General features: G+C 37.4%; 1 protein-coding gene across 1 annotated transcript; it reads right to left on the reverse strand.

Moving 5' to 3' along the window:
* Nucleotides 1-21,608: 21,608 nt before the first annotated feature.
* Nucleotides 21,609-121,606, reverse strand: CLSTN2 (calsyntenin 2). The gene is made up of 15 exons (XM_075031889.1): nucleotides 121,416-121,606; nucleotides 119,465-119,673; nucleotides 111,510-111,659; nucleotides 96,428-96,613; nucleotides 90,731-90,979; nucleotides 90,016-90,137; nucleotides 47,815-47,977; nucleotides 35,119-35,285; nucleotides 31,461-31,609; nucleotides 29,776-29,999; nucleotides 26,860-27,030; nucleotides 26,083-26,228; nucleotides 24,524-24,647; nucleotides 22,710-22,894; nucleotides 21,609-22,076 (listed from the first exon to the last, which is right to left on the reverse strand). Exons 1-15 carry the CDS (start codon nucleotides 121,574-121,576, stop codon nucleotides 21,876-21,878), a joined length of 2,607 nt encoding a protein of 868 aa, XP_074887990.1. The 5' UTR covers nucleotides 121,577-121,606; the 3' UTR covers nucleotides 21,609-21,875.
* Nucleotides 121,607-144,179: the final 22,573 nt, after the last annotated feature.

The raw sequence follows: 144,179 nt of genomic DNA on the forward strand, positions 1-144,179 counted from the left end.
ACCCTGCTAGAGCATTACACCACCATTACATACTCAGTACCTGGTCAATAGTAAAATGGTTTAGCTTTTAAACTGTAGTGTCTTAATAGAGGTATTAGGTAGCAATCATTTCGGGTCTTGAGGAATCTATATATCTCATATAAATTTCTAGCTATGCCATGAATCTCCTGGTGTAGTTTGATCAGGGATTTTTAGGCTTTCTTTGGTTATAAACTATTTTACAAGAGTGACCAAGATGATTCCTGATCTCCAGTGATGCCCATACCACAATACTCATTAATGTTACTGCAGTTAAAATTTCACCTTTTAGAAAGCTCAAAATCTGGTATTTCCAAAGCAAATTGTTATTTATTTTGTTAAAAAGAAAAAATCAGTGGTGTTAAAAAAACAATCTGTAATGAACATAATGCTTTTCTGTGTATAAATGTCACATAAATGCAAAGTGGTCTCAGCTGTCACACATGCTTCTTTAGTGTTGCTGTACTAACATGTACCATAACAACCTCTCTTGCTCTTTGTATAGATATGCACTGCAAGTGCAAATACTGCCAGTATAATTGAACACACAATTGCTTTCCTTGACTGTGCGTATGAGCAAAACCTGTTTACTTGAACATTTCATCTAAAGAGTGTGACTGAATGCTGAATAATTGTATTTTAAATTGTAGAAAATTATTAGTTAATGTAACCTGATCTCCACAAAAATAAGTACAAAAGAAGACAGCAGTCCCTGTATTTAAGACCCATTTTTTATTGTGATTCCACAAGGGCCTGAGAAAGTGGAGAGTTTCCCAATAGAGAGGCCAACCAGCAAGTCTACTTTTTGACCTATTATTGCTTTTAGAACCTGTATTAATAGTCATGCCCAGGGTCCAAAGCAAAGCTGACTCTTGTTCCTCAGCACTCCAGTGAGTCATTCCTTCTCTTTCCCCTCAAGACTCTGACTTATTTTTTGTTTCTTCCTCTAATGCTCCCTCATCCATCTCCACATTACAGTCATGTATTCAACTCTGTTGCCTCTGATGGTCTGGTTGAACGATTTGTAAGATCTGGTCACTGGTCCTGAACCTTCATCCACAGCTCATACTGTTGCAGCTGGTAGGATGGCAATGTTGAAGCTGCTTAGTGGTTTTTGGGTTTTTTTCCCCTCCAATATTAGTAGGCCTTTCAAGAAAGAACAGGTTGCCTGTCAGTGTATATGCCTGGGTGTATATCTGTCCAGTGAGTATTGGTTTTCATCACATAAGGTTTCTGAAGCAGCTGGTGAATAAGGCTGATGTTTCTGGATTAGATGGTCAAATGATGGTCAAAATGGTTTTTAGAGAGTGATTGTTCAATGTCTTGTGAAAGCCAACCCGCATTGAAGTGCCCCAAAGTGCAATCACTTCCAGAATGACAAAATAGACATGTTTCAAAATTCTAGCTAACTTCTTGCTCTGTCACCCTTAAATGAAGATAGTAGTTAGGATTAATCTTCCCTGTGATAATTATTCCACTTAGAATGGAGGTATTTGCAAAATAGTACAATGAATATTTGTGTTTTCACTGAAAAACAGCAAGCAAAATAACTTGTGTGTACTCTAGACTTTGGATACAGCATAAATAAAATTGATGCTTCCTGCTTTAATAGGCTTTGCTTCAACAATTATTTTGGCTAAATGCCTCAGCTTTGCCTTGGCATTTACTTGAGCAGCAGAGGACTAATATTTTGCAACAATCCTTCATTCTCTGAACTAGCTTTCTTAGTTATTATTCTAAATGGGACTGAAAAGAGCTATTTGGGACAAATGGCATTTATTAATCAAAAAGAAACCTAAAATCAACAATGCTGCCATTAAACTGGAGAAACATATGGGATACAACCTTTGAACTCAAACTTGTGCTAATTTCAGAAATTTCTACACTACTTTCCCACTTTCAAGTCTCTCACCAGCTATATGGTTATTGTCTTCTAAACATAAGTACAACGAGAATGCAATGCTGATGGCTGACAGTTTTATTCTTAGACGGAAGCTCTCGTTCTTATGTTTTAACTGTCTCTGGGAATATTGCAGGTCTAATTAAAAAAAAAATTGTCATATTCTACAGATCACTGGAATGAGGTCTTGTCTGATAGGAGGATCACCTTGTCAGAATGAAAGCAGTCATCAACATTTAGATTTTACTTTTTAAAACATAATGTTCTTGAAGAAGCAGCTATGCAAATTGTGCATTTTGGAACTCCTCTTGCTATTCTGCCTGCACCTCACTGTTTGTTACTCTGCTTGATTTTATCATATTGGGAGACACCTCCCACTAGTATTATAGTCTTTTCAATTCTTGCTTGTGTAAAACTGAAACCTCCAGTATATATTGTGGAATTTAGGACCATAAGTCTAATTACATAAATAATATGGTAAAAAGTATTTCTAGTTTGCTAAATATTTTTAGGAAGTTTGTTGTGCCTCTTTATATGAAAGAAGATGTTGCATTGACTGAAATGTTTTATTAATACTCAGGTTAATATTCAGGAAGTGTAGAGCAGTTTATTCTTACAAATTTCTACAGGTCTAGACCACTGTAGATATGGTCCTAATTTTTATAAAATCAGAGATTTCTATAGCTTTGAATAATCAATATTTTTTTTATTTTACATTTAAATTCCCCTAATATGTAGGGATTGTCATATGTTTATGTATTTGTCATGTATTTAAGGATAAAAATAATTTCAATATAAATAATGAATTTCATTAGGACTTGATTGTCACTACTGCAATTATTCGCTTTCCCTGGACGTAGCCTTTCACTCTTAGGAGCTGGATGTCGCAGTCAAATTCAGGCTGCAAATGAGCAGTGGAAGAAAAAGATTTGCTTACAACAGCAATATTTATGATCTGCAGTAATTGTATTAGGATAGTTGTCTTGTTATATAAGCTTTTTTGTAGGACTTAGCACGAGCAGGATTCACACCATACATTAGAAAAGTTTTTTTAGTTCCATTTTCATAGGTTGGGAAGGTGAAGTACAAAGGAGGATGAAGAGTCATATGAAGATGACAGGCAAAAAGGGTAGGAAAATAGAGTCTAGGCTGGCATATTTGAGGCTCATCTCTATCTGCTCTGCCATGCCATGTTCCAGGTAGCATTTGTAATTATTATTATTATTGTTATCCATTCTATGTGGTACCATTCGTGGGATAAAATCCAAGGGTCCTCCATGCTATAGTCTATAAAACATGCAGTAGAAAAGACTACCCCCAAAACCTTACAAGATAAGTATTAAACAGGCCACAACAGGTAGCTAAACATAGGACAGACAATGGAAAGCAATGAGACAAAGCTGAAAATGAGCCCTCCTAAAGCAGCAATTGTCTAAGTAACCTTCTGCAAATTACATGAAACTGTGGACAGACAGTGTTTCCATAAAGAAGAGCATGTGCTCTGAAATGACTATCTGCATCCTGGAACAGTCAGGGCAAGACTATTCTGCAGGGTGGCTCAGACTTTTGGGACTGCAGATTAATGCAAAATTATGTTTAAAATATATATAGAAAGTTATTGCAGAATAAGACATTTCAAAATCTAGGTCACCTGTGGTTACTGGATTTTTTTTTCCAAATATTTTTGGTATCCTGAATATTTCCTGGAAGCCTGAAAATGTCCCTTTTTCTTCCTCCCCACCTCAATGACCATATGTGATCAAGGAAAGACCTCAACACCCCCAATTCAAAGTGGGAAGCAAATTGTAACCATACCACATGGTCACATAGTGCTGTGCCTTTTCATGGAGGGCTCTGTGAAGCAGATGCACAGGTACAGCAAGATAGCAGCCATCATTATATTAATTTCAAACTTGAAGGTATAAAGATGAGTGTGTGGCATGCACACAGATCTAAATGGTTTCTTGGATTACATTTTTTGAAACTTTTATTCTCAACAGAATGGTTATTTCTATTTTGAATAGTATTTCCACTTATGAGTGACAACAGATGAAAAATTCAGAAAACAGAGGGGTTATTTTACCTGCAGAAAGGCAGACTGTGGATGTTACTACTGAGGGCTCTTCCAAGCATTCAATCTACAAAGAGATCTATTGAGTATTTAGTTCTTGCTGGAGTTGCTAATAGTATAGCTAATTGAGATGGTGACTCTTTTTGTTATCAGCATCTGCTTGAAGGAACGAGACAGAAATGTACTACAGTTACAAAATGTAGAAAGCTCTCGGACACCACAGTAAGCAGGAAGATACAAGGATGTATTAAAATGAAGCAGTACCATCAATTCTCTCCATAAATTAAGCCAACCATCTCTTCAACAGAAAAAATAATTTGCTTGTTCTAAAGGTTTAACTGAGTTTGAATCATCACCCTGAAACTCTCACTCTGAAACTCTCAGCATCTCATTCCCACCTATCTTAAGTGAAGACATAAGCCTCACAAACAAGATCCGCAGTTCTTGCTTGCTTCAGTGACCGTCACACTGAAAGACAGCAAGAACAGAATCCTTCCTTTACTTCTAAATTGCTATGACCTGCACCCAGGCCTTTGAAAAAGCAGCTAGTACATCTAGAAATTTGCTTGCAAATTTTTAGTCATCTCAGAAACATAGTTGAACTCTTACACTAACTTCTAAAATGCTAAAGGTTTTGCTTACATTTCTGCATGAACTCTGTTTTAAGGATGATGTTTGCAATAATGTGCCTAAATATTTTCTTCCCCTCTTTATCCATGATTATGTTCAGGGAAGATATCAAATTATACTTTTTTTTTTTTTGAAAGGTCAGACTAGGAAGACATTTAAAACCCTCTAGTTAAAAACACAGAAAAACATATCTGTTTTTCCTCACTCCAAGGTCTCTAGTGACTTTTGTGTCTAGTACACATCTCTGTTAATGTGTCTTCGTAATGCCATTAACTTTACTGCACATGGCATTTTACAAGTTCTTGGGAAATTTGGAGAAAGCTGAGTGTTAATTTTGTTTTACCAAAATCTGTTAGATTATTTTTTCCCTCTGAACTTCTGCAGCAATTTTTCTCATTTGTCTATGTTTATAAATCCTTTTTTGTGGTGTGTCCCGTCCCTGTCCCCCCCTTCCCCCCACCTTTGAGCAGATATTTCTGATTGAGTAGTTAGTGGGATTTGCTCAAGTCCTAGCTGAAAAATTTGCTGTCTCTAGGAACTTCCCTGCTGGAAGTCACTCTTTGATTCCCTTGGTGAGCTTTACCCTAAGCCTTTTCCTGCAGAAGCAGCCAGGGAAATTTAAAAACTGTCCATGGTCTTATTTACTAGCCTGTTCCATTTTGACGAAAAACATCAGACTGTAACTTTTTGCTTGGGGAGACTGAGAGAAGAGGCAGGAAGACTGTGAGTACTGCTGATCTCGTCAGGTAACATTGTTGAGGCTGGGAGAAAATATTTGGCCATTGCTTTAGTAAGGCCGCAACAGTGAGTGTATGTGGTAGAAGGCAGCAAACCTCAAAGACTCTAGATTCTGCTGCGAGTCTACATTCAGTGAATTTGTTGTAGTCAAACTGGAGTAACTGTAAATCACAGACTCTAGACCACTAAGCCTTTTGTTGGCTGCTGTACTCTGCAGAATAATCAGTGTCATGACAGGAACACAGATATAAATCTGTGTTTTCTAAATCTGTTCCTGCTTACATTTTTGCATCTCATATGTGTAATAGTATATCATTTAACCAACTACAATTTTTAAAAAACATTGAAATCTATGAATGCTTATCTATACGTGATCCATCAATGTATGTCACATAAGAGCTAAATGCTAGTTTCTGTTACTTACTATAATACTTGCTACTATCTTACCTTGCACTTGATCTTGGGACTAGACCAGCTTCTAGTTTCATGTTTTCAGTGTGGTAGAGGACTGATGTTTAATCATTGTCATAGTACAAGCAATAACTTGCAAATAAATGAAAAGGCCATTTGTATCAGTTAACTTTTAATTTCCAATTTTTCTTCCTACTGTACCTTGTGTGGGGGAAAAAAAAAGCTGAAGTATTGTGCATCTGTGTTAGGAGGTTTTCAGCTTCCTAGATTGGGGAAGATTTAGCATAGTGTTTGACTACTTGAGATATCTTTTTAGACAGACTAAACCACTATGATTTGTTGAAGGTTTTCTAAAGCCAGGAAGGAAGATCATGGAGGTCATTAGAGAACCTGCAAAGGCAACAAAGGTTTGGAATTATGAATAAAGGGAAATCATGAATAGAAATTATTTCCATTCATAAAATTATAAGTAAAAACTATTGTCTGTTATATACTAAGAAATAATTCTTTGCAGAGAGAGTTATAGAAACTGTAAAGATGCACTAGCTCATATTTCTACTAATTTTTCAGCTCTTCGAGAAATCTCTAAATGAAATGTTTGACATTATGTCTTAGTTATTAGCAGACAATGTTTTCTATATTGACGAATAGTCACAAAGGGAGAAAAATTATAAGAGCATGCATAACTCGTTTTGTTTCTTTCAGTGACTGCAATTTCATTATGATTCATTAGGTCTAGACTCAGGACTTATGAAAAGCCCATCCTGAATTATCGACAGGTGTCACAGCCCTTTAAATTGCTAGAAACAAAATGCATGGTCAAAACCTGCAGTGACTTGCATGTCTTTTCAGGTCATTGCATAGTAGACCACTATTTTGTATTAAGACAGAGTGCCAGGAGTTAATGGCTACTCTGGTTGGGACTAATGTGTAATACAATTTTCTTTCTTTCTTTTTTTATTTTTTTCTTTTAACTAATGACACACAAAAAAGTATAAACCCAGATTGCATTGAAGGATGAGAGGAGAGGAAAGACAGGCAGGAATTGCTCTCTAAGGAGGGAAGGATAATTAGATTTAAAAAACTTTTTTTTTTTTTCCTATTAAGAAAACAGGCCTTGGAGCCATGCAAACTGACGATGGGCCCAGCCTTGCTTGGGTGGTGCAGTCAGCACAGCTACTCCTAAGTAATATTTCAGACCCTCAGGAAGCTTTATTCCCTTAAAAAGTGAAAATGACCATTTTTAAACACATGTTGTGCTAAAGGGAATAACCTTTCAGGAGTGCAGGAAGGATTATTTAAATACATCTTCTTGGCTCTCTTTAGGTGAAGAGGAAGTGGAACTTTATACTAAAGTCAAGTTTATGTGAATTAGAGCATGACGGATTTATGAAGCCCTGGCTACTGTAAAACTCACTCCTGTAGGCTGTTAGCAGTGAAAATGAAATCGTGGACCAGTAGATCTCAAAAACTATGGTGCAATACTGCATAAAGTAAAAGAATGAGGCATTTAGTCAATAAACATAACCACAGTAACCCTTGTAAACTATTCAAGCACAGAGTCAGAGTAAATTAAGTTGGGAGTGACCTCTAGAGGTCATCTGGTCCAACTCCTACCACCTCCCCACCTCAAAGCAGAGCCAGCTTCAAAGTTAGACCCAACTTTAAAGTCAGATCAGGGGACCAACTTGTTAAGTTTTTACTGTCTCTGTGGATGGAGGTTCCCCAAACACTCTGTTCGAGAGTTTGACCATCCCCATTGTGAATTTCTACCTAATCGCAATTTCTTTTGCTGTGACTTTTATTTTTTGCCTCTTGTCTGAAGTTGTGTCTCCAAGAAAAGGCTGGCCATTAGGTAGCTGAGAACAGCAATTAGTTCCTGAGCAAATTCAGCTCTCAGCTTCTCTTCATCTGTTTTGTACTCCAGATTTCTTACAATCCTGGTGGCCCTTCACTGGATTATCCATTTTGTCAGTGTTTTGTACTGGAGAATCCAACATGGGACACAAAATTTTGGATACAGCCTTGCTAATGCCAGATACAGGCAATAATCACTTCCCTTGACCCATTAGTGTGTTCTTACTGATGCAGTCGGTATGAGATTAAGCATTCACCAACAAAAGGATACACTGCTGACTCATGTACACCTTGTCCACCTGCCCTGCCCTCCCCCAAGTCTTATTCCAAAAAGCTGCTTTCTACCCTTTCAGCCCCCAACCTGCACTGTCACAGGGTGTTTTTCTATCCCAGGTGTAGGTCTTCACATTTTCCATTGCTAAAGTTTTCTCAGCCCATTTCTCCAGCCTGGTGAGGTCCTCCTCCAGTGCATCAGCTGCTCCCTCCACTCCTTTGGTGTCATTCCCATATGATATGTGTGTAACGTAAGGCAGACTGACCACGCACACCTGTTTGCAAGGTACCTGCTAGTTGGCAAAGGCAGATTACTAACAGACGTTTCAGACAGAATGGAATATAAACGAGGTTTACAGGTTAGGTTTCTTTTTTTTCTAAGCCAGAAAAAACTGTCTGGCAAACCCCCTTAGGCTAATGTGGTGACTGCATTTACCTTAAATTTTGTAATAATAGAGCTATATTCTTTTTGTAAACTCAAAAACTGTACACAAGGACAAGAAAACAAAGTGTAATTTATTTTATAGGATATTCAAGGTCAATCTTCAAAACTGGAAACAATCACTCAGATATATATTTCTCTTCTTATGTATAAAATGAATTTTGTTATGCAGCCTAAATAACAACAGGTCAATAAGATGCTAAAAATGAATCTGTCATCTGGTTAGACATATTTAATTTGCTCTGCATGAGTCATTACATATTTTGACTTGGAAAAAGGTCATGTTTAGTAAAAAGGCCTTTAGACTATTGAACATGTTTATAGATAAGTGTGATAATGTTTTATGATATTTTACATATACTTGACCTTCATATATGTGGACATTTTTGGTGTATATCTTAATTGTATAGGCAAAGCTATTTTAAAAGTATATACTGTATCCATTTTATATACTATATTTAAATAGCATTTGTAGAAAAGTATTTACCAGTTGGGGGCCAGTATGCTTTTTTTAAAATTTTATTTTAACAGCCTGTTAGGGGCCTTACAGTTTATCTCTTACAAGAAAATCTGTCTTCATCATTTGTTGTTCAGGTATTGTGTAATTTTAGTCTTGCAGAAGAATGTCAAACTCTTCCTGTTTGAATTTGTTAACAATAGTCATCATTTCTAATCTAGATCTTCTAGACTTGGTGAGAAGCCGTCTGCCAGGAGTGTAGTAGGTGGGGTTAATCTTTTACTAAGCAACCAGAATAGGAGATGCTTTGTAAGGTCCCTTCCAGTTCTACATATCTAAATTGTATGATGTTCAGCCTTCCCAGTATTGCTGCTGAGGTACACTAAAGCTGGCTAAAGAGTTTGAAAGGATTGCTAAGGCTGCAGTGACTGTCTCCACTGTTTGGATGCAAGATGCAGGAAACAGGGACTTCTGCTTGAAATCTGTAAACTGTAATGCTACTCTGTAACCATGACAAAACAGAATTAGGCTCATTGTCCATTGTGTGTAGGATGCAGGCAACATTTTCCCTGAGAGGTTTTCCAAAACCCCAGCCAGCCATGGGATGCTATGCCACTGAAATCAGGAGTGCAAAGTCTAATGTTGCTTTCAGCAATTGTTCTTTTCAGCACAACCCGGCAAGGGTTGGAGACAGTGATTCAGGTGTTCAGGTTAGGCTTTTGCCTTTCACTGAGACTTCTGAAGTGCGAGTTGGGCCCTTCTGAAATTTCAAAAGAGCTGAATTGCATGTTAGACAGCGGATGTTGGGTACTTAACTGAGTGTGGCTAGTGAAATGTATATGTTGAGTTTTTATTGTATTGTGACTTGTAAATCATACCTTATGTAATCAGTGTAACTTGTTAAAGAACTAGATTGAGTTTGAGGAGCTAACAAGGAGAGGAGCTCTAAGAGCAAAAGGCAAAAAGGGGTCGGGTGTATTCCTATATGTCATGAGATCACATGTATCACATGTGCAAATGTAGTTCATAGGCAAATGACTCAAAATTATGTTTTTCCATTTGTATTATTTCACAGTTTATGTGTTTAATATATGGTGTAATCATTTTTCTCTTTAATCTTCTATCAACTTTTATCAGACCAAAACGAAGTGTGTGAAGATAGATGGCTATGAAATGTAAATACGAACAACACTTCAAAAGGTTCCCTTTCCCTTGCTTCTCCTTCCATATTCTCAGCAGGATGAAAAGTTATGTAGATGCTTTAAAACTGTCCTGAGTCTTTTGACACATGCATGTTCCTCCTTAAGAATTAGCAAAAGAGCTAATATAGACCAGATATTTAACCTTTGCCACCAGAGGTGTTAGTGTTTAAGGGTTATTGTTCAGGAAATGAGAACATCCCAACAATTGGTGAAATAAAGATTACAGGACATTACCTTTTATGTGAAATTCTAAAATTATATTTATTGGCCAATTCACAGAAAGTGCTGTAGTGACCACAAAAATGAAACTGGTTTTATAGATGTACAGGCTAAGTTTTAAAATAACAGATCTATTTCCATTATGCATTTAATCAATCATGTGGAAAACATATGGAGATTAACAATCTCAAATTCATAAGTGACTGTGCAAATTGACATGGCTTTTATGAAATATAACACGAAAGGGGTTTTATACAACTTATTCCCACTATATGTAAAGTTAGGTTTCATGTACTTTGTGTCAAAATTTACTGTACATTTTCATAAGGAAAATGTTGGATTTTTTTAAAAACAACAACAGCAGATTTGTATCTGTGTTCAAAAATCATTTTGATTTCATATTCACCTTTTTAATTGCACATAGTCTTTTAACTCATCATTCTGCATAAATTGTATAGATTCACACTTTCATAAATGCATTTAGCATCTGCAACAAGACATTTCAAGACGTGGTTTATGATTGTATCATATATAAATTAAGATATTTATATAATGAGCATCTCTCCTGGACTGAAGAGTCTGTTGTTTTAAGACACACTTAAGGGGTCACAACCATACAAAATATGTTTATTTGAATCCCATCTGGCATTTTTTTTATTATCAATAGAAATGGCTATAACTACACAGAGACTGGACTGCTAGGAAAGAATCCCAAGCTACAAAATACATGCTACCAACTGTAGTTACTACTCTTCAACAAGAACTAATGCACCAACATGGAAGCAAATCTGAGGAATGATGAACTGTGTGTGAAAAGTTCTACATTTTTGCAGGCAGATGAAGTATCACTTTTACTGTCAAGCTGTGATGAAATATGAAATAGAATTGTGCCAGCCAATTAGAGCTCAGAGCTGTTACATTCAACATGATAAGGTTATTTCTCAGTTCTTCAAAATCCTACACTCTCAATAACATATAAGATATTTCATAACCATTAACATGGTTAAATCTGACTCGACCAAAGACAACCTCTTCCACCAAAGTCCAGCAATATTCAGGGTGAACGTCTGATTCCTGCTCTGCTGCTCATCACAACTTTGGTCATGTTTTACGGTTCCTCACTCAGAAATTCTTCATCTTTTTTCTTTCCCTTTGTGTTGCAACCTCACCTTGCAAGGCTTAATCATCTTGTCACGTGGTCTATAAGACTTAAGTTACTCTTCATGCAATTATTAATGTACTTTTCATGCAATGGCTGGTTTTGGAAAGGTGGGCAGAGAAGTCACAGGAAGCTATAATGACACAGAGTTTTTTAGAAAACTGAAAGGTATTTCCACTAGCTTTTCTCATCCACTGTTATTAGCCACTGCCAAGGTAGTCATCTTTGATCATGTGACCTAGAACCAGTGATGGCAATTCTTCATTCCCAACAATATTATTTGTACAATGCTGGTTGACACCTATTAGGGACAGAGGTGCACTGAGGGAAGTGTATAGGACCCTTAAGTCAATACTGGAAGGCTTAGTGTGCCTGCTCTCCCTTTTACATCAATCCTTTTAGAGCAAATGAGGAAGACAGTTCTATTTCACTTGGGTCTTAGTGATGCAGTGGGCCTTTGAGCACAAGGATTTCAGTTCTGTTTTGTCTTCCAGGTACAGAAGGTTGGGGTAGAAGGAGGAAATACATCAATTAAAAGACCCAAGCTGACTTTGTACATCCTTTCTGTTTGTGTAAGCAGGCTTCTGAGCCAGAGAACAGAGGTTTGCTTGAGGCATGCTTGAAAACTAACCATATAGTCATTGTGCCAGAGACCATAAATGCATTGCATGTTTGCAATATAATGTTAGGCATGGCAGTACTCAGAAAAGTTGGTACAATTCTATTTCTTTGCAGCAGTTAATATATAGCTAGAAACCTTGAGTACTTGTTTTAGAAAGTAGGTGCATTCTACCAGTGAGATTTGAGGAGAAACAACATATACTAAACTGTCTTAAAGGAATATATTGGTAATAGTTACTGTTTAGTGTAGGGACACTTAAAAGCGTGGGTACATGAATGACAATGCCTGTTTTCAAATTAATGATGACAATCTAAATTTTAACAAACTACTACTTTTTATTATTGTTTGGTTGGCTTTGTTTATTGGTTGGCTTTGTTAAATCATACTGACATAAAAGACACTGCCAAATTCATATTATATGAGAACTTATCCATAGATTACAGCAAAGATTTTTTTAAAAAACAAGTTTCAGTATAAATTTATTGTTTAACCTTTGACAACCTACACAGTGGCACACACCAACACAGAGCACTTTAACAGAGTGAACTGACCGTGACTAATTTAAGGAAATACCAGGTTTTTTAGTTTGTGTATAAATGACATTTCTTGAAAAGGTAAGAAATGGGAGACTGAAGGAATGAATTGGGAGGAGGAGGGATTCATAGCCTCTCTAATAAATGACCAAAGGCAACGAAATTGATAACTATCTAAAAATATTCAAAGGATATAAATCATGGTTAGAGGCATTATTTAGGGTGGTGCAAAAAGGTATAATTGGGATGAATGAGATAAAAATTACAAAAAGCATTATTTAAATTTATTACCAGGAAAAGCTTTCTAATGCTGAATTCTAATAGCCCTAGAATCATCTCCCAGGGGAAGTGGTAGAAGCCCCAGGCTTAGACACATTTAAGTAGGTTGAAACACCCCCACTCCCAGCCCTAACACTAGAAAATATATTCTAGGGAACAATTCTGCACTGTTAGCATAATACTCTACCTGTACTACTTTTTCTTTCTGTCTACTAATCTTTATTTCTAGGATTTAATGAGTCTAGCAGCAACTTCTAAACCCAGTGAAATTTAGATGAAACGGTTATTAGCAATCCTAACCATAGTGCGTATTACTCTGCAAAGCAACAACACACTCTGGTATATCTTTCTGTCCCTGATGTGATGACCCTTTGAACAGAACTGCCTGTTAACCACAATCAAGTATTTACTCAAGATTCTGGTGGTGCAGTATTTACTACAGAATATAAAAAAACATCTTTTGAGATGTACCTCACATTTTTTGGACCAGTTTGTGGAGGATCTAGCAATAAACATGCCAATGGTTGATTCTGAGATCAGAGGTAATAGCTTCAGCTCTCAGAATTGTCCAGGGGTGATCATTATCCTTGAAAATCTTTTGTTATCTTGTGTATTTTCAAAAATCAAGATTCCTACCTATGTGGTCACATAAGAAATTGGATCATTACAAAAAGTTTACTTAAGAGACTTTGCAACATGGAGTACAGACTTTCTTGATATTTCTGGTTCCTTATCCAACCTATGGAGTATGTTGGTTGTAGAGAATCTCTAAAACTAATAAACACAGTTGTCTGTGTGGAAAAGTTCTGTTTCTTACCTCAAATTAAAATGTGTGGCAACTGTACCATAAAATTTGAGTCACTACAGACAAAACGTTTTTGCCCAAATCACCATGGGTCTGCCTTGGCTGTAAAGCATTTCCTACTTGATGTAGGCACAGTGTAGCAACATTCTTCATGGTTTTGCTCCTTTCCCAGCTCTGCTGGAGGTAGTGTAACGGTAACTAATGAAGCAGCTACAGACAGCAGCAACCATGCTAAACTTAAGGTTCTAGTTTATTACCACAACAACCATCTCCATGCTGGGAATGATTATGTGATTTTTTTTGTATATATGTATATGCGTGTGTGCATATATATGTGGTCATCTCAGAACCTTTCAATATCCTGTATTCATTTTCCTTCTTGTTGATTCTGATAGCTGTCATTTCTGGACATGAAAATAGCATGTTTCCATTTTCTTACACTCAAGCTTTGACACTCAAGCTTTTAATCACTCTTGTTTCTAAAAGATTAAATTCCAGCTTTTTTCACATCAGCTGTAAACCTTAACTCTTTTTGTCTGTTATTCATGCATCATTCTCTTCTACCTCCCTGTTCACTCTTCCCTAAATAATAATTCAATTTTCTAAAAGAACTGACTGCAGCTGATCTGTTCCACATTCCAAAGAGCATGCCCAGTTAAAACAACCATCCACCTTCTCATCTATATGTATGCACATTAAGCAGATTGTAGACAGGAATTTGTTGCCAATTTCAGTACTGTTTTGAAATGTCATTGTAGTCACAGGCTTGGTCAGGGTTATCTGATCAAGTCTTTTGTATCTGTTTAAATATTTAGGGGAGGCAGGAGTAGAAAGAAAAAAGACATTTTAATTTTAACAATTTGTTTGTTTGTTTGTTTGTTTGTTTTTTCCTTAGGATATCCTGAAAATATCAACCAAAAATTATTTTATGGGTTAATACACCTAGAGGAACCTGAAAGAACTTTATATCCAGTTAGGAAGTTAAATGCCTCTGAAAACCCCAAACAGCATCTAGATTTATACAAAAAGAATAGGTAAGACAGCAGAAAGGACTTTTACTCCCATGAATTTTTCTGGGTTTCTAAAGTGTGAGTATAGAATATGATTGTAAAACCTTTGTCCCCCATTTGGAGACAGCTTCTCTGCATGGCAGGCTTTATGCACCCTGCTTAGTGAAAGCTGCACTCTTTTATCATATGATGTACTTAGCTGGGAAAAAAATTCTGCTGCTTTGTTCTCAGCATAGGCATAAATACTGACAATACACAGCTCTGTAGCTTCAACAGCTGATGAATGCAAAATTTCCACATGAGTTAGAGTTGAAAACAGGAATGAGGGCTTTTTATGAACTCTATTTTAAATGTTTGTAATGTTTCAAACTATTGTGAGTGTTTCTTCATAGGCAATCACTAATGAAACAAGAGCCCAAAGTTCTTGACCGTAATCATTGTGTCATTCAATTTGTGTGTGTGTTTAGGGCGCTCTACAATGGAGGGCTGCAAGTAGAGCTGTAACGGAATTATTGAATCGTAACATCACCAAGCTCTTTGACAGTGCTTTACATGTACAGGGCTCACAGTACTTTGCAAAGCATGTCAGTATCATTATTCCTATTTATAAGCAGAGAAATGGAAACTGTAGCTGGTGAACCACTGTCAATACTTACTCAAAAGGCAGCAAAATGCGTCTGGGGAAAAAGGGTACTTGATCTGGTAACTGCCTTTTCATCACCAGGAATGAAGTTAGGAACATACAAAACCACTTGGATTCATTTTCTTGTGTTAAGCTTCAACAATATGGGTGAGAATTGTTTATTATTTTAAAACTCTTTGTTAGACAGAGGTTTATGAAATGAAAGCCCTTGCTCCCCTTTCACTTCTGCTCTGTTTGAGCATTGTGAATTTTTATTTTATGATCCTGTCTTCTTTAGGTGGGGTGGGGGGGGGGGGGAACCTAACCAAAAAACCCGTACCAGGCTTGTACCTTGTTAGTCGTACAAAGGTAATGAAATATAATTACCTTCTGAGATATCGCTGGAGTAATTTTCCTGATAGATTTATCAGAAACATTTCCTGAGATTGAATGTGTTAACAGAGTATGTGTTTTACTCTGCTGTAGCTTTAGTGGTCATCCTCCAAACCTGACTTTATTCTCCATGCTAATAAAGAATCTGGATTCCAGGAGAGACTAACCAAAAAAAACCAACCCCCAAACAACAAAACACCCTAGTGCTAAAGCAGTCTAATCACTGTTGGTTCATCTGAGACTGTAATCTCCTCCATTGGAAATCTGAAACATGCTGCATTAAGGGACCTGATACATTTCAGCTTACAACACTCCCCATACTGTTTGTTATGCTTTTTTAAAAAAAAACCACAAAACCACCCAAACATTTGACCCAAATGTACAAAGATTGTACAGGATCTCTGTTTGCTTATTTCTACTTTGTGTGGAAAGTGTTTATATTGTATTGCAAAGTGCTCCATGGTTTGGACAGAAGCATGGGGGCCTTTTTTTTTTTTTGGCAACACCTAGATCATTGAGGGACAAGGGTGGCTGCCATTCTTATGGCTGTTTGGAGTGGCACTTTTACACTATGAGGTCTGCAGATTCTGTAGGCAATGATGATGTGGCATGAACAAAGCTTGTCATCTTTCTCAGCTTAGCCTGAGGAGGCAGAAACCTAATGCTATTATATGGTTGGTGATACTGGTTGAAACATGAGGAAGATCATATTTACATAGCACAGCATTATGTACAATCAACAATAATAGTTTTAGTTGTTTCAAAGGTGCTTTTGCTGTCTTTGACAGACCTTTTTTTTTACTTCCATCTCCTCCTTAGATTTGCCCAACAACTGATGTATGAGAACTGCCTTAAGCTACAGGTCAGCAGCTACAAGGATCATTCAGAGGTGCATTGATCCCAAGGTTTACAGTCAAAAGCGAAACATCAAGATTAGGCTACTGCACATCTGGGTTCCCCAAATATTTCCACTTTTTTTGTTCAGTAATTTTATCTGGCAGAACCAGAGCTCACTGGCTATTTGTTTGTCTGTGATTTCCAGCTAGCCAGCAAGATGACTAGCATCTGACCGGGATCCTGAAAAGCCATAAATTGGCCCATTTTAAGGGCACAGATGCTATATCCTTTGATTCCAGCATATCCAAATAGTCTCAGAGCAACTCTAGTTGTGCTGTCTGAATCCATGCAGCTTCATAAAAAATGCTGGATAAAACAAGAGGTGTATTTCCAATCTAGATAATATATATATTTTTTTTAATAGATATAGATATACACACACATACAATATTACTTAAAATTTGTATGTATACAAACTATTACATATATGCAATAAAATGTATCAGTTTGTGTATGTTTTTGCAAAATTCTGCTCATATCACTGTTACTTCTCAGTCTGGCAACTGTCAATATTTGTCCAAAATTTTACTTCATGAAATTGTTTTTTTTTAACACCAGGATTCAATCAAGAAACAAATATCTAAGTATATTTAAAACACCTTTTTACAAGCTATGACACCTTGATTTTTCTGCCAAATGAGCTGTACTCTTGCTGTTAACCTATTGATGCTTTTTAAGAGTAGTGCAGAAATAGTATACAGTATACATCCAGCAAACAGCCATACTCCACAGAGGTGAAGCAAATTTGCCAAAAAAAATTAGGATATTAGTCAGGATGTCAGACACCAAGATTTTTAGCAATTGGCTCCTTTGCCTACTGCTAGATTCCTGGAAATTGTTTATATGGGAATTGCATTTTGCTATGAGGTTTTATTGTAATTTTCAATAAGCATACAAAAACTGGTGGAGATGTACTGGTATTGAGATATTTAATCTAGTCAGCATGTGTGAATTAAGGGAAGAGGAGACTTTTTTGAAGCCCTGGAGGTGTCCTCACAGTTTAATTGCCTCTTCCTCTCTAAGTATCCATATACTTTTGCAAACATCCTTAATTTTGGTATTATAATGCATATTCCAGGATACCGGGAGCAGCTCCATGGGTCCATCCCACCAGATCTTTACCCGCTGTCACCTCTGTGAAGTCTTTCATTCTCCTCTTCTGCTAAGCATGGATGGTGGTGGAGATGAATGGGGTGGTGCACATGTTGGCACCAAAACTTCCAGAAGTGTCCCAACCTGCTGGGATCCTCACCAGGTAAAAAGCATTAGACCTGCATCTCAGGTTACAGTTCAGGGAAAGAGACAGCTGAGACACAAAGTAGGTGCAGGGCTCAAAAGGGGTTACCAAAGTAAAGTAAGGGCTGCTACTGAATTACCCTCTGACCCATCCTTAACCTGGGGCTACTAATGTTCCATGGCATCATTTTCAGCTTAGGGTCAGGTGGGAGACAGTGGACTTCATCCCCACTAGAGGAACTTTATAACCCTCTGACCCTTGCTGAGTCTTATTTTCTTCCTGAATGAAGTAAGGATGGTGCAAGTGCTCACAGCAAGCCCAGTATTGTGCCACATCAGAAAGGGAAATAAACTGCACCTTCCCATTAGCCCTTGGGGAGGGAGATCATCACCAGTTAAAAAGCATTCAAGCCACCACTGCAGGATACTATTGCCTGTTTGAATGAACAAATAACAATGTTTTATTTTAATTAGTATTAAAGATGTCATGAACCCTACATATCTATTTCTAATTTGAACTGGTGTCAGCCAGTACAGTAACTGTTGAGATTAATTGAAACAACTGTGCATTTTAAAGTTTATTTGCAAAGATAAAATATCTGTGGAGGGGGTAGAAATGAAAAAGAAACGTGAGCTATTGATGACAAAAAGCAACTTAGGCAGTTATATTAATTCAAATAATACAGTGTATCACCATCTTGACTTTGCATTTGTAGGTTTTGCAGCTTTTCCCAGCCTTCATTTAGGATTTCAAAAACTTAAAGGCATTCATTGATGTGATGTCATTTTAGACCTCTGACACCATGTATTATGGGTACCTCTGCAGAGGTGGTTTGGTTTTTTTTTTTTGGATGCACTTGTTTATTACTAGTGTAAAGAAACCACATTTATTTGTGTGTCTTCATAGCTCAACCTTGCAACTGGGCTAAGGATAAACATTACATCTTAAAAGCCAGACACTGCAGTTGCCATTTTTGAGTTTGCAGCATGAACAATTTTTTCCAGAGAGGAAAGGAGAGATTTTTGGCTTTTGATTGGGGGTGGGGAAAGTGTCTGTATGTGTATGCACGTATATAAGTATATGTTCTGGTTTGGTTTTAGGCAAGTAGTTTACATAAAAAAATAATTCATGGGGGGAGGACATATTGCTAAAATTATTTCAGAAAAAGTGATAGTTCTATGTCATTCTACTAGTAGGCTTTTGCTTATGAAGCCATTGCTTTCAACTTCTATACAAATATTCTAAGGTTCATTTTATGAAGTATCTTATTCTCACTAATATTTTGTGAAAATGATTTTTCTGTTTATTTAAATGAAGAATGCTGCATAACGCGCTCCAGTGAGTAATCTAAGTACAGTGATGCATTTTAGTTTGCTGAATATCTTGTTGCAAACCAAATTTTAGTGATAACACGCATGCCTGTATTACTTTGCTTCAGTTTAAAAATGTAGGTTTATTTACAGTAGAGAAAATACTTTGCTTCTTATGTAATGTACCAGCACGACCTGAAAAGATTTGCTTCCAGTAACAAAAAGATAGAAATCTATTAGATGGGGAAACACACTGATGAAGAAGACATGAACATATAAAAGAATTAAAGGATGTCAATAAGGTGGTAAATTGCTGTCTTCAAGCTTCCCTAATGTTTCCTGTGATAACAACAATAATAATAATCAGGAATAACAGAAACTTTAAAAATAATTTAAGTCCAGTTTTAAATCTGAAATTGACTTTTAAATATCTATTTTTAATTTTAAATATTTTTTTGTTTCTGAGCAGAAAACTTTTCTGATATGCTGATAACAAGCATCATGAAGACCCTGTTTCGTGTCACTAACAAAATTTAACACTATGAAGTGATTTAGGATATTAGGATGCTAGGAAATGCTCTAACATAAAATTTCTGTTCAAGATATTCAAAAATTTTAAAATTAATTTTTTATTAAACAGAAATTTTGGTGAATTTTACTATCTTTATTCCTGCAGATAAATTGTATTATAATTGATTCTGCAAATATTCTTCTAAGTTTAATACATGTGAGACACCAGAATAAAAATAAAACAGGACTGCTCACATAAGAAAAATTATATATTGCCAGTCTTAAAAATCATGTGCCAACATGATTGTGGGAACAACAAAAAAGAGCATGAAGATGTCTAAATTTAAAATTAATTTAGCATTCTTCTTGTTTACTTTCTAGTTATTAAACTACAAGGTCCAGTTGCTGTCAGTCTTTCCCTGCAACTGTCAGATACAGAAACTGGAATTAATTAAAAGAGCCCCCAAACCCACAATATATGCTGAATATTCAAAGACATGCAGGAGCTGCTAATAATTTAGTGTTGAGGGAGGTGGATAACCTCAAGATTGCTCAAGTTACTCTTTGCAATATCAACTGCCATTCACGGGTGCTCAGGAAGGTCCTGTTGCGTGGCAAGACTGACGACTGCCTGTTTCTCTGGGAGACAGGCGAAGAGGAAACAGTTCATTTTAAACAGCAAGTTACAAAAGCAAAAGTCAATGATGAAAGTGTAAAGAAAAGGAAGTACTTCTTAGGAAAAAAAAGCAGACAAGCCACTAGGCAGCATTCAGTTCCATGCCATTTGGGGTTTTTTTATGCATTAGAGCAGTTAGTTGTCCTAGCAAGTGGTGCATCATTTGGTATGCAGAGAATTTGAAGATGCAAAGATCATTGAGGAAAGGGGACAAAAAAACCCACACCACACAGACTTATCAACACATTGTATGTAGCTTTGCTTCCCCCCCCCCCCCTCCTTTTTAAACAGTGTTTAAGAAAAATATGCTGTGTTACCATAACAAACTAAGATACTCTCTCAACCTCTTCAGAGTTTAGGTTTTGTTTTCACTTCTTTTGGTTCCAGGTAGGTTTTATTTGTTCTTGTTCTACTTTATAAAACCTTTTCTTAACATTAATGGCTTCAGCAAGAAGAAATAAGGGAGAATTATGAGCACAAAAGGGAGCTGACAGTTGTGTATGTATGTATGTTGTCACCTTCTCTTTTGCCACTCATAGGTGAGTAATGGTACAGAAGAAATAGGGCATAATGTTTTATAGAATACAGTCAGACAGGAATTCCAGCTGGCATTCACTAAAGCAAAAGGGAACACTTTCCTCATGTAAAATCATTGTTTAAATCCCAACCGTACATAGCTATGTAATAATGGGGTCACTTATTTTCCACTTGTTCAGTAAGATACTGCAGCAATCTAATGATTTTACAAGACAGATGGTTTAAAGCATTGATTTGCTGCAAATTGCTCAATCCATAACTAATGAGCAGGTCTACAGGTTTTCAGTAAATCAATCCATTAGAATTTACAGTTTGCATAAGAACATATTACTCAATCTGTGGACACAGAACAATTTTTTTTTTTTTTTGTAACCTTCAGCAGCCCCTTATTGCTGTTTTTTTAAACTCTCTTAAGTTTCTGTGGATGGATTGGATAAAATCACTGTATTCGAGGGCTCTGACAGCATGCCTGAAAAATACACTGTCCACTTGTACACAGGCACACATGCATCCCATGTCAAGTCCTAGATATTCCCTCATAGAAGACAGTTAACATCCAAGAAGGCATGACGAGACAACAAATGGAATTCAGTCTGTCACCTGTAGCACTAAAACTCTGCCCCAATTTGAAGGTGGATTATATTCTTTACACCTGCAAGAGTGTGATGTCAAATGGCAACTGTTATTTGGACCCACACAATTCTTCATAACAAGCCGAAATCTCTCCTGTATGAAAAAAGAATAGCAAAGGCAAAAACCTCTATGGGTTGGGTGACAGGACTTTTGTCACATATCTGTGGTATAGAAACAGGAACTTGAGAACTATGCTTGCTAACAGATCAAGTTCTAGATTACTTTATTACTGGTGATGCCTGTATGTTCGTACCATGTTTTCTCCAGGCTTTGTAAGAAAAGGGTCAGTTCTATCATTATCAATTACTACAACAAGATCATTTTAGGCAAAACAGTTACAAGCAAGCAGAAGATCAAATCCTGTCAATGAATTCATAGACTCTGAAAAAACATTGTATTGGTTGTTACAAAAGAGCAATGTGGCTGGAAGGCTGTTAGTACGGGAGTGTTGAATCATCCCACTCCAACTGCTCTTGCCTGGTGCCATTCTGTTTGTCTCCCTTTTGGACAATCACTTCCTCTTCCTCCTCCTCCTCCTCACTTTCATCTGATTCAGCACTGGTTGTGTCTTCCTCTTCATCTTCTATGTCGTCTTCCTCACTCTCCTCTTCTGTCTGGTGAGGCTTTTCGTATTTCTACAGTACAATTAAAGAAATGGAGACAGTAGAAGAAAAGTGCCTTCTTGCTAGCCAGTGGCTGTGAGAATGTGAGCATTTATTCCACTTTTGGAAATGCTAACATGCTGGGAAAATCTGCTTTCAATCATTATGAGACTATTATACAATTCGGTAGCAAATATTCAAAAAATACTGTAACAAGAACAGAATGTCAATAAGCAATCTCTTTGTTAGTCAAGCTGCCAAAATGTAACACTCCAATGTCAGTTTCTTTAAACTGCTGATCATTTCCCCTCCTTTTAGTGTATTAGTGCTTACATTAAACAGTTAAAAACAAAGTAACTATATCATCTTGGGTACCTAGGGTGAAAATATGAGTGGAGAGGAAGTAGTGTTGTACCCAAGAATTCTTCACCATCCTATTTAGTAATTATATATCACGCTAAATATTAAGAAGTGCTCAATTATATATTATCACGGTATGCAGAGCTGAAAACTGAGATGGGGTCCTGAGTCTACATACATACAACTGTTCTGCCAGGCCTAAACAAGTGTACTCTGGAAGAGGCTTAAAATTCACTGCTAAGCTACCAGCCCAGACAGTAACTCCTGGTAGTATCACAGTATAACACTATGCCTCAGTTATTGTACCTCCATGGGGTTGACGGTAATAGTCAGAGCAGAATCATCCCAATCCATTTCATTTTCTTTACTTCCTTCGTTGTCTGTAGAGCTGTGCTGATGAGCTGTCCGAATTCGATAGACCCCCAAGGTTATGACAAAAATGAGTATGCTCACACAGATTATGATAATGATAGTAGCCACACTTGGAACAACTGGAACAAAACATGGAAAAGGGAATGGGCTTATATTTGTGGAAAAAATTACCTACAAAACACTGAATATATTGTCTGTTTTTTCCCCTTAGCACCTCTTCCTTTGCATTGAGAATCAACACAGTCACCTGCCATGTGCCTGGGATTACAGAAATTGTTGACAAGTGCCCACCTACTAAGGCAGAGCATACACGAATGGTGTTTACAGATATCTTATAATGAGTATTATAAACCATAACTAAAAAAAAAAGTGATTATGCCTAGCACTTGTTCTTTAAGGCACTTTATTACAGAAGTAGTCAATCAGTACAGAATCAATTAGTTTCAGAACCAGTGTTTTTGCAATATGGTTCAGTTATGTTACCTGCATGTTGTCCCCTTCTGATTACAGCTGAGGCGTTAACCTCACTTGTGAGAAAAAGTATATCTCAAAGCTCTTATTTTCAAAGGTTTCAAACATTTGCACTGTGGATTTAAATCTCAATCTCCAAGAAATAAAATAACACATTGCCACTCAATTTGCCTATGTTACAACCTTCCTGGGAGACTCTTGAGGATTCAAGACATTTTTTCTCACTGTTCCGTTGCACTCTGAAAAGTCTCTGTCTCCACCTAGTCACAGGAAGAAAACTCCCTGAATTATTCTTATATTATCAGCTCCATAATTAGATTAGTGGAGAAGTGCTGCCACTTTCTATGTACCTTTGCTATGCAGGTACTGCAGTTCCAGGAGCTATAGTAGTTCTGTACCCCATTTTATTGCGTTGCCCTGCCTGTAAGAATGGAACTGTGAAATCAGAAAAATATTAAAGAAGAAAGAACTAGTTTGCAATAGTTCATTTTGTTAAAAATTCAGTTTCATTTTAGTTAAATGTCTGTACAAGTGTACAGAAAAATACAGTAACTTTCTAAGCATAACTGTATATAAGTGCTTATAACTACCTACACTTTACATGAGCTTTACTTTTTACTTACGTATTATTCAGCTAAAAGGATTTCAGAATCCAGCATTTAAGCAGATATCTTTGCCCTGGGTTTAACTAACTTCATTGAAAAGGCTTCAGATTTGGCTATATATTTTTAATGCATATAGTCTAAAATTTAAATTCTGTATTTAATATATACTAATGTGCCCTGCACATGGCTAGGTGGACCTATCTTCTCTCCAGAGAGCTTCAAACTGAGGCCTGTACAGCAGCTCACACAAGCACTGCAGCAATTATATATTTAAAAAATAATACAAACTTCTCTTCTTTTTGCTTAGAAAGGGGTGGGCAGAAAATAATATGCCATAAAAATACAGATGTACAAAGACAATATGAGCATAAATATTATCCTTCATACTAGTCAACACTAGAAACTAGACATTTTCTTAACAATGTGGTTCAGAGTACATAACCTTTAATAAAGACTTTAAAAAAGGATATCAGTTTTTAATTACAAAGTACCTCGTTGGAAAGAAAGAAGAGAATTCAGTGTTGTCTTTTTTAATACCTGTGCAATGATCTCTGTGAGGTTTCACAAGCAACTATGGACTTCAGGGCTTTATTTGTTGACCAGGCTGAATCACAAGGGAAATACTGACATACCAGAATTATTGTGAGGAGTCTCTGTAAAGTCATCACGTACCTGAGTTGTGAACAGTACTGGCGCTTCCCTCAGGGTGGTGGAAAGATTGGAGAAATTGTGGTTGTGCTATCATATGATTTACATGGTCCATGAAGTTGGAGTTGGAGCTGTGTAGAACATTAACCTGGCACAAGAGAAAAATAAGAGATCAGATATTAAAAAGTGCTATATATTCCAAGCCTGCTGGCTCCATACATTACATTGAACTATGAAGTCCATCAGCAGATAGGAACATTATTATATAGATCTTAAAGGCCAAATTCACTTTTTTTTATGCCAGTGAAAAAATACACAGGTTAATATTTTTCTCATTTCTAGCATTAAAAATGCATTCTAACTTTTCTAGCTGTAGACTATGAAGTGGCACAGAAAAGGATTTTTTTGATTTACCTGTCTGGATAAGTAGTGACTTTTTTTTCTCCATGCTAATTAGCTTTTAGATGTTCCCTGAAAGTTAGTGGGAGATTTGTCACTCCGAACACTGAGAATGTATCAAACTCATTGCGTTTAAAACCAAAACAGTAAGAGAGAATTAAAAGAGGTTTCAGTTTTTCCTGTGTCCCTACTTTCAGAGTGACTTTCTTTGAAGATACCATATTAGTTCTCTGTCCTGCTAACAGTTATAAGCAAAAACCCTGAAGTCATTGTCAGGGTTCCAGAATGCTAAAGTGAAAAGAATTTTTAATATGATGTAAACATGTAAAAGCTTTCAGAACCAATTATTAAGGTTTGAGCCAATTGCTAAGAAGGTCCTGCCCTTTCCTGTAGCTACTTGGTACCTGGGTTCTAGGCTGGATAAGCTGGTTCTTCAGACTAGGTCCACGATTCCTGCTGAAGTAATTCTTAGTCCCTGAGCCACTGTGCTGCACTAGACTTAGTACCAGCACACATAAGCTCAAGAGAGCTCTCTAAATATTCCTGTGGTAACTGACCATGTCTGGGTAGTGGATCCAAGAGAATATGACAGATGAAGTCCATCCTGCACATTCGTTACCCGTATACTGACTTTCCTCCTCAAAGAAATCTGAAATCATGTAAATTACCAGGAATGATCTCCATCTGATGAAGAACAAATTATAAAACTTATTGTAAGGGGGTAGTGCTTGGAAAAACTGAAAAGGTGAATGCTGCAGGAAAGAAAAGTATGTCAGGTTAAGTAAAAGAATAACTAGTCTAAGGACAATAATGAGGCTGTAATGATTTACTTTCGAGCAGGTGCATAAATCTTCAAAAAGACCTGTAGGAGATTTTACATTATGGAAAAACAATGGTGATGACCTTAGCCTCCATTTTGTTTGAACAGGAGTAATTGCCTATGTTAGTGGAGTTCAACAGAAGGGTCATCTCCTTACATATGCAGCAGAACAGAGAGACCCACATTGAGGAATGCCCACAGAAGTCAACTTCCTATTTGAATGGAACTTAGAATTTTTACTCTAATAGTTACCAGAATGTGTCAATCATTTTACATATTTTAAAGAAAACTTGATGTCTCTGAAGATAAGGCTAGTGCTCAGCCTCAGTGCTGGAAAAGAAAACTTGACTAAATGATTGCTTACCTCCAAGTTAAATTCATTGCTAATGTAACGTCCATTTAGCTCTGAGCACTTGACTCTGAACTTTCTGTCAAAGGTGGCTGAAGTGTACCAGTTGCGATATCGAATCTGCCGAAGAACCTGTTCATAGCTGTGCATGCTGTCCACACCTGGAATGGTGGTAAAGCAGTAATAATCTCAAGGACATGCTATGTAACAAATGCTCTATACAGTACAGAAGAAATCAAATGTTCACAGAAAATACAAAATTTGGCAGAATGATCTGAAAATGGAAGTGCATCAAATATTCCCCGATAGAGCCTCTGGCTGATACTAAATTACGTGAGAATAGTTTTTGGAAATGAATGTAGGTCCATAATGGATAAGAACAAATACAACAGCAAAGATTTAGAATAAATTATTTAGTAATTGAAAAAAATGGCCAATGAGTTACCAGCACTGTGCAGGAGCACTGAGGAATCCCCTCATTCCCATGTTCCACTGTGCTTGTCCACAAGAACCCCCACATTTAAAGAAAGCAGTGTTGCTGTTTTCCTTATTTGGGGAGTAGCAGGAGGGATGCTGAGATCAGGACAAAGCTGTGCTGTATTCCAAAGGATAAACAGAGCACACCCAGAGATCAAGAAGTGACTATGCTTTTTGAGACACAGTCTCTCCTGGAATATTTTATGGCTAGTACATCACAGATTTCTGTCTAATTTCTTTCACATTAGTCCTTTCATTCCAGTAATGTAATAGTTGGTGGGAAGAAATAAGGGAAAGCAAAGTCCATGAGCATACCATAGATTGAATATCCTGCTGTGGAATTTGTGGCATCTAGATGTTTTCCTTGAAGCTCCATATGATCTAGTTCTAAACACTCTTGATCAGGATCTAGATCTGCGCCAATCACCAAAATATCACAGAAATCCAAGTTGTGGAGCATTTCCTCTAATACCACTGGCTTATTGGCTGCGAACGCATAGCATATACCATGAAAAAAAAAGAAGAAAGAAACTAAGATAAATGAGCACAGAACAGCTCATTCATTTTATGTGCTTTACATCTTGGCTTTCAGTTTTTGCAAAGATGGCTGAATTGTTTTTTGCTAATATTAAATACAGCATACTTGAAGCAAATCAAAAAAGAGAAGTGTCTTGCCTGTTCAGGTGCTATGATGATGATGGCCTACAAATACTTAGTGACATAGATAGAAAATACATATAAAGGCAATCAAGAACAGTACTGGAAGTAGAAAACTGCAATTTGATCCTGGAAATAAGTTAATGTAAACAATTCTGTTTTTCAATACTGTATTGATACCAGGTTGGTATCACACATTCATTCTTTGCTCAAGGAAAACCAAACTGGAAAAATACATGTCAAACATATCTACACTTGGATGATTCTCTCAGTTAGTTACTCTAGGGTCCATAGAGAATTTGCATTACAAAGAACATGGCCATCTATCAAAGATATCATAAATGGCAAGATCCTGTGTTGTGTGGCTTGGAGAAATTGAGTTGTAAACTGACTATCCTTCAGTACGTACAATTAAAAAAAATAATTCTGTTGCTGGAAAGAGTAGCATATTGATTTAATATTTTAATTCTTTGGCCAACTTAACACAGAGTGTCTGGCAAGACTGCATAACCAGCTCCCTGAGGGTACCGTAGACACAGAGACTGGAATCTTGGAATTTAGTGCCCATTTTGCAAATTTAATTTTAGGGGGTATATGGGGCAGGAAGGCACAGACAGAAAAGCCTTACGCCCTGCATTCCCAACTCGTGGTACAGTGAATTTGGGTATCATCTGAACTCTAGGTACACCTTTAACTTACTTATCCAAAAATGCAGACGCAACTCAGATTTGCAAGATAGGCAAATCCGAATATTTCTAAGGCTGATTGAGGTGGACTATTTCATGGGAAGCTATGAGAGATAGGCAAGAGCTGGGCTGCAGAGCTAGGGAAAAGCCTGAACTGGTCAGCTTTACTGCTCTGGCTGTCAGTGGGCAAACAGGAAATGTACGGGAAGCAATTTTACCTATTGGTGGGGTCCCACTGATTTCTCTACTGAAGCAGGACAAGCAGCAACATACTGTCATTCCAGGGGCCCTCTTGCGGGTAAATAAGGCCTCAGAGCCATAGTCATGCTGCTGCCTGTGGCAACTGCCTGATCTGCCTTTGATGAGAGACAGACCTAATAGGTCCTGTGACTGGGAATACACAGTGACTAAATCATCAGCCTTCTCAGCCTTGCCATGTGCATCTCTGCTACAGTCATGATTGATGATCAGGTTATGTGAATTCCCAGTAAGTGGAAAAATAGCTATAGGTAGATATAGGTCAAGATGTATAGCTGTCTTTGCCTTTGTCAGATAATATCTGGGCTGTGAGAAATAATGATTCAAGCTTATAAGGCAGGAATTGAGACTTAGAATTCAACAATCTTTTGCAAAACACAATTATTCCCAAAGCCAATTATTAGCTGTCCTTTTTAACCACTCGTATTGGAAATAAGCAAGAGATGGCACATTAGGAAGTGCCTGACTTTCAAGGAATTAAACAGTAGTTTAAGAAATGCTGCTATGGTCCTTTTGAAGATGAGACTCAGGCTTTTTAGGTTACAACGTGCTACAACAGTAATTATGTCAATAATTGTATTGGGAAAAATTGGGGTAGATGAAATTTATGAACTGAACTGGAGGGCAGTAGTTCCTAAATCACTGAACAGTTTTGAAGCTGTCATAACATTTAGGGACATGGACTGTCATACATGTATTTTATCTTAAGTGATGGATAATGAGCACTCTTTTCTATGCAGGAATTCATTTTTTTACATATATTAATTGTATGCAGTTGATATTATGATATGATACACTTTGCAGCATTCAGAGGACAGATGCAGTTTCAGGCAAGTGATAAGCAGCATTATTACAGCGCACGGCTTCAGGGAATCCATGCCTCTGCACTTGTACATCATTAGTGATTTTGCCTTTTCAAGAGATGTACATCTAGTCACTGCTTATTCTAGTCCAACAAATATTGTTTGGAATGATTCCTCAGATTACTAGGTTTTTCATTTACCTTGTACACAAACATCCAAAAGGAAGATTCCTTTATAGACAATTTTAAACCTTATTTATACTTTTGAACATTCACCTAGTGTCAAATAATAACACACACATTGCTCAGCATTAGAATAAACTGTCATCATTGAAAAAAATCTTTGCAAATTATTATATTTACTTTATATAGGTGGGAAACTGAGGCACAATATTACTCTCTCAAGTGTCACCCACAAGTAGCAGAGCTGGAAACATAAGAACAGACTAAAACTCCAGCTATTAGTCAATTACTGCTTTCCACTTTATCAGTACAATTAACAAAATTCTGTTACAAATAAAGACACTCTAATGAAAATATGTTATTCAATGGAATATATAAAGAAGAGAGGAAAGGAATTATTCTGAATTAGGCAAGACACTAAGATGGAATGGCTGCTTTTTTTGAAGCACATACTGATCTATCACTATTTAACACATATTTCAATGTGTTTAATTGAATGTTTTCAGTACAGCATTATTGCTGCTTAATGTTGCCTAAATTAAGTGAAGTGACTTCCTTTGTGTTACCTGTTTGTACTATCCTTTAAAAAAACGTGAGGGGTCACGTTACAGAGTAAGTGATAATATTTAAAAGAAATCCACAAACCTCTATCATGTTCTTTTAAGTCCACTGGATGCTCCATTTTAGTGACCGTGCTGACAATTCTGATGTCAGGTAACAAAATAACACCTCTTTCACTTTCAAATTGCGCAGCTGGTCTAGCAAAGTGGTCCATCCCACTTATTGTAATCTTGGGCTCATTGGCCTGAAATACCATTACATATGCATCTATATCTGGGATACTAATGCAGACATCTTCACCAAAACATCTGAAAAATATATTATTCATTAACTGCATGTAACACATTGCACATCAGAGGTGTGTGGCACTTGCACTGCCCAAAACCCACCTGATGGCTCTCATCCTTTTGTATTGTCTCAGATCAGTCTATTTCATACTTTGACACTGCCACACGTAAGGACAAGCATCTGTACCACCATGGACATAGGCCAGCAGTGACAGTAACAGCTCGGTTCCTCTCATCCCCTCCCACATTTACAACACTGAAATTATGTAGGGACAGCTTAGCAAACAGATTCATGACAAGCTCAGTCTTTAGTAAGGTCACTACGAGAATAATATTTTGATGTTTAACTGACATTTAACAAAGTACTGAATGGTTAAAAAAATTAAAGTTAATTAGATGATAACAACTAACTTTAGTAAACTTAGCATTAAATTCTCCAAGCGATATCTAACGCATATAATATGGCTATCTTGTCATGTGTGAAAAAAAGGGCCTAATTATCCATTTAAATTGGACACATTATGAACTCATTCTGGCACCCCCCCAGTATTTACTGGGGACAAAAGGGGCCTATATTAGCATTTTCATCTGAATCAGCACTGTGCTTTGGAAGTGAATCTCCTGACAAACTCTACCTCACTTCATCTTGGCACAAGGCTTGGGCCAGCCTTGGAGTGTGCAAACTGGACTGCTTCCAGTGAAACTACATCAGAAGATGTTCTCCAAACACTTAGTGTGGTCAGCCCACAGCACTAGACTAAATCTAGTACTTAGTAAGAACTGTACGTGCAGTAGATGGGAGTTCATAGAAATGATGGTTATTTTTACTCTGAAGATTTGCTTTCACTGCACTGTACAACTTGTTGTAACAGAGATGTACCCCAGGGGAGCTCAGGAGTGGCAGATGGCTCTTTGATTATGTAGAACTGTAAATATTATTGTGCAGGTTCTGTCACTACTGTTGCATGCAAATGAAAGGACACGGATTTCTGTTTAACACCCAACACCAGTACTTCAGTGTTGACAGCCATATAAGGATATGGACAGACAAAGACTATTATTTCAAGCATAGTTACAAATGCTGTTCTTGCAGCTATGTCGTCTGTTAGATGTAATAGGCCTGCTTTAAAAAGTCATGGCTCTAGATATCTCAGAAGAAACTATAACTTTTTAAAATGAACACTAAAATAAGAATGCAATAAATGCAAGTACTGTTCAGCCCAAACTGTATGCTCCAAACTATAAACAGAATGCAAGTAAATTACATTAACAAGAAAAGTTTCTTAAAAGGACAATATCAAAAGAAAACCACAACATAAATCAGCATAAAAGTAAATGAAATTCATCCTTTATGCTCAATAATGTAAAAGTACAATATAGCAATGTAATTTAGCCAAAATTCCTCTTTTTACATGTCCAAAGAAAAAAGTAAATCATTAAAAATATTCGTAATCTAATCAGTTCAGCTGAAGTATAACTTACTGGACGTTAGATGAGACTTTGAGACGTCTTACGCCTGCAGTAGGAAACTGTCTAGAGTTGATGTATGAGACCTTTCGGAGAGCTTGATTTATATTCTCAATGTCATCTCCTTCCATGACAAGGACTGACTGGGAAGGGTTGAAGTGATACTAAGGGAAAGGCATATAATTAGTATTTAAGGTACCAGGTTCAGAGTACAAAATAAGATATTTTTAAGGAATGTCGCACAGATGTAAGTTTAAAATCTAATGATTTAAGAAAAAAAAATCTTAGTAGCTATCGTTGGCTGAATCTACATGTTGTTCCCCAAAACATGTACTCATATCAGTCATCTAGTTTGTATCTGAATAACTACTATTATAATTAATTTTATAGTAAACTAATCCCAATTTGCTCTACTTTGCCCAGCCTTATCAACCTTGCTGATACTATTTCTGCAGCTGTAAAGTTAAAAAACTTAACTTACTGTCATCATTATTATTACAATGTAATTTCTTTAGATTAAACGCATCCCACATATAAAAATATTGGCTTAAACCAGAGTAGCATGCAGAAGCATATTTTTCCTGTTTCCTGTTTACCCTGGCCTATCTTTCTGAGATATATTTCAAAATGAATGAACAAAAAAATTATAACATTTTCCTCCTACATCTTCATTAATGTCAGACACAATAAAGGGAATTCTCCTTTCTCTGTCTCATGATCAATAAGGGTGTCATGATTTAAGACGGAGCTGCTACTTGCACAAAGCCAGCTGCTCATTTGAGCCAACAAACCTTGCAAAGGCAATGGCTATTCTTGTAGCCCTGATCCTTCTCTAGTCCACTACATTGAACACAATACAGTCTTGCTGACCAAGGAACATTGCTACTGTATTCACATAGCAAATGATTGATTTTATCTTCATCATAATTCATGCAGATTCTATTTTGTCTGTTAATTGGCTCAGCAAACCATCGGCATTGCAGAGAAAACCAGATTAACCCCCTTCATTTTGTACCCTAATGTTGTCAGCACAAAACGCAAAGAAATGCACCCTTCTCTCACATGCAGTCCCTTCCCAAAGCTAGATATTGATTATATGAACATGTTCTATTATATACAGACAATGGTGGTCAACAATTCCTTACAATGAGAAGGGTTAAAAAGCAAAAGAGCAAATAGACTGTGAAGAACAGAATGAAGCACAGGGTTCTCTGTTGAACAGAACACTGAGGACTGGATTTAAAGCTTGTACAGGAAGATCATAACACACTGAAGGGTATTTTTTAACAAAGAGGAGGACTAACATGAGTCACAGCTTGCATACACTTCTTTTTCCCTTCTGTAAGCTAGCAGTAGTAGAGAATAAAATTAGCAAAAGGAGACTCTAGCTAGCTAGTTAACTTAATAGCTCAGCTGCCAGAACAGCTGGAATACTGCCAAAGGGACTGGAGAAAGCCCTCGTCTGAGCCATTTTTGTCTTTCTCATTAAAAAAGGCTAAAAATAGCAACAGTTTAGATAGTGTTTCTGAGAGGTGTTACAGATATCGGAAAATTAGGCTGCAGACAAAAAAAGTCCAACACTACTGTGTCAGAAATTGTATTTCAGCTGCATTGCTCTTTCTTTAGGTGGCTAAAGAGCGAAGTTTCATGAATCCAAACTGCCCATCAGAATCACCTTCCAACACCAGTTTGCCAACATTGAATCTGCTAAGCGCCAGGTAAATAGCCACACAGAACCTATCATCTGTGCAACTGTCATGCACACTTGTCTGAGCTCAGGTATGTTTATTTTTGACACCAGAAACCCTTTCTCTTTATTAATCTTCTGTTCAAGGTCAGGTGCCAACTGTTCTGCTTTCATCTGAGCCTATTGCTGTCAGCCCCAATAAGAAACCCTACCACAATCTGTCTCTGACTGCTTCTTTCATTTTTGTCTTCTGCTGTTTTACTGACTGTTGAACTTGCTGAAGAAGTAAAAATGAAAACAATAACTTTAAAAGAACACTATACCTCATCTGTATTTAGGAAAATGAAAATGTTTTGAAGTTTGGTGAAAGAAAGAAAAGGCAGAAAATGATCCCTCACCTTCATTTTCCCCACTGCACTGCTAGTACAGTAAGGAAGTCAATCACCCATGCTGGAGCAGCAGTGGGTGGTATAACAGTGATTTTTCCAAGCCCATGAAACAAGGCTACTCAAATATTGTCAAGCTTCAGAGTGTGACAATAGGGGAGGAATCACTATACTTATAAGCACCATGGACCAAATGTACACTGCTTTAAACCATGTAAAATCCGAGCAAAGAACCTACTGGTAGGCATATACACTTGTGTTCCAGAAAACCCTACCTGTTTGTATGCATTGTTTTTTAAAAATAGTTTTTACTCATAAGTGTGTCATTTTTCTGGGACAAGCAACCATATGAAATTCTTAATGATGTCCTTGGTAGGATGAAGAAAACAAAATTCTTTGGGGTGTTTTGCTCACATGTAAAAGCTAGAGCTAGCAAAATTCCTCCTTACATTTGCACTTCCAATTTTCATTTTTACCCTTGTTTTCAGAAAACGTATCAGTTATACTACACCACTGCAACTTATTACGTAGACAGACATTTGAGTGTACTTCAGGTCTCCTATCTTGTACAATGAAAAAGTTTAGCTAATAAAATGTTGTGCGTGGCTCTTCTACTGCATGCTCTAGGTCAAGGGTTACAGCACCATCCTCTTCTCCACTGAAAAAACAACACACAAAAAAAACCCCTGTGCAGTTTCACAGGATGCATAGTCTGCAGCCAAAGTATCCTTCCAGTTTGAATTTGAAGCTCAGCTCCTTTGGAAGATGGTATTGTGATTTGTGTGCTAGGAAACAGCTTAACAGTGTGTTTAACAGTGTGTTTACACATTAGGCAGAAGAACACCTGTCATCTAATACTGGTATCAGTAAAGGGAAACTGACAATGCATCTCATGTAAGCATTATAGAAGTTATAGTCAAGATCTTATATGTATCTAAAAGAAAGAACTTGTCTTAATGAATGCAAAGCAACCTGGCCACTACATCAACTGAAACAGGATTTCCCTCTGTTGTTCTCCACTCTTAGAAAAAGTGTTACAATATCAGTAAAGATAGTCATATGCATAATGAAGATGGATAATGATTTATATGCAAATGTAAAATTTTCTTTTCTTGACTTTAGGTTTTTTTATTGTCCAGTTTTCACGGCCCATAATATTTTCCTCTTGGAACACACTCTGAATTTTTCAATACTATTGCATTGGGACTTCTTTTGGAGTTGCCTCTAGATGAAAGATATTCCACTTATGTTTTCCATTGCTTTAAAGCTACTTGAGATCAAGATTCAGTAATTCTTTGGAATCATATCTATTTCTGTAAAGCTACCAAAATAAGCATGAGAACACAACCTGGCAATTCTTATGGACTCTGAAAAATCAGCAGTGCCTTACTTTCTGAGCATGTAGCTTTGCAATAACAGAAATATTTTTCTTTGTAGTGTCACAGCTCTTCTACTGTTCTGCTTTTTCTTTGCACAACTTTATGGGAAATTACATTGCTTTTGCGAGTGCATTTGTTACTATGTGTACTCTACTTTGGGCTTTCCACTTCATAAATCAGCTCTAAATTTTTATCAAAGATTATGTCAGTTCATCCCTCACCTTTATTCCTTGGCCAAGACTCTCAAGAGAATTAATATCCAGACCTTCCTTGCAGGCCTGCAAACAGGAAATCACTTTCTGACTCTCAATTTTGCCTGGCCGGATAGTGAGACTAGCCAGGCTGCCGTGGAAATACTGAGCAAATCTGGGCTTGGTGACTTCACCTCCTGCAAGAAAGAGAATATAAAATGATTATTGATACCAATGTGCAAACCACACATCTAATAATTCGCTTTATGTTTTAACACATTTAAAGAATTTATATCCATTTCAGCCAAGTATATTTGAGATCCCATTTATTGTGATAAGTGGAATTGCTTTGTGGGTTGTTGGGTGGTACCTAGTAGCAGCCTGTCTTTAAGATTCTTGTCAGTGGTTTTCCAGTACTGTATTCAGGTATGTTATTAAAGCTGTAATAACATACTCTGAGATGAAACATAGCTTCCAAAACCTGTGTCCAAGGAAGCACAGAATTTTTAAAAATGAATTGATGAGATTATTGAAGTGATGAAACATGATTTTTTTAAAAAAAGTTTAAGGTCCAATGATTATTTATACAGAAACTGTACTTGCACATTTTCTATTACAAAATCACTTACACTGCCTTTGCCTTTCTCCTCCAAAAAACATACTACCTGAAGTTCTTAGATGTGCTAAGAGTCTTGGCTATGTGTAAGCAAACTGCCACACTCTCTACCAACAGTTGTCTCTAAGGATATGGTGGAAATTCACAGCAATGAATGCAGGCCAACGCACAGCCCTATGCTAAAAGGCTTATAGTGCTTCCCTTACCCAAGGCAGCTCATTTGGTGCTGTATCGGGTCTTGTCACTGTACGTTGCATTAGGCCCTCTAGCTATGCTCTATTCAGTTTCACTCTAGGCAGTTTAGGAAGACTGATCTTTAGGAGTTGTCAATAAAATGTGATTACGTACTGCCTGCACCAGTGATCATAGCATCTAAATTACTCTTGGGTTATTTAGTGATTTACCTGTCCTCCTCTAGGAGAATTTTTAGAGCTTGTCTTTCCTGCAAGTGCTAGCTGTATCAGTGCACATGAGTTACTGCCTACCTTGAGCCTGAGAGGACTAAGAGAGCCATGCAAACTAATTGAATTAGCAGTTGATGAGCTGTTGTAATTGGTAGATAACTCCTCTCTACAGTGTTTGTAGTGTTAGTGTCAACCAACCTATTTCTGACAGGCAAGCTAGCTCAAGCTTGAACTTTAACTTGAAGGTTTGTGTGTGGATTGGGGTTAGGATAGGGATGAAGTGGCAAGTTTTCTTTAGGCTGATGTTGCTACCTAAAAGCCTGAAAAACATCACTTCTAGTCTGTGCAGTATGAGCACTATGAAGAAGACTTGTTATTTTATATAGTGAAGAAAATACACAATGGTATACTGAGAGAAAAGAAGGTGTCTAAGCAGGCTGTTTCTTCATAAAGCTAGACAGTTTTTGTTCTTTTTTTGTTAACATTCTAGCACAAACTGCCTCTCTTTTTACCCCAAAGAAAGATCCTCAAGGAGAGATTATTCTTCTCCACTCTTCCATTCATTTGTCCATTTTACAGAAAACTTCCTCTGGGCAGAATTTTTTTGAGGTTTCATAGAAAATTTAAAGTATGCAGCAGCTAAAGCACAGAATTAGTTTGTATTCTAATTTTCTCCTTTCTGTTACTTACCAAGACAATTACTTGGTAAATAGTGCATTATGGGGACATTGGCTTTTCAGCAAAAATGTTGTTATAGTTATCTGTTTACATTGTCTTTAAAAGCACATGTTGCCACTAATACAGCAGCAATGTATCTGGACAGAAAAAGGTAAGCCAAATTAAAAAAAAAAATAAAAAATGCAAACCTTTCCCTAAAAAGGAGACAAAGAGAGAAAACCAGGTAAGAACTTACAGAAGAAGAAGGGAATCACATTGTGCTTTGAAGCTTCAAATTCTCATATCCCTAACAGAATTCAGAAGACAGCAAGCGCCAAGGCTAAACCACCAACACTAAACCTGGAGCTTTGAAATTTAGAAACCTATGGTAAGTCTGCCAGTAGATCTTAATAGTTCTGAGGAGATGCAAAACAAGAAGCAGTATCAGTTAAGTTAATGTATTTAAGTGTGACACTAGCTCATTAAAATCTATACAAGAAGCTAGAACAAAAAATTCGGTGCTGTGGCTATGCCTGACAGAAACAAGCAGGATAAACCAGTTGAAGTAAAGCTACAGAGCAACATGACAGGTGCTTACATCCATGAATAGGAATTTCATGTTTGGATTTTTTTTTTAATCGTTTTCTTTTTTTGATTGATTCGGTTCTTTCACTTTGGACTAGTTCTTCTCTGGTGTCATTGACAAAGCACTTACAATTACATTACTAGGTCATTTACAATGATATAATAATTGCCCATCTGCAACTACAGGCACTACAAAAACAGTGAGTATTTGAAGAACGGGCTTGTGTACTTACCCTGTTCACAGGACTAAGGTTGGGTTTTGTGCAGATATATAGATTGATTTTGGACTGTAAAGGAGGTGATGTAATCTTTGTTCTGGAGAGGCTATCAACTGCTATGTAAAAAAAGCAAGTATTTCAAGAATATGTGAGTGAAAAATAGCTGGGACTAGCTAGTATCACATTGTGTCACTAGAGAAAATCTGCAAAACTATGACCATGGTTACGACAGGGTGATTCAGGCTGGGACAACTGCACTAGAACAACTAACTGATAGCAGAGTCTGAAGAGACACTGACAGATGATACAGTCTGTCCCCTAGCCCCAAGACAAGAACAACTGTACTTAATCCATTCTTGAGAATTGCCTGAGCTGTTCTAAACTCTTCTGAAGACAGAAGCTCCCCAAGCAATACACTCTAATGACTACTGACCCCTGGAGTTAGTTGGAAGTTTATTCCTAATAGGGAATGTGAGCTGTCAAAATATGCTATGTCTTCCCTTTTCCTTTGCCAGGCTAAACACAGCCTTTTCTTTACATTGTCTACCTAACACTGTAGACTATGATCATCCCTGTTGCTTTTCCTCGAACTCCTGGTATTATCTGAAGTACTAACCATAACCCAGCGTTCTTCTCAACATTATATGTGGTTTACATAGGACATGCCTGTTAATCCAGGGCAGTGTGAATACCAGCTTTTTCCACATGAAAAAAACATGAGCACTTAAAGAAAGAATACTATCTCACACTTTAATAGAAAAAATAGACTGTTAAATAAGCCTTCCATAAGCACCTTTTACCAGAGTTAAAGACAAAATTATATACCTGCCAATTGTATTCTTGAAGGTGAACAGAAGTCATTATATCTGACTCTTATCACAGCTGCTTGTAATTGCAGCATGTTGACATTTTGATATTCTTCTACCTCAGCATTTCAGAATCTTCTCAGCTCAGTGGAGTATGTTGGCTTGCTGATATGTTTCATTTGCCAGTAATTATTAGATTGCAAATGGACAAAAATCCAATGCAATAAAATTGGGAAGCAAAAACCAAAACTCTCCTAAAATTGAAGGAATGGCCTAAAACCAATCTGCTACAATCCTGCATTCTAACTTTGACAAAAGGAATTACTTGGAATATAGTTTTTCAATCTCAAAAAATGTAAGAAGAAAAAACTACCAGAATAAATTGAAACTCCTCAGCAATTGGCTGTTTTACTCCTGTCTGCATCAGTGTTTTATTCATGCTTGGTTCTACTATATTAGTATGTTTGAATGCTGTCTATCCTTCTGCTTCTGCAAACTAATATTCTTCAAGATTTTGACCTCAGCTTCTCAGTGGGTGCAAATTTAGCCCAGGATAGCCAATCTCCAAATCCTAGTCACTCTAAATTTCTTAGCTCTCAAGATTAGATGAGTATGAATATATTTAATCCACCATGAAAATGGCAATTCTGTAGCATGTTAAAGCACAGTGCATAATTGTAGCTAATGCTAATAGTAACATTTTTACAGAATATTATCCAAATTCTTCTAAATACTGATCTTTTCAAATACAGATCCTTTGACCCTCAGCATGATACATATCATGCCTGTGCAGCTCCACATGCAGCTGATAGGCAGCTCAGAGCCACTGACTTCATTGGGCAGGAGGAATGCTCAGTTCCATTGCCTGGATTTGACTCATCACTGAAATTACCAAATTACCACATGCTGAGAAACAACTGAGGAAAAGAAATAAGCTACTCCCAAAAGCTCTTACTGCTTTAAGATACTTTGAACTTACCTCTTGGTTCTGACACCAAACTGAGCCTAAGCAACAATATTTTTGAGATAATGAGGAAGACCTAAATAGATTACACAAGCCTCTAGAGCAACAGTTCAAAGAACAAAGTGGATCTCCAGTGATCATGGTCTTGAGGTAATCCAAGTGTCCTAAAATTTTTTCTACTTCCCAATGTCATGGTGCGGTGAAAAATAAAAGTGTTCTGTAACACAGTTTCTTCCAGTTTCTACCCAGAGGTCAGGCCATCCAGTTAACCTAGATTGCCTCAGCAAGTTTCATGGGATTTCTTGCTGTCAGGGTCTTTTTGCTGTTTCTTACAAGTGAGATATAGCTCATCTCCACTATGATGTTTAGAATCAAGACCTGAGAGAATAAGAAAATCTACTCCTCAACTGCGTTACATGTATTTCACTTAGCTCTATGTTTATTGATTACTATGGATTAATATACTATGAGTGCTAATTCTTGAGGGATAGTTAAGTAGTTAGGACTAAGCTGAATGGTGCGACCAACAAAGGAAAGTGGAACCTTCCCTACTGTCAGTAAGGGAATTAGGTTGATGTCTGTAATACAAAAAAGACTGAAACAACACTATAGAACAACATCACTTAGTCTCATTACAGACCCTTGCATGACATATTTTTGAAGCTACTGGTTTTTTTCACTTCTTTAAATGTAGCTGTTGTGGTCACCATCACAGTTGTGAGGCAACACAGGCCACAGTGTTATTCAGACCTTGGTAATAAAATTGTGCATCGCTTTTTCCACCTGAGCCAGCACTCACATCCACTCCCAAAGTCTGGCAGATAAAGTAGGATGGATGTTGGCTTTTTGGCATTAATTCAATCCTTGTAATGGTAAGGTGGTGTCAACAGACTGTGGGAGGCATCCAGAGGAACTGTTGACATACATAATTATTCACTACAATGCTGTTCATTGCTTAGTCATTGTCCAAATAAAATAATAACTGTTTTCTGGACTGAGATTCTTCTTCTTCTATGCTGGTTCTGATCTGTTCTGGAACTCTATCAATGCAGAGCATGTAAGGCAGCTCGGGCACTAGGGGCAGAGAGGCCCTCTCACCAGAACTTGACCCTGGGTCGCCTCGATAAAGACTTTCTGAGTTGCTTTCCTTTTCTGCTGAGTGTGAATGCTGGTGGAGGTGAACAAGTACAGCACACACACTGACACCAAAACATACAGAAGAAGAAGGGTCTTGCCCTGGCCTGCTGGGCTTCCCACCAGGTAAAACCATTATAGCAGACCCTTTGGGTTACAGTTCTGAGAAAGACACAGGTGAGACATAAAATAGGCACAGGGCTCAGAACAAACTGCAAAAAATAAAGCGCATGCTGCTACTGGAATTATCTAGATAAGTAGAATTATCAGGGTCTACTAATGTCCCATGATATTAGCTGCAACCTAGGGGTGGGGTTAGGCAGGGGCACCTCCTACACTAGGGTCATGGTGTTCCCTCCCCACAAGAACTTTATAACCCTCTGACTACTTCTGAGTGCTACTTCCCTCCTGCGCTATTCACAGCTGATGCCTGTGCTCACTCATACCAAGCCCAGTACCACAGCACGCTGGAGCAGGAAGCACAAGTCAGAGAAAGATGCACACACCAGAAAAGGCAGCATGCTGCACCCACACAGCAGCCCTCAGTGGGGATTAATCAGCTGCCAATGAAAGCAAAACTTTACAGTATCGCTGTGTTTGGCATATTCCTAAATAGTCACAAGCACAATTGCAGTTGGTGCCTGAAATTTCAAACACAACAGATCAAATAAAGAATTAATTAACCTACTTAATTTTAGATTAGTATGTTGCAGATGCCTGTCCTACTTGTGGGCACATCACTCAGGATGACTCCCTTATACACATGGAGGAAAACAAATGCTTCTAGTATACACGTCACCTTGTTATAAAGAGCTAGAATCTCTCAGATGAATAACAATTTAGGGAGTTAAGGACTGTCATCTAGCAAACACCTTCTGATCCTAGCCATGAGGAGGTTCTGTTAAATATAACATTGGAGAGTCTAGGGGACACTGAAGATTCTCAGGGTTCAGACTTCATGGGGTTAAGGCACATTCATTAACGAAGCAGAGCCTATTTCCATGACATTGTTTTGGTTTTGGTGTGTTTTTTTTTTTTTTAATTTCACATTGGGTTGATATAAAGTGTGACAGAATTTGATTAACATTTACAGTGGTATTGTTTTGACTTCAGACATGTAAAGTGCTGTTTGCACTCACTTACCAATCTCCAAAGAACTATCATGCCTTTTTATCAAAACTAGTGACTTCTTTATTGAGCTCACAGATCTTCTTTTAGGCCTTTTGCCCTAGCCTAATAATGAGCAAGTAATTATCAGGGCAGTCTAAGCACAATGAGGTTTTCACTGGAAATGATGAATCAAGAGAATTTCCAACTGAGATGTGATTCTTTTAAGACATTATAGACTCTGGTTATACTGAGCCAGATAATTATGGAATGATCAATTATTCAGGGTCCCAACATAAAGATTGAAGTGAATCTGGAAGCAGCTGCAAGACATTCTGGGCCTGACGTCCTCAGGTCCAAGCCCCCAAATTTATCTTATCTCTTTATTATGGCAGTTAGGGAGCTGGGTTTAATTCCCTGACAAGTAGATTGGCTATTAAACAGGACGAAACCTAACATAGATTTCAGGAGTAGTCCTAATCAGTGACTTGAGTTTTTATACACCCAGAGCTTCCCAGCACAAAAAAGTTTTAGTGTTGTTTTATATCATTCAGACGAAAATTACTCAGAAAATTACTTATCAAACATGGCACTATTTAAGTCTGCCCCTGCTTTCAGTAGATATCATAACCTGACAACCTCACACAGACAGCTTTAGGCTTTAAAACACTATCTGAAATAAGACAAGTACAGAGAACACTAAGGGCTACCTCCTCTTAAGTATGCACATGCGAATCTATGTCTGTGCAATAGATTCACAGATCAAAAAGTGTGGTATAACTTATGCTATTTAAGATAATTTTTCTCAAGATGATAAGAAAAACAAACACTCTAAAATCTCTCACAATTAAGCCAATACATTTTTGTTATTTCTAGGGCAGCTGTGGGAAATTATGACAATCACGGAAAAATGTTACAATCTTATATATCTTAGAGTAGATCAGAGTCCAAGTATGTTAATATTGCCCAAAACCCTATATTTGTATTCTCCAAATAACATTCTTGTGCTGGTGCATAGTGCCCAGTGCAGAAATTCAATTAAATAAGGGACATGTATCTATGCTGAATTTGTGACAGATTTGAATGCAAATTCAGCTCTCCAAGAAAACACCCTCCTGAACTAACATTCCACATGTATTTGTATTTCTGCCACAGCTAAAATTCCAGCAAAGATCTGTGAAGTGCATTGAAATCTACTCCATGTTCTTTTTGATGAGAAAGGCAATACAGAGAGAACACTGCTGTACTAACAGAAGCATCAGTATACAGATATTCGGCATCACATTATGTTGAAATCTGCCTAGGTGGTCTTGCATTAATTTGTTTGCTTGTATCAGTCCACTGAGACCTCAGGTTGGTGCAAGCTATGTCGGCCCCCAAGGCATGATCCACTGGTGTTAGAATGCACAGTACCTGTTGAATATCTTAATTTCTGGGGGAAGTCCAAGGTTGAGTGATACAGGCTGCTGCTGCACTGTCCACAGTGTATTTGTCTCTCAGTGATCTGATCCCTCTCCAACTTTTAACTCTTACCATTCTTCTTGCCTTGAATAGTAAGTCAGTCAAGTCAGTTCTCTGACTGCAACTTTGTGATTTGATATGTCAGCAGAGTGCTGACATATAAGGTTAATAAGGTTATTCCACAGAAGGACTCTATAAAAAAATTGGTATCCAGCCTAGGATAAGGAAAGAGGAAAATGACAGGAGAATACAAACGAAAAATAGAGTAGAAAACAGAAATTTCTTAGAAAACAGGAACTACATTAGCCTTCTGCTTTATTCATGATAACAAAGTTTGCCTGTTGACAGGCTTCTCCTAAAGACCTTCCCCTGCGCAATGTGGCCAGCATAATTACACTGTGAAGATCCAGCACTCTAGAATAGGTGGCATTATTAGAAATGATGACTTACAGTCATGGTAAGCTACAATATAACCTTGTGCCAAGTCATTAACTTGTGTCACTGCTTTACTGACAGGACTCTGGGAATGATGTATAAAGAAACAAGTCATTTTGGGAGGGAAGGAGTGTGAACTCAAGACCTTACCTTTTCAGAGAAACCTGGAAGAAGTCTGTTTGCAGCCTGTGGTACAAAAGGTGATTAGACTACCAAATCATGTAACTTGCTCCCTTCTTCTAGCTGCCTTTGCCACAGAATATTTAGCAATAAAGGGATCAGAGTGGGAACCTATAAACCTTGGTTTAATGGAAGAAATGTCTCACTCTGTTAAAGGGTCCATTTGCTATGTCCTCAGATAAACTGAATCAAAAATAATGAACTCAGAGGAGAACTTACTATAGGGTAAGTTCCTGGAAAGTGCAGCTGCAAGATAAGCTAACCCTAATTTGTTTGTATTGCTTAGGAGAATGAAACAGGATTGCAAAAGCTAAAAGGGAGAATAAGAACAATTTTGTGGTTGATCAGGAAGTCTGATTCTATTCTTGCCATGATGCAGATTTTTTTAAGTGACCTGAGGAAAAATCACCTACCCTTTTGATACTGCACTTTATCCTCAGAGTAAGAGTAATTCTACTTACTTGCTGCAGAACTGTGTTACCTCTTATTGTTTGGAAAGCTCTTGAGAATCTTGAGCTGGAAGGGCAAAGCTAGAGTATTTTTATTGCTAGAGAAGAAGAGAGTAGAAATGAGAGATGAAGTTGAGCCTTGAGGAGCTCTCTCCTATCCTGATGGACCACGTCTGCTTCTAATACCCTTTCAGGGAGTTAGGGATTCAGACACAGTGCCAGGGTCACACTTCCCACATGTTCTCTTTGGTGTCTCTTTTGTTCTGGGAAGCACACATACAAGCAAGTCAATTTTGTCCTTTAGATACTCTTGAGGAAGAGTAATTTTGCCTCAAAATTTCTTCCACCTTTAGAGACAGAACAGCACTTTGGACCTAAATAACCCCACCTACATCAACACCACACCCTTGACAATCATCTGCGAGACAACTGATGTGAACAAAACAGCCTTTTATAGAAGGTAAAATTAAGTTATATCCTTAACCCTAAGTATCTGCAGAGAAAGCTGTCAAACTTTACTAGGGTACATAAAGGCCTAATTTCAGGAACAGCTGTACTAGCACTCTAAACTGTTCATTTCCACCCTCAGTTAGTTCACTAAGAGTCCAGTTTGCTTAGCTCTGTAATCAGTATTACCATTTTCCAGGCCTAGTGTCACTGAAATCACAGCTAAAAAGTAAGTTAGGATTTGCCACGCATGAAGACTGTTGGACATAGGCTGCAACAGGTTAAGAAGTTTCTGTCTCCAGCTGTCATTGCTTTTGGGTCACATGTGACTGAATCAACAGTTCAGCCTAAAGATAATGCTTTAACTCCCACCCTCAAATGAACTATCCCCCATAAAGTATAGCAGTATTAAACATGAACTACATAAAATAAAAACCAATTAACTCTACGCTAACCATTGTGATAGAACCCTAAATCAATGAGGTAGCTCTGCCTAGATCTTCCCTTTAATGAGCTCCCTGAAGAAATAACCAAGGTTTTTAAATTAAAAAGAGGATTATACTAGAGTAACATCCAGAATACCTAATTTTAAGTAGAGAAAATGTATATTGATTATGCCAGAACAAAATGCAAAAAAGATTTTTTATACAACTTTCCTTATGCCCAATGTGCTATTAAAGCTGGTAACCATCCCCCAGGCTTTGTTTTAGGTAATTGAGTGACTTCCTGGGTTGCAGTAAACTTTACCCAGTGCCTGACAGACCCTAGGAAGGTTCTCTCCTATCACCTTTAAAGTCTGGCTCTCTGCTTTTTCAGCCATCTTCACTCTGCTCATCTCCAGGCTGCTGTCCAAACGCTCAGACCCTAACTTCTGCCTCTAATACCCTCTTGCCCCTCAGACAAGACTCTGCTTTTCAGGAAAAGGCTAATTTTTCCTCCTTTTAGGAAAGTCCTAGCACTCAACTCACATTATTTAAAGAAATATTGCATAAAATGAGGAACAAACAAATCAGGCATGCTTTTTACACTGCCAAGGCAAGGGTAAAAATGTAGGAGAGACTTGCCCATTACAACTGGAATGCTGATGTCAAAAAGAAAAAAAAAAAACAAATACTTTGATGCAAATGGGACAGTGAGCATATCATAGGCTAAAGTTCAAGTTTATCGTGTAGGCCTGAGAGATTGCATGTTGGGTTTGTTTTCATGTTAGATTCAGGAGAATAGCATTGAACTTAAACTGCTCTTACATTTCACTTGAACAGCTGAAGGTAGAAATAAAAACTAACCTAACTTTTCATAATGGATGCTATAAACAAGGCTATAAAAGTCAGAAAAAAGTTACTCTGGAATTGAAATATCAATAACAGGAAATACTAATCTCAAAGAAAAGAATTCTCTTCCTGTGCCTAAGACTCCTGCATGACATAACTCTGAGAAAGACAAGAAGGATGAAAAGACCAGGGCTGAAAGAGTCACTTCTCTCATAAATTCTGATTCCTGGAGAAACAGCAGAACAATACCCAGTTTCCAGACCAGAACTGAAAGTTGTCATATATGAAAAGGTAAACCTTCATAACAGTAGCAGATTTTCCTGTTAGTGCTAACAGAGTAAATTACAATTCTTTTTGTTCTTGATTTTTTGCTTTGCCCTCTAAATACTCTCTTCCTGCTCCCCACCAGTTCTTAAGCTGCCCCACAGTCATGATGACTTGCTTTTTGCTGTGAGCAAATCAGAATTAGTGTGGTAAGAAAAAGGACTGTTATTTCTTCTGGTTCATTTAGTTGAGCTGAGATTGTTTTTCAAATAATTTGACTTTGATAAATTGATACTGTGGACTTGAAACTACAAAATTGTTTAGTAAAGACAGAAAAAAAACCCCCTCCTGTCCTTTCTGAAGGAAGAGGTTAAACCCTGTGTTCCTATTCTGCTAGCACTTTGATGAAAAGGGAAGGAAATAGTCTGAGCAAACCAGAGCTAGAAACTCCTCATATCCTCTTAACAAGGACTCCCCTGAATGGCTTATGACACCAAAATCAATGCATATTTATACTGAAATAAACTGTAAGTGATGGTAAAGCAGTTTTCTAATACTTTGAAAATGTAAAGGTTTAGGCTATTCTTACTGGCCAAAATGTCTTATCCTAAGCAGACCAAGTTAGACAAGAATCAGTCTCTACTTTAACAAATATATGGCATTAGTGTCATGCTGATTAGCTAACTATTGTAATACCTACCTCACTGATCAATATTTAAAACTTATCAAATCTTGTTTTTAGCATTAGTGTGGCTTTATTCGGCATGTTGGCATCAAAGTAAAGATTGGATCTTTACTCTAAGGTGTTCATAATCTAACAGCTGGATTTGCTTCTAATACTACTTACACTGAACAGCTCTGCCATGCATAAGATGTCCAAATTTTGCAGATAACATATTGTAAATGAGTAGATATACAAACGGGCAAACAAGGTAATAACGGAGAAAGTGAGCCAACATTAAAGAATGAGGAAGAAACACAATCTGTGTTAAAGCATTTTTTCCTAATTATACAGTTTGCTTCACTTCATACTTTGTCTTAATTGAAAACAAGACACAGTGCAAATCAACATGGAAGGGTAATGGAGATAATTTCACCAGAGCATGTGAGCAGAAAAAAAGGACTGCTTCAGGTGTAAGGCAGAGAACAGAAAAAGAAACAGTGGCATAAGGACCAGAAGAAAGAATGAGAAGAACAGGATTATAAAGGGTAAAAACCAGGAAAACCTAATATTTAAGCAAAGGCCCATACAAATATGGCTCTGGGGTTGTGACTTATATTTTACTCTCACTTTACATCTGGTCTATAACGGAGTGAATTGATTAAATTAGTGGAATTACTGGTGATATACATCCCACGTGAAGAGCACAGGATAAGGCCATGAGTTGTGAAAGAAATTTGAGGCAGAGTAATATTTAGATAGTTTGCTGAAAGCTGGAGAACAAGGGAAACAATTAAAAGAAGTGAAGACAGAAGATAAAGTTGACAATTTTTAACGTTGAATAAACAAACTGTAGTCAACACGTCTTTAGATGATGGAAATGCAAAGCCTGTTAATGTCTCATCCGTTTTATCCTTGGACTTAATTCATTATTAACTCTGGATTTACTTCTGATTTTATACCATCAACCTTTTAGTAATTTATTTACTATGCAATCAGCAAGACAAATAAGATTCTTTTTGGTTTGAATTCATAATTCTACTGTCGACTATTTGCTGTCATATTACCTTGCCAACAAGCACCAACTGTCAGCTGCATGGCTATATGTGAAGGGTGGATAGGCCAATCATTGGTCACAAGGTAAGGTTCATATGTTGTTCCATCCATGTATAAGGTAACAACGGGAAACTCAACATTGACAACGTAGTAATGCCATTCTTTATCACAAATCTGAAAGAATGCAAGAGAAAAATATTAATTAGCCCTTATTGCCAGGTGACTAATTTTTATATCCCATACATTTTTTAAATTGTATTGTTTCCAAATTCCACTCATCGAAAAAAATAACATTATTGCAATTTATACATCATTAAAATTAATGAAAATTAAAACAATGTTGATAAATACTTATGCTATACTTGCAGAATATATTTGATAAATAGAGGCATCTTAAAACACACTCTTTGAAAACAAGACACGGATAAAATAGGAAAATCAGACAATTTGGTATTGGCTCTGTATTTTCACATTTGTTAATACATAATATTAGTTTCTTAATGTTTATATTGACTTTTGAGAATTACAAAACTGTATGTAAGAGATGCATACTTGGGATCTATCGACATAGTTACTGGAGATCCCTATTAGCTTCAAATTAAGAAAATATATAACACTTAGTCAGTAGATTGATGAGTTATTATCAGTGATTTGATTCAATTGCCATTATTAACTTATTGCATTAGTACTTAGAAAAAGTACTATGCAATGCATCAGGACCTCCATAGTGCTAGAAGAACCTCTGTTGTGCTCTGTATACACACAGATGGACAAGTGGTCTATTTGTCTACCTGATTTGGGCAGGAAAATCAAATCTCCATGCTTCATGTTTTGGTCTTGAGCTTTTTCCCAGACAGTTGGCAGAATGAAGATCTACATGGTTTTGCTGATATACATCAGCTTTGAAAAGCAATGGCCACAGTTACAACATACTTTCAAGATGACAGTATTAGTGTCAAATCTCATGAATTTCTGCACTGGACAACCAGGGATTACTGCAAGATGGTCAAATTTGGTTTTAGTTCAGAAATGTACAGCTGGAAGTCTAGTGTGTAAATATCAATGCCTGCCCAATTCTTTTTTCCTTTGTTGTATCTTTCATATTTAAAAGTTCAAAGGAATAAATCACAGCAAATTGGTAGGATGGGTGGGCTGTTTTTAAAAATAAAGCAATAGTTACAATCGTGCTACTTTCAATTCTGTAGAGATTCTTGTTTTGATGTATTAAGAAATGAAAGTGCTTGAATGCAGATATCCTTGCTGATTCATAGAGGGAAGCGGGAAAGTGATATTTAAACATAACATTTTGTCCTTGGCCAGGTTAAGTGCTATCTGCTGCAATATCTGCCCTTTGAAAGCAAAAGCTAATGTTTTGTTCCAGAAGACATTTCAACAAGAACTTAATAGCTTCTATTTCAAATGGATACATTTATTACTGCAGACATCATAGCTCCACAACAAGAGATAAATGCAGCAAAGGGCTGCTAGAGCCTTCCTTTTGTAAGCAGTAGACAGCACAAATGTTTTCTGAAGGTTAAATGAACTGAAACCAAAATTGAAAGTAAATAAATTGGAAGACTGAAAACTTTATTGAACAAACAGGAATCACGAATAGTATTATGCAGTCCTCCCTTTCAAGGAAAAACAGTTTGCCAAGTTTCCTGACCTGATCATTAGAATGTGATGCATCACGGCCGCATGTGTCAGACATTTTATATACAATAAAATGAATGAAGTGCCTGAGTTTGAGAGACCTTGCATGACAAAAACTACAGGCGTTAATACTTGACACTTTTCAGAGAACTGTTTCAGAGTATTTCTGTTTTGCAACCCTAAACTGCATCACTTGGGATGCCCCAAATGCTATTAAATGAGTGAGCAATCCTCCTCATATTTAATCAAAGCAAGAGCACTTTAAGATAGCAAACCCAAACATTTTGGGACATCATATACACAAAGAGCATGTTAACACATAGCTAGTCTCAGTTACTCTATTGACTAGTAGGGCAGTTATATTTTTCAAAGAAAATAATTTCTGGAAAAGCAAGATTACATAAGTTCCACAATTCAGACTCCAGCAGCTGGATTCCAGTGCTTCCAAGAAAAAACGCAGATGTCCAACTGCAGATGTCCACACTAGACAAAGTGCTTACTAACCCTTATTTTTTCTGATACATTCTGGAACATAAGATAGTGCAAGTGTAGACAGCTTGGTGAAGTCCTCAAACCATCACTTGCATGCTTTTCCTTAAATTTCAACACATAAACACATCAAGTTTTACTTTAAATGGAATTTAGGCACTTAAAGTCCTAGCTTGGTACTTCCTGAGATTTCAAAAGCACCTGAGTTAGTCAGGTGCTTAATTGTCATACGATTTCAGTACAACTTAGGTACACAGACACATGTATAATCCACCAAAAGATCTTTAAGTATCTCTGCTGGATCCCAGTACAAATATTCTATAAGGAAGCAATAAAATTATTTAAAAACTCTGGAATACCTCCCAGTCACTCAGCAGCAGGCAGTATTTCATGCCTGGCTATTTCACAGGCAGCAAAATAATGAAATAAATAATTGTGGAGTGTAATTTGTTATGCTGTCATTTCAGACACCTTCTTCACCTTCTTAACATAGGAAGCCAATTTCTTCCCTGCATGCATTCCACAGTGGCAACAGAATGTGTAATGTGATTGCAGTGAAGCCATGAAAATGAAATGATAAAATATACTATTCTGGCAAATAAAGAAATTTTCATCATCTCAAGTAAGAACTTTATTTAAAAAAAATCTAATGTATAAAGTTATCCTAATGGGATAAAATTACAGATGATTAAGCTTGGCTTTCAAATATTGCTGGATGGCTAGGACAGTCTAATCACTCTATCATGTCAGTCTGCCTCTAAAACATATTAATCATATCACAGTGAATTAACCAGCTTGAAGTCTTAGTGCTGATTACAAGCCATTGCATTGGAATGTGCTTTTATGAAATAGATGAAAACAGACTCAATATAAATCTGATGAAGTGAGTTTCCCAAAACATTAAAGCTATTAGCATCTTCTGATGAAGAATGTCAGCTATTTTTCTGTTTTATATTGGAATGTTTAGGAACAAACTGAAATCAAAGCACTTTGGTCTGAGAAGCACATGGTGCTTAGAAACAAACTTTGTTGGTCTGCAAAATGTCTCTTTTTATGGCTTGGTACATGAGGGCTAGGCATGCACACATGAGAACATGCACTTCACAGTTTACAGCTTTTTTAGCCTCACTTAGGTCAGATGTGGCATACTCATGCAAATCATTCACCTGTTTGGCTAGATACACAAAATTTGTACTTTGAGCAGTGTCCCAGTGCCTCAGTTCAGTACTGAAGAGCCATGCATATTCACAACCCTGTAACTAGCTTCTGGAAAATCCCTTAAGTAATGTTCAGCAGACCACTGAGTTTGACGACGCAAACAGCTCTGCACATCCTATCAGTGCTACTCAGTGTGTACTTTGAGACTATTATCCCTTTAGAGCTGCTTTAGAAAGCAAATATTACTTCCATCTTTCTGGTTTGTGAGACTTTGCTGAGGAAGTGTTCTCAGAATACACTCAAACATCCACAAAAAAGCAGTAAGAAGAAGAAAAGGCAGGCAAGGAGAGCTCTCTTCTTACTATTAACAGCACTATTTAGCACAGGTATGAGACACAAACTCCTTCTTTCTGCCTAAGTGGTCTGAACTGTTATTTTCTACAGGTTGTTTGAAGAAAGCACCTTGATCCAGCTCTAAAAAACAGAGCATGCCACTCTATTCACTTCCTGACACCTTTCGTAGTGTCTTAACATGCTCTGAACCTCTCAATGCAACACCCCTCTCCCCCAGCATTCATTAGACCACATCTAAAATATCATGCCTAGTTTTGGACCCCTGAATACAATAAATACTTTGATAAACTGGAATTAATTCAGTGGAGGACCAACAAAATGGCCAGCTCTTGCCATGTGAGGAGAGACTGAGGGAACTGGGCTTGTTTAGCTCAGAGTGGGGCAGCATTAGGCGGACAGTAAGAGTAGCCTTCCAGTGCCTAGGGAAAAGTTACCAGGAAGACAGAGACAGGCTTTTCAAAGTGGTACATGCTATGGCAAAGAGACAATGGATATATGGTGAAACAAGACAGGTTCAGACTGGATATAAAGTAAGCCTTCATTTCACTGTGTGGACAGTCACGCAGTAGAGCAGGCTGCCCAGAGAGGTTGTGCCTTCATCCTTGGACATTTTTAAAGACCTGTCTGGATAAAGGCCTGAGCAACCCGGTCCAAGCTCATAGCTGCCCCTGCTCTGAGGATATGGTTGGCCCAGAGGCCTCCTGAGGTCTCTTCCCAGCTAAATTATAATTCTGATTTCGTAAACACCATTGCACTGAAGGTGACAGAAGGGAAACGGCGTCCCTCTGATGTGGCATTCTTCTTAAAGATGGGAAATGTCCAAATCCTCTTAGCCACAGGAATTACAATTCAGGTTTGCTATCTTAAAGGTGACTGCTGTAACCACCAGGCTATGAGGTACAGCAGCAGCACTACCACCATCTTCCTCTGGCCTCATTCTGAAAAAGAAAGACAAACCCCTCCAAAGTTCTTGAAAGGTGCATAAGATGTCTCCATGCTCTGATATGTGATGACTTTCTTACATAGACAACTCCTAGTATGACATATTTGGGGGAGGTTATGTGGACATTGTTTCTACAATGCACGTTCCACCATGTTTTGAAAAACTGGATGTCATTTGTCATTGACGCTAGCAACACGGATATTTATGAATCAGATCCTTTTTAAAGGATGACAAATGTATAAGGCTTTATTTTAAGTTTGTACTCCTTTCACATGAAGATTAGAATAAGTTCTATATTTATATCAGCTGTGATGAGAATTAAATGTCTAGGGAGTCTAGATAATAAAATCTGTGCATTCATTTCAGAATCACAACTACTGGCTACTCCAGTGGACTGCACAAAGTGCACTTATTTAGTATGGAGCTGCTTGTAACTACATAACATGAATGCAAGTCCTCTTCCAAATTAGCTTCCTGCTTTCAGAGAAGTTATACCTTGGTGGAGGCAGAACAAATTCTGGCTAAACAAGGACTCTTTGAAAACTTGCTATGCCCTACCCCATAGACATTGTTGTTTCCTATGTTCCACTCTTGCTTATCTGATGCCAGCTTCACAATACTTCCCTTCTGTTAATTGCTGACTACTAATGTGAACTGGGAGGCTCACAAGAATAAGAACAGAACTGCTTTGCAAAACAGCTTTTTAAAATTCCCTTTTAGAAATAAACCACCCCAAATCCTATATTCTCTGTGGAAAAAAAATCCCAAATTAATGGTTTTCATCAGTCACGATATTTCATTGTAAACATACTTCAGACATAAAAGAGAAAATAAAATAAAAACCAAACAAAAAAACCCAAACGAGGTGAAGGTACTAACTGTAACAATTTCATTTGAAAATGCTAAAAATGCTTTCAACTTAACTGGAGTGCTCTTTTCCATTTTTTCTTTCATTATGATTTGGCTAGTATCAGCAGAGTAGTAAACAATTCAAGTTATGCTAAGTTTTCTTTTCTGAAAGAATTCTCCATTTCAAGTATTTGCAAGCAGCAATAAAGGAGTTTATCCTCTAGGTAACTCCCGCATTCCTATTTCCCTCTGACACACAGCCCTCCCATCTGTCTTTCAGATGTTTTTTTCCCAGCACCTCTATTGCTCTTTCCCTTTGCTACAAGTTTTAGCATTTTATCTTTTTGCCTACAGCATTTAATCTATTATAGCACCTCAAATATTAATTGATATCAAAACAATAAATTCAATACTATTGGAGCTTTTTTTTCTCTTTTAATTCTGCCCCCCCCCCCTTCTATTTTGTTTTTGTTAAAATATGATGCTAACAAACTGGTCAGCTGTCTGGGTCACATTCTTTCACTAACTCTCATAAAAATTGGGCTTCATTCCAGTCTTATTGATTGATTCAAATTTAAATAGTTCCACATAGGAAGAAATTATCTAGAATCTTCTGGAAAAAAAACCAAACCCAAACTAGGTCAGAATGTTGGCTGTGTTGTAGTGGTGCTCATGGCCAAAGGAAATGCTAATGGGGCTAGGGAATCTTCTCAGAGGGACAACTCTCTGTGTACTTGGGCTCAAGAAGGGACTGACTACTGACAGCAAGTTATGTGCTAAAAACTTGAAAATACAGTGGTTTATTAAGAAAAGCGTAGTAGTCATTGCAAATAGCTGGGCTGGTGAGACCAATCTGACCAATACTTTCATTTCTGTCACAGACTGAAGGTATTTTAAAACTGCAAACACAGAGCTTAACTTTTTGAAAGTGAATAAAAGATTTACAGAGAAATTGCAAAGGTGTTCAAACCTCCTCTCTTTTCCTTTTTATGGAAAAATTCTAAGTATGATTTCCATTAAACATTAACATTGAATGAATTACTTCACTTCTACAGTTAAATTCTTATCAACAGAGGTGACTTAAATTGAAAAAAAAAAAAAGTGCACTTCTGTTTGTTCAACCTAACTTTACAGAGTATAAATCATCCTGCCTGAACTGATGCGCATCTGCTGGAATGTGACTCCAAGATGTGCTGGCCTTTACAGAACTGTAACTGTTAGACCATGGAGCACTTCAGTAGCAGTCTTTTCTTCATTGCAGCAGAATTCTGTGTCCTCTCAATAAATCTGTTTTCTGCTGTTCGGTAGTATTTCAATAAGTAAAACATTTAGGCCACTCTATAATCAAGATTATAGTGGAGAAGGCTATTATATTCATTTATAGCAAAATGGGATCATTAATGAAGGAAGAACCACATTCACATAGGGATTACAATACCCAAGCAACTAGAATATTAATGCTTACCTCTGCTTGCAGGGAGGTCAGGAGTACACTTGGGATTATAAATTGCATATTTTTGTAAAGTAGCATAATAGAAAATTAGTCATGCTTAGTCTGTCACTGTTTCTGTACAAAAATGTCCTCTCCAATGGTTGTGCATGTCTAGAAAAATGCAAAGTCTACAGAAGGTGAAGAAGGTACTGTTTCCACTAATACAGTGTTGCAGCACATAATATCTTCATTAAGAGGTTGAATTATTATCACACTTATTAATTAATAGTTAATATTATTAATCATTGTTATGCTTTTATTAACAGCAAAGCTTTCTCGTTGGATGTACATTTACTATAGTTATAAATCTGCAAGCCAAATGTTTACCTCAAATCCTTTGTAGGCTCCAGTACAAAGTATGTACAGTGCTTAAACAAAACCCTTAACAATAGAATAATTTCCTTATTTGCAAGCATATCTTGATAGAGCTGACAGAGGTCATCATTATGAAAACTTTGTAAACATGCAGAGACAACTCAGGCCCTGCATTTTTATCTCACCTCAGTAAACACAACAAATGGAGGGAATCTCCCTTTGATTTTATGCTTAAAGGCATTAGCATTATCCACTCAGTTACAGCACCCAGATCAAACCCTCTGCCCTGTTCTGAAAGCAGCCACATGATTTGTAAATCTGCTTCAAAGCATGACACCCAATACCCTTGTTCAGAGCAGAACACAGATGATATTTGGATGGGGATAGGGATATTATTTTGAGTTTAAAAAATACCACGTTTTTCTTTACATCTCCAAACTAATGCCTTGTGAAAGAGCTTTGTAAAAATTTACAGTTGTTCTTTTCTGTTGGTGACACTAAATAGACATTTAAATGGTTCCAAGATATTTTGATAGAAAAATTTTAATAGATTTTGATATATCAAAATATTTTTATTATATATTTTGATATATTTTTATAGCACTGAGAGAAAGTACTGTACTGCATACAAACAGGGAGCTCAAAGGCAACAGACTTAAAGGTTCTGAAGGACAGTTTCATTACACCTTTAATAGGGACCTAAGGAATACTGCCACTGTAAGAAAGCAATCCTGAAAAAGATATTTATTTGGAAACATTTGGCAGTGGTTTTCAAGTAAAAGTGAAAAAGTTACACATAGTTGCAATTTTTTTAAAGAAAAATGTTGTATATTTACATATGCAAAATAAAAATAAAATTTCATGAGAGTTTTAGGCAGCCTAGTCATTATGCACAAGATTGATGAGTTTTGCGTGAAGGCAATCCAAAGCTGAGCATAGAAATGGCTTTCTCCTGTCTCATGCTAGGGTTTATAACTGTTGTCTCTGATGAATGGGAACTTTAAAGACATTGTCAAAAGAGCTTTTATCTGTTACTTTAGAAACTCATTTAGTATCTTAATATCTATCCATCTGTATCTATCTTATCTTATCTAGTATCTGTTTTTCTATTGTCAGTTCTCATCCACAGACTTCTACAATTAAGGCATGTTAGTTTAAAAAAAAAATAATAGAATGTACCTTAGGGCATTGCTTTTGCTAAAACTCTGCTGCTTTCTTTTGATTTTTTGTAATAAATCTTTGCCTTAATTTCAGTAGCTGAGCTATGTGCAAAAGCTGATTAAGTGATATAGGGAAATAAGTTACACAGTTGACCTTTTATCTCTCTTTCTCACTGTCTATAAACACCTTATGATTTCTTTGTGGTTTTTTTTTAATTATCCCATCACCACCAAGAACAAAATATATACAGCTACAAATGTCCTAGTGTAGACTGCAAGTATGTAATTCAGTATGCAGATAATTCGTATTCAGGACGTGCTTACTTCATCGGATAGCTGGGTTACCTAGTGCATTTGTGTTTTCTAATATAATGAACAAAAATATATTCCTGCTATGAATATGCAGGCCTTATAGTAAAAACTTGCTGTTGTGAAAATCAACAGAATGCACTCCAAATTGGCTATATGCTACAATATAATCTTCCGGGATATTCATTTTGGGAAAGAGCTATTGAAAATAAACAAAAGCAGAGTGCAAACACAGACTAATCAAATTCATCTGGTAATATAAATTGTTACATCTTGTAGCATTATTTATTCTACCTCAGTAATAGGTTCTGTGCATTAGGACAGATATTTGCCACATGTGTTGGCTTTACTTAATCTAAACATTACTGAAACTGAAAAGGATTAAAACATTTGTGGCAAAGGGTCAGTATATTCTTGACCACTAAGTGGAGCTGTGCAGATTGCAAATGTGTCCCCAATATCTCCACAACCTCTTCAGCAACCTTTAAATAAAGCTCTAAAATATTCGTATTATTTACTGAGTTTTTTTAAAATAATCTCTTTGGGTTTCCCTTTTGTCGTGGTTTAACCCCAGCCAGCAACTAAGCATCACGCAGCCGCTCACTTGCCACCCCCCAACACCCAGTGGGGTGGGGGAGAAAATAGGGAAAAAAAGTAAAACTCATGGGTTGAGATAAGAACGGTTTAATAGAACAGAAAAGAAGAAACTAATAATGATAACACTAATAAAATGACAACAGCGATAATAAAAGGATTGGAATGTACAAATTATGCGCAGTGCAATTGCTCACCACCCGCCGACCGACACCCAGTTAGTCCCCGAGCAGCGATTCCCCGCCCCCACTTCCCAGTTACTACACTAGATGGGACGTCCCACGGTATGGAATACCCCTTTGGCCAGTTTGGGTCAGGTGCCCTGGCTGTGTCCTGTGCCAACTTCTTGTGCCCCTCCAGCTTTCTCGCTGGCTGGGCATGAGAAGCTGAAACATCCTTGACTTTAGTGTAAACACTACTGAGCAACAACTGAAAACATCAGTGTTATCAACATTCTTCGCATACTGAACTCAAAACATAGCACTGTACCAGCTGCTAGGAAGACAGTTAACTCTATCCCAGCTGAAACCAGGACACCTTTCTACATTTATCCTTTAGCAGCTCCCCCACACGACGCTTTTTTTCCCTGTCTGTAAAATCGATATGCCCTGCCTCTGAAGGCATAGTAGATACAGTATGTATGTAGTAATTAAGGCAGGCTGGAAGAAAAATATACTGTATATAGGAAAAGAAGGAATCAATATACTCCCACCAGTTAAATTAACAGGTGATACATTGAAAGTATTATCACAATCTACAAATTCAGTGTTTTTTCCATAAGAATACTGTTGCACACTTAACCTCCACATAAAACTTGTAGTTGGAACCTTAGCCTGCATAGCCCTGCTCAAATTTGATCGCAAAGTCTCTCTGAGCAAGCTCCTGAATTCTGACAGTGGCAGGCAGTGAAGGAAAACAAAAAAACAACCCAACCAGATTGCTTTGCTCTGGACCAGTGCTTTTATGCTTATAAGACTACAGCATCACCACTCTTCCAATTGTTAGCAGTAGTGGTTGTTAGATGGAGTAATTTGTACTCCTTTGTGAGGAAGCTTGCCCATAGCTACTGTCTGTATCAGAACTTGGATGTCTCTAGTACATATGCTGATATGTCAGCTTCATAATAGGGAGAATTTGGAAAACCAAATAAACATTCTTCCATATTTGTGTTTTAAATTTATTTCTTTTAAAACTAGCTTTCAAAGAGCTTAAAGCAGCATATCTTCTGATCTGTGCATTTTATTGCCATGTAATTCTGCAGTTTTAAAGGAATGTGTATGATCAGTCCTAGAATAAAGGAGATTGAACATTGTGAAAATTAATCCCTTCTTTCTGGAACCTCAACTAAGTATAAAAAGAATGTTAACCAGAGAAGGAATCGAAAGAAAGACTTCCCTGCTCCTTATGCAACTCTTAAGCAAGTTATCGCTTCCTCAGAGGACTTTTGGTGAGGAAACTAGAAACACAGCTCGTGTTTCTTACCTCTAGTTGCATGCATAAAAGGAAGAGAAAACTCTTGGGATTAGAGAAAGGTGGGCAAGAACCACAAGAATCTCATTCTCAGGGCTCTACTGACAGTGGAGCAAGTCTGAGATTCTAAATCAGGTACCAGTTCCAGGCCCACGGACAGACAGTATGAAACCCTGACAACAACGGCCCTAAAACTCTCTTCAGATGTCACTATACTGACACCTTATTTAGGAAGCTAAGCAAAGCAGAAGATATTTTCCATTACAGTATATTTTGAAACAGGGGTACTGGAAGTGAAGACTTGGGAGGCACTTTTTTGCCCATGTAATCTCACTAATTGAAAGATAATGCAGTTTAATGCTGCTTGTTTTAAAATTATATTTTGTATAACTTATAAAACAAGTATTTCAATATGAACTATTCAATACAATGTATTGAGTATAAATCTAATGGATTTTCTCATGTACCTTGCTCAAGTAAATGCTATATGCAAATAAGTACATACCTAATCACAGTCCTTCCAAACTGGTATTTTCAACTGTTTACTCACTATCTAGTCCATGTTTTTTCTTCTGCTTAGTGTTTATACAATTTAGACATTTACTTTCACTTAAAAACCCCCAAATTTTCATAGACTGTTTAGGAAATAGCCCTAAGATTTGTATGGTATTCTTAAGAAAATATAAGTAGAATATGTTATTAGAATACCTTGAGTTCTGATATTTATTATGCAGTATGGTTTATTTAACATGTCAAACAGGAGTGTGGATGTCCATTAAATCATTCAAAAAATTTATTGAGGGAACTACCATCTTTTAGGAATTTTGAAAAATACACCAAGAATACCCATTCGTCCAAAATTAATTCCTGAAAAGACATTCATATAGCATGCTTGCCAAGTATACGTCTTTATAGCTATAGCTGATGTTCCCATAGAAAACACCATGTTGCATTTTATCAGAAATGCTTATTTACCTTGTAGTGACAAATAAAAGCAATCCTTTTTCTCTCTCCTCAGCCCTTTCCCCTCTATGTATATTCAAATGAATGTAGAAGGAAGAGCAAGCACCTAGAACAGATGAGTCTGTATTTAGTACCAGACTTACAGCTGTAAGACATGTTTTGATCTTTGATTTTCCTGAGATCAAAAAATGAATCTCGCAGAGCTCTGTAGTGTCTTTTATTTTGAGGTTGACTGATATCGCAGACGTCTTTTATCTCAAAGAAGAGGGTGAACAAAGACACAGCAGTCACCCTGTGGCAACTGAAGCAAATGTTTTATTACTGTGAGTTAGGTCTAATCTGATTTGTTTACCATCCTTAGTTTAAAAGAGCTAGGTATATAGATCTGACTCTGAGTTTTCCAAGATTTATTATCTGGTTTTGTCTAAACTACCTGCCCCATATGCTAGACAGAGGATGTTAATTGTAACATTGACCTCTTTGCTAGATAGAGTCTGTTAGTCTCCCTTGTGCTGTTGACATTCTGCCAGGCAGAGTAGATCACTGTCTTTCATCACAGTATTCTGTGCCCTCTTTTGTAATCACAATACCCACTCTGTTACTCCATCATTTAATGAAGCCAACTTTATTCCAACCACATATGACATTTAAGTCATCTGCAAACCAACCTTCAGAGTATAAAAGCTGAAAGGAATTAAAAAATCTAATTGTAAACCTTTACTCGTTAACTGTAGAAAAAGAAAGGAGAGGGGAAAAAAATCAGACATCTCTTAGCTTCTCATTTTGCAGTCCCGTGATAAGATCTTGCATGATACTACTTCTGGCCATTTTCCATCAGAAACCATTCTATTTTGAAATATATCTGGCTATTTACCTGGACAGATTCTTCTCCTGTCTCTTAGAAGACACTAGACTACTCTGTACATTACTGTAAGATTGAGAGATGAGTGGGTGGGGAAGGATGTGTTAAAAACAATTCAATGGTTCCATACTTTCTAGCTTTTAGTTGTACATATATATGTATGAATGTATAATATATGTTAATATGCATATGCATACATACACTCACAGACTTTGGGGTTTTTTTTATTGTAACAGAGTGAAATAAATTTGAAAACAGGTTTGCAGAACAGTTTTGGATTTCTAATGCTTTAAAATAAAAAGGGAACATGGTTTTCAAAATGTCAACATGGTATAATCACTAAAATGAATAAACCCCAAACAGCTCATATCAATGTAAATATTTTCTCAGACCAATTTGTAGTATTCTACCAGTTGTGAGTCTCTTATTCTAGTTGTAAGGACTTCAGGGGACTTTTGTATCAAAACAAATTGATTTAAAAACTGCTAAAAATAGAGAAATTACCAGAGCACCCAAAATACATAAAATTTTTTCAGAAACTAAATATTTAATAACTGAGTTGGACTGAAATTGAAATTAAACTATTGAAATGAAACATAGCTGACAGAAAACTGATAACTGTTAACTATACTATTAAATGAAACTATTATTGATACTCCTTCAGCTACCTAATAACAAAGTCTTGGTAGGTAATAAAAGGCAAAATAAATTGTATAAATTGTTATAATGATCCTTTAAAGAAATATTCATAGGATTAGGAGGTAACAGGTTGATTATTCTTCATCAGCAAGCAAATTTTTCCTGGTCATTAAACTCTCCCTCTCTGCCTTTCTCTCCCTCAAGTAAATAAGCCTAGTAAACATGATTTGAACATGGTGTTCTGAATTGGGCCACCCCTCTTTCCAGGCTTTCTAGGCTGAAGAGTGGTCACCAAATGAGAGTACATATAATGGGTGCAGTTGAAGCGGCCCCCTGTTTCAGAAACAATATTCCCTTCTCATAAGGCTGTCAGAAACTGCTACCCAATGAAGGAGGCAGCATGATTTCAGCAGAAGTTAGAAAGCCAGGAGGTGAGTAGACCAGTTAAAGAAGCATTTAGCAGCTTTTGCTACTGTTGTTTAAATAATAATAACAATAATAACAATAATAATAGTTTCCATTTTGACAGCCCTTTGTTTTTATAATACTGATTACCTTTAACAGAGAGCTTTACTGAACAGTAACTCATACTGGTAGTGTTGTTTTACTTTTTTCCTTTTCTTTTTTTCTTCCCTTTTTTTCCTATTAATTAACACCGCTTGATCATGAACTTACAAAAGGCAGAAAAGTACCCTGATGTAAGGTCAAACACCACTTAGTAGTCCAACTGTCTGTCAGAATTAGTGATCTCAAAGGAGTATCAGAAAACTGTTTTGTTTTCAGCTCTCTTAAGGAAGAATAGTCTACTAGGTATCAGAAAATGTTCATTGTACAAAAAAGCCCACAGTCATCAGACTTTCTTCTTAGAATTTTACAAAATATTGCTTTAGTTGTGGCTAAAAAATTCAAAATCTTCATTAGGACAAATACAACTGTCCTGGTTTCAGCTGGGATGGAGTTAATTGTCTTCCTAGTAGCTGGTACAGTGCTGTGTTTTGCATTTAGTAAGTGAAGAATGTTGATAACACACTGATGTTTTCAGTTGTTGCTCAGTAGTGTTTACACTAAAGTCAAGGATGTTTCAGCTTCTCATGCCCAGCCAGCGAGAAAGCTGGAGGGGCACAAGAAGCTGGCACAGGACACAGCCAGGGCAGCTGACCCAAAGTGACCAATGGGGTATTCCACACCATGTGAGGTCACATCTAGTATAGAAACTGGGGGGAGTGGGGGTGAGGGGATCACCACTCGGGGACTAACTGGGTGTCGATAGGCAGGTGGTGAGCAATTGCATTGCGCATCATTTGTACATTCCAGTCCTTTTACTATTGGACGGGGTACTTCAGGACATGGTTTAGTGGGCATGGTTGATGGTTGGACTCAATGATCTTGAGGGTCTTTTCCAACCTAAATGATTCTATGATTCTATGATTCTACTGTTGTCATTTTATCAGTGTTATCATTATCATTATTAGTATCTTCTTTTCTGTTCTATTAAACCGTTCTTATCTCAACCCACAAGTTTTACTTCTTTTCCTGATTTTCTCCTCCATCCCACTGGGTGGAGGGGAAGGGAGTGAGCAGCTGCGTGGTGCTTAGTTGCTGGCTGGGGTTAAACCACAACAACAACTCTTCCATAAATTCATTCATTTCCATGTGCATTCTAGACAGATGTTCCCAAAACAAAATAAAACATAACATGGTAAAAAATTAAAACAAAAGAACCCACAGTAAATACTCAGGATTCACTCTGCACATCTGTATCACAACAAGCCGTGAGTTTAAACTCAGTTTTGTAGTATAATTACACATGCTGGCTTTTCCTTCAAACTAGTTTTCCAAATGTTATATAGTATACATTTGAGGTTTATACAGCACCCAGTTGAAGTTTTATGCCTGATGTTCCTGATACCACAGAACTTATGTAAATCTCAAAAGAACTACTCAAAATTTGTCAATAGATCATGAGCTCACTGAATCTCTTAGTCCTGCAACTGTACTAAACCAAAATATTTTTCTTTGAGAATACCCAGATAAATATTTTTGAATTGTACATTCATTCATCAACAGAATAGCAGGACATTAAAAGGTGAGTAAACTATATATATAGCAGTGTTTATCAGAAGTAGATAAACTCTACATTGACCACACCTAAAGTAAGCGATTTCTGCTTAGCTTTTCACACTCAACTAACCATAATCAATTATGACCAATAACGTGCTTTCTGATCTCTTTGATTGAGTGATGATATTTTTGACCCATACACTTTATATCTCCTTCTTTCTTGTCTTTATGGATTATAAAAATAAATGTACAGACCACAAGCCACCTGGGGCTAGAGGAAGGGGCAATGATTTCATTTATCTAATTTAGGTGTTAAAGTTGGGTGTGCATTTTTAGCGTATCTGCTCTTCATAAAACAGGTAGCTAAATTCCCTGTAGAGTCAATAGAAAAAAGTATATTACTTTGAAGACTTTCAAAGAGACCACCATTCTCCTCAGGCTTCATCAACAGAAAATCTTCAAAAGCTCATTTAGTAACAACATTAGGCAGTTAAAATGGAGGTCCAGATTTAGTGTCTTGAGCTAGGCTGAGGTGACCCCAACTTGATCGCACCGCTTGAAAACAAGCACATAGTATGATTAAAAAAAGTGAATTTACCATCTGTTTACATTCATTATACAATAACAAAAGTTCAACTTCACAGTTAATTTAGCTGTATACAGCATTAAACCATTATAAAATTTTGCAACTGCATTTCAGCAAAATGGAAAAAAAAAAGCCCTGCATTATCTAAGTATCCCATGTGCAGTCCTAACAATAACAACAAGCTTTCTCAGCTTCTCACTCTACTATAATGCTTATCGCAATTTTTCAAACTAGACACGTCTTAGTCAAATGCCAAAAGATAGCATAAGTGTGGCACTCCCGTATTTGTAGCATTACTACTGGGAAAATTCACACAATGCTTTCAGGTTAGAGAAGCCTAAGAGTCTGTTCATCATTAGATAGGAACTCTATACACACTGCATAAACCTAAATATACACTAGTAGTATGAGACCACATAACATTTCTTATGCAATTCCTGCTCAGAAATACACCAAATATGCAGATAAAGAGTTCTGGGAAATATCTTACAGAGACAAATATTTCATATATTTCAGGAGAAAATATACTAATGGATGCCACTAAGCTTAGGAGAACTAGGACCTATCCGAAACACTAGGTACTATAAAGGTTATTACTAAGGCTCATAAATATGTATTAAAAACCCCTAAATAATTTATAAAATGATTACTTATCAAATTTTAAATCTCATTCATATTATTTGCTTTTAGCTAATTTGTGGTGCTAAGTCAGTGATAAAAAATAAAAATACATATACAGGAACCACCACACTCATCCACGCTCATTGGTACTCTGTATGTCCATGCTCTACAATCACCACCTTCTTCACATCAGCAAGTAATACAAGCTACAGTCTAAAATTAATTTTAACAAGTGCTTAAATAATGCTAGAACAAGAATGAAGAATGCTAACCTCATGTTGTTTTCAAATAATCCATCAGCTTCCCTTTCACCCCTTTTTAATTATTTGGAAAAGTTTTAAGTACATTTGAAAAATCAGTTTTGGCACAAGAAGAATTTACTCTTTGTAAAATGATATTTGGCCAGTGGAAGCTCCTCCTATTACCAAAGGTAGAAGATGATCTAGAAAAGCAATCTACATGGTGGTTGGGTTTTTTTTTAAACAAAGCTTAGCATTTAATCAGTTCCTGTAAATGTAATATTTATAGATGAAAATTATTATAATATCCCAGTTCTATTAACATGGGAACTTGAATTATGCTCTTTGTCAATTTCATTCAAAAGATCATCCTACCCATTCATATCTTTTTAGCAAACTAAAAGCAGCATTCTATTGGACAGACACACTGCTTCCCAAATGTTTTCCATTTTAAAGGGGACAGTTATGTTGATGGTCTTTGTAAGGTGCTCTGAGATCTAGCAGTTAATAAGATGGTTACTGCTATTTATTTGCAGACCATACCAACATTCCACAACTGAGTTACCTGAACATATAAAAGAGTAAATAAAACTATTAAGGATAACGCAAAGAACTTTGCTTCAGAAATGCAGCATGGCCACTGTCAGCATGGATTTACCCTTTGAAATCTACTGCTGCAGAGAGCAGGAAAAGAAAGGGAAGAAAGAGGCATTATACATCCCACCTTGAAATGCTGCAACTTGTCAGGCTTAATAAAATACTTCCTTGGTCCTATCAGGGTGGGAAACTGCTTCTTTCTAAACGGAAAGAATGATCAATGTTCTGAGATGAATATACTTTCTACCTAATAATGAAACATGGGAACATTTTTTTCAATCAAGTTGAAACAACCCTTATCTAACTGAATCTGAGGAATAAAAAGAGCAACCAAAATCATACCCAGAATAAACATTGCAAGCTTGATTTTTCTGTCTCCAACTTTAAAGGCATATTTATTTATATGCCAGATATTGAGCTATGCTATGATTTGTCAGTATAAATTTTCTGTTAAACATCTCTCTAAATTACAGAAACTGCTATAGCTGTTATACATCCAAATGCCTATACATACGACCAGAGATTAAAAATGCAAAGACTTAGGGAGATAGTGTCTTTGAGAATTATTCACAAACCAAACACATTATTACCACTTAACAAATAAGAATAACATGAAGAAAAAAAAACCTGCCAGATCCTTTGACCTCCTAACTGAAATAGCCCAAATACCTCATTTGTTTCATAGTCTGAGACCTGAAATCTGATTGACATTATTTTATTGAAGTTTTCAATTAAATTTTTGAATTTTGACTATTAATGCTTTTACAAAGCATGAAACCCTTTTATTTCCAAAAGGTACACATTATGGTCATGAATACATCAATAAGAAGTAGATCCCAAATAGATTAAGGATAGCGTTTGCATGTACATTGAGGCCCAAACTGTGTTAGTCTTACATTCTTGCATTATTAATGTCCTTTCTAAAACTTATGCATAACCAAAATTGAAAAGAAGTGTGGGCTTTTGAGCAAACTGTCTTCGAAGACAGTTGAAATGAACTCTTGGTCTGTGAGTTTATTCCCATCTCAAGACAGCATACGTAGAATTCTACTTTGTTTCACTCATGAGGCCTCATCATTCATTTCTGAATTTATCTGGAATTTAAACCACTTTCTCTGATCTCCAGGATCTGCCTTCTGCTCAGATGATAAGTGCAGGGATTCTGCCTGTTAGATATTTCTATTAAGAGATTTGCAATGAACTTATTTTTCACTCTTCAGAGAGCTCAGTAATATGTATGGTCTGCAAATGGAGTTCTGGTCATAAACTAAATTAAATACATGCTTAACTAGCCTCCTGAAACATGTATTATTTGCCAGAAAACCAAGGAAATACTTTTCAGTATGCTAACAATATTTAATTTAAAAAAAAAAAAAGACTTCAAGTGTTAATACAAAACAAGCCCTCCTAGCCTTTGCAATTACTTTGCAAATATTAATATACTCATTTTTTTCAGTTTGCTTTCTAAAAACCTGACTGGAATACTAATACTCAAATGTTAAAGGTCACATTTAAGTCAGGCATCTTGACTGCCTGCTGCTCCAAGGACTGAGATTTCAGGCAGCTGAGAAGTCTGGCCATACTCCTGAAGGGTATTCAATACCTAAGTATTTTTTTCTCTCTGAGCATAAGGAGGTTGCACTAAGAAAAAGGAGGTTGTCACTGTTCAAAATAGGATGATGTATCATTCCCTTACTGTTGGTGTCTGAACAAATATAATGCTTGTTTTCAGGCAGTTATTTAGACATGTTATGAAGGTGCAGAGAGCGTGATTAATGCAAACTAGACTCCTGAGACAAAGCAAACAGGTTAGTTGTGGCTTGTTTGCTTTTGAGGGGAAACACTTGGACTCAGCTCTGAAAACTGGATTCTGAAGAGACCTCCTCTCTCCTCCTCCCTGTCACACATTCCAACCTACACACATCACTCGCTTTGTTAGACCAAAGCACCAGACTCCCTTCATCTATTCAAATTTCACAGGAACTGCTATGTGCTATTTTTCATTCATGAAACAAATATCCAGTCTTGATACCTCGGTTCTCACCTACCACCTGGAAAACACCAGGATTCTTGGGTTGGGTAGTCTGCACACAGAAGAAAGCCCAACAGAGTACTCCCCTGGGCTAATGACCTCTCTCTTGCTGAAAATGGTACTGCTGGCTCTTTGAAGGCTTTCCATCGCCTGGCATATTCCTCTTCAAAGGCTTGCTATCTCTGAAGAAAGTGTTGACACTGCTTGCAAGCCTCCAAAAGCTGCTTTAAACATACTCAGCAAAGGAAGATAGAGCTGACACAGGCATTAAACACCCTCTCACTCTTTCCACATTTTGGGAAAGGTGATTTACTTGAAAGGTATCTGCTGTATTGAAGATGCACAGTGCAAATCAGAGATAAAAGAATTCCTGCTCTTACACAGCTCTCACATTAAACTGAGAGGATATCTCCAGAGAATCACTGTTATTCGTATGGGTGCCCACTACTATAATAATTTTGAATATTGCTATTGTCTGAGATGGAGGTAGCTATAACCGCAGAAAGAAACATAAGAAATAGATGCCTCTTCCCCATACAGATTAGTATTGTATTTACTTCAATTCCAGCAGCTGATTAGGACATAATGAAGAGAAAAGCAAATGCTATTTTGTTTTTATTGCAGATAAAAGGTGGCAATGAGTCATATTTGGCTACCTTCATAATTTCTGTAAAGTGAAGAATGGTTGTATATCCATGTTTCTGTATTTATACTCAAAGATAAGTCAGGAAATTATACAACCCAAATATTATGCATAGTCTCTTTACTGAAATGGTAACTGCTGGGCTTTTAATTACATAGCTAGCATTTTGCAGACAGGCTGATTATATGTTATATACCATACAGAGGTAATTAGTTATCAGCTATATTTGTGACTTTGCCAAAGAATGTTGTTATTTAGTCAGTATATAACTTGCTTTCAATACTAATCACAATCATGTTCTTAGTGCTTTTATGGGAGGAAACAAGTCAGCATTGAGGGCCTGCATCCCAGAATAGTCCTGGGCTGGTGTTAGAGCCGTGAAACAAATAGACTGTGGGAAGAAATTTTCCATATCAGTGTTACACAAACCCTTAAAGTTTTATGGATATCATTAAAGTAAGTATCTTAAAGTTCAAACATTTATTCACAGTTGAGGTGGCTGAAATTCTTCCTGTGAAGCACTGTTTTGCTGATTGGAAAATGGCTGCTGGATTACAGACATCTTCCTAAAATAAAATTACTGTTGCTAGAAATGGGGTAACTGGTTCTTCAGGAAAACAAACAAACCAACAAACAAACAAACAAACAAACAAAACTCCCAAAACAAAAAAACCCAAATCACTGAAAAATACAGCTTTTTATGTTTGCCAAAATGTAGCAAAAATGGTTCAGGTGTTTTCAAAATTGTATATCATTTTTTAAAAGAAAAAAGAGGAAAACAAAATCTGAATATTGGGGACAAAAAGTCCAGTTTGCTCCTCTAGTATAATAGAGCCAAACTAATTCATATGGAACTTTTACAAGAGCAGATATTTCCTCTTAACATCCCTAGAACCTTTGGCAGGGTCAGAAGGTAATTTGGGATGAAAAGTCTGTCCCTCACAGCAGAATTCTTAAAATACAATATCCCTCAAAATTAAACTACCCATCCAATACTTTTTTGATTTCTTCAACACCAGAAAGAAATAAGGGCTTATTTATCTGCAGTTTTGTTCCTTCTCATTTTGCTGTGATTCTGCTGATAGCAGCTTCACAATTAAGAGAAGGAATGGCAGATACTAAGTGATTCAGCTTTCCTCAGGTATCTCAGCAGTACAGTTTGCTTTCCTCAAAATTATATCATGTGATTCTTCAGTAAAAATTTATTCTTTGGAAAAAAACCCACAGACTTGTATGGCAGCATCAACCTCACTCCTCTCCACTTTCTGTACTCCTTTTCTCCTTCTTCCTATCTATGGTCATCCTTTTTCTCCCTTGTCTCTTCACCTCATCGCCCTGCATCTTCCAGCAGTTCTTTCATTTTTATGTTTTCATAGCAAGAACTAAAGCTCTATCTGTATTTCTCTCTTATATGATTTAGAGATCCTCATATTCAACATATTCTGTTGCTTCACTGCTACTTTTCTCCCTTCCAATACTCTCAGTCACACCCAGGATCCAGCTTTATGCTTTTTGAAAGGTACTACTCCTCATGGAGATGATTAGATTGAATTTGCATTGCTTCTTTTGTAAAGTACTCATCAATTCATGATCGACAAAACCATTTTAGTGTTTGCTGCTACATTCCATTCGGGGACTGGAAATCACTTGTGCCCTATTCAAATATAGTGTGCTGAACCCCAAAATTAATTTATAAAACAGATTAAGCATCAAAGGGATAAGGAAAAAAAAGGTTATGAAGTGATCGCATGCCAAATAAGCATTCTTCAGATTACATATTAAAAAGTAGTTATGACCATACAGAGGTAAGCCAAATAAATAGTAAAGTAACTCTGGCCAATAATTTTCCTGTGTACCATGAAGTGAACATACATCTTACCTACCAAAATGCCCCAAAGAATTCTGATTTAGCCTATCCATTGCTATCAAGCCCATAAATCATTATAAAATGTAGATAGCTCCAAAAGATAAGTGGCAACACACAAGGTCCAGTTTCAATCTTAGATCCAGAACATTTGTCATTCCCTATATACTACAGCTGTTAAAATTAGGAATTTTGCATGCATGAGACATTTTCAGTTGTATGCACCTTTTCTCTTCCTTCTAAACAATGAAACTGAGGTGAACATTGGGTTTATGTATGTACAGCATGACATATAGGTAGATTACACTCAGCAACTGAAGAATATTTGAAATATTAACAAATGATACCCATGCATCATTACAGTACTATCTCAGAATTTACTTTACTTGCCCAAGGCTAGCGACTGCTCTGCTGTAGCACCACCAAGCCTAAGCCACTTTATACCACTGCACAGGAAATATGTGCACTCATGTTCTTTCTGAAACCTAAATTTTATGCTGTGAACAAAAATTAGGTGTGATGACTGAGGTTTTTTTGATAATTTTGTACAGAAAACTTTATGGAAATTAAGTTCACATAAAAAAGCCTCCCTCTCCCTTTTACTCAGATAAGTAGCAGACTTACAGATATTAATGGATGGCAGATGAAACCATTACTATAAAATAAGACTTTGCTTTTTAAAAAAAATATTCTCAGATTTGCCTTACATTAAAAAAATAATTTAAAATTCCAAGAATATATGCAAAATACATATGTTGATATGTAACCCTGTATCTCTTGTCTATCTGTACCCGGAGGTGTGTAGAGACCTGTATCTCCTTTTGAGATGTCCTTTTTCTCTAATATTTACTCTTACTCCTTAAGTATGACAAAGCATCTTCTGAATCATAAGCTTTAAGTATTATTTTTTTCATTTAACACTTTTTATCCTCTCACATTTTAGCTCTATAAGAAAAGATTCTGAAGCTCCTGAAAGGGCTTGTATATCAAGTGTTTCCTGATGATGACTCAGCATGTTTGGAGGGTTTGAAGACAGGATGCACTTAGTGTGAGAAATCACATTTACACTCTGTCATACCAAAATCACAGCTGAAAGCATAGCTAATTTATTATCAGAGAAAAGGCAATTATCTGGGGCAGCCAACTATCAAAGTGAATCTGTGAGAGCATCAAACATTGTGGGGCTGCGCACTCCCCTCAAGTGTGCAGGAAGCATACACCTACTCATCCCTTGGTGCATGGGAATTGTTAATTTTTTTATGTAGCATTATTCCCACTGCTGATTAGGTTAAGAGGGCAGCATCACTCACTGTACAAATTAATAATGTATTTTAAATTTAGAGTACAGAATATTGAAAAAATTACAGAAAAGCAACGTTTGTATTTCTTCTGGCTACTAAAAAAGACCTGTGTTCTGATTTTCAAATTATGGGTATGAGGTTAAAGACACCATTAATGCATGTAGTCATGCAGGTTTCATACTCTTACTCTAGACATAATCTTCATTCCCAATGCATACAAATACATACAATACATCAATAGACTGTGTGGGTAATTCAGTGTAGTAAAGCTTTCATTTAATTTTCTGAGCTGATAATTAAAATAACCAGCTGTAATGAAATTTGGGAATTATAACAATAAAATCAAATATTTTTAATTTTTGATGACCTATTCTATGTCAAAATATAACTGTGAAAAATAGCTTGTGTGCCTTCAGCTCAGATACAAACACTGCAACTGACAATGCAGCACATATCTGTCCTATTAAACTACTATTTCAGTTTAAAATAATTATTGTAAGATGCCCTTAAACTATAAGTACACAAAAATTTTTGCTGCTAGCAGAGGTATCATGAAATTGGCAACTGACAGGCAAGATTTTTGAAGGCATGAAATTCAAGAGAGACGTTTTTCATAAAAGTCATCAATAGCAGTCACAGAGATACAGACTTTTTCATACCAAAGCTTAAAAGTAGCACTTCCACAACTTGGAACTCAGACATTTCTAGCAGAACCCAACATATTTAGTGTGCAAATTTCAGGAAATACTGAATTGTTGATCTTTTCTTTCAAATTTTCAAGCAAATGTTACTGCATGTAATGCCAACAAAAATTAGGAGTCAAAGCATGAATAAGGTACTGGAGTCTACATAATTTTAAAGGATAAAGTGTTTTTTGGTGGATGATTCTGAGATACCCTAGTCCCTGTATACATCAAGAACCGATTCATTGGCTTGAAGGATTGCAAAAGGCTTTCAAATGCTGAAAAGATGGCTAGTCACTCAACTGTCAAGGTCGTGAGGAAAGAGGCACCTACTTAAGAGTTTTTCAACATTTCTGATGAGAAAGTTCAAGAGCATGTAAGAAATCAGAGGATTACTTGATTTCCTAGGCCTTTATGAAAAGCTGTGTGGCTTTATTCTTTTCCTGAAAACTTCCAAGGCAAGCAATTAAAGGCTGTGCAGAAAACCCTCTCTTGTAAGACTCTACCAGCCTTAATGTGCCTTAAGTCCAAGCCATTGCTATGTGTAACACAAAACTGAAAGGTAGGTGAGAAAGGCATTGTTGTGCTTTAATTAGCTGGTGATTAATGTAGGTGCAGATTTATTTCTGGGCTGATTCTTGATGCCTAAATTCCAAAACAAATAAAACTGCTTAACATGTACGAAAATTGCAATTGAAACTGCAAATCAGAATGCCTTTTATATGGAAGCTATGTGGATAGTTTAATGAAAACAACTGTAACTGCTTAAATACTTATAAGTCCATAGGTAAATGGTATGCCAGCTCAGGGCTGTATATTTCTGAAATCAAAACACAATTAGTCCACTTGAACTTAGAAAGTGACTGTCAAGGAAAGGAAGAACAGTACTGCAAGGAATCCAAGTATGACATTCAGAAAGGTCTCTTATAGCAGTTATCTGAAGGGAACTGGACGTTTCCTGTTACCTCTGCATACAAAGTAGTATGGTATTCTATTGCATACACCCGAGTTAGACTAATAAAATCATTTTCTGTTTGAATTGTAATACACTTAACTGTGATCCCAATTCTTCTTCTATTTACTTTAGCTGAGCACTGGGCGATAAGTTACTGCAAGAATTTTCATTAAATCACCCATATTCAGTTAAATATTCAGAACACAGAAAATGAAGACTGAATTTGAAAACAGGGTCTCTGTGCTGGCCATGGAGCATTACAGCAAACCCTTACTCGGGAGTGCATCCAAATCCAATGATGTCAGAAGAGACGCCTCAGTGAGAGAGAGCTTGAGGCCACTTACACAAAGAATAAAAAATGCCATGCAGGCTGTGTATCCAACTACAACAACAACAGTAAATTGCTCTGAACAAATTTGAGTCCACAGGTTAATTGGAATAAACTAATTGAAAGGGAAAAGGCTGAATTTATAATAAAACAATCATTGTAAGATTGGAAAATAACTTACCAGGACCCTGAACTCTGACTGCTTGAAAAAATGCAGTAAAATTCTTCAGTGCCTTGAATACCATTAATTGTCCGTTTGGAAGAACACTAGCACAGGGCTTGGAAGATCTGTGCACTATCAGCCTACAGCTTTTCATCTGTTTCTGAGCAGATGTGAGTAAATTAGGAATAGGAACTTAACTGGCTGCTGTGAAGATACTTTAAAACTTGGAAGGTATGCTATATGATAGTAGAACTTTGTGCAACAAATAAGTGATGTTTCTTTTTGGAAATTTACTTGCTGATGTAGGATTTTTATTAATTTAATATGCAAAAATAGTAAAAAGAAAGTAATACTAATAAAATATTACATCTCTCAATAATAATACTAAAGCTTGTCAGTAATTTTCCTGAAATTATGATTCAATAAAGTTGCAATTTTTAACATTAAAGTTGTGCTTAGAAACTTAGAGTTTCATTGGAAAACAATTTCTGCTAATGGAAAATTCAAGTGAGGATCCTGCTTTTACCTGCCTAGGAAGCTTCTGTAGGGTTAATTTCCTGCTTACAAAGAATATGCGACTCTAAAGTAAAAATGCTTTTAAGACATGAAATTATTCATAAGGAGTTCCATTTTCTAGCCAGCACTAATAATACTACTAAACTATAAAAGGATTCACAATTATTTGTAACAATCAGGGCTAAGATGCTAGTTAATATTAAATTTTGAAGTAATCCTGGCTCTGTCATGCTCTTGCAAAGTTCACAGATCCAAGCCTAACTTGAAGACTTCATTTCTATTGGTGGCATTGAATTAAGAAACTGCACAGTTACCCTAAACTTATTTAAAAGCTGCTGATGTTCCCTTTGCTATTACAGGGCGTATATTTGTTTGGTAAGAAAGGAAAGGTTTAGATTTTCAGCCAGTGCAGTAGCAGTTGCATTGAGAAGAACAGGGCAGATTTATACCAGCGGAGGTACTGGCTTATAAGCTTTGCAGATGCTTAATGTAGCCCTCAGGATTTTTTTACTTTCTGCAGCAAATAAGACCACTAATATCATAATAGTTCAATATGGCCAATAGATATTAATTCTCCTGAAAGTCTGGTGAATACAAAAAGTGTTTTTTAAAACTATGTCTTAAGACAGTCAATATCTTGAAAAAGTAGTTTGTGAAAAGAGAAATTGATCTTTCTTCAAGATCATGTAAACAATAAACATTTGGTTTACCCACCACAGTCATTCCTAATACATCCTAAGAGTTCTGTAAATAAGAAAATTAGTTTTGATGATCTAGGGAGGTGGTATAGTGAGAACTGACAAATCCATTCTAAAACTCAATGTCTCCTACAGTCTCAGGTGTGGAGTTGTTTATATGGTCACTTTTGCATGACAAATTACTGATATAAGTTTCATTAAACCACTAGCAACCATAATAATGTATTTTTAAAATATTAGGCATTAATTAGAGAGTCACACATAACAAGGTTGGAAGGAATTTTAAGAGGACATATAAATCCATCTTTCTCTGCCAAGGTTGCACAAAGTACATCCCCTACAATCTGAATAATAAAAATAAGAAAATAAAATTTAATGGGTAAATTATAAAAAGGGAAGATCAGTAGATCAAGTTCTACTTCCATTTTAATGCACATTTCAGTAGCAAAGAATTTGATTTCTGTAAGCTTCAGTCTCCTAGTCTAATAACAAGTTGGATTCATGGACAAAAATACAATAGGAAGATTTCCGTTCAGTTTCCTAAGCACAGTAGACTCAGTTCACTGGAATCTGACCATAATTAATCTACCATTTTATTTCATTTGCCAGAATTTCACCTTATTAATATTATGCTCTTCTCAAACCGACACCTGTTCTTGAGCTGTGCAAACAACTCCCCCTTGCCATTAATTCTGCCTTGGATATTGGCCAGAAAAGTTTTCCCTGTAAGACCATGCTATTTCCTACTGTCTACCGACCTCTATTCCTTAAGAAGAGACTGCATTAACCTCACAGAAATGTACACTCTGAGGTGTTTTTTTGCACATAGTCACCAACATGGCAGTGTAACCAGCTACATGCCCTGTGGTCTAATGGGCTTCAATAATCAATGATGAGCTTCATGAAACTCTTACGCATCATATCTAGCATTCCCATAGCACAGTGAAAAAAAATCCTAGAATGAGGGGTTTTTTTTCTCATCTTATTGGGTGCAAGAAACTAACTGCATTAGAAAATAAGGTATTCAGCTTTCAAAGAACCTTTCTATATAACATGTATTCACTGTTGCATTGTGACAACACTACTGTGAAGCGTAAGAGTTTGCAAAATAATTTGCATGCAAGCTGTGAGCTGCTTTCGTAGCCTTGAAACTCATAATGTGTAATACTTATTTTCACAATAGATTTCAAAAATATGGATGGCTTAATTACGGCTTTAAATAATGACATTGCTTAATCATACAGATCTGTAATCATACAGATAAAGAACCTGAAAGCCCTGATTATGTACTGTAGCTGCAGCACATCTTTGTGCTGTCATGCTGTAACTTCAATGTGTCTTAGTAAATTAGATCCATAGTTCGTTCATGATGAAATAATTCTATTACAGTCGACCTTTCTTGTTGCTAAATTGCATCAAGCAAGCATGTCTCAGTTCAGTAACACTTGATGATTACAGTTAGGCAGCACCCTGTGTTTATTTTTTAACTGTATGGTTAGAAAGCTGCTCAGTTTTACATTTTTACATAATTGTCCATCACATACTTAAACATATGTATTTCTAGGCTCTCCTATTGCCAAGAGACTATCCAGCTGTGGAAAGTAAATCAATGGAAAAACAACACCATACTTTCTTCCTGAACTGTGGACATCCAGAAACCATGGCTCCAGGGCTGTAATAAACAGCTCATGCACACAGGTAAATGAATTTATATTTGTTAACACATGCTATCTCCTAACCTGCATTTGGAATGGTAAAGATGTCAGTCCTACCTTTGTGAAATGCTTCAAACACTTCCTGAATGCTCCAAAGCCAACCTGCTTTTCTTGAAAGGTAAACAACATAGAGGCCCTAGGAAATTGCCCAAGTAACAGATCTTGCTCTTCAGCAACATTTTCAAAACAGTTTGTGCACATTTTGTACAAACTCTGGTGGCATAACTAATAAATCAGGGACAGTATAAAATATAAATTTTAAAAATAGCCAATAAATAAGAAAACAAATATGCCTATTCACCTTCACAGGCATAATTTGATTGAGAGTTTCTGTTCTAGACCTTGTATTTCTAGAGTTCCCCGAGTACTGTAGAAACAAGGCAAGTTAACAAACACTTTAATCCAGCTTGTTTAGGCATCATATCAAGATATTATCTAGATAAGAAATTAAATTGATTTTGGGGCCTTCCCACAGTATGCTTGAAGAGTGTAATACTTCTCATTATTTCATGGTGCTATAGTTAGTTTTAAATTCTTTTTCATTGCATATAGAATTTCTTTCCTCTGGTTTTGTGTTGTTTTTTTTTTCTTCCTTGATTTGATTGAAAAATGGGTTTCTTCGGCTCTAAAGGGTATGTTGGTTGCAGTAGTTTTAACATCTAACTTCCCTAGGTAATGAGCATAACTATGTACGTGAATAAGTTTCCCATGTAAGAGCTGAAAGACAGCACATAATAGGTATCATTTTCAGAAGAGTCAACCCAGATCACCTTAAGTCTTTGGGAACAGCAGGCCAGCACGAACTGGTAAAATCCTATACCATTGTAATTGTGGGATAATTAGAAAAATAGACACATAGTGAACAAGAGACACAATGGGACTGTTCAATCTGTGAGCCAGGGGCCTCTGCAAGCAGCAGGCCTCAAGGACGTAGCGAAGGCTAACTGTTGCTACAAAGTTTGATGAAATAAGCACAAAATGCTGAACAAGTCGGGCCTATGTGCCTGAAAGCAGGACACCAGGCAAGACACAGACAGGAGGAATCATTCGCGTGATCAGAAGACCTTATCCAATGAAACTATTGCTTTAAGCGCGTGAACAGGACATGTTAACCAATCAGTAGATGGCTTGCGCATGGTTATGGTATATAACCGAGTGTTACGCAGCAAATAAACAGCGAAATTGCTTGATCCACAGTATCTGTGTTGGTCCGTTTCTCCCCAGGGCGAGTCCCTGGCGATGCATCGTTTCTCCTAGCTTGTCGTGATGGGAAAGCGCGACAAGTGGTGACCCCGACGTGATCGCGGGAGCAGAGTGCGCGGAGTGTGTGAGTGTTTGTTGTGCCTGGCCAGCCGGATAGAAGATTGCCCGCGGGGCGACCCTGCCGGTGACGATGGCATCCATCGGAGCGATTATTAAGATATTAAAGGCAGTAGGCAGGGAGGTGGACTGTGGAGCGCATACGGCTCCAGTCACGAATCTCATCCAGTGGATGATGCAACGGGGCTTCATAGTAAAGCCGGGAGAGTTATTTGAGGCGTCGCGACTGCAGGCTGCGCGCAAGGAGTTAGTGGAAGAGTGTCTGAGTGGGAAAAAAGGAGCTGCAGATAAGCTCGCGGCTCTGGGTTCAGTGTTGACAGTGTTGAGGAAAGGAAGGGAGGTGAAGGCGGTTTGGCTGGTGGCCACAGCAGCGTTATGAGGGCAAGTGGTCGATTCAGTGGATTTACAAGCTGATAAGGAAGATGAAAGTGAACAGGAGGTGTCGGGGGAAGTGTCGGAGGCGAAGGGAGAGAGGCTGGGAAAGGCGGAGGGTATTCCGGATGCATTGGCATTTCCAATTTCTCACGGGCAAGCGGGGGATCTTCCTTTTGGATATCCACCCCTTCCCCCGCCAGGGTTGTTTTCGCATGAGGCGGAGGACCCGCCTGATCATGTCCCACCGGTACCGGCGCGGGCGGCGGCCCCCCCGCCAGCGAGTGGTACAATCACGGGTCCTAGTGCACCACCATTGTCTTTGATGGAGGTAGATCCGAATGAAAAAGCAATTCGCGTTAGAGGGAAGTTACAAGCGGATGCAGTTCCATTGCCAGACTTAGACGAGGAGGTCGTGTCGAAACCCGGACAGAATCAGATCACAGAGGTAGCGGAGGTTTTGGCGAAATTTAGAAATTTAGCAGCAAATATTGAACAGACAGTGCAGCATGCTCTAGGTGTTGTAGATCGTGCAGCACAGCCTCCAGTGTTTACGGATCAGAAATTAATAGCAAAAAAGTGTGTCTTAGAGGGTGTTGATTTCAAACCTTCAGATGAAGGGGGAGCGTTAGTGTGCCTGTTGTTAATTACTCCTGATGGACCGAGATCGCAACCATTAGACTGTAAGTTAGTGAAGGAATGGCAGATGAGTTGTAGAGATGATGGATTGAATGGCCCAAGGACGCGAGCTCTGCTAGATGTAATTTATGCTCAGCCGTTGCTACCATTTGACTCGAGACAGTTGGTGTGTGCAGCACTCACGGCACCTTTGATGTGCCTTTGGGAGCAGGCATTTAAGGAGGAAGCAGAAGCAGTTGTGCTAGATGCTCTTACTCCAGGACACAATTTGGCAGGAGTCACTATGGAGCAGTTAGTAGGGACCGGACAGCATGTGGCCCCTCAGAATCAGGCTGGATTGTGAGGTCGGGTGATAGTAGCTTCTTCAACTTGTGCTAGGAATGTGTTTGCAAAAATCGGGAAGTTTGAAAAGAAAAGCATACAGTATACAAAGGTTATTCAGAGAGTTAATGAACCATATCAGGATTTTTTTGAACGTTTACAAAAGGCGGTTGAGGTAGTGGATATACCGGACGAGGTTAAACCGGTTCTTGCAAAAGAGCTAGCTTGCACTCAAGCGAATGACCAAACAAAGCAAATTTTAATGCAGTTGCCAGCAAAAGCCTCAGTAGCAGATATGATTAAACGAGTATTAGAAGCAGAAGCTCAAACCGCAGTGACACCTGTGGTTGCAGCGGTTGCAGCTGTACTGCGCAGTCGAACAAATAACAGCCGGTGTGGGTGGACCAGTGGCTCCTTCCTCAAGAGAAATTGTCTCAGCTACGGCTATTAGTACAGCACAAAGTGGAAAAAGGACATTTAGTCCCAACCACCAGTCCATGGAATTGTCCTGGTTTTGTCATCCAAAAGAAGTCAGGTGCCTGGCATCTTTTGCATGACCTTAGGGCAGTCAATGCTGTCCTTGAAGACATGGGACCTTTGCAACCAGGCCTGCCTTGGCCGTCCATGTTACCCCAAGACTGGCCAGTCGCGGTAATTGACATAAAAGACTGTTTCTTTTCTATTTGACTCCATCCAGATGATCAACCCAAATTTGCCATGACGATCCCAACAATCAACAATCAAGAACCAGTACAATGCTATCACTGGATGGTGTTACCACAGGGGATGGAAAAATTCCCCAACTCTGTGTCAGTTGTTTGTTTACCGCGCGTTGCATCAGTTTCAAGATACACATCAGAATTGGGTCCTGTATCATTATATGGATGATATTTTGTTATGTGGGGAGGGAGACATTAACACAACCTTAGAACACCTGATTCAAGTTCTTAAGGAACATGGTTTAGAAATAGCACCTGAAAGTGTACAGAAAACTGCTCCAGTGAAATATTTGGGTACACTCATTCAGAGGCGGGCGGTCCAGCCTCAAAAGCTACAAATTGAACATACAGTATCAACCCTACACGACCTACAAGTGCTGGTTGGTAATCTGCAATGGTTAAGACAGTTTATTCCTATTACACACATAGAATTACAACCCTTGTTAGCAGATTTAGCGGGAACCCCAGATGTCGCAGCTCCTCAAACATTGACAAGTACACAAAAAGCTGTGTGACAGCAGAGAGCTACTAAATTGACTCACAGGAATCTCAACCATTATACCCCAGAAGTCCCACTAGAATTACATATAACCATGCAACGAGAAGGAGCAAACGGACTGATATATCAATTTATCAATTCACGGGTATGCCCTCTGTTGTGGCTGTATACCAGTTATCCAAAGGAAGCCGCAGCACAATTTTTAGTGGCATTAGCAGATGCAATCTCTCGAGGACAACGGTGAATGCAGCAGTTATCTGGGAGAGATCCTAAATTTATTTCAACATCTGTCAGTCCCCGTAATTTTGAACAATTAATAATGTTTGATATGTATTTGCAAGCAGCCTTAGCAGATTTTATGGGACAAATTATCCCAGCTAGGGGTGACACTCTCATTAAAAGCCTTTTAGCGTTGACCTTTAAACCACAAACACCCATTTCAGAAAAACCCCTCCAAGGCCTTACAGTGTTCACTGATGCCTCTGGAGCGACCCAACAGGCAGCTATGGCCTGGTTTTCTGACAACCGATGGCATACCAGAACTTGGAAAAGTCAAGGATCGGTTCAAATTTTAGAATTACATGCAGTATTAACTGCTCTCACTACTTGGTCTACCACCCCTTTAACCATTGTCACAGACAGCGAATATGTGTATAGATTAACACAACGATGTAAACAAAGTTTGCCAGGAGGGACTGGGCCTGCTCAGGAACTTTTGTCAGTTTTAGAAAAAAGACAAAGCCTTGTATTTTTTACACACATTAATAGTCACACACAGATACCGGGCACCTTAATGGAGGGAAATGCTCATGCAGACAAAGCAGCAGGAACCCTCATCCAATCAATAGGTATTCCCATTTTACAACAAGCCAAACTTTCTCATGAATTTTTTCATCAAGGGGCAAGGGCACTAGCAAAGCAATTTCAACTACCCTTGTCTGATGCTCGAGCAGTGGTTGCTTCTTGCCCACACTGTTGTCAAACTAACTCCTGGACATGGGGTATTAATCCCCGAGGTCTACAACCAAATCAAATTTGGCAACAAGACATTACTATCTATGAACCTTTCAAACCCCGGAAGTATTTACATGTTACTGTAGATACCTGTAGCGGTTATATCTGTCCCACTGCCGAAACTAAGAGTAATGCGACGACTACCATACAACATATTTGTCAAGCAATCAGTGTTTTGGGGGTCCCTCAAGAGATAAAAACAGATAATGGCCCCAACTATGTCAGTTCTTGGGTTCATGAATTTCCAAATAAATGGTGCATCACACATACAACCGGAATACCCTACGATTCCACAGGTCAAGCAATAGTTGAGCGAGCGCATCAAACCCTGAAGATGCAGTTAGATCGCCTTAGGGAGGGGGAGAAGGTACCTGTAATCTACCAAAATGAACTGTTAGCCAAGGCCTGCATGGTACTAAATCATATGCCAGGGGGTAATTCAGACCCATCTCAGCATCACACTGCAGCACAACGACATTTTTCTGCTACGTTGTTGTCTGACCGCGTGCTAGGAGCGCCAGTTCAGTACCGAGATCCGGTCACAATGGAGTGGCAAGGACCGGTACCCATTTTACAGTGGGGGCGAGGATACGCCCGTGTCCAGACAGACAGTGGACCCAGACTGGTGCCAGCCAAATGGATCCAACCGGATGTACAAGGAAAGTGATAGCCCTAGGACTGCGAGGAGGACTATGTTCCATAGGGCAACTGAAAGCCTGGGCACCCATGGAAAAGGACTTAGTCAACGTGACACATCGAAAAAGAATAAATGTGCAGATGGTGAAGTTGGATGGTTCCTGTGATCCCACAGTTCGTCTACCCACCGATTTTCTATATTTGACAATTTCATCACTTACTCCAGTAGGACCTTGGGTAAACAGAATGAACATACAAGCTTTAGCCTGCCTGATTTTAAAGCAAGGAAACGCCACTGCTCGAGCCATTGATGAATTAGCAAATCTTCAAGAAACAACTATGAATCAATTATATGTATTACTTCCACCCATAGATTTTTTTATTGGCCCAATTTGATGTAGGGTGTAAGCAGAACAACACCATTTTTCCAGAATTTTGTTGTTTAGACTTTAAAAACAATACCGACACGTTGAGAACCATCAGAGGACAAGCCGAGATCATTCGACAACTCCAAGACGCCATAAAGGTAGTAGGTCTTCCAGATGTTCCTAGGGATTGGTTTGGCTGGTTAAAAAAATGGGGTCTTTCCATAGTTGGGGGTCTGTGTGTTTTGGCTGTTATCTGTATGATCATTCCCTGTGCTCTAGCGCTTTTGAAAAATATGCTAGATAGAATAGTTAAGCAAACTATGCAAGCCTACGTATTGTACTCACCTGTTGTAAATGAAGTCTAGCTCAATTGTCCTTAGGGAGGGGGAATTGTGGGATAATTAGAAAAATAGACACATAGCAAACAAGAGACACAATGGGACTGTTCAATCTGTGAGTCAGAGGCCTCTGCAAGCAGCAGGCCTCAAGGACGTAGCGAAGGCTAACTGTTGCTACAAAGTTTGATGAAATAAGCACAAAGTGCTGAACAAGTCGGGCCTACGTGCCTGAAAGCAGGACACCAGGCAAGACACAGACAGGAGGAATCATTCGCGTGATCAGAAGACCTTATCCAATGAAACTATTGCTTTAAGCGCGTGAACAGGACATGTTAATCAATCAGTAGATGGTTTGCGCATGGTTATGGCATATAACTGAGTGTTATGCAGCAAATAAACGGAGAAATCGCTTGATCCACAGTATCTGTGTTGGTCCGTTTCTCCCCAGGGTGAGTCCCTGGCAATGCATTGTTTCTCCTAGCTTGTCGCGATGGGAAAGCGCGACAGTAATAAAACTGTCACGGTCAGAAAAATGACAAAACTGCAAAATGCAGAATGCAAATACAGAAAAACATGTCCAAATAATTTCAAGTAAATGCAAATAGATAAATTATAAAATATTTCCTGCAGGCAGCTCAGTTGCTCCTTAAGGGTCATAGAAGCTTTAAAGAAGCACAGAGCAGTCACTGCATTTCACACTGGGCTGGACTGCAGAAATCAGAAATGCACAAAACCAGGCCAATTTGTAGGGAATACTTCAGAGATGGCCCAAAGGAATTTTTGTATGTCACAAAGCAAGTTCTTGCCAGCCATTATGATTTGTTTGTCAAGATTTTGTTATTAGCAGTGATATTGCAGTTGCATTAAAAATCTGTATTAAACAAGCTTCTTTCAGCTGGAATCTCAAAGAGTATTTTCAGCATTTATCAGCACTTCTGACTTGTCCTTGTGCTAGCAAAAGCTGTTTTGAAGCAAGATGCTGTATAAAAATTTGTCAAAATAGCATTTAAGGATGGAAACTGGTAAATAAACTGTGTCAGAATAGACAGGGCTATAATGTAAGACACTTGGGATGCCGTGGATGCTGCAAAGACTTTTAAAGTCTTGGAATTATTTCATCTCTGTTGCAGGATTAGCATGATTCATTTATGATTTATTTTTTACTGGCTCTGTAAAAAAACACCTAACTTCTTTCTGTTGTTTTATTAAAGAGGTATGCATAGAGCAGTGCAGGTCTGCATACCAATTTGTAAAATAAGCGATTAAGAGCATAAGAAACTCTTATGAGCTTCAAGTAAAAATGAACAACTAAACACCATCATAAAAAAAAAGTTAACTTTCAATAGGGGTCATGCTGGAAAGCATGGGACTGACAAGCCTGAGGTCTTTCATGTAGAAGTGAACTTCAGTGCACAGAGATGATGGACGCTTGCACCATTCTATCTCCCCTGTATACCCTTAACCCTCTAGGACTGAGAATACTATGTTCTTTCCATATATATATATTCCTCTGTTTTTTTTTCTCTCTGAGTCTCTCAAGGAGGCGGGCACCTAGGGCTTTCATAATGTGAATGATTGTCTTCTGAAAACTAGATGCACAAAATCAACCAATTTCTAAAAATCCAGCATATAAGAAGAACTTTCACTCATAAATGTTGTAATTTAATGGAAATAGCTAATTTACCTAAGAAAAGGTCCAGATACCAAATCCCTTTTGTTTTGCCCTCTTACCATGTAACATACAATTCTTCGAAAGTCAGTTCCTGCTCTATCGTGTCCTTACACAGTAGCTTATTTTAAAAAGTAAATGGGAATGAAGGGCTTGACTGGACAAGACTGCTTTCTACAGGTAGAAGACCCTATTGTATGTGGTCAGTGAAGGTCTTAAATGCCAATGGAAGGCCTTGCCTTGATCCTTCAGCATCTATGCACAAAGAGGTAGAATGCATCATATTCAGATTTATCTAAACCTCTTTCTCTAGTTCCTATAATGAAAGTAATTGTTCAGGGCTTTTCTGTAGCGTTCACTACATATCAAGGTGCCACGCTTAGGTCACTGGTTGGCCCGGACCAGGGAAAGAGACAGATAACACACACAGTGTGAGCGCCAACTTCCGCCTTTTATTGCGCAGTTAATTCCTTTTATACTAACAAGGGAAGGTGGGGTTACAGGTACATCACAAGGCTGCGACTAACCCTCTAACTTTCCGCGCCATCGCGAGATCTTCCAAATGCCGACCCCTACACTTTTCTACAATGAAAAGCACTACAGGCTTATTTTGGATTATTCAAAGCAATTTATCTCATCTTAAAAAAGAAAGAATAACTTTCTGTATGTTTATCGCTTTTTTGCTGACTTAGAATGACTCCAGATCATGCAGTGCATTCCCTGTTTTTTAACAGGTTCAATACCAATTTTGCCTGTGGGCTGGAAGACTATTTTCAGTATGATAGCATGGGTATAAAACAGAAAATAATTTCCTATTGTGAAGAAAAACAAGTAGATTAAAAAAAATGTTCATCCATGGCTAAGATCCCTTCTCCCACTCAAAGAAGTATTCTTATTCTGTTGATTTAGTGGAAGGAAAAATACCTCTTGGCTTGATTGCCCTCAATTTTAGTACGAGAAACGTAATATCCATGATGAACAGAGTGTGAAATACACTGTGCATTGTCCTATTTAATGTTAAGTTTTCCACTGTCACCAAAGACTTGAATGCCCTGGTTCATTACTCAAACTATTATTTTTATTTGGTTCTGTGCAGGTTATAGAAAACAGCAGTTAAAATGGACAGAAATTGAGGGAGAGAGTTCTCACTAAATAACCAGAAATGGGGAACACACAAGAATTGTCACTTCTTATGGCAGAAATTCGAGGATCAAAAGAGGTTTTTCCTGTGGATGACAATGAGAGGAAGGGGCACTAGTTCGGACTTTTACAACAGAGTTGCTAACAGAGCTCCCTGAAGTGCTTTTGGAAATATCTTTGCATTGAAAGAAAAAGAAGTGAGAAGACTTGATTTTTTTTATTTTTTTTTTTTAAACATCTCTAGGGTGAAATTCTGCCCTTGTTAAAATCAACGAACATTTCCCCACTGATTTCAACAGAACTCCATTTCTAATGTACATAATCTCATTATAAACTGATCTCTTTTGCAGTCCTGGCATACCTGCATCAAGGAATTTTACAAGGCTGGACATGGCACCAGTGGCTGAAGGGAAACATGATCAGAGATGTAAGTTAAGATGTTCACCAACTCCTAAGTCTCCAAGGGTACTTTTGTGCTGTATGGAGATCAGAAAGCTCAGGCCCTTACCAGACCCATCTCACATGCCGTTATTTCCTGTGTGCAACAAGAGGCTCTACAATCTGATTATTTTCTTAAAACCAGTCACATGTCCACAAGATAAGCGTATATGCATATGAGCATCCCAATAGTAGGGAACCCTAAAATAAATTATCACAGCTTTCCAAGAAAAACAAAGAAAAAGTTTTTATACTTCATATGTTATTCTTATATGGCCCAAATTTATATTTAGCTGCCTAAATAATTCACTTAAAATCACATCTATGTTCCTACCCATTTGAGATAATTAGATGATGATTTAGGTGCCTTTTACTGACTTTGGTGACAAAACTTTTCATAATAGGTTCTCAGGTTTAAGAGTGTCTTATAGTTAAGTATGAGAAAAGAAATTATAAAAAAGTTGACAAGCACATCATGATACTCAATTTAAACCTTTGCATGGGAAACTCAGAAAAAAGGTGAAAAAAAGGTCATGATTCTGAAACAAAGGAAACACCTGCACTTCCAAGGAAATGGGAATAAGTAAAAGGAAGGAGACACCTCTAATCGGGCATCTGTTGCAGTTGTTTGGGAAAACTATGCAGTTTTTATTACCCAGCATGCATTATAAACTTGATACTGATTTTCTTTAACCTGGTTCCTTCCATACTTTTTCTTCCAGATTACTACTAATGGATTATCTCACAACTAAGATAGTTAATTTCCAAAAGGATGAAAGTGGGGGAAAAAACCAAACTATATCAATTTCTTTTTTCCTTGGGTGTTTTGTAAGTAACAAGGATACCTTCATTCTAAAGTCTGTTACCTCTGATTATTAGCACGTTTTGCAGACATAATCATCTCGTGTGTTAGCAGTTCAATACTATAGGCACATATGCTCAGGATTATGACACTCTCAGGTCATGCATCCTTAGCACAATAAGTAAAAAATTAGCTTAGCGAAGTCCATTAAGTGTAAAGTAGCAAATAGGGCTAAATATACTGAAAGCCATACTGAGAATAAATCCTTAGGTCTATGACCTAACTTAAAGACACAATCTTCCCAGAGCTAACTTGGCAGCCACTACTGTGTGGAGGTTTCAGACGCTTGCTATTCATGACACTTACGAAGGCTGCATGTATCACAAGGTTTCAGATGCGCTGCACAGGTGCAGCTACATAAAACGTTATGTGACTCCTTGTATTCAGCCAGAAATGGAGTCCGCAACTAAGATGTGTGCCACACCCACCTGCCACAGAAACAAGATCTAGAAAATTAAATTAAATTTGGAATTACAATAAACTCATATTCTTGGTCAGTGCCTTGAAAGAATGAGTATTCTTGAGGACTAGGTAGAGCCCAAAGCAGCTGGTATAACAAATTTTACTACTCTGCGGTAAGAATGATAAATGACTTCACTAGTTTGTGCTTCACCCTATTCCAAGGTCACCAGATTCCTCTCAGAAAAAAACAAGCTACAGATTGTTGTCACAATCACAAAGTGAGCTAATCAATAAAGTACTCTGCCACATTTTACTCTACTATGGCTGTGCTTGGTACCAACCCTTGAAGTTCTTCCAGAGTCATACATGCAATGGCGTCTACAGCATCCCATATCACAGTGCAGTGCAAGTGGTGAGAAACTGTACAACGGGTAGGTACAGCTTAATTCCCATACTTTTCTTAAAAAACCCCAAGGAATCTGAGGGTATGCCACTAAAGAATGAACAGTTCCAAAGGTGAGATTTCCAGAGGTATTTCAGTATCTAAATATGCAAATATTCAACTAGCAGGATTTTCAGAAGTGTCTAGAGCACTTAATCTACTTGTGAAAATCTAGCCCTAACTTCTTTTCATATTGAGATCCAGAGGAATTTGTAGTGGGATGCTAACTTGCTTTTTGATGTGGTTTTAAAATATCCTGTGCTTTCTAAGGTAGACCACTCCAGGTAGCTATTTAGAAGCTGGCATAATTTTACTACTTTGAAGTGAAAATTTCCGATTGCCTTATCTTCAAAACCATGCAAGTTCCTTACCCACCCATTATTCATGTGTGTTTTATTTTCAGTTTCTTTTAATTTACTCCACCATATGGGCCAGATGGAGCTTTGAAGAAGAGGTAAAGAAGCAATCTTTACCAGGTCCCTTCATGACAAAACTTACAACAGTATCACCATGACAATATAAATTAATCATCATGGAAGTCGAGTCACACAACCCATAACAAACTTTATTTATTCTTTAATCTTACATTCTTTTTCAGCTACAAAGAGCAGTTCAATATATACTGTGGAAATGAATTGACAGTAGCTGAATGAAAGGAAATTAATGATGTGAGCTAAAAGATCTTTTCTATCTCTAGTTTCCGTCATATAGGAGTTTTCAATACTAGTTAGGAAGGTTTTCCCTTCAGTGCCCAACTGCAGCTCAACTTTTCTGTAGTGCTACAATTTGGGAGCATATTTTAGGTTACACAAATAATTATTGGCAGGTAGTGAAATAATACGGTTTAGAACCAAACAGTAGAAATAGAAAAATTAATATGTCAAGCAGTACTTTGACTGCCTTTAGTATATGCTCTTGCTGAGATAGCTTCAACAAAATAACTTCTCTCCAGAAACATAACTCAGAGTACACTCGATTAAATCTCAAAATATCTCCAAGGACTTATTCAGTTATCCCTAAGTTGAAATCCTTGGGTTCCTTTAGGATTTACATCACAAACAATGAGTTCCTATCACCAGGTATTTAGGATTCTACTTAAATGTCTAGCTGAAGATGTGAGAAGTCTGCTGGTGCAATTCCCCTAGGTTTATTAATTTCAGACAAAATCTGTAGACTTGCCCAAAGTATTCTTTATCCCTTGTTAGAGAAAAAATGGCACTTGCACTTAACTAGTTAGATACACACAGTCTTAGCATGTTGCTTTGAAACAAAGAACCCTCAAATTCATACACATTTCCCAAATCAACAGACCATCCAGAAGTAGATTTCTGAGATGAGCAGCACTTTCTGCAAGGAAATGATAGTGTCAGAATAGAAGTGTAAAGAATATATGTTGCTCATCAATAACATGGATGCTAATCATACACAAAATTTGCTTGATAAGAAAAAACAATAGTTCAGGATACACTGGATTTTTTGTGATATAAGAAAGAAAAAAATAATCAGAAAGATGTTAGCATTTCTGTACTTTCCATTTTATGCCATTTTCCTGTTGTTTTTTTTAAAGTATAGAAATGATGTGGAGAAAGTAGAGTAAGAAAAAAGTAATTGTAGATGGCAGTAGAGATGAAAAAGTTCTTTCACACAATCAAATACATCCCCCATGAATGGAAAATTATCTTTGACAGTACATTTTCCAGTATTTTGTCATGGCTAAGTTATAGGAGTTACACACAAATTTCATTTACTGAGAGGACATTGGTCCTTTCTCATTGTAAGGATATTGAAGTTGATTGCTTTCAAATTTCAAAGTCAAAATACTTTACATAAACTTTGTATTGTCATTAATTTAGATGCTTAGTATACAGTTTAGAAATACAAATCCATTTTCAGCACTCAGAACAGCATTATCTGAGGTGACATCAGTTACTTATGACTTGTAATCTTCAATATGATTTAATGTAAATTTTCCCCTCTCTAAACACTGTAAGATCTCATATCAAGTACAGCAGAAACTGCTTCCAAACTGGTTAATGATTTCTTAACACGTTCATCTGATAATCACAACAAAGATCATCTTTTTATATGCATATTGAAGGTGAATTAGGAAAGTAACTATTCCTATATCTACATCTTCAATATCATAATTTTGACTCAAAGACACGAAGAAACTTGCTTTGAGAAAATACTATTTTGCTGAAGTCTGTCTTCTTTCATCCAAATGATCCTTATCCTGCTTAGAATTAATAAATCTATGAAAGGAAACTCTTATCTCTTTAATAATAATTCCTTTGCTATATACTCTTCATAATAAGGAGAAATTACATACGGCACAGCAGATGAAAATAAAATTCTGCAGATTAGATTTACAATATATTACAATTGCCTTTCTGTGTGTCGGCATACTCTTTATTAAAAATGTTTCCATCACTTCCATTGTGCTGATAAAGTATATATTTTTTTTAATGATAAATGGAAAACTTTTAGGGAACTATATGCAATGTCATGTCTCTATCCATTGCTGAAGGATATAAACCTCTACTTACTGTTTAAAATGACTCAATTAAAAAACCTACTGTATAAAATGGCTCAATCAAGTTAACTCATTTATCTCTTTTTATGTGGATCCCAATTAGAGTCATAACAGTTACAAGTTGCAACATAATTGCAGTAGATTTCCAATTTCCCAAAGCAGTTACCCTAGGATTTGAGTCCTTCTCTATGATTTCTAAAGGGGATGAAGGGAAGGATGGGTTACAGATAAGAGAAAACCACAGGTACCTGATCCAGTTTCCAGTGGAACTCTGCAGGACGAAAGGTGTCAGCCTGATCAAAGTCTTTGCGCAACAGAAATACTAATCGGCAGTTGTGCACGTACAGGGCATAGTGATGTCGGTTCATCTCTGAAAGGAGGGACCAACAAGATCAGTGATCTGAACTACCAGCAACCCTTTTTTTTTTTAGATGATTGTGTCTGAAAGCAATATACAGCTAAAAGACAAAAACCAACCAAATAAAAAAATCCAAAATAATTGACATTTCTCAATATCATAGATGATTATGTTTCTCTGGGAAGCCACATATGGTAACCATCTTCCTGAATTGCGCTGTATTAGTTTTGTTTATGGAAGTGTTATGCCCAAACTAATAAATAAAATCCAAATCAATACTTAGTCTAACTAGTTTCAGTGAAGGATTAGAACTGTTTTTCCCAATCTAAATCATAAAAAAAAGTAAACCTATTTTAATTATTTTATCAACCAATTCCTGAAAAATCTACAGACATGTTCACAGAGATTATCCAAGAAGAGAACCAGTGTTGAAACTAAGGCAGACATCAGTCCCCTCAATAAGCTATCAAGTCAGCAATGCTTAGAGTGGCACCATCTGTGCTTAGTAACTTTTTTTTCCAACGAAATTAAATGAGAAGAGATGGTAACACTCTACTAACTTTGTTATGCCCTTTGCCTAACATTTTTTCAATACACAGACTCACCTGTCTTGTCGGAGTTGCAGAGAATAGTCTCTTTCTCAGCTCTTAATCCTGGACTAGGTCCATGTTTCATCCACAGAGTGATGGTGAAATGATCAGTTAAATTCTTTGGGACTATTCCATCTGGGATTTTGGCTCCTTGCTTTCCATCAAATTTAAAAATCATGTCATTGTTATCCATGACAAGCCCAGCTGTCCAGTTAGTTGTTGCACTGGGAGATGGTAACAGGTCAATGGCACCTGAAGAAGCTCCTGCAAATGATACATAATGAATAACATGATGAGAGACTAATGAAAAAGCTGTGGAGATTAATTTAATATAGGCCAGGGTTCTGAGTCACGCTCTTTAGATTATTTTTACTACCCAAATTGTCCTACTAACTTCACTGTCAAATCACATACACATTATAAAATACCAACCACAGTAAGCCAGTAGGAGTTATCTAGATTAAATGCATTGCACAGAAAACTACAGAAAATATTTTAAAGTTATCTTTCTTGAAACTTCTCATTATTTTCTAAAACTCATTAATGACATTTCTTCAGTTATTTCGAGAACTGCTAAGACTAAAACCAAATTCTCTCCATCCAGCTGGGAAGCTTTGTATCTTCCCTCCCTGATAGCATAGACATACACAATATGTGGGGGTGATGTGTTGCAAAATACAGTACAGTGGGATGAATCTAGGACATGTCACCTAATATCCAGTAGACATCCATGGATATTCACGATAATGTTAGTATGAATGTCAATACATACAGAGTATTCACCCTAAAACATATATCACTTTTATGCCGGCTTCTGGCAGATAAGTGATGGTTGTAACTCCATGTGTTCTTGTCTAATGATAGATCTAAGACTTTTAAGTGGTAGTCACAATTCAGATTAGCACCCCCCTCCTCCAACCCAAAAGTAAATCATTAACAAAGTGGTTCCCAGCTACACAGTAGCTGTTAGAATTAATTGGGAAAAACAAAAAACAGAAATGGAAAACACTGTAGTGCCAAGATCTGATAAAATAGCACAATTCTTTACAGCTCTGTGTTTTGTTACAGCTTAACAATTGTCACTTTTAAAAACATGTAATGAGCTAACCACAGCCTTTACTTAGCTGCTGAAAGATATCATTTAGCAGAAGGTATGCTTCCCAGAGTAAAAAGCACAAACACTCTTTGTATTCTTCTTGATGCTTTGTCAAGTAAGAATATGGTGAACAAACCACAACTGCATAAAAAATCCCACACTAGTAAGTTATCCCAGCCTCCTTCAGCATCCAAGGAGAGAAAAATAGATCCCAACTCTCTGCAGCAGTGTAGAATTTTAAGCCAAGAATGTATGGAATTGTACCCTAGAGGTTTTTTTTTAAAGTATTATAATTATCATTATATTATATGAAAACATTCATATCATTCAGTAACTGAATTTCTTAGACAATTCCCCAAAATTTATTACTGTAAAATGATGTTATTTTGAAGTGATAGTAATATCAAACCTAACACCTACATATTTAGAATTTGAGCACAGAGACAAGATGTATTTTATAAATTGTAATTCTGGATAATACACCACACTGCACTGCTTAATACACAGGTGTTATCAACAGGAATACATCAAAATCAATTTATCTAGATGGCACAATTTGTGATAAACTTTCTATTTTTTTCTTAATCAAGCCACTAAAAAATAAAATTACTTGCACAGGACATTAAGTAGAACCATAATTTTCTCAATTAATTTCCTTTTCTGTTAATTTTTATGATAATTTTTTAAACTTACAGAAGGAACAGAAATTGCATGCACCATGATGTATATCAAAGGAAATATGCTTTTAAATGGGCACATGCTTATATTGGGTAAATTATGGACTGAAAGAAGCAGCTTCATGCTTCCCTCTCTCTATTTGGAAAGATCTGTTTTTTCCACTGGAATGAATTTGTGGAAAAACTCCGAAATGGAAGTCTCTCATATTGCTTGTTAAACTCTGATTCAGCAAGATACTCAAGTAAACTACCTTATTTTCCCAACTGAAGGTCAGGCTTGTGTAAGAGCATTTGGGTAATCAGTACCAAGCTCAACAGGTTCTACTTTATCTGCCCACATTTTTATGGAGATTTATGGGTTACTTTGGAACCTCATCCTGTTAGTGTGTGTTAATCCTGCCCTGAGAACAACTATTGGATTATGTGCTTGGGAGATTTAGCTGGAAGAAATCATACTGTTTCGATCCTAATAAATCCAACCAGCATCCCAAGCTGCTCAGCCATGTACATACACAGACCTGGAGCAATACAAACAGGATGTATCCGGAGGTGTTCCCAGAAGAGTCTTATCATGCTACTGGATCAGTACCCTTCCAAAATGTAGTGGCTGATACCCTTTTCTTCTAAAATGTTTCCAGAACGATGCAGGAGCCACTGCATTAAGCACAGTTTTTGACTGAGACCCCTGAGGTACACCTTGCATATTAAAGTGCTTGTTTTCACAAGCAGCTTACGGAGTTGTCCCCACCTCCTCTCCCCACCCTGCATGTTTGTGCTGCAAACTTTGTGCCAGGATAACCACATACTGACACTGCTTGCTGAATTGGACCAGACTGGTGGCTTAGCTGGAAGCTAACCTTCCAGATAAAACCAAGCGCAAATGATTACTTTTCAATCAGATCAACAACTTTCTTTGAGCCTCCTGCAAAACTACACAACCCAGGATAAAGGAGAGAGGGCAGGATCTACCCTCTTAGCTGGAGCATGGCCTTGAATCTGATACTCAGTGTCTCCATACTTCAGTTTCCTGTTTGCCATGTGTGAGAATTAGCAATCCCATTATTTTCTATTTTATCTACATTTAGAGGGAAAGAAGAGAGCACCATAGCCATCTTTCCACCTTATTCTAGGCTCCTTAACTGATTTTTTTTTAGTGATATTTATTCTGGATATGTTTTTGCAGTCCAAATTGTGTTTTTTATACGTTCTTTATTTTTTATTATTGTCAGATGACAGGGTGAAAAAATGCTTGCTAAAATGCTGTGAGACACAACACTAATAACTCCTTGACTTTAAAATTACTCAACTGTAATTTGACTGCCCATCTTGACTGTCAAAGTGAGTGCAAATCACTGGGTTATTGAAAAGCAGACTTAAACCATCAGTCATATAAAAAATGAATTTTAATGCACTGTCCTTAGCATCTGAATTCTCTAGATTTCCAACAGATAAGTGAAGAAATGAGCATAGGATTTATAAACTCGGTCCTTAATTATAGAAAGACAATCTTCCATTTTATATGGCGCAAATGAATATTTGTATGTGATCACTCAGTTCTGCACTCTCTGCAATCGCACAGTGCTTTACTGGTAGAAAAAACCCTCAGTGTTTTCTTCCTTTTCAAAGAATTTATTCATACGATCCTTAGATACAATAAGGTTATTTCTGGGAGAAAACTGATATCCAGAAATAATTTAACCTGCTTCCATAAGAGTTCTCTCTACTTTAAAGATGGTAATAAAAACTAAATACCAAAGTGTAAGCCAGTCCAAATGCAATTCTGATGTAAAGTTCATTGTCATTTACAACCTTTTTATCAAAGTCCTATTACAAGTTTCTACCCTGCCTATTCTCTGTGAAGATATGGAAACCTTGGACAAAAAAAATATTCTTTCAGCAATGAGAATTTCCTGCCCCACTTACATATAGTTTTTACATTCTATTTATTTTTTCAAGTGCTTTTCATTCTGTTCCTTCATAGATGTGCTGACTAAAAACTGGAAGTTCAGCAGTAATGTTAGACAGTACATCTGTCCACCTGCTCAAAGGCTGTCTACAACTACTATAATGGCATTGACAGACCTGCTGAAATGTTTTTGATCATTCTGCTTTTTACCAGCTTCGGCTTACACATGGCACAGACAATGAATTAAGATTGGAGTAGTATTGGGAAACATCTAGTTTATTCAGAAAAAGAAGAGAAAGTCTTGAAATTCTCTTCTCTACTGCTTAAGTGTCAGCAAGTAAGGTAGTCAAGACATCCTCTACAAACTGAACCCCATAGACTTTTCACAACCTTCCTCAACCAAGGATTTTTACACCAGCAGAAGGTACCTACTTTCAGTCCTAAACTTAAAATGATAACATTGTTGGACATAGTTGCTATTGGTGTTTTATGTCAATGTAATCATTTGGTCATTTAGATCTTGTACGTAGTGATCTCCTCTGAATGATTGCGCCATTTGCAGTTCAGGTCTGTAATAGGCATAAAGCAATATTCTTTTTGCTGCCAATACAGGTTCTTAGAGGAGGCAAAAGTACTTGACTTTATAACATATTTATTTTTATTAAAATGCTAGTATTTTATGAAATCAAGTCCCCGATAGGTCACATAACCTTGCTCAACCTCTCACTTTTAATGTCATTAACACAATGAAGATGCATACTGTTGACAGATGGGTTTTCTCCTGCTTTTCCAGGATCCCAGTCAGTTGGGTAAAGACACAGCATTAAAATTATGATTGTTTCTGTAATCTTAACTAAGCAATTTTCAGGTTGAAAATATTCAGATTTTACGAGAATGCTACTACTCCCACTCACCTGTACCTCGCTTTCCCAGTCTCCACAGGTAATTGGTAATAGTAACTGCAAACTGTTTTACCCTGGGAATTGGTTCTCCTTTTCTAATAATTTAGTAACACTAGCTGAAAATTTTCATTTACAAAATTATTTCTTAAAGGTTAGTGTATTGATATTAACATATCTGCAACACCGTTGTGTGGTTATCAAAGCAAATATAAGCCATACACCAAAGCACCATAAACCAAAATCCATGCATTTAAATGGAAAAAAATTGTACATTTGCTACTGTAGCTCAGACAGGAGCCAGGCAAAGAGACATTTTGGTGAAGATGGGAATCAATGCTCCATACCATCAGGGCATCAGATGAGGTCTCTAAGAAGATGGGATTTTAGAAGAGGAGGAGAGACAGCAGATCTCAAAAGGCAAAAGATAAACAGCTTAATGTGTGGCTATTGCTTTGCCATACACATAATCTTAAAGTCACAAAAATACAGCAGTATCTTCAAGTATTTAATCTACCTTTCAAGATTAATTTGTATCTTTTAGATCAAGTTATCAAGAAGGAGGAAAAAGGAAGAAAATAACTAGGCAACCTTTCTTTACCAGGATACCTCTTTTCTGAAATTCATGTTTCTTAAATATTTTTGCTCAAATGATTGCCCCAAATGTTCCTTTACTTTTTGTTTGTTTTTACTCTAGAACAGTAATTAGCAGCAGAACAGAAAGCTGAGTCAGGAAAACCGAAACACAAGACAGACATTCAATACTCATCAAATCCTATGGTCTTCCTATAATGGCAAATCTATACCTGAAATCTCACTAACACTGTCACACCATTATTAGTAGCAGAGGGAAGAAAGAGTGAAAAAGAGGTGAAATGAGGAAAGAGAAAAAATAGAGAAAGGAAGAGGAGCAGGAGAGAAAAAAATTAAAGCAGGGAGAAGTATGAAAAAGAGTGAAAAGAAATGGAAAAGAAAAATGGAGCACCAGTCAAATATCACCACTCCCTTCATTTTCATTGCTACAATCCAAAATGAACCAGCTGAATGAAGTTCATGTATTGCATGCTTACAGGTCACAAGGAATTGGCGCTTCATCTAGAAAAATATTATATCAACTGAAAGCCATATTCATACCACATAATTTCTGCAGAGATTTTTCTGAGTACGTTTCACGATCACAGCCCTTTCCAATGTAATTGGTCTGTAATTCAATGGTGGTATGTATTGAGGAAACTGGTCCATCACACGTTTCTAGACGAATGCTGGGAAACAAAGGTATGCTGCCAGAACCGGGCTTGTATTCAATCCGTTTGTTCCAGTCTGAAAAAAACCAACAAAAAGATACAAGACTGGTTAAAAAAAGGGAAGGGAGTTATACAATTCTAAATAACATATTGTTCTCAAAGGTCACTGTCTAAGACAAAAATAAAAGTTTCTGAACTTGGCATCAATAAGTTACTGTCCTAAAAAATTGGGGTTTGCCCCTTGTCCTGGTTTCAGCTGGGATAGAGTTAATTGTCTTCCTAGTAGCTGGTACAGTGCTATGTTTTGAGTTCAGTATGCAAAGAATGTTGATAACACTGATGTTTTCAGTTGTTGCTCAGTAGTGTTTAGTCTAAAGTCAAGGATTTTTCAGCTTCTCATGCCCAGCCAGCAAGAAAGCTGGAGGGGCACAAGAAGTTGGCACAGGACACAGCCAGGGCAGCTGACCCAAAATGGCCAACGGTGTATTCCATACCATGGGACATCCCATCTAGTATAGGAACTGGGAAGTGGGGGCAGGGAATCGCCACTCGGGGACTAGCTGGGTGTCGGTCGGCGGGTGGTGAGCAATTGCACTGCGCGTCATTTGTACATTTCAATCCTTTTATTACTACTGTTGTCATTTTATTAGTGTTATCATGATCATTATTAGTTTCTTCTTCTCTGTTCTGTTAAACCGTTCTTATCTCAACCCACAAGTTTTACTTCTTTTTCACGATTTTCTCCCCCATCCCACTGGATGGGGGCGGAGTGAGTGAGCGGCTGTGTGGTGCTTAGTTGCTGGCTGGGGTTAAACTGCGACACCCCTCTTTGTAAAAGAGTGTCAGACTGAATTAAGTAATGCTACTGCTGCTAGAGTCACACAAGCATGGGGTACATACATATCCTGACAAGAAGTGCTAACTGGTGTCAGTCTGGATCTCCAATGTCCATGTGACTGATTACAAGCCAGCTCTACAGGGATGAGGCTGTCTGCTGCACTGAATTTGGTCAGATTTCATAGTTTTGTGATACAGAACAAATATCTCCAAGGACCAGGCTATATACATCAGTCTCACTGGACTGTGACCAAAAGATAATATAACACATCTGTAGTGCCACTTCTTGTCTTTAAATGTCTTACTAATTTTGTGAAGTATTAATGACAAAAAGTTACAGCTGAAAGGACTACTCATGCTTTCAGCCAGATCTGACTAATCTGTAGTCTTGCTTATCCAGATGCCTCACAGTCCACAACATTTAAACAGTCACCTGCCTTAGGCAGCCACCTGGGCATGCCATAAGTACTACTATGCTTCTCAACTGAGGCATTTAATTTTTAAATCCAGTTAATTATGGTATTTGCAACCTGCTTTGGAGAAAACCCAAACAAGCAGCATTAATTAACGTGTATTTCAGCTATCTTTACAGTTCACATTGTCATAGAAGGGTTTGGGTTGGAAGGGCCCTTCAAAGATCACTTAGTCCAACTCCCCTGCCACAGGCAGGGACATCTTTCACTAGACCAGGTTGCTCAAAGCCCCATCCAATCTGACCTTGAACACTTCCAGGGACAGGGCATCCACACCTTCTCTGGGCAACCTGTTCCAGTGTCTCGCCATTCATACAGCAAAGAATTTCTTCCTTATATCCAACCTAAATCTACCGTCTTTCGGTTTAAAACTGTTACCTCTTGTCCTGTCACTACAGGTCTCGGTAAAAGGTTTCTCTCTGTCTTTCTTGCAGGCCCCCTTTAAGTACTGAAGGCTGCTATAAGGTTTCCCTGGAGCCTTCTCTTCTCCAGGCTGAACAACCCCAACTCTGTCAGCCTTTCCTCATAGGAGAGATGTTCCAGCCCTTTGGCCATTTTCGTGGGCCTCCTCCTCGTTGCTCTTACAGGTTCATAACTCTCATACATTTTAGCTAATTCCAGCCAAGTTGCCATGCAACATAAATAATAATGCCACATTAATACAGAGATGCAAATAGTTAATTATTTTGAAGTCACAAAACTATTCAACTCTGCTACCTAATGTGTACAGCTGTGTATCTGTAAAATTTGCCAAAAAAAGTACTCCTGCATACACAGCTGAAGTTTCTCTGACTTTTTTTTAGTCCTAGGTAAAAGAGGACTAGATAAATGGAAAAATTCCAGGTCCTAGCAGTCAATGAAATCTCTTAAAGCAAATGGACAGAGACATTCTTTCTAAATATCAGTTGAAGGAAAAGTAATTTTTTATATATATATATTTAGTAAGTGAAGAAGTTTGGTGTTTTTCAACCGACCTCATTTTCAGAAAGCTTGAAGAAAGGTGCTCTCTCCCAGCATCTCAAATTGGATTAAAAATTTACAAGAAAATCTGAAAGTCCATGCAAACATTTTGAAATGTAGAGCAAACATTAGTCCAGACAAAGGAGATAGGATGCTGACAGTTACTAGTCTGCATTACAAAATTATCAGATTTTCTTCACGACTTTTAATCCAAATGGTAATCATGTAGCATTTTGTTCTCAAGGGGAAGGTGAGACTTCATGGAACATTTTGAAAGTATGTTTAATGTCTATTTTTACTAAAATCTTTAGGACTTGGGCATCACTGACTAAAAGACAACTATGATTACTTTATTGCCTGTGCACACATCAGCTGAGTTGCTATTTCAGTAGTAATTTTCAGGTAATAATATTCAGCCCATTCATTCCATATTAAGTTAGATTTGATCTGCAGTATTGCATAATTTGTCTGCAATTGCCAACTTAAGCAGTTCCCTTAGAATTTCAAGTATCATATAAGGTACATCATTACAACAACAGATTTCTGTTCCCTATCCATTCCAGAAACTCGAGGTTAACATTTTTCCAATCGAACAAGAGCAGCAAATTCTATCAGATACTTAAGGTAAAAATAATTTGCTTGTTTGTATACAAGCTACTAATATACAAATTACTGATCCTTATAGTCTCTTATTCACCAGTTAAAATGTTATAATCCTCTACCCCAAAGGAAAAATAAAGTCTCATATGTATCTGAAACATTTCTGGCTATCTCAGCAGCTTTCAGGTTTCAGCCACGTTTTCATTTCTCTGCTATATCAAATTAACGGGCACTCATGCAAAATATTCATTAGGGCATGCAAGACGTGACTGAATTATTAACTGTAACATATCTGCAGCTGCCTACTCACCTCCAGTTATATGAAGAATATCTTATAAAAAACATGCTATATAAAATGCCATTACTCACAAGGAAGAATAATGGAAGACCTCTATTTCTGCCACATGAACATCCCTTTGATTGGAAGAGGTATTTCATTTCACAGCATTACCTTTCAACTTGGCAGAAATGGTAATTTGTACCCAGAGATCATAAACACTGAACGTTCTAAATCACTCGCATTTATCTCAGCTCTAAATTGTAAAACATCAACTAGACTTGAACCTTTGTACCTTGGTCCCCTGCAGCACCATAGACCAATCCTCATCCTAAATCCCACTAGCATTTATTTCACTGACTTAGTGCAGATTTAGGAAGTCCACCAAGGAGTCCCTCTCCATGCAGAAGGCATTCCCAGGCAGGCACGAGGCAATAAGGGAGTATGATACAATTCTGAGTTAGCAATACAGTCCTTAAAGGTAGCAATAGCTCTGATACAAATCAACTGGCTTATTTATATACTACCTGCCCCCATGGCATTTCAGCACCCCAGAGGTGTTGAAGCTGAGGCCAGCACCCTCTGTATCTCACCACCAGTAAAATTAGTAATGTTGGAAAGTGCATAGAGTTAGAACAAGCAAGAAGTGGTGTCAGTGCGAACAGCTTATTGTGAGAAAACCCGAAGTCTTTAATTTAATTTTGAATGTGAAGATCATTATTTTTCTTTCTCCCAGAATAACATCCTGTATTGGACACATTCAAAAGATCAGCACCTTCACCTCAGGAATGTGGTGGCACTTTTTTGATTCCTCTAGAACTGACTCAGAAGAAGAGTCTTATTTAACCTCATTCTACAAAAGCCTCTGAATTTCAGATATTTAAAAACTGTATCTTAAAATGTGACTCATGTCTAGGGTTATGCAAACAGTCAAAAGATACATAATCCCATTTGAAATGGTAGGTTGCACTAGATTAGCTAAACTCAACCAACATCGTTCCTCCTTTGACACAAACTGTCATGCGACACCACCACATTACAGTGCAGACTTATTAAGGTAAGCACTGTCTCCTCAGTAAGGGGGGAAGACTAATCCCATGGGAGAAGTTTGACTAAAACTAGCCCTGTTGAGTCCTGCAGAAGACAGCTTTTGTTTGGATTTTTTAATCCAATAGGCTTTTGCTTGCCACTTGTGGTATAAAGCTCTTTCACACAATATAACACAGACCCAGCTGGATTATACCTCCAACATAACATTACAGTGTATCACAATGTCATTTGTGGTTCAGATTTCATCAATTGTAAAACAACTATGTAGACTTGGATCTCAATCTCTGAGATACTCAAACTATTCCAAGATCAAAATGGATCAAACATCGGTGACAGTTTGACCCTTTAAAAGTAAATCCCAATGCACTAAATAAATTTTCCTTTTAACAGAAGGATAATGTAGAGACTTCCCTTGATCTCCACACTAAACAGTTTTGTACATGACTCTCTTTCCTTGTGATCCATGTATTATATTTTAATTCATTTCTAATGCTTGATGACGGTAAGAATGATTTAATCTGATTTTTCCTTGAAAGAGTATAGCACTCATGCAGAGGAGGTATGACCTGATTCATGTCTCCTCCTACATGCCTGTGGCCATAAACTTTGATTCCACCTCATGACATTAAAAATGATGTGAAGGTAATTAAAGACAATTGCAACACAACTACTATGTCAGTGAAATGCAAAACTTCTCTCATGTTGGACTGAAGATGTACATCCTGGCAGCTAAATGTAAGATAAAATTTATGTAGTGCTATTAGTGAGTCTCTGCAGCATCTCTACAAAATAGCTGGATCATAAGGTTCCCAGAGCAATGTAATTGCTAGATCTTCTGTTTTGTCTACAGCATCTTCTCATCTGTCCTACCTATGTAGGCTGGATACTTGGCTAAAGGTTATTCTGCTGTTTTGGTTTTTTAGTGTTTTGGGTTTTTTTTACTCTTATACACTTCACAGCTTTGCTGAAGTATTTGGTTTTAGTAAACATTTTGCTCTCTATTAATTTGAAAATCTGAAACAATCTAGAATAAATAAAAATATCAGTATACACAAAGTATTTCAAAAAAGATCAGAAATATCTCTGTAGTTTTGCCAAAAGTACACTTATTTTCATGATTTATGAAACTCCCTGTATCTTAAAAGCAGCAGCCAGGCAGCTCTAGATGCTGTACAATGATATTTGGAAGAGCAGTGCACTGCCCTCACAAAACTACAATTTTCTTTCAACACCACTGATAGAAAAAAATGCTTTTTCTCTTGGGAACCAAGTACCGAGCTTTACAATGGGTGCCACAACTCCTACCACTGCTAGCAGACATGTATTGTGCTATGGGAGTTTGGTAGAAATTATGCCAAAATTGAAACAAAATTTAAGTATCAGCTAGGATCATGCTTCTTGTGTGTGTTCAATAACAGACATAGATACCATAAATAGCAACCATAAATACCAGTTAGGATATTTTTTATTAAATTATATTGCCCCCCATTTTAAAATTAACTTTTATATATATAATATACATATGTACATACATATATATGCATACATATATACATACACATACATACACATGTATACATAAAATATGAATGTTTTTAACCAACATTGCAAAATAATCTTTAAATTTCTGTTCATTATTTTAAAGGGGAAAAGATAATTTCACATCTAGCACCACTAGCCATATAACAAAATTAAAAAAAAAAAAACCCTAATAAATATTTCTAGGTTTGACAGCTAATCTACAAGCTAGTAACATACAAATGACAGGAATGCTAAATCTGATGCCACATATATTAAGCATGCTAAATACAATGAGTGATTTGTTAAGGAAATGCTAATCAGAACATCTGACTCAGTTAAAACCTCTCCACCATGAAGAGAAGACTCAAACTTACTTCCAAAGCCCTTCTAAGGCACCATGGCTTGCTAAGAGATTTGAATGCAGATCTCATAAGCATAAATAAACATCCATATACACCATTTCTTTCTGCAGTATGCTGATAGTTTAAAACACACAAAAAATAGAGACAGACAGAAATTTGGACTACTGCAGGATAGTGTAAAGTTTGCTGTCACAGGAGTTAGCGAACCATAATGGATTAGCAGTTGTGCCTGAACTAGTGACACTGAATATGCCATCGAGTGATACAACCACAAGCCCTAATTATGCAAAATAAACATGTAAGCATCAAAAAAAAAAAAGGAAAAACCAGCATAGGCTAAACTATTATTTGTTGTGAGACTGCATTTAAATAATAATAGATATTTCCTGGAGCAGACTGGGTGTCAGAGCCCCAAGAGCTCTAATAAGCCGTTATAAGCCTCCACAAGCCTCACTTGGGGTGTCCATTTGCACCCTTGGGCCAGGAGGTTTATTTAAGCTCAGCCCCAGGTCTAGCCATAGGGACCTTTGTGGTGGGTTGACCCTGGCTGAACACCAGGTGATCACCAAAGCTGTTCTATCACTCCACTCCCGCCCCCCCTTAGCTGGACAGGGGAGAGAAAACATAACAAAGGGCTGGTGGGTTGAGATAAGGACAGGAGAGATCACTCACCAATTACCATCACAGGCAAAACAGACTCAGCTTGGGGAAAATTAACTCAATTTATTACCAATCAACCAGAGTAGGGTAATGAGAAATAAAACCAAATCTGAGAACACCTTCCCTCCACCCCTCCCTTCTTCCCAGGCTCAACTTCACTCCTGGATTCTCTACCAACCCCCCCCAGCAGCGCAGGGGGATGGGGAATGGGGTTTACAGTCAGTTCATCATACGTTGTCTCTGCCACTTAATCCTTCTCAGGGGCAGGACTCATCACACTCTTTCCCTGCTCCAGCGTGGGGTCGCTCCCACAGGAGACAGTCCTCCACGAACTTCTCCAATGTGGGTCCTTCCCACGGCGTGCAGTTCTTCACAAACTGCTCCAGCGTGGGTCCCTTCCACGGTGTGCAGTCCTTCAGGAGCACACTGCTCCAGCGCGGGTCCCCCACGGGGTCACAAGTCCTGCCAGAAAACCTGCTCCGTGGGCTCCTCTCTCCACAGATCCGCAGGTCCTGCCAGGAGCCTGCTCCAGCGTGGGTTTCCCATGGGGTCACAGCCTCTTTCAGGTACCCACCTGCTCCGGCGTGGGGTCCTCCACAGGCTGCAGGTGGAGATCTGCTCCACCATGGACCTCCATGGGCTGCAGGGGGACAGCCTGCCTCACCATGGTCTTCCCCACGGGCTGCAGGGGAATCTCTGCTCCAGCGCCTGGAGCATCTCCTCCCCCTCCTTCTTCACTGACCTTGGTGTCTGCAGGGTTGTTTCTCTCACATGTTCTCACTCCTCTCTCTAGCTGCCATTTCTGTCTGTCCCAGCAACTTTTTTTCTTTCTTAAATCTGTTATCCCAGAGGCGCTACCACTATCACTGATTGGCTCGGCCTTGGCCAGCAGCAGGTCCATCTTAGAGCCAGCTGGTATTGGCTCTGTTGGACACAGGGGAAGCTTCCAGCAGCTTCTCACTGAAGCCACCCCCGCTACCAAAACCTTGCCACACAAAGCCAATGCAACCTTTCATGCAGAAGTCAACCCATGGACTGGCTTTCTGGCTTGACAGCCTGGCCTCATCACTACGGACCTGTCCAGTGACCTGATCCTAACTCTGATCTATGGATCCACTTCCTGGGACATGCCTCCTCACCATGAACATGCCTGAGGATCTGGACTCTTGGCTGAAGCTGGCCCCCATCTCTGGGTCTGCCCTTCTCACCTCAGTTGGGTTAGGGGTTGGCCCTTGATGATGAAAGCTCTGCCAGCTCTGTTACCAAAAGTGGCTCCTGGCTTGCCTTCCTTTAGGGAGTAGCCCTGCTCTTGAAGCTCCTTGACACCAGGTTTAGATGTAGTTAGACTTCTAATGTTCTCAGAAGGACAAACTACCACAAAAAGATGTCATTATGGGAAGAGGCAGCTCCCTAGTTATCCTGGAGAACAAGGGCTGTGACTAGTGTTTGGATCCTGCTATTCCAAGGGATTTCTCTGCTGAAGAGTACACAAAGAGCTTCTCAAATTCCAAAAGACACGCTCTGAAACAGCACATGGACTACTTACTGAAACCAATTGAATTAAGGATGTCAAAACTCATGTAGAAAGTCTGCAATTTTTAAGCCTATGGTGTAAGAATATGTGGAGGTTATTACATGCAGAGGAAAAAAAAATCATAGGGAAAAACTTCAAACCTAACTGGATATCCTGTAGTGCTTTAACTTTTGACCAGAGGAAACATTAATGGAACCACCATCTGTCAGCTACATCTCAGAGATAAGAAACTTCTCAATGAAATTATAATTGCCCCAGTGAAGCTCATGGAGATCTTGCAGTGAAAAATTTAAAAAAGGAAAGAATTTTTTTGTAGTTGTAAATGCAGAAAGGCGAACAAAGGAGTGAACTTCCACAGAGGTATTTGGAAATAAGGATCTAGTTAAATAGGTCTAAAATGAATGGTTTCTTACATCTGTTAAGATGGAAAAGACAGGCTTTAATATTGCAATTGTAACATATACACAGAACTGCCCAAAGAGAGGGCAATAATGGGTTACTCTGAAAATGTAAAGTTCATGGTACACAGGGAATTGACTAGTAAAGATTCCTGTGAATCTGCCTCGGGATTGTTATTTGATATTTCCATTAATGGTCTTGGCGCAAACCCAGGACTGTGTTAATTACTTCTGCTAGTGACAAAACTGAAAGGCAATTCTACATTGGAAGGCAATATAGAAAGAAGATATCCCAAGCACAGAATAAGATGACCTTGAGAACTAGTGTTACAGAAATATTGCTCTGTAGTAGTGATACAAAGTGGCAGTTCATGCTCAGGGACTTCGGCAAACTGGTGAGTCATCACTGAAAAATGACACAAGCTAAAAGAGCTGATTCCGTTAGGTCAGAAACAGCATGTCCATGAGCCAACAGTCTGACACAGCCAGGCAAAAGAAAGGTAGTCTTGGAATCACTGGGTTTCCAGTAAGAGGCTATGGTAAAAAGAAACATGTGAAAACATCACATCTGGAGTGTTCGGGAAAGATATATTTAGCTGTAATATGTACACAGAATTTGCTGAGGAAAGGAGAGCTTATCTTAAAAATTAGATTGAAACAGGTATGACTGCTTTCTCTAAATATGACTGGTAGTCAAATAAAAGAAAATATAATGCTGATACAACTACATAAATGAGTATGAACTTATGTAAACTCTGAGCTCAAAAATCAAAAGTACTCAGAAGTTCAATTGATTTTCAAATGTCTGAAATGGGTATTTAAAGACTGGGTATTCTACTAAAATGGTGCCATTCAAGTTAATAGCTTGTAAGCATTTTGTTATGATTACTTTTTTTTAAGGATGTATGGCTAATACATGCACAGCAGCTCCAAGACTACACTGGCATAAAAGCTCCCTGCTTTGTAATAAATTTAATTTTTTAAAATATGGGTAAATATCTTATAGATAAGACAACGCAAGCATTGCATTTTTAAACTGCTAGGTATGTACACAAGAAGAACAGAAATTGATTTATATTTATTGCAAAAAATATTTGTGCCTTTAAAATTGCTGCTGAAGGTTTCTGTACTTGACCACCCTCCTCCACATAACCAATTGCTTTAGTAATCATATTGCTCCTTGTTAAAAGCACTGACAGCTCAAAAGCCAATACAGTTTTGGTTTTCCTCTGTAATTGGATTTTACTAGAAAGCCCACATGAATACATTTCTAAAATCACTCAGCATCTACTGCAAATAGCATCTCTGTAGTATGTTGAATCAAAAGTGATGTAAGATCACTCTGCTACCAAAAGAGAAGGTTCTGCCCTTCTCTGAACAAAAGAAAGATTATATTTCAGCAGGAAAAGCAAGCTGATCTGACCTGTACCTGGCCTCTGAATGACTATTCAACATTAAAGAGAAGAATGTGCCTTTTGGTGGTAGCAAAGCCCTAGGTCACCTTAGTGATTGCTACATGCCTTAAAAAGAAGTAACATGCAGTATCTTTGAGACATTAACTACTCTTAGTAAATATTTTTATAGTATATTAGTAAATAAACAAAGAGAAGCTTTTATTTTAAAATCATTTTTAAGTAAACACTAAGTGGAAAATCATTGAATTTTTAAGGAACTTTTTTTTTTTTAGATGGATTTTTAAGGAACTTCTTTATATTGTTACCTCAGGTGTATATGAGTTCATAGGACTTGGAGGTAAGTGTAGGAAATCTTTTCAAATTAGAAAAACATTTCAGGCTAGATGCTGTGAAATCCTGTTTTCTAATCAGAGTCCTAATTTTCTTTTCAATTGGAGGTTAGTGAGCATTGCTTATGCAAGGGTCATAACAAATTTGGCGGAAAAAAAATTAAGTCCTCTTTGGTCAGAGGAGACAATGTGACTTAATTTTTGGGCTGTTGTCTTTGCTACATACTTATCTCCCCAAGAAATGCATTCAACCTTCCCTGTTTGTTTCAGAAACACAGAGTCCTCTGATAATTTATTGGGGTATTCAACTGATTCGTTTAGAGGAGCTTTTTCGGTTTATGCCTTAATAACTGCTTCCTGTCTGAAATCAATTGCATTTTAGGGAACAACCTGACTTTTGGTTTAATTGTCAATAGTTGAGCAGATCTCTAGCAGACTCAAAATATATTTTAACTGTTTGGGTACATGATTCTGCCCTTCATGTTTTGAGGCTAAACTCCTCTTTATTTCTCCCCATGTAGTACATCATTCATCAGAGAGCTTGGTACAGGAATAATTGTTTTCAATTTTCTGCTATCTTGCATATTTTAGCACATTGTTTGATATTTTAGTTCCATTTGCTATCCCACTAGGGGGGACAGTAACTTCTTCAGTTTTATGAAGACTGTTCCTAAAAGTAGCAGAAAGGAGAAAAGACAATATTATGGTACCATAAATGAGCTACAGAAAACATGGTGTAGATTACCGGGTTTTGACTCTTTCTTGTTTCACCTCAGGTTTTTTAAGGAAAATACTATATGCATATTTAGTACTATGTTGCCAGAAGTCTGTCTACACTACTTTGAATAAGGCAGGCGTAATGTTACAGAAATCGGTATTTGTGACATTAAAACTACTGTAGTAAAAAGAACCACACTGGAAGTCAATCTACAGGAAAAAGTCTAGTGTATTCTCTGTGTCCATAGAACTGAAACAAAGGTAGAGTTCTGGAAGAACGGACAGAATCCCAGGGAATGTGCTGAAGATAATAGGGTTTTTCTTAGCATGGAAACCCACTAATTGCATTAAAAAAAAAAACAACAAAAAACCAAAAAATAGAAATAACTTCAACTGCAAATGTACCTATTATGGTGTCAGAAATACTATCATCTAACTTTTCTTTATAATGTAGTCTCTTTACTTACCTGGCAGTAAGTGATCACTCCATTGTTTGAAAATCATGGAAATTAACACACAGATAGCATGAAGAGAATTTGTAGCATAGCTGTAAAAGTCAGTTGACAAAACTCACAAGACTTTTCAATTAAAATAACTGATTAGGAATTAATTTGGTTCATTGATTTACATTTTTAGCTTGCTTAGGATACTAATAACATTTCAAAGTGGTCTGCTCAGAATGGTTTGATGTCAGTTTGGATCAAGTTTGTTTCTAAAGTAGCCTCTTAATAGAGTGGAGGCTTGTTGTTTGCTGAAAATGTCTGTGTGGGAATGCTTGCTGATTATATGTTAATGTCCATCTTCAAAGAGTAGGGAAGTAGCTCCTAGGTTTAATGAAGACTTAAATGCTATTAGCCCAAAGGAATATTGCTTAAAGGATAGCACCTTGGCTTGTTGAGTCTTATTTGCTCTGCTACACGTTAGTCATGTGGAGTTGGCCTCTAGAAACAGGAACAATTTCATACATTGTTTATGTAAACCTATTCTTCCCTGTCCCACCCCTGAACAATGGAGGTTATTTGAAGGGCATCTGCATTGAAAACTATTGCACTGAAATTTTTAACACTGACTTTGCATTAGACTATGACAATCTCTATTCACAACAGTCACAGAAAGAACTGCACAATATTTCAGATTCCTAGAGCCAGTAACTTTTAAGAACTAACTAACTAGATATAAATTGAAATTCCAAATATTTATTTGTTCAAGCTAACATTGAAGAACAAGAAAAAAACCCCATATATCATATTTTGGCAACTTCTATATTATAACCAACAGCGCAGAATATTAATCTTTTCTGTCAAGCAAAACATTGTTTTACCTCCCTTAGTCATCCAATATTTTCAAATATATCATTATTTCAAAGAAGATGGAGAATACCTGCTGACTGCCTCTTTGTGGGGAGATCACAGAGAGTCACAGACACAGGGAAGAAAGAACACTATAAATATCCTCCATTCCCAGTCTCCAGATTTCCTCTTTAAGCACTGGAAATACTATTAGTAAGTTCTGCTTATTTGATATTTTTTTTTCCTAGAAACAGGTAATTTTTACAGATATTGGCTCAAAGTGGAAAACAACATCACCTATCTCATTATCTTCACCTTTAAAAATAAGTAGACATAAAAGAATCTCATTAAGAGAAATGTAGAATTTTCTGGAAGCATTCTGTTGTAGCTCATTTTCAAATTATAATTAATGACATAGTAATTAAGAACTAAAGTCATGTCTACCCAATTGTTTACCTTATACCCTGAGTAAGCAAACACTATCTGCTTGCACTTTGTGCCATTTGACCTGGAGACATGCCAGTGAAGTGAAGCTGTCACCTGTTTGACAGATGGAAAGGCACAATTCCACGTGGATGGCATGGAATATGCTGAGCAGAACATATTGAGCTATTTCATATTTTTACATTGCCTATGATAAAGACCCATCATAAAACTTGTATCAGATCAGAAGAAACAAGGAATAGTTGTGCCAAATTGCCACAGAAATAAACAAAAAGCCCAAATTCAAGCATAATGAATGCTAACAAAGCATATCCTTTCCCATCTGAGATGCTTTAGACAAGCTGCTTTAAACTTTCTTATGTATTGCATTCTTTTTTTTAGGAGTTATTGCTTTACATATGCTGTTTTCTCTGTCTACTTTCTCACGATTACACTAAAAATAACAAGCTGGCAGCTGCTCATATTAAATACCTAGTGTTAACCAAACCATCAGCCACATACAGCTTTGACTTCTAGAAAAGAAGAATATAAATTTTGCATGCATAAAATAACAGTAGTTGAATTCCAGTTTTTCATTAAAAACTTAAATACCTTGTAAACTCTCCACATAATCTAAGATGAACAAAGCATCCAAAAAAACCCCAACCACAAAACAAACCTTATTTGAGGTTGTTTCAATTGCTACTATTGGCTACCCGGTGTCAATACCCACCTGATGGGACCAGCAATGACCATCTGTCCTATAATTGATGCTTGAACTATGAAATAAGTGTGACAATATTGGACAATATAAACACACCATTAGTAAGGCGTCTTTGCAGAAATTATTCAATCAATAAAACACCTAAATGGAAATAATGGAAAACACCTAAATGGAAATTTTAAATAATCAACAGTTGCACCCATTTTAATACAAATTCCAAGCTAATTTAGGAGTATTTGATTTATTTGAGATGACTCCATAAAATGAAAACAGAACATTTCTACAGTGTAAAGAGACCATACTGGTTTTATAGAATAAATCATGGGGTTTTGAACAACAAGATCAGAAAATGTGGAAATAGTTCATAGGGAGGTTTTTTGTTTGTTTGTTTGTTTGTTTGTTTGTTTTAAATAAAAATGCTCTTCAAAATACTTGGGTGGGTGGGGAACCAGTACATCCCTGGAAAATTAAAATGTGGTTCTACTCTAAGTGAGGACTGTGAAAACGGAATCATGATATTGCACGCATTTCATTACAAGGTCCTCTAGATCAGGGCTTCTCATTTTACAAAGAAAACCTTTTTTCCTTCTAAATGTCAGTCTGCAAATTTACCTTCAAGTACAACAGCTAAACTGATTTTTTCCTTCTCAATCATTGTCTTTAAAAATTACAATTATTAAGGTCAGGTTAGTCCTGAATGACATCTGCATAATGTGGTTACATCCAGTTCATTTGTCCCTAATCCAGCCCTCATTTTCATCATAATTCCTTATAATTTGTAGCATATCCATCTTCCTAGTACATTGCCAGCTGTGTTTTTCTCTATTTTAGACAGAGCATAGATTCTTAGAATCTTTTTAGAAAATCATTTCCTACAGAAATGTCTCAATAGGAAGACAGTAATCAAGATAAAAATTGCCTTTCACTCCCACTGCCGGTTGAGCGTGTCTCGACTCATACGTGCATGCACATGAAAGCCAATTCTGTACCTGGAACAAGATAATCTGAACAACTCTGGCACACATGGGAAAACTACCTTGTCATGGTGGCTTCAAAAGTTTTATTTAAAGGAGTAGTAGGAGAAAGGCAAATCAGAAGCATATTTTTATAAGTTGCAGTATATTCAGACAGAATTATAAGATAGCTTAATTAGAATAGAAGTTTATCTTTTTTTCTAATCTGTTCTTTGTTCTGACTAGAGAAGAAACATGGCAAATGTAAACAAGTATGGGATTATTATCCACTTTTTTAACAGGCTTGGAATAAATTTAGCAAAAGAAATAGCAATGGTTTTCTATACCACTGCAATAAGCACCCTAGTTTCCTTATTGTGAGATGGAGGGAAAACAACAAAGAAAAGAGATTTAAACAAAAATTAAAATATATGAACCATTAAACCTTACCTTGCCAGCCTGGTTTGCACACTGGTTTGACATTAACTCGTACTAAGACATCTTCTATTGCATGTTTTTGCCCACAGTCAAAAGCTGTTACCATTATCTCATACTGGTGCTGTTTATCATAGTTCAGTTTCTCAGTGTTTCTGATGTTACCTATAGATTCAATATAAGATAACATTCAGAAATTACTTCTTGGATAAGCATATACAGACTATAACATTTGAGCCCTGGTTGATGAAGTCCTTTGTGTCCAGAAAGCTCTCTGAAGTACATGGACATCCACAGGCAGGACAGTTATAAGGAATGGGAAGTATTTTCTTTCAATCCAGCAAAGAAATAAGGAAGTTCTTAGGCAAATACAAGATGCTAGGCATATAATATGGGCATGTCTATATTAGAAAACATCTGTTCAACAACACTTTGTAAAGTAAGACTTAAGACTAATTAGCAGTTACATCCTGAAATGTAAAGTAGGTGCAACCCCATTTTCCACATCTTCCCAGAATACACTGCTTTAACACAGCAGTCGCATTCCCAAGATCTACTGCTGAACATCTCCCCAGCCTAAGTATCTTCTTTTTTTCCCTAAAGCTATTACCCTTTAGGTGAGAGAGATTTTTAGCCCTATAACACCTTTCGCTGTTTTTTTTTTTAAAAAAGGAAAAGCCCCAGAATCACGTTCTACATTAGAGCGCTTAGCAGTATTTGATATGACAGCACAGACGATCACATGGAAAATAAAACTCAGCAACAACAGAGATTATCTGCTGAACCTGACACATATATAAAGGTGACAAATTACCTGTTTTGGGAACAAAGACATTACAACTTCCACAAAGAAAGGGAAAGATCTTTCTCAGAGTACTTCCTGCAGGATTGGAAGATTACCATGCAGAATGTATGGTTTTGTAATTAATGAGTTCAGCATTTTAATTCTGTCCATTTCCACCAAAATGCACTTCTTCCTCAAATTGAAACTTGAGACTGTTTAATATGTTTCACACTTTTGCTCAGGGCTGTTTATTATACCATTTCTTTGAATGAGAATGTTTGTTCTAGAATTCAAGAAACAAACTTACTCGGGATCAATCCTACATATAACAACTGCTTTCAAGCATAATCTGCAAAATCAAGTTGTTTGGGCTAAATTTGGAATAAGGAGCACCCAGATCCTGGAGTATAGTCAATCACAGTGCTCTGATTCCCACAGGTGCTAGTTAAAGTATCTGTTGTTAGGCATGCTGGCATTGTTTGGGGGTTTGGGTGTGGGGTTTTGTTTCTTTTGCATTCAAATGAATGAGAGACAGGTGAAAGCAGACAAACGAAACTTCTTAAATAAGTCTTTCACTAAACCTCCATTATTTTGACAAGTAAATACTTTTAGCAGGTGTCTCTCTCTGATGCACACTCCTTATCTTGTCAAAGCCCAACACTTCTCTGACTACTACTATATTAAAGCCAACTTTAGTAGTTTAATTGAAACTGATGCAAAACTTTGCAGGTCAGGCCTGAAGAAAGACTGCTTTTGCAATTATCACCATCTTCTGGTTCAAAATTTGTAGTTTAAGTAGACCCTTACATCTGCAGCTATAAATCAGGCCCAATACCCCATTTTCTGTCGACTTTGAGTCTTTACCCCCCCCCCCCCTTTCTGAGCAGGGCACAGGGGGGACAAGCCCTATTGCTAATTTTATTTCTCAAACAGAGAAGCAGAAGGACCTGCTGAAGGCTAATATGGAAACAGTACTGTCTCCTACAGCTTCCTTGGCTCCCACTCAGGCACTTCACCTTGCCAGGCATTTTCAAGTCTGCCATGTAGATAGTTCTTCCCATCACAAAAGCAACTGCAATAACAATATCAACAACTTCATTATTTTTGAGTTAGAAATTGGCAAAACAATTTAAGCTACCCATTTCACTGTCTTGAGTTCCTTGATTAGTACCTGCCTAAGAGGATTTAAAGAAAAACTGCCACTGTATACTTAATTATTCATTTAATATCTGCTCAGTTGTTCTTTCTTTTCTGCATTATATTATTTCTTACATGAATCTTTATAATTCCCTATTTGGTTCTCCTTGGTATTCTTTTAGTCCACGATCAGCAGAGATAATTCTCAAGAAACCAAAATTGTCTGAATCTACATTAGCAGACCACTGCAATTTGCGTGGCACATTTAACTGTCCTCTATGATTTATAAATCATTACAACACATTTGCATTTGTCCTGGTTTCAGCTGGGATAGAGTTAACTGTCTTCCTAGTAGCTGGTACAGTGCTATGTTTTGAGTTCAGTATGTGAAGAATGCTGATAACACTGATGTTTTCAGTTGTTGCTCAGTAGTGTTTAGACTAAAGTCAAGGATTTTTCAGCTTCTCATGCCCAGCCAGGGCACCTGACCCAAACTGGCCAACGGTGTATTCCATACCATGTGACGTCCCATCTAGTTTAGGAACTGGGAAGGGGGGGGGGCAGGGATTTCGCGGCTCGGGGACTGGCTGGGTGTCGGTCGGCGGGTGGTGAGCAATTGCCCTGCGTATCATTTGTACATTTCAATCCTTTTATTACTACTGCTGTCATTTTATTAGTGTTATCATTATCATTATTAGTTTCTTCTTTTCTGTTCTATTAAACCGTTCTTATCTCAACCCAGGAGTTTTACTTCTTTTCCTGATTTTCTCCCCCACCCCACTGGGTGGGGGGGAGTGAGTGAGCGGCTGCGTGGTGCTTAGTTGCTGGCTGGGGTTAAACCACAACAGCATTTCACTAAATCTGTCTTCCCAGATTTGTATTTCTTTACAGTCTTTTAAAATTTGGACTACAAAGATTCTGACTATTGGGTGTTATTCTGAAAGGTCATTTGGATGTCTTGCAGATGTTACTCAATAGTTTATTGATTTCTTAATTATTCTGTTTTTCTGTTACCTCTGATGCTTTATGCTTCTTTGTTATTTTACAATTTAATCAATACAATTAAAAAGTAGACACAGAAAAGAAGCACTACAAATACAGACTAATTAAAGTTTTAGAGACGATAGACTTGGAATTTCTATTTACATCTCACCCATAAACAAAAGGCAATCAATAACATTAAAAAAAGAAAATTTTAATGGGAGAAGTAAGTACTTTTTTACACAGTTCACAATTAGGCCATAAAATTAATTTTTTTCAGTCTTTCTAAATCTCTGCCTTTTACTGGAAATATCCAAAGCTATAACAGATTTTAAAAAACAACAAACAGGTAAGTGACAACAGGAATATAAAAATTTCTGCTGGAGGACACACACATTTACACCTCTGTTTCTTCAGGGTCAGTTTGATACAGACTTCCCTCTTTTATGGCTATCTTTCATCTTATTTTGGAGCAGTCACAAGAACGGGGAAAGACTTGACTGATTTACTATGGCAATTGCCTCTTAAATTCCATATACTTACTTCCTGTGTGTATAAGAAGTATAAAACTGAATCTCGTAACTCTTAGAAGAGATGCGAGCTAGTGTTGTTACATGAGTGGCCTCCGATTTCAGTCTGCCCATAGGATCGGCAGCTCAACATTCCCAGCTGCCAAGAGCCACCAACCAGGAGGTGTTTGACCATAAGTCAGTTGAAAGATTAGAATAGCTTCTTGTCAAAAAGGTGCACTTTTGAATGATAATGGAAAGAAATTGTGGCTTAATAAATAAATATCACATGCATATGCTTAACTATAAAGTTTCTGACAATATGAAGTTTGCATAGCTCCTAACACAGATCTCAGTGCTGTAAAGGATGACCTCGTGAGATCCTGTCCACACCTATTTTCTACAGTATGTAACTTGATAGAACCTGTACTGACTGTACAGATAAGTCAGTAACTCATCTTCATAGAATCATAGAATACCAGGTTGGGAGGGACCTGTACGATCATCTGGTCCAACCTTTCTTGGCAAAATCTTCATATTGAACAATCTGAATATGTATTTGTGAAGTGCTTCTCAGTGGTGGGATGGCAAATAGTTATCCCCATTTTAGAGATGCCAGTAGATCACAACTGTGACAATTCGCATCTGTATCTGAATTCTCTGATCATGTCACCATGATCCCTGACAAATGAAGGCAGAAAATGCATTAAATGTTGTTCTGCTGGCATTACAACAGATCCATGCATTGTGGTTTAATTTTTCTCTTGCCTGAAAAAAGCCTACACAATATTGATACGATAACTCACTTGGTGATAGGGATTCTCTGCTAAGAAGACAACTAGAATAAACTGCATGCAAAAGTCTCTTAAAACATATTTTATCTTAAACTTTTATTCCCAATCCTTTGCATAGCAAAGCACAAATTTGTCCTTTATCTTTACATGATTGTATTTTATGACCAAGAGTTCATTACCCTCCAAGTTAGGCTCATCGTATACAAGAGTCAATTTTTTTTAGTCTTATGGTTTCATATTCACAAAAAATTACATACCAAGGGTCAAAGTTGTCAACTGTAAATGGGAAGCTTTATATTACCTACTTTTAGGTGCCTAACTTACAAAGATCTACAAGAACTATACCAGAGCTGGATGCTGCTTCCTGTGCCAGTGCTGGGTGCCTATCAACTTGTGCCTCACACAGTTTGGTGATGTGAAGTAGACTTTGCACTGCTACAGTCTGGAGGATTTTCTCTTCTGTTCAGCAAATGTTCCCCGATTTGTAATACGATTTTTCAAGACAACAAAATCCTCCCTATATTGATCTAGAATCAAGAAATAAGTTTTGCCTAAAAAGACTATGATCTCACAAAAGAAAACAACTGATAGAATAGCATGTTCATCTTTCTGAAGGCCTGTGTTTATAGTTAGTTTCATGGGTTGGTGGTGAAAAAAATCCACCATCTAGAACTGATAATGGCATGTTTTCCTCACACCCCCCGTACTTCTGGGGTACTCTGCAATATTTAGATTTGATTCTAAGCATCTGGTTAAATGGGCAATGAAATTCCACACTTATGTTACTGAAAAGCAGAAAAAATCATAACTTGCAGAAGACACGAGAATCTTGTCCTAGTTTCAGCTGGGGTAGTTAATTGCCTTTCTAGTAGCTGATACGGTGCAATGTTTTGAGTTCAGTATGAGAAGAATGTTGGTAACACTGATGTTTTCAGTTGTTGCTAAGTAATGTTTAGTCTAATGTCAAGGATTTTTCAGCTTCTCATGCCCAGCCAGCAAGAAAGCTGGAGGGCCACAAGTAGTTGGCACAGGACACAGCCAGGGCACCTGACCCAAACTGGCCAACGGTGTATTCCATACCATGGGACGTCACATCTAGTATAGGAACTGGGGGGAGTGGGAGCGGGGAATCACTGCTCGGGGACTAACTGGGTGTTGGTCAGCGGGTGGTGAGCAATTGCACTGTGCATCATTTGTACATTCCAATCCTTTTATTATTGCTGTTGTCATTTTATTAGTGTTATCATTATCATTATTAGTTTCTTCTGTTCTATTAAACCGTTCTTATCTCAACCCACAAGTTTTACTTCTTTTTCCCGATTTTCTCTCCCATCTCACTGGGGGGGGGGGGGGGAGTGAGTGAGCGGCTGCGTGGTGCTTAGTTGCTGGCTGGGGTTAAACTGTGACAAACCTAGATTTGTTTTTCACAATGGATGAAAAAAACCTATAAACAAAATCCTCATTAGTATGGTGTTAACAGACAGTCCTAGGCATCTCATACATCTATTTCAATCATCCTATAGGTAACAAAAAATGGGCACAATGCCAAAGAATTTGTATCAGAGAAAGCTTATATCGGCTGGCATAGAGAGACATTCTCAGCAGTGAAATGTGTTGGAACTAAGCAACATATTTCTCACAAAATAAAAGTGCAGCCATCTATTCTAACTCTGTCTCTAACCCCAGTGGGTTTAAGCAATTACCATTATCTAAAAAAATTGCAAGTTAGACTGCAGTTACTGTTGATTGTGGTAGCACTGTGCTTTTGGTGAACAAATAGATCAAAAAATATTAATTGAATTCATGACCAAGAAACTGCAAGTATTACAACCTTCTACCAATTACTCGCTGCAGGCTTTAAAGTCATGTTTAAATCAGTGATTTTCTCATTGCCTTTGCTGAAAAGCAGGTCCCAAGCATGCAAGGACAAAGACGTAACCAAGGATTCGTGATACTTCACATGCTTTTGATCATGCCTCTGACTGGAAGGAACCCATGATCACTCATGAGCCAGCTGCACTGTGTGATAGGAGCTGAAAAGGAATAAGCAGTAGAAATGTCTGCTCTGTATTGTGCTAATCTCAGTGTATTATTTATCCATAATACCTTTAAACAAACCTGGTATGAAATTCTGAAACCACCTGTGACTTGTGTAAGTACCCAGCCCCATACTGGCAAGTCACACGAAGCTCTGGAAAATAATGGTTTCAAACAGAAACACAGAGAACTTCCTTTTATGACAACATGGGAATCTGACAATTAGAAAAAAATCCATAGAGAGGAAAAGCTTCTAGGAATTTGCACACAAACATCTACTCTCAAATGCCCATTTCCTGTAAAAAAATTCTTTGTGCAATTGCTCTGGCAAAAGATTACTGTGTCAGCAGACCTCATTTACTTAAACACAAACATACTTCTTATGATTATACCTCCTATATAGTATACTTGCCTCCCAATGCATTATAACAAGATGGCTTTTTCCCCAATGTCATTTAGAATTTATTGATGTTAACAGGTTATTATCTTTTGATGCTCAGCTGTGCATTGTGCAAGAACTCCACAAATAAAAATGAATCATTTTTGAATATGGGAAAAGGTTTTTATAAAACATCTCAACATAAAAATGACTGCAGATAAAAAAGTAGCTCCATGCATACTTTCAATTTCCAGTTTGGCCAAAAATCAGATTTAACTTCCAAAGAGTATTGTCCTCCTACATACAACATTGATTAAATGCTTCTGTCAGGAAAGATAAATCAGAGCATTGCTGGGCATGCACACAGGGTGCTTGTTCTGGGGAAACAAGTTCTGTGAGCACAGGAATTTCCATTTTGAACTTCTGCACAAGTGTGCACACATGAATATCAATAACAAGGACTCTTATCTACAAAGTGATGCCAATATGGGACTGCTGAAGTACTTGAAAGACAAAGCTATTATTTTGCATTGTTTGGAGCAAGCAAAGAATAAGAGAGAGGATCTTCAACACATTTTTAATGCAGCCCAGCCACCTCTCCCAAACTCAGAGTAAAGTTCTGTGGTTTTCCCTGGTGAGAACTTGATGGGGAAAAGCAGGAAGCTGACAGACAGGACTGCCAAGGTCAAAAATTGCTGCATGTGGAAAACTTAATATGGTTTATTATTTTTCCTACAATATTATATACATTTAAAAAAACCCAACAACTAAAATCTAAAACCCATTAAAAAATGATACTACTTCTCCAAAGCATATTTTCTTCCATACTGCAGAATAATGGACCTGCTTCAGGAAGCACCACAAATGGGTAGATCTGCAGACCCACACCCCAAAAGTTTCAACAATCAATAAAAATATCCACAATATTGTCAATTCTACATTTAGACTCTGCTCCAGAAAGTTCAGAAGAAGGGGACTAGCTACAAACCAGTGAATAAACCCTATCAGGTAGGGCTACGTGCTGCATTAGGAAAAGTCATCAGTTGGATGGGAAACTAGATCTGAGACAAAAGAATGGACTGAGTGACAGAGAAATGTATTGCTTATCTAAAACTGGGGTTTTAATTTCCACAATAAATTACTGTGGCACTTTCTGACCAAATCTTATGTAGAAGGGATGGAATTCCCCAGTATAATGGTTCCTTCATTCTCAGAGATGAGAAAAGGATTACTTTCTTGAGTTAAAACTCAAGCCAAGTTATCAGCCAGTATCAGTAGGTAATTACACTATCTACAGAAATTACTGCTATCTGTCCCAGAACTTAAAATTGCTCCTTCTCCATACTCACCATTTCTGTCAATGGCAAAAGGAACATCGGTTGTGACAATCTCATAATTGCAGATCTGGCTATACTGCGGGGAACAGTCCTCATCTATGGCTTCTACCTGCAGTATGCTGTCATAGATCTTTCCCTCTGTCACGGTGGCCTTATACACACTCTCCTTGAAAGTTGGTGAAAACTCATTAACATCCTTTACCTGGATATGGACCACTGCCCTAAAATAGGTAAAAAAAGACATCAAAGAGAAAAATTAATTAATCATGACACATCACTAATAGTTTGCTTCAAAAACACTTGAAAAGACTAACAAAACATATCTAGAAAACTATGTAGACATCTTCTAAAATGAGATATTATTTAATTTCTATGTTTAATTTGCCCAGTTTAGTATCTTCATGTGGCACCTGGGAAAAAAACCTAGTGCCACAGCTTGTAGGGAGAGGGCTTCACAGCACTCCCTATTAAAATCAGTCTGCCTCTTAAAATGGAACCCAGCAGAAAGTCAGTGGTATCATTCCAGTGTAAAATGGGTTAATAAACAAAAAAAGAGGAAGAGAATTATACTAGTCCTATATATTCGCTAGCTAAAAATGGTCAGTTTACGAACATTCTTCAATATTAAATAAGCCTCTCACCTTCTGCTGATTATAATTACCTAATTAGTTACAACATTGTACATGTAAACCTTTGAGGGTCAAAAATAACAGGCCTTTAGTATTTAATGAGTAAACTCTAAAGGCCTTCCTCTGCAAGAATTTGCTATCTGGTTTGATAGGCGAGGTGACAGATAAGTGAAGTGACTTTCTATATCAGCGGCAGAGCCAATAGTAAATGTCGGGACCCCAGACAGTCTAGCTTACTGTGTGGCTTACCATACAAACCACTATAAGAACGTGTAACAAAGTCTGGTTCCAATAGGCCGGATTTCATTTGGTCAGGATTAGACTAAAATTTTCCACAAGCAGAATGTACTAGCTTGTTACTGACATGTGAGGGAAAAACATCATAAAATTTAATAATATCAAGCAAAACCTGTTTCTGTAACTTGATGGTTACTTGATATTGGAGGCTTCCTTCTAAATGTGTATTATTTTTAAATATCCTGAAATAGTTCAGCATGCATTATAGAGCTAATTAAATTTTTAATTGTCAAGTATCCTGGATGAGCAAAAGGAAGAATGATTACTATTAATCATTTATTTAAATGGCTCTCAGCAAAATGAACAATTTGTACAGCAGTTATACATCTACATGTGAGTTAAATTCATCTTTAATGACAAATACTCTGGAGCTTGGTTTCATGAATTGAAGGGGAAAATAGGCACTGTGCCACTTAAGCTTATGCAGGGAATTGGCTCCACAATAAAAAGTACCACCTATTAACCTTCAATACCCACCTCTTCCAGAGGATTTGAATTCCTCTAAGACTTGCTGTCCAAAAGCTGAGGTCAGAAACACACTGTGCAAAGGCAACACTGTTGCAGCTTATATACATGCACATACTAAAAAACATAAGGATGATTTTTCTTTTTTTACCACTTGAAATTAGATGAACAGAGAGAAAACCTATTTAGAATTTGTAAGTATCAAGTAAAACTAGCTCCCATGTCCTGGATAATCTGTTATATCAATGTATTTAACATGAAAGCAAGAATGGAAAAATCAACCAAGACAGAGATGTGTTTCTCCACTTGAACAGGCATCCTATTAAAAGCTTCAACTGGAACCATTGCAGAATAGGTCAAATTGCAGGAGGCAAAAGAGAAAAATATTTTCTAAAAGGAAAAAAAGGAATAAAAAGCGGATGGACTATTGCAACAATGGTTTGTCTTGGTTTTATTTACCTTCTACTTGACTACAATATAAAAAGGAGCCCTGCAATCTGATCTGTACTGTAGAGCAAATGTATGCCAAAGCAAAAAAAAAGAAAAAAATAATTCTCCTCATTGTCACCCACTTGTGAGATTTTTTCCAGTTTGTTCCACCTGGTCCTGATCCACAGTCATAGGCCTGGATGATGAATGTATACTCCTTCTGCAGTTCACAGTCAATAGGACTTTTTGCTTGAAGTCGACCTTCACCAGATGTCTTGTTTAGCACAACAGCTTCGAAGGGCATTTCTTGTCCATGGATTTTAAAAGCACAGATTTCACCTGTGAGGAATAGTATAAAACAATTATAACCAGGGAGGACTAAGTCTTATGCACCAGAGTGATACTGGAGAAGTGAGGACTCATTTGTATTTCACATGTGGTTATAGAAGGGGGAAGTACAGACTCAGGCACCAGTTTACAATACGTCCAAAAGGGCCATTGGCCACATGCTCGTACAGCATGATGCAGTGAGTGCAGCTCTGATCACCTACTTCCCTCTTCCTCTATCATTACTAAATGGTTTCTTAAAGCCCTAGAGACTATTCCCTAGATATAGTGCAAACATCAATGTTGAGCTAAATTATTTTGGGGCTAAATTAAGAAGACTGTATTAAGTTAAAGAAAATAGCAGAAGGAAAAATAGAGAGTATTTTAGATGTGGTCTTTTCTAACTGCTGTCACTCCTTCCTTAAGCCACTTGAGCTGCCAGGTGGTAGCAGATGTTCAGATTCTTACAGTTTAGTTTCCCAACAGTGAAAAAAACTAATGATGCAGAACACGGGCGCATTCAAAATATATCTTGCTTTATTTACAGACATATATAATCTTTGGAACAGAAGTAGTTGAAGGAACACGGACAAGTGTCCCTTTTGGACATCTCAGTCACTCACCTACATTCTCACACACACATACATGAATGCCTTCTTGGAGGCAACTCACTCTGCCTCCAAACTGCCTCCTAATATAATAGATCCATAGTTTCTCTCAGAGGAATACTATATAACAGATGCTATAGCAAGGACTAAAAAAATTATTTGGACACAAAAGACAACATAAAAAAAAAATCTTGTGAGAATATGAGTCTGGATGGGGAAAAAAAAAAACCCAAACACTTTCTGGTGTTACTTTTTTTTATGCTTGGTACGAATGGCAAGGATACACAAGCTGAATTCATTTTTAGCCACTCCAGAATCCAACTTTAAAAATGAAATATTTAAATGAAGACCAATGTGGCTTAAATATTTTTATGACACATTAAACACATGCTCTTTTATGAGCAAGTCAGTCTCGGGACATGCATTATAGATTCAAAGCTGTCTCCCACTCACATAATCCTTTTCCATTTATTTCCAATTTACGGTTGCAGCCTTTTGGAAATCTCCTTGCCAATCTTATCTGAGTCAACTGCCAAATTTCAAATTAATTCTGTATCTATGACCTCTAATTCAAGCCTGGCTCCTCTCTCTCTTTTTCTATTAGAATATATTGTTTATTTTTAGAGAAGAGACGGTGACTTTATGAAAGTGCTGGAGTTCATAATTCCTATTATGTGTGAGAAAGAAAAAATGGGAAGGGGGTGTGTTTGGGGAGGGTAGGGATTAGGTACATTTAGAACATAAATACAGGCTGTTTAGGATATTCCCTCAACTATCACCACATATGTTTCCCTTTACTATAATGGGAGCTGAAGCTGAGCTCAGCTATATATGTTGACATCTAGCCAGATGAATACCACACTTAATAATTGTAATCAACCCTATGAATATCTTTACAGGATCAGCACACAGTTGTTTTAATAATTATGAGGTACTGGAAAAAACCTTAAGTATTTGCTTGCTCCAACCCCTCACTCAAGTAGCATGAAAGGGCAGTGTGGTTTCCCAAGACAGACAAAAGATGTGCTCTTTTCCAGGCTCTCTTTCATTCAACCTCAATGAGCTCAAGTATTTAGGGTATAAAAGATGGAATGGATTTTACACTGAGAATCAGACTCTGAAAAAGACTAATACTTTGCATATCCATAAAAGCAGGCTCCACAATGTTTATGAACTGTTTCACAGGAAACAAACATAAGATTAAAAGAAGGCTGAAGAAATGAAGCAGTTTGTTCAGCTTTGATTGTGGGCACTGATCACTGAGTTTGTATCTCAACATTGTCACACATACCTTATCCTAATTTCTCTGCAACTTTAAAATGAAATATTCATCTAAAATGATATTGTGGATTTCAGTTTTATTTTAACTAATTATGAAAATAACAGTGTAAATGTGGGAAGTTGAATGGAAAAATAGTATTTGTTGTGTTCTATAACAGTGGCCTTCATAGTTTCTTAATAACAAAGTTTTCCTCAGATGTACAATCCATCAACAGAAGTCGCAACTTCAGTGTTATGTGTTTATTATTTTATTGATCCACTGTTTGATTGTAAACGATACAGCATCTGCAGACATCCAAACCTACTGTTCTTAAAAAACAGAAATTGCTCAGGGCAGAATAAAAGTTCTCTCAGCCTTAATCTAAACATTTATCATTTTTTCCTTTCCAAATGCAGAGGCCTGATGCAAACCAATCATAGAAGCAGCGCATGTTCTAATTAGTCCTCAGCAAATATTTTACAAGTCTCTATGTCCTGCTCCTATGGTAGATAATCCAGCTTTATCTATAACTCCAATTTTGTCTTTTATACCCCCATTTGCCAAAGATAAATTAATGACAGCTGCATGGATATGAGGAGATATTTGTAAACACACTGTAAAAAGATCATATACACTTCCAGATTCTGGCTACAGCAACATACTTATATGAAAACAACTGTATATGTTTTTAAAAACTAGGTAAGAATTTTTTTTAGAAGAAGGATTCTACCACTGTTTCCAAAGAAATGAGTTAAGACTGTTGAAAAATGAAAATGTATAGTAACCATAATGATTCTAAAATGGTGCCTTAATGGCTATATTAGAAATGGAAATGATAACAGAGTTGTAACAAAGCAGAAAATTAAATAAGATCCACCTTCACACCGCATTTACAGATATATAGAGCTACTACTACCGAGTATTACAAATAGCATCTTTAAAATATAACAGATACTATTTTTCATTATTAAATGGAGCTCCAGGGCTTTATTTAAACCCAGCTGAGCTAACCCCAGACCTACATGATGCCAAAGGGAATTGTGCCAAGCTTGCGTTATTTACTGGGTTCTTAGATGCATATAGTTATGTAACTCATTTGAGGAAAAGGAGACAGGGTCTCTCTCTTATTCAGGCTCACCATTTAAGTTGCAGAACAACCACATTCAGGACCTTAGCACCACTCATCTTTCTCCTTTGTAAGGTTGAAATAATTAGAGTGCAAATTGGGACATCGTTTTCCTCACAAGAGACAACACAGCAAAATATTAAGCTTTGTTCTTCATTTCATTTGAATGGGTTTGGGAAGAGGTGCACATAGGATTTAGTGACTATAAAAACAGTGGTGTCAGTGAGTTGATAAAACAGGGACAAGTTAGTGATGCCACATAAAGATAGAAGCACATCCATGAAATCCTATAGCAATTGTGTCCAGGTTAGAGGGAAAACATATCTTCTCCCAGGGCCAGGAGGTACATCCTGCGGGTTTCCAGTTGCTTCCTATAAAATCTTCTGGTTGCAGGGTTGAACTTCACTAAGAGTTGCTTCATTTTAATACCTGTTTTAATTAAATTCTGGACATTATGTTTTCTCTTCAAATCATTCAGACCAGCATTAGCCATAAGCACCTATTAATTTTGAAGCCTACATTATTTTAAGTTGAGAGGTCTGGTAGAGATCCATATGTTACTACGCAGGGATAATGATCATATAATTTCCTTTGTAAAAATTATTATAGCCTGAAAAAAAAAAATCTATTGGCAGTTTATAATTTCTGAAATATAACCAACAAATCTTTGCACTGTTTAGAAATTGCTAAAGACAATGTTTCATATTCAGCAACATTTACATGCAAGATTTAGTGATTATAAGCCTTAATCAACAAAATTGTATTACAAATTACTGCCTTTTATATGAAAACAAAACTCACGCTTCTTTCAGTAGAAATAAAAATGCCCAATATTACTCCTTTAACAACTGCACAGAATTATTCACTTGAACTCAGTTTCAGAAATTATTAAAAATATTGCATGCTTCTTTTGCCTTTCACTGCTACTTTCACTTTTTCTTCAGCTTTCATTACACCAAGAATAGAGAAGACTTCAAGTGAAAAGCTGGCATCTCTGACATTTGATAATTTTCATCAATAGTTAATAAAAGGCAACAGATGTATGGGTATCAGCAATCACCAAATGTTTCATTTGGTTGTATGAGATTCAGCAAGGCTAAGTGCTGGGTCCTGCACTTCGGTCACAGCAGCCCCATGCAGCTCTACAGGCTTGGGGAAGAGTGGCTGGAAAGCTGCCCAGCAGAGAAAGACCTGGGGGTGCTGGTTGACAGCCGGATGAATACGAGCCAGCAGTGTGCCCAGGTGGCCAAGAAGGCCAACGGCATTCTGGCCTGTATCAGAAATAGCGTGGTCAGCAGCAGCAGGGAGGTGACTGTTCCCCTGTACTGGGCACTGGTGAGGCCGCACCTCGAGTCCTGTGTTCAGTTTTGGGCCCCTCACTGTAGGAAAGACATGGAGGTGCTGGAGCGTGTCCAGAGGAGGGCAACCAAGTTGGTGAGGGGCCTGGAGCACAAGTCTTGTGAGGAGCAGCTGAGGGAGCTGGGGCTGTTTAGTCTGGAGAAAAGGAGGCTGAGGGGAGACCTTATTGATCTCTACAACTACCTGAAAGGGGGTTGTAGCAAGGTGGGGGTCGGTCTCTTCTCCCAAGTAACAAGAGACAGGACAAGAGGAAGTAGCCTCAAGTTGTGCCAGGGGAGGTTTAGATTGGATATTAGGAAAAATTTCTTCACTGAAAGGATTGTCAAGTATTGGAACAGGCTGCCCAGGGAAGTGGTGGAGTCCCCATTTTTGGAAGTATTGAAAAGACCTGTAGATGTGGTGCTTAGGGACGTGGTTTAGTGGGACTTGGCAGTGTTAGGTTTACAGTTGGATTTGATGATCTTAAGGGTCTTTTCCAACCTAAACAATTCTATGAATAACTCCAACTAGAGTTCCCTGCATGTTCTATCCTCTCCGTTGGCCTTATGATTGCTTATGGAGTAGAGTTTACACAACCGTGTTCAAGGCACATCTATGTGCATGAGTGTACACACATGTATTTGTTCCTGCCATTAACTCCCAAACAATTCGCTAATTCAACTATATTTTAAAAAGATGAGTTGTTTCCCACAAGTGCTGTGAAATTAGGCAGCTGCACAATACAGAGACACTACAGAAATAGTGTAGGTGTAACAAAGAGGTCACATCTCACTAGATAGCAAACAGTCCACACAAAGACCTTGTAAAAGCTCAACAGAAGAAAAGCTTCAATTCTATCTTGCACCTTTTTGATACCAGCAAATCAAACAAGAAGCTCAAACCTGTAGGAAACCAGGCTTCATTAATTTACTGCTGACAAAATTAGCCATTTATATTCATATCCTGTTCTGATTTTATTACTCTCTAGCCTTTTATTATATTTCTACGTGTGTTTTTCTCAGATGTGCAAATCAACATAGCTGATCATTTATTTGGTTTTATACTTCCTGAGGTAAGCACAGTGTCCCTGAAAGATCCCAAAGTGCCTAAGAATCAAAGCTACATGATCACATGCAAGTCCACTCTCACCTTAGAAGAGACAAATACTCTGTTCAGGAGAAATGCATCTTAAGTGTCAATTCGAAGAACAGAGACAGGAACACCGTGACCAAGACATCACTGTGACCTCTGAAGACTTGCATATGAATGATGATAACACTGTTTCTCCCTTATGTATGTCCTTCAAGAACTTGATTCAGCTACATGGATCTATCACATCATAACAGAGGTATTTGACAACCATCAGTAATGAATCTCCTTCATATGCTACATGGGACAACTAGGCTTCCAAGAATTTTACAAAACATACAGATTTGCTTGTGGATATGACTTTCCTCTTGCAATGACTAAAGGTTTTAAACCACTCCTGTCACTGAGGTTGAAGTACTCAGTCTGAATTGCATTTGAATGTTTAACCCTTTACATGTACTCTCTCCACATATAGATGGTCATCCAAACACAGGCATGCTGTTCTTTGAACATAGATTATCAAAGATGTCTGTTGGCAGTTGGATGGAAATCTGCAAATAAGCAGTGCAGGTAGGACTACTCTATTCAACCTGATGTCTGTTTTCTCAGAAATGCAGCGTGGACCCACTTCCTGCAGTCAGTGTTGGGGTTTTCAATAAGTTTGTTTAGGCGTTGTGTTTCTCTTTGTTTTTTTTTCATCCAGCCTTCCAACCATACACAAGTTCCTCTGCTGGAATCCTGCAAATATTTCCTGCAGTGCAGCGCTGCCAACATTTTGAGTGTCTCCGTGCCACTGGGAAGGTTTATTGCTTGACAAGTTTTTCTATCGTAAGCCGTAGCTACTGTTTAAATAATTACAGAACATAGAAAGTTATGTTTTGAGGGAGGAAAGGATAGTTGTTTGGGAAAAGGGGGCAAAATAATAGAGATGTAAAATATCTTTAAGGATAGAAAAAAGATTAAGATGGTAACTACTGTATATGCTTCTCCAGCTCATTGAAGTCAAAGTTAATAAACTCATACTGAAATACTAAAATCCAGGAAGCAGTACTGAAATCATAAACAGAGGGAGGTGTCCATATCTTAATAAAATAAAAAAATTATTTCCTCATATCTAATTTTATGTGCAACAAGCTCTGCAAAGCAAGAGCATAAATCCACTGCTACCCTTCCTATTCTATGGATTTGAAATTGGGAAGTGGAGGAAACTGCACTTGCACTTCAAGTGATTCATTGTCACCAAAAGCTCACGCCAAACCAACCAGACTTCATTCTTCTGCTGAAGCAGGGACCAATTACTCAGGATAAAAAGATAGTTCTGTGGGTAGCATACAAGCAGCAGTCATATCTGGGTTTCTTCCTGGCTCCATGATAAGTTTCTCAGGGAAAACACATAGGTCATGAAGGCACTCAGCAACAAAACACCTGAAAAACCTACTCTACAATTTTGTTTAAATAAGCTTGTTTCAAAAGTGTAATTTTTATGGATGTGCTCTGAATATAGTGAGATATATGACCACATTGCTCTGTTGGAAATTAGACCACCACGGCTTAGATGCATAACACATCACATTGTACATCCAGGTCTGCACAAGAGATCCTTGCGCTCCAGCTTAAATGACAGAGAAATGATACATGCTTATTTGAGGACTGCAATAAACATTGAGGTGGATCAGAAAAATACCTAACAAGCAGATAAAGGTTTGTGGACATAAATATGTGCTTAATTAACTGATGATTATAGAGTTCTCAAACACCCTCTATTCTAAAAAGCATAGAAATATAAAACATTGACATTTGTTCCTCCTGTCAATCAAATGCATATCAAATTACCATTCTATTGTAAGTAACCTCAAACATTTCTTAATCTGTTCTTCTTTCTGAAATCTGCAAGATTCAAGAGAGAAAGAAAGCAAGAAGCTATGATTTTAAAAACAGTACCAAAAAAGTATACTATTATAATCAATATATGGAGCTTCATGCCCACCTGCAACAATGGAAGGCTTTTGTTAACCTCATGTTTCACGTTTGCAAGTATCCTGTGGATTCAGCAGTGCATCTGAGTATTACACAAGCACACACTCAACACAGAAACACCCGTCCAATTTAGTTAGAATGCTGCAAGGGATAGCGCAGTCTCTTTAACAGTTACATGATCATTACTGAGAAATATTTGCCTTGCCATTTTTTAGAATACCATATTATAATGAACTATTTGAAAAATAACCCTGCAAGTGTGCAGTTAAACCTGCAAAAAAGCACATTAATAAAAGGAACTTTATCCTCCAGGAGCTAAGTGGAGCGTAATTTCTTGGTTCCCAGTTGGGTCATTTTCTGATCTACTTTTTCACACGTGTCAATAACAATCATAAACATATGTACAGGTTGTTGTCTTCACACACACTACCTGCATTATTTGATCAGTGTTCATTTTAGGCTGCAGCATTTGCAATCAGTGATTGCAGATTTCCTGCTGCCACTGCAGATGAAACATCACTTTGCTTCAGACAGTCATCTTTCAGCAAACACAGAAGCCCAGATGCTACCACTGCCCTAATTCCAGATCTGTGTCTGACAGATGGATCATGAAGCTATTTCACCTCTAGATTAGTGAGGTCTACACTGAGAAAAATAATAGATAACTTGCCTAGTGAGGCACTGACCCATTTTACTGTGTATATCCTTTGAAAAAAGAGGACCTATTTTTATGAGAGAGACCTAGAGGCCTCTGCATGTTAAGATTAAAAAGGTTATTACAATGCTTGCAATAATTTCTAGCCACTAAGTATTGCTGAGCTGTTAAAGGACAAATGCTAATAAAATACATAAAAGTAGCTAATGATGTATAATGTGACTAGAATTTCAAATTAAATAAAGACCTAGAATTAGGAATGTAGGCTAGCAAATATGTACTGCTTATAGAATTCCTACAGTCTGGTAGGCAATCCTAACATAAATCTTTTCTGCAGCAGGACAGGTGCACCAACATCACCTGCTAGATTTGGCTCCCTTGTGAGATATACAGAGATGAATAAGAAAATGAACAGCACCATGTCACACTCAGATTAGAACATCAGCAGCTGTTTAGTCTATTGAGGACTCAGCAGACTGACAGAAAATCTTACTTTTTAATTAAGCTGCTTTTCCTGGGGCCCTATATCAAGGCAGACAATTTCTGAGATAAAGGAGGTTGGAAAATGTTGCATTTGTTAAAATAATTTTAAATGTATTGTTTTGGGGTACAGTTGGCTAATTCAAAGCACACAGTGAATGATCAATTCATTTTTCTACTTCTTTTTACTCAAAGGCATCAGTCAGCTTTAACTTGAGAACTATACCAGGAACTTTGGACTGACTAGGACATAATATAGGCAGTGAACCTGACCACACAAATCAAAGGAGAGGCAAGTACTAGGAGCTAGGGCTGTCTTGCAAAAATAATAACCATGTTGTGGTTTCAGCCCAGCCAGCAGCTAGGCACCACACAGCTGCTCGCTCACTCCACCCCTCCAGTGGCATGGGGAAGACAATCAGAAAACCCCCAAAACTCGTGTGTTGAGATAAGAATGATTTAATAACTGACATAAAATAAAATTTAATACTAAAAATAATAATAATAATGATAAAATATAATAATAATAATGAAAAGGAATAAAACAAAATAAAATTAGATTAAAAAAAGAAAAAAGAAGTGATGCACAATGCAACTGCTCACCACCCGCTGACCAATGCCTGAGCAGAAATCTGCCCCTCCTGGCTAACTCCCCCCAGTTTATGTACTGAGCGTGACATCCTATGGTATGGAATATACCTTTGGCTAGTTTGGGTCAGCTCTCCTGGCTATGCTCCCTCCCCATTTCTTGTACATCTGCTCGCTGACAGAGCATGGGAAACTGAAAAATCCTTAACTTGGGATAACTTAGAAACAACTAAAACATCAGTGTGTTATCAACATTATTCTCACACTAAATCCAAAACACAGCACTGTACCAGCTACTAGCAAGAAAATTAACTCTATGTCAGCCAAAACCAGGACACCATAAAATAATTCCAAATATGTAGACTAAAACAGAAATTAATATTGGGGTCTACAGAAAAATGAGACAGAAATAAAGGATTGCCCACCGGTTGTTATCAATAGAACTGTGTCCTTCTTCCAGTATGCCAATATTTTGAGATAGCCATTCACCCTGTGTTTTTTTTTTCCTCAGATTTGTAATTTGAAAGATCGGGTTGATGATAACAGAATGCCATTAGAAAGTATTACAGAATCACCCGAGAGCAATGGGTGGTCATTTGAGACTATGTGCAAATGGGAGTCTGCAGACAGGTGGATGCCAGCAGCTCTAAGCTGGAAACCAAGTAGTCACATTAGCATGGTGCTGTGCTTGAATGAACAGGTGCTGATTCCTGGCTGTCTCGAGGCTAGAAAGCCTGGAGTGAGAGCACTCTGGATGTGCACATAAGACATAAGAAAGGACTGCAAGGTCCTCCTGTGGCTTTTACATTTTTTTTTTTAAATGAAGTAAGAACAAAGAAAGTGAATTTTTAATGAGAATTTTCTCCAAAGTGTATGTGCAGACACATCAGTTTTGCAAAAATAAGCATCAGAGAGGTGCAATGCAAAATACCTTTGGATAATAATACCTTTGGACCCTCAACAAGTTGCAGACGACACCAAGTTGGGAGGCAGGGTTGATCTGCTCAAGGGTAGGAAGGCTCTACAGAGAGATCTGGACAGGCTGGATCGATGGGCTGAGGCCAATTGTATGAAGTTCAACAAGGCCAAGTGCTGGGTCCTGCACTTGGGTCACAGCAACCCCATGCAACGCTACAGGCTTGGGGAGTGGCTGGAAAGCTGCCCAGCAGAGAAAGACCTGGGGGTGCTGGTTGACAGCCGGATGAATATGAGCCAGCAGTGTGCCCAGGTGGCCAAGAAGACCAATGGCATCCTGGCCCGTATCAGAAATAGTGTGGCCAGCAGGATCAGAGAAGTGATCATCCCCCTGTACTCGGCCCTGGTGAGGCTGCACCTCAAGTACTGTGTTCAGTTTTGGGCCCCTCACTACAGGAAAGACATGGAGGTGTTGGAACAAGTTCAGAGAAGGGCAACCAAGTTGGTGAGGGACCTGGAGCACAAGTCTTATGAGAAGCAGCTGAAGGAACTGGGGCTGTTTAGTCTGGAGAAGAGAAGGTTGAGGGGAGACCTTATCTCTCTCTACAACTACCTGAAGGGGGGGTTGTAGTGAGGTGGGTGCTGGTCTCTTCTGTCAGGTGGCTGGAAATAGGACGAGAGGAAATGGCCTCAAGATGAGGCAAGGGAGATTTAGGTTAGATATTAGGAAAAATTTTTTTACTGAGAGGGTTGTCAGACATTGGAACAGGCTGCCCAGGGAAGTGGTTGAGTCACCATCCCTGGAGGTATTCAAAACGTGCGTAGACAAGGTACTTCAGAACATGGTTTAGTGGGCATGGTTGATGGTTGGACTCAATGATCTTGAAGGCCTTTCCCAACCTAAATGCTTCTATAATCGTGGAATTTTCAGGGCACTGGCAGCCTATGAAGTGAGATAAAAGGGAAACTATGCAGTCTGGATATTCTCACTGGGTCCTAAACTCTTTTTAACATGCACAGTAAAATATGTCAGAAGTGCGTTAGGTATCTCAGGACTGTTTCACCTTATGCCCATAAAAACATGTGAGAGAGAACACAGTGAGTGAGAGGTTAGGGAGGGGGTAAAGTGTTTACACATCCCCAAGTTTTCACTCAGCTATTTATTCTGCTATGGCCTCTTCTTAAGAAGCAGATTAAATAAAAAGCTTAGGAACATTAATTCAATATTGGCATAGAGCCTGGGCACAAGGGTTTAATCTGTGCATCCTGCAGACATGGACATTGAGTTTAATTGTTACAAGAGTACCATATGGTTCCTCCTGATCATGGCTTTTTCATTTGTTTTTACTTCCATTTGTCTGTCTTCAAATAATATGAAATATTCAGCTCCAAGTGTAAAGTCATAATTTGGACTGGATCTCTAGACATGATGAGTTAGTTTGGACACAAACACTTCTACTACAAAGCATCATCACAAATGAAAAATAACATAATCAAATTTATAGCATTTGGACTTTTATCAGAACGGAAATCACATAGCTAAGATAATAAATTCATCAAAAGAAAAGGTAAATGCAGATCTCTCACTAGAAGATCATTTGCACTCTAATTTGTGTGGACACTTAGAATTGCTATCATTATTTCTAAGAAAATACATTCAGCTAATCTTACTCCTCTCAGCCTTACAATCTCCTCCTCTTTTTTTCTATATAGTTTATTTCCTACCATGCCCTTTCAAGTATTGGTGCCATTTATACTGTGCTGGTTTTAAGCATATGGTTGCTACCCCCACCATCACCAGTAAGTCATCAAATGGCTCCAGCCACTGACCATAGTTCAGTCAGTAAATGGCTGCATTTTTATGCAGAAAAGATTTGCAGTGAATTGTCACTCACAGGCAGTTCATGAGAAAGCCTGGTTTTTAGGCACAGAAATCCTAGAGAGATTCCTCACCGCAGCTTTGTGTAGGACTGCCTTAGCCTGCTCATGCTTAATATTTTACACATTGGAGGTGTGAGAACCTCAGCTGTGTGAGCTGATTACCTCACTATTTCCAGAGCTGCCCTTGAGCAATGGCTACATGGTATTTTGTTCCTTATTTCCAGCTTTTGATTCTGCTAATAACAGCACAAATGCTTAAACAGTACAACTACTCAGATTTTTGAGACAGTAACTTATACCTACTCAGAATTTCGTAAGATCCTTGCTTTTTAATGTAGAAATGTCAGCCATAACAGGTCCTGATATATTCAGTGATACATGTGGGACTCCAGCCAACCATAATTTCAGAAGCACAGACCCTTGGCATAGTATTTATAATGGTAGGGGGTATTGTGGACCAGTAAATCTCAGGCTGGCAAACATTACTCTTTCATATAACGGTATGATTAGTAGTAGTATAAAGTAACTCTTCTTGTATAGAAACTTAGGTTGTTTTTATACTGTCACTGATACAAAAATAACTATACTGGATATACTTATTGCGTCTGCATTGAACCTAAAGATACAGAACAATTAAGAACTCCATACTGAAAATAGAGGCTCTGACCTTTTTAAGATTTTACAATGGGATATCTTATGCATGTTAACTATTCAGTAATGCAAGGAGGTTTGTTTTTTAAACAGTAAATGCAAAGCCAAAATGAGCTCAACATGCTGGGTTTTGTACTTCTTTATCACCCAACATACTGAAAAACCCTACTTATTTGCTATATGTCTTAGATGTTATTGTATTTATTGCCCTCATCTTTTCTCTTGAGCAGGAGCTATACTAAGGGCATAATTTGTATTGTTCAGCAGCTTTGAAGATGATGTTAGCTTTTTTCCCAATGTGAAATTAAAAACAAGTTGAAACTTTTCATGAAACCGAGTTGTATCAAAATAGCTGTTTTCAGAGAAAGGTCAGATTTTCAATTCCGTGCTCTCAAAAAACCCATCAGCACTGCAAAAATGGCAGAACTATCAAAACATCCACAAAATACTTCTACTTCAGTAAAATTGTATTTTTGATAAATCATATTTTTACCAGCTCCATTATAAATATTTAATGACTTTGCTCTTTCTCTTTGATTTCTGCTCCTTCTCTGTTGCCCATTTCTGGCTATGTCAGTCTGAGAGCTGTTGGTGACATCATACTCAGCTGCATTTTGTGCCCCCTTTTTTTTTTTTTAACCTTTTAGAAAAATTACACTTCCTTACTTCTTTATACATGTAAGAGCCTGGGAATGCTAGCCCTTCTGAAAACATGTAGCACTTGTCATAGATTATAACCGGTCTGGGATTTCATCCTTGGATTTAATTCCCACTTCCTAGGAATTCAGACTTTCTAGGAATTTCTAAACATTAGATTTATTATCCTCAAAACACACATGATGTTGTAAACATTTCAGTATCTGGGGCTATAACAGGGGTTGTTTCCTCACCTTCTGCCTCAAATCAGCATCTGAATAAGTCACTTGGTGTTCATGGAAAACTGAAGTCCTGAGGCCCCTGCAAATGCAAGTGACTAAAACTGGAATGAATTAAATGGAAAGATTCTAATTGATTTCAACATGGAGGGAACCACACTGTGGACACATATTTCAGTTTCATCTCTACATTGAAATATTCCTGGATTTATTATCTATTCCTTTATATTACTTAAAATCTTTGTTTCTTCTGGCATATTTTGCATCTCTAAGAGTTAAGACTTCTGTGGGAGTTTTGAGAGGTATGAATTTAATACCTTTCAAACATTCATACAAAGACATAAGTCTTTGAGAAGCCAACCCTTTAAATGTTTTAAAATGTCAACTCCCAAGGATGTTTCTGTATCTGGTTTTTGAGCAAATGAGATATCACTTTAAAAAAACAAAACAAAAACAAACCAAAAAACAACCTACCTGAAAATAGAGTTGAAGTAAAAAATACAGCCTGGGTCTTAATGATTAGGTACAAAATTTACATTGATTTCAATAGTAAAAGGCAATCCCTTGCTGAGTACTGGTAAAATCCATAATTGCCAAAGGCTACATTATCCTTGGTTAACTGAAGCACAATAAAACTAAACCTTGTAGTACAGAAATTAACACAGATCTCACAGTTACCAGATGTTGTTACATATAATATAACTGATCTTGCTGAGAGAACAGATTATTTTTCTACTTAGTCTGTATTCCATCCCCACTTTCATTCTATAAAGTGAAGACCAAAGCTTATTTTTTATGCTTTAGGAGCTATGACTGAACTTTCATTGCAATTTAATGTTTAATTTGAAATTAATGGAATGAAGGATGCAACTATTAAAACCCAACCTGTGCAATATAAAGCAATAAAAATGTAACACAATGAAAACTGCATAATAATAAATCATTTCAGCAATTTAGAAAGTGAAAATAAATATCTATATAGTTTCTATTTAACGGCTTCTCAGCAATATGAAGAAACAAATTATATTTGCAGTTTCTGAAATTATAATATTAATTTGAATATATCTGGTAGGAAACACAAAGTATTTTATCAAGACGTAAAGTTAATTCAAAGCCATTCCTGTGGTTAACACTAGACACTATTTAGTGGTATTTGCATTTATACCATCACGACTGGACAAACAGAATTTGACTGGCTGTGGCAGTACTACTTTGTGAATGCTTGGCTCTAGCCCTGGGAAGCAAATGCTGTGTCAGCACAGTTTTTGGAACAGACATTGAATTTTTGGGTGACAAATGGTTTTCTGGAAGGAGGAATTGACTAACTGCTTGTCAGGGCAGTTGCTGAAACCAGCTTCTCTGTTAGCTTTGCCATGAAAATGCCTATATATTTTGGCACATTCCAATTTCATTTAAAAACTGGTATTTTCTCTCTCTGAATATAGTGCAAAGTTGTCTTCTAGAAGTGACCAATAATGGCAGTGTTATTTGTACTGGGTTGTTTTCTTTACTCAAAAATCGTACCTGCTTGCTCTCATGACACAAATAACTGTTTACAGTTTCTTCTCCTATTAACCCTGCAGCATATGACTAAAACTGAGTGAACTGGATCATGCTTCTTGCACATAATTAACAGACTTGTTTACTAAATGCCTCATTTCCAGATATATTGAGTAAATGCTGATCCTCTGGACTTCACTGCAAACTGCAGGTGGTCACAAAGCCTAAAGACCAGGCCATCTGTCGTAATAGTATTTGAGCAAAATAACGTGATTGTACAAGTATTTTTAAGGGCACAGTTTGAAGATAGAGGGATTGAACAGCTGTCAGTGAAAGCCCAAGGAATCTTTACTCCCATTAAATCTTTAGATGAAATGTTTTGTCTCTATAAGACTGGGCTGAATTTATAGATGTAAGAGTTCGAAAAAGCTTATGATTTGTTTGTAAACTGAATACACAGGAAAATAATGAAACAGAAAGAGACACAAACAATGCATGTCTTCAAGAACTCAGCTACTCTTGCCTTAGTACATAGCTCTGTTTGCAACCTAGGCATTTTTTGCAAAATATGCACTTTAACCAGTTCCTCACAGGTTAAACTGCTCTTCCTGTGGGAAATTCATCCCTGGTCTCACCCACGCAGTGACCCCTGTCCCTCAGGAGCCTTTCCAAGGTCCTCTATAACCACGAACATATAGGGAGATCAGGGTAAAAAAAAAAACCACTACAACAGCATCTGATACCCCACAGCAAAGGAAGACGATACCTAGAAAAGAAATAATACAGGGAAGAAGCCATGGTTGTGCCAAGGCTTTTGTCTGTAGGACAGAGTTGCACACAGTCAGGTGATGGGGGCCACCTCCACAAAGCCTAGCAAACACCTGGGAGCAACTTGGATTCAGGACCAAAAATTGCCCACTCACATACACGTTTGTTTTCCTGGCTGCTTCATGGGACTCTCGGCATGGCGCTGTCCTGTGGACCAGAAGGAACCCAGAGAAACGTGCTCTCAAGCAGGTAAATCTCACTTGAGTGAAGTTCTTCAAATAGTCCAAAATGCATTAGCATCAGTTTCATGGTTAATGAAAAATAGGCAGCTTCAACTGGCAAAAAAACCCAGCAACAACTCTCATCATCCTCCTAGTGTTGTTACATAATTAGTACATTATTGACTGTCAAAATTACTTATGCAGATACTATGATAGCTCACTTCGCAGATTATGACTAAACAGCCATAATTGTACAGAGATACACAGCCAAGTAACCATTGAAGAATTTTTAATATTATAGCTCTGATGAGATGATAATGAAAGGAAAGTTATTAAAGCACTTATTTTTGACAAGTTGTGATTTTTGAGTTATCAAGTATGTCAACTTTTACATCTACAAACCACGTTCTGTACATGGGGTAAAAAAGCTTCCTAGCTGTGGCACAGGTACAAGTTTGTGTGATGGTACCTGAAAGTGTTCTATCTGACACATTTCACGTGATGTAGCAGCTCCCTCTCCTCTTCATCAGAATTCTGGGAATTCTTAGAAGAGCGTTTGTGTGCACATGTGTGTACTGCAGAGAGCAGGTAAAAAATACTGGCAATTAAAACACAAACATGCAAAAAAATCCTAGCTCAAAAGCAGATGAACCCTTGCTATCTGCTCATCGACATCAGGTAAGTCAGTGACACCAAGGAATAACTAAAACTTTATGATTAAATATGTGCCAGGCTTAGTAGCTCTTTTGAAACAGTTTCTTATGGTTTACTTTCCACAGTGGAACAAATGTGTAAACATGCAGGCATTTACGCACAAGCTGCTTACATGACTGCCCTCTGCTCTAGTCCATTATTTCAGAGATTCCCTTCCCTCTTCTTTTTTGGGAGCGGGGACAGTAGATGGTGAGGAGGCAAGAATAATCAAATATTTTATTAAAACCATAACATACTGTCATTTCTGATTCTCAGCTTTATATTCCAGGTACAGTGCAATCTGGTAACAGAACTGATAAATGACTTCTTTTAGTTTTAATAATGAACTAGATCTCTCGCTCACATCAGTTTACTCATAGAATTGCTCCACTGACCTCAGAAAACTGTTCTCTATTTTTAGAGCTGTAAGAGGATGAAATAAGCACAACAATTTCCAGTAACAGCTGCAAATGAGGTATTTTGAGTGAAAATTTCAGAGCAATAATGCCTTTTTTTAATGTGAGCAACACACGGACGTTTCTTGTTTTAATAGTGCATATACATTGTAAGTGTAAAAAACTGTGCAAGAGTCTCGCTATATAAATTCACTGGAGACCTCAAAAGGATAATTTAAGAGTTATTTTTACCACTAATCAGTCATTAGTACTTTGACCTGTAAGTTAAAGATACAGGAATACAACCACAACCAAAAAGTGATTCTGTTGGCCATGACACAGGAATATACAGGTATTTTTACACAGTATCCACAGTGTCTCCCCCACTGAATTTTATTCTCTTAGCCTGAAAATAGAAGTAAAATACAGTCATGGAAAAGAATATATTAAAACACAACCACAGCACTACTTGGATAAGAGCTTTGGAAAGATTTTTGACAGACTGCGCTATCAAGGAATGAGAGATCACTGTCTTGGTTCATAAGGCGAAAACAGCAATAAAAAAATAATCAGAAATTCTTTAGATAATACTGGATTTAAAACAGTGAAAGCACCAATTCAAAATCACAATAAAGTTCAGCTTCCCACAAAACTGATGACAGAATATATATTGCACAGGTGGAGTGAGGAAAACCATTATTCATTATTACATTAATTCTTTGTTCTCCAGAGAGGGAGATCCATGAAGTCAATGGCAGCCAGGCAGCCTGTGTTTTGTTACAATATTGAAAACATTTAGTCACAGTCTTCCTCATACATTTGGTTTCTGCTACTGCATGACACTGTCGACAGGATGACAAACAAGGCTTAAGGTAAACACATTACTGCTAGCAACAATTATTCTGAGATACTCCATTTATTTTCAACTCTGTTTTTATGATGTCTTCAAAAATATATATACATTCAGCAATTCACAACGGCTTTCTGGATTCTGGACTAAAAATGCTACTAGCATGGGAGAACAATGACTTAAAAGCATTCTATCTATGTGGAATTGTATCAGAAAGAATTGTGCTGCATGAGGCAAAACAAGAAACAAAGTAATGATGAAAGAAAGCCTTCCTAAGAAATACCTGAGGGGTCTTTGAATGAACAATAAATAGGTTGTTAATGAGATTCCCACTTCCAGCCAGGGTTAGTGAAACTCCCAGGCTGAGATCTAAAACCAAGATGACAGTGCATTGTTGAAAATCCCTGCCTTAAGAACAGAGAAGTCAGTTGTCAGCAGGTGGTTGATGGAGAAAAGGGTGGGAAGCATCAGAGAATGCAGCATGGTGTCTTTCTGCTATAGACTGCAGACAGACCTAGTATGACTGGTGATCAGAAAAATTATTACTCTAATCTAAGATTATTCTTGTAATTTAAGAATAATTAATCTGTGGATTCCACCACAAGACAGGTTCAACAGAGACAGGCACAGTCAGGTTCAACTCAGGCAAGAAGCTGTAAGGAACTGATAGTGAAGAGAGGGCAGTGACTAATCAAGGTTTTGTCAAACTCTCATGGAAATAAAGAAACCTGTAGTTTATGGTCCCATCCTACCTCATGGAGGATAAATACCAGAATTTAATGCTGTTAGAAAGATCTATCTCTTGGAAAGCATCTTCAGTAGGGAAACTAGGGAACAAGACACATATGCAGCTTATCCCCGAGCCATCATGCCATTTTTAAGAAAAAACAGAAGTAGCTAGATTTTCAAGAGTCAGAGCCAGCAAACTGGTTTTACCAATCTATCAGGAATATACCAAGGCAGTAATTGTACAATTTATTCTATGTATGTCATAATTTCCTAAATTCAAACACACATTTTTGGAACTAAAAGTTCCCATATATATATATATATTTATTATATATTTTTTTTTAAACTTTCATAACTTCATCAACCCCCGGGGTATGTGGGGAAGATCTAAAGGTCTCATTCATTCTGAATACAATGTGGCCATTTGTGACCAGTCCCATCAAGGGATTACCTGAGGTACAGATTGCAAAATCTGGTCCTGAATGAGATGCAAGTATGCTGTAGGGCCTATTGAGACTAAGGAATCCACACTACCTAGAACTCTATGAATCTTCAATCTCTTCCCTCTTGGGTATTACCAAGAACCTCTTGCCATGAGATGCTCAGAACACTCTGCAAAAAAATATTAAAGGCAAAAGTATTGTGCAAGTGTTATGGACATCAGCATCTGGTCTGCAAAATCTTTAAGGACAGCAACTCTATCCACAGATTAGAGATTCAAATTTTAAATGTTTTACTTCAGAAAAAGAAACTTCTTTTTTTTTTAACATGCTAACTTAAACATATTTAAAATGGAAATTGCTGAGGCACAATAAACACTGGAGCTACATCTCTAGTTTCACAATGTTGTTATTCATGCAATGACTTTCCTTTAAAATACTTTTGAAGAAGTACCTAGGTTGACCATAAAAATCTATGTATTATAGCCATTATATTTCTTAAACAGTAATTTTGTTTAATGTTTAAACTTGCAGTGACAACAGGATGATTAAAGGTGAAATGGATTATGTTGCTCATGGTTTAAGTCAGACAAAAGTTCCTATTATTTAAAGTTCCTATTTATAAAGAGCATTCCTAGACCCTCTTTTGTTTTGTTCATAACTTCATTGTCTGATCTAATTTTCCCTGTCATGACTTCTAATGTGCTCTCTTCTTCAAAAACATCATCACAATTTGTTCAAAGTCACAGACATGCAAGCTCTGTTAACAGCAGTTCTGCACCACCCCACCCCCTTTTTCAGTGTTCTCTTTACTTTCAGTAGAGGTTTTAAAGTGGGATGGTGGACTATGCTATCCAAATTTGACCAAGTTTTCATCTTCTGAGGAAATCAGTATTTGGGCATGTTCAACAAACTTGGCAGATACACTCAGTCCCAGGTGCGGAGAGCATGTATTGGCTGAGCAGGACTTTCTATGAAATTTCTTATACTAGACTAGAGAATTCTTCAGTGTCATACTAGACCTGAGAACTGGAATACAGATTCTCAGTGCTTCCCTGCATGACGTTTTCTAATTGTGACACATTTAAAATTATCCTAATAACTTTCCACAAAGGAGAGAATTGTGAAAATATATAAACCTTATGCTGGACATATTCACTCTCATGTTTATTGCAGAACACAGTACTTCATGTCATTTTTTTGTGCAATGGCTGCAGTCAGAGCATTTGCTAAGATCTCAAAGTAAGAAGCCAGAACTAATCCCCAAGTCTTTACACAGTGCTACCTTTTTTAGGGCTCTCCTCAAAGGATGTATTGTCACATGGGAAGTGCGGGAGCACATAAAAAGATTACTCTTTCTTACAGTCTTGCAGTGGATAAGAAAGATACTAATCATGCAGACACCTCTGGGTGAGAGGACAATCACAGTGACCAGGCAACCTCACTCCCTATTAGGAAGTAAGGTTTTAATACAGAACATCCTTTCTTTCTTAAAAAAAAAACCAAAAAACAAAAAACAAAAAAACACACCAAAAAACCCCAACAAAACAAAAGAAAACAAATGAAAGCTCTTAAAATGAGAAAAAGAAAAATAGTTTAAAAAATACAGGGGGAGGGGTAAACTAACCATTCCCACTAGACCTATTCAGCCTCAGATTCTTTGTATTATAAATTAAGCAGTCATACCTCAATTTTGTTTGGTTTTGGTAGTTCTTTTTATATGTTGTTTGATTTGTCAGCTTATTCCTCTGCTCCAGTTACCCAGTTTTCCATATCTGTCACTCCTTTGTCTGATGTCACGCAAAGGATCAAAAAACTGACAAGGAAAAGAACTGAAGTGGCTGATTATACGTAGTGCATGGCATCCAATTATTTCATGCAGCTTGCTTAAATTATTAAGTCCCTCTTTTGTTGCTTATAACCTTGTGAAGCTTTCTTTCCACAACAGTTTTTGTGGTAGCTGATTTAAAAGCAGTAAAAACAAATAAGGGAGCAATGTAGTTTGAGGATTTAGTTGACTCTTCAAAGAGCCTGACTACTTACAGCGTTTCATATTCAAACCACAGAGTTCTGCCTGAATTTAACAAAGACAACGTCTCTAGTACCAAAAGTACTGAATCACATTACAGTGGAATTTACTTGCCTGCTCCAAAATGATTTTGTTCTCTGTCAGCATTAACTTAGCAACTGGACCTCACCATTAGTTTTCAATCTGCCCTAGCTGACAAAAGTCAAAGGTGCTAATAAAGAAGCAAAAATAGGTGGAAAAAACACATGGGATATAAAGCAGTCACAGCTGAAAGACTTCGATTACTCGTTTTCTCCTTCAGCAAGTCTATCCTGCTCAGAATAAGAACTCAAGCACATTATGGCTCTGAAAATGAGAGAGATAGGTGGTTTTATCTCCTAAAAAAACAGGAAAGGAAATGTGAATGTAGAAGAAAAAAAAAATTAAAGCATGCATAACATTCATAGCCATAATGTACTATGGAGATAAGACGTTGCCAATAATCATGATATGATATGACGCTTTCTGTTTACAGAGCATTTTTGGTGCTGTTCACCCCCTCCTCCTTTTTTTTTTTTTAATACTTGCTATGAATTTGCTATGAAAACCTGAAAACTGTTCATGTCCAACAGCCTACTACTGAATTCACAGGATGGACGGACATGAATATACCTGCTTTGAGCCAATTTCCAGTCTCTGGCATTATACATCCGTAGACCAGAGAAATGTTTCCTCTTAGATTTTCAAATTATTATTGCTACAATACATTTTAATGACTCAGGAAAATTGCTTCATAGGAATCTGTCAGCCTAGCTTTCTATCTAAAAACAGCCACTAAATGGGTCCTAAAATAGAAATATCATTAAAAAGCTAGTTTTCTGTGTAATACACATAGACAGCTGACCCTTGACTATATGTTAAGTGTAGACCTTCCAAGAAAGAAAAAAAAAAAAACCAACAAAAAAACCATGTACCTAGGAAAGAACATCCCTCTTCAGATTTATTTTTAACCAACTTTCAGCTTCCAGCTAGTGTGGTTTTAATGTCCTTTTCAATATTACCCAAGGAAGAATGAAATATATTGGAGAGTTTTTCTTCAGACATAACAGAAATATCTTCTTCAAATAATGATTCAATACATTGCTCTAAATATAGTTAAACCAGCAGTAAATACATCTTATCAGTTCAGCTACTCTGGATTCATTTTTCAGAATAGATTTCTGCTTATAGTAGTATTTATTTTCCGGTTCTCTATAAGCTTTCCTAGTGAACAGTTTGCAGTTTTGAATCCATTTATCCATACCAATTCCCCATAAAAGACTGTAAGCAATATTTTGCAGAATAGGAAGTAAAATACAGCATCAATGACTTAAAATTAAATGAAGCCACTAGTGAAACAGCAAATTTTATCTGAATCACTGCCATCACAACTGCATTTTAAGACTGTTGGTTATTGTTATTTCAGAACAGATTTGATTGTTTGTTTGTTTTCCTTTTTAATCTTGGTCTCACCTGCTGTGCTTTGGAAATCT

Source organism: Buteo buteo, chromosome 7 (genome assembly GCF_964188355.1).
Source record: "Buteo buteo chromosome 7, bButBut1.hap1.1, whole genome shotgun sequence".
Lineage (NCBI taxonomy): Eukaryota > Metazoa > Chordata > Aves > Accipitriformes > Accipitridae > Buteo > Buteo buteo.

Coding starts and splice junctions, on each gene's coding strand:
- CLSTN2 (XM_075031889.1), bottom strand. CDS start 121,576: ATGCCCTTCGAAGCTGTTGTGCTAAACAAGACATCTGGTGAAGGTCGA. Junction 90,138..90,730: donor CTGCAACTCCGACAAGACAG/GTGAGTCTGTGT, acceptor CCCTCCTTTCAG/AGATGAACCGACATCACTAT. Junction 22,077..22,709: donor TTACCGTCAACCCCATGGAG/GTACAATAACTG, acceptor ATTGTACTGTAG/AAATACGAAAAGCCTCACCA.